The 144,179-nt window shown below is 32.0% G+C and overlaps 4 protein-coding genes and 1 long non-coding RNA gene across 6 annotated transcripts in view; 2 read left to right on the plus strand and 3 right to left on the minus strand.

The window, feature by feature from the left end:
- Window positions 1-10,707: 10,707 nt before the first annotated feature.
- On the minus strand, window positions 10,708-42,704 carry LOC134728244 (inositol polyphosphate 5-phosphatase K-like). The gene is made up of 12 exons (XM_063592783.1): window positions 42,513-42,704; window positions 38,584-38,688; window positions 37,471-37,561; window positions 36,088-36,204; window positions 35,487-35,594; window positions 34,886-34,953; window positions 34,284-34,395; window positions 32,146-32,255; window positions 27,159-27,321; window positions 20,672-20,833; window positions 12,748-12,930; window positions 10,708-11,869 (listed from the first exon to the last, which is right to left on the minus strand). Exons 1-12 carry the CDS (start codon window positions 42,551-42,553, stop codon window positions 11,858-11,860), a joined length of 1,272 nt encoding a protein of 423 aa, XP_063448853.1. The 5' UTR covers window positions 42,554-42,704; the 3' UTR covers window positions 10,708-11,857.
- LOC134728246 (zinc finger protein 862-like) lies at window positions 21,376-23,823 on the minus strand. Its single transcript, XM_063592787.1, has 5 exons — window positions 23,556-23,823; window positions 22,449-22,566; window positions 22,217-22,320; window positions 21,808-21,937; window positions 21,376-21,711 (listed from the first exon to the last, which is right to left on the minus strand). Exons 2-5 carry the CDS (start codon window positions 22,469-22,471, stop codon window positions 21,408-21,410), a joined length of 561 nt encoding a protein of 186 aa, XP_063448857.1. The 5' UTR covers window positions 22,472-22,566; window positions 23,556-23,823; the 3' UTR covers window positions 21,376-21,407.
- On the plus strand, window positions 42,687-83,618 carry LOC134728245 (RPA-interacting protein B-like). 2 transcript variants are annotated; one of them, XM_063592784.1, is made up of 8 exons: window positions 42,687-42,791; window positions 77,069-77,162; window positions 78,273-78,449; window positions 79,076-79,157; window positions 79,850-79,961; window positions 81,202-81,265; window positions 82,306-82,443; window positions 83,316-83,618. In XM_063592784.1, exons 2-8 carry the CDS (start codon window positions 77,079-77,081, stop codon window positions 83,343-83,345), a joined length of 687 nt encoding a protein of 228 aa, XP_063448854.1. In that variant the 5' UTR covers window positions 42,687-42,791; window positions 77,069-77,078; the 3' UTR covers window positions 83,346-83,618. The 2 variants fall into 2 exon arrangements, with proteins under 2 accessions (XP_063448854.1, XP_063448855.1); XM_063592785.1 differs by lacking the exon at window positions 42,687-42,791 and adding an exon at window positions 59,032-59,059.
- Window positions 83,619-88,860: 5,242 nt separating this feature from the next.
- LOC134728247 (ribosomal protein S6 kinase beta-1-like) lies at window positions 88,861-117,010 on the minus strand. Its single transcript, XM_063592788.1, has 16 exons — window positions 116,784-117,010; window positions 110,156-110,181; window positions 107,472-107,589; window positions 106,567-106,635; window positions 105,821-105,892; window positions 105,246-105,379; window positions 102,332-102,432; window positions 101,421-101,511; window positions 100,592-100,682; window positions 97,930-97,971; window positions 97,187-97,252; window positions 95,872-95,934; window positions 95,317-95,394; window positions 94,726-94,833; window positions 94,178-94,293; window positions 88,861-93,411 (listed from the first exon to the last, which is right to left on the minus strand). The coding sequence occupies exons 1-16, from the start codon at window positions 116,871-116,873 to the stop codon at window positions 93,213-93,215; spliced, it is 1,464 nt and encodes a 487-aa protein (XP_063448858.1). The 5' UTR covers window positions 116,874-117,010; the 3' UTR covers window positions 88,861-93,212.
- A 25,215-nt stretch (window positions 117,011-142,225) lies between these two features.
- Window positions 142,226-144,179, plus strand: part of LOC134681626 (uncharacterized) — a 3,439-nt gene continuing 1,485 nt past the window's right edge. The window contains exons 1-2 of the long non-coding RNA XR_010100647.1: window positions 142,226-142,309; window positions 143,803-143,892. This is a non-coding gene — a long non-coding RNA (uncharacterized LOC134681626). The remainder of the gene's footprint in view (window positions 142,310-143,802; window positions 143,893-144,179) is intronic.

The raw sequence follows: 144,179 nt of genomic DNA on the forward strand, positions 1-144,179 counted from the left end.
ACCGTTTTTGTTATTATCTTGAATATTATTAGAGAAAGAGATAAACTGTAAACAGCAATAATTTACAGCAATGTAAGACCTACAAATAAGTCAACATGACCAAAATGGTCAATTGACAACTTAAGGAGTAATTTCCCTTTATAGTAAATTTTTAACAATTTTCATAAAATTTTTACATTTTTACTACCATTTTCCACTGAAACTACTGGGCCAATCATTATAAATAAGGATAATTGTACACAGCAAGAATGTCCAGTAAAGTAAGATCTACAAGCACATCACCATCACCAAAACACAATTTTGTCATGAATCCATCTGTTTCCTTTGTTGAATATTCAGATAGACTAAGGTGAGCGACACAGGCTCTTTAGAGCCTCTAGTTTTATATGATTCCATAAATTGTCCTATGATAAAACATTGAAAATCGTCTCCTTGAATGCTCGGTATCGGTACTAAATTTGTAGTTTTTGCTTCCATAAACCAATACACTTAGCTATAAGAATTGCATAACCTTATGTACGTAATACTTAGTTATCAGAAATATCTTAAATAATTAATAAAACTGTGTAAAACTTGTAGGATCAATTCACTTATCCATTGTCATGCTATGATAAAATTTGAATTGATTCTTAAAATAACTTACAAAATATCAGTATAACAAAATGTTGCTGCAAAATGTGAATTGAATGTCTACTGCACTCGTTCTATTTGAGCAGTCAAAATACGTTGACTGTATATTTCTATGTCATATACAGTCACTGACCCGATATCACTTTTTCTCATGAATATTTAAATAGCAGCTGCCGAAGCTACATTTGATTATTCATACGACCTCATCAACCGGGTCTTGTTTCCAATATATACAACGAAGCGTGAAACGACTAAAACTTATTTCTTGTACAATTTTTAGAAAAATATATTTCGCTTGTTAATATGTTTGTTTGAAACCTATAAATCATTATGTTGACTTGAAATATCAACGATAAAGGAATTCGGCCCGAAACGGGGAAAAGGCTCGGTAGAACCTCGCATTTCTCCGTTTCTAAGCCGCATCCTTATATCGTTGATATGTCAAGTACATGCACTATTATTGGCTATATCATCATAATAATGAAAATAGAAACAATGGTCACACTAATTAACATTTCAGTGTAAGCAAAACATTTAAAATGTATTGTTAAATAACATCAACGACAAAAATATTAAGCATTTTGAATGGGTCTATACCGAGTGCGCAAAGAATAAAGATACGCCTGGTGGCAACTCATAACTGTATAACATATGTTTGGTGGATAACCAACTTGAATTATCCGATAGTCTAGTTTCTATTGTTTATAACAGTTATTCTGATTTTTTTTTATTATAATGGCTTTACAATAGAGTCAAATTTAACTAAATATTCCTTTTCATTTCTTATTCTAAAAATAAGATACTAGTATCATTATCAGTCACCAGATATAAAGAAAAAGACGTAAATAGATATCCGCTTAAGAATATGTTTCAGAATATTCTACTTTAGACACTTTTGGTAGGGAGGAGAGTCATGTACAGCAACGATGTATGATTGATTTGTAACATCCATTGGCAGATAATACTTGCATATAAAAAGACAGAGATGGTGAAAGTTTCAAATAATACAAATATCCACCAAAGATAAACGAAAAAGATGAAAGCCATTTTAAGTAACGGGACAACCTTTTATGATGATAAAAACATGTCGTATAGTCTGGGTATGTTAAAAAGTACTGTAACACTCTTATGTTACAACATAAAATTTAAATGTGTACATGAGGGAAATCTTTACAAGTTTTGAACGTGCTAGCTTTTAGTGTTCATCGTCGATTGTATAATCCAAGATGAATAGCTTTCAATGAATTGTATTACATTTGTCATTTCTGTGACAATTTTAAGGCAACTGTTTTACCATAAAGTCGAAAGTGCAATATTGTACCTTTTTGAATTTCAATCAGTGTTATATCCCAATTTAATTCATAAAAAAAAAATAGATTTTAAAGATTTGCATGACGATATAAAATTAACTTTGTCCGTCTGATTCTTATACTCACAACAGGAGACAGCCTGATGTACCATAATGGTCAAGCTTTTACTACCAAAGACAGGGACAACAATCCAGCAAGCAGTAATTGTGGAATAAGTAGAAAGGGCGCATGGTGGTATAACAATTGTGATGAATGCAACCTGAATGGGTTATATACTACTGGAGGAAAGACGCTTGAAGAGGGCATTACATGGTACAGATGGAAAATTCTCGATTATTCAATGAAGTCTTCTTCGATGATGCTTAGGAGACTGTAATAGCTTTTGCAAGTCAAAGAATGGTATGCTTTAATTAACCATTTTTTTGGAATAAACTTATACTGCATTGAATTATATATTTTTTTCTGAGTAGGATCAGAGTATGAATTTGTCTATTATAACAATTTCAACTTCAAAAACAATTGCTGTGAATATTCCCTATCGTTCGTCCTTCCATCACTCGTGATATACTTCCTTTCAGTAACGCAAACAATGGAACGATAGTTGGCATTTAATCACATTCAGCTTGTAAAAGTAAGGATATAGTTGAGATCAACTTTGAATTAACAAGACACATAGACATATTTATGATGATATCTATCCGTAGAAAACCCAATAATCTGCATGTTGATCGTTCTTTCGCTAGACTTTTGTATCTCTATTGGTCAGTTTGAACTAAATTCCAAATTATTTAGAACCTGACACATTGGTAAGACTCCCGTTTTAAATTTCTTATTGCACAAAGTGTTGATAATGAAATAAAAAATTGTTGTAATTGTTACGTTACTTACAGTGGTTCTGTTATATACAACAAATATGTGTGAAACTTTGTATGAACTAAATTATCAACTCCTTTTTAAGTTGGATTCTTGTTGCTAATTATTTTGTTGTCTATGTAGCGTTTTGTAATCTATTGTTCGTATTTTCTGTATTTTTGTGTTTGTTTTTGCAATGGTATGGATTTGTCTTCAACTATTAATTCATTATTGTGAACGCTCAAACCAAAACATTACATATTTAAATTTAAGCAAAGGTAGTACAAATATTCAGATAGCAGAAACATGGAGAGACATATTACACGTATTACTAAAAGATACCTTTAACAAATAACCAACTGCATTTAAGATGGACCTTTTCTGAGGGGGTTTAGCTTAGTAACCTTGTTATATCTGAATTTATGAGCGGAGACTTTCATACATGTATGTGAAGATTCATGTCAACGAATGACTTTTTCTTCCTGCTTCAAAATCGATAAATGCAATGTATTTCTCGCATGAATTGTTTCACATTTTGTCATAACAGTTTTATATGGTATTGGTTTTAATTTTTGTTGAAGGGCGTTCGATACGCTATAGTTGTTTACATTCTCAGGATCTAAGTCGCCATCTTGAATTGTCTACCCTTCTTTAGATGATTAATAATTAAAAATATTAATAAATTACTAGATACGTTACAAATACTCTCATTTTCTTCCTAAATAATTCTGCTATCACATGCATATTTTGATTTTTCCTAACGGTTCCGACGTTTGGAAAACCAAAAGACTGCAATTATACTATTAAGACGAAGAACAAAAACAAGGTCCTAGAGAAAAACAACAAAGTATTTACCCATGTGGGCTATGTGATCAACCCGGGCTTGTAACATGGAAATGCGAAGGTGAATGATGCAATGATTGTGAAGTATGGAATCATAGATGATCTGATCATGCACAGCTGAAGATGAACTATTTGAAAGATCTAATGTTCAATAGATTTGCTGTAAATGTGATAGCAATATATCATCCTTTATATTTCATAACTACTAGCTAAATACTACCAACTATTATATAAACCACTTTAACATAACAGCACCTTTGAATCCATATCTTCAAGCATATTCAGCCCTCTGAAAGCCAGCAGCCCCAAAATGAGAACAAATAAAAAAAAACAGTCAGACCACAACAAATAAGAGCAGAACAGAGGGCAACAACATCTTCAACCTACCGGAAAACCTACGAATACTAACTATTAACTGTAGTAGTATAAAAGACAAAACATCAGAATTCAAGGCAGCCGTCAATTACACAAAATCCGACATAATATGTGGAACAGAATCATGGTTAAAAGGAAAAAAGCCAAAGGAGAAAAGCCTGGGGAAAATTCAACAAAAGACGCAATAAAATCAAGCAAAGTAGTTCAAGAGGATTATACGCCATATACAAATGACAGGGGAACGATTGGAGATGGAGTCTTTATTTAGTTAATACTGACATTTTAACTGTAGAACAATCTGAACTTGTTCCAAACTGCGAAATAGAATGGGTTAAAATACAACTTAACGGGAAAAAAGAACTACGTATCGGGCCATTCTACATGCTACAAAGGAACATGCAAGTGTAGAAGAATTAAACAAATCTTTAAACAAAGCAATAGCTAGATACATCAACATCATGTTAACAGGAGACTTTAACTGTCCAGATATTAACTGAGAAACATCAACAATTTAACTGAAACGCAAACGATAAAGAAATTCAAAACAAAATTATCGAACTAACAGCCACATTCCAACTTACTCAAATACATGAACAACCAACAACAGAAAACAAACTCCTTGATTTAGTATTCCACAACCATAACATCATTAGTTAAAACATAAAAAGAATGCACCAGGCTTATCAGATTATGAATTGGTGATATCAGACTGCGACACTAAGCCATACTATCAACGCAGCAAACCAGGAAAATTCTATATCTACTCAAAAGCCAACTGGACAAAACTAAATGAAAACATCTAAAACATCAACAAGAATAAAACAGATGTACAAACAAGGTTCAAATGTCCAAGAAATAAGTGACACGTTCAAGAAAGATATATTTCAAAGCATGGACAAACTTATACCATCCAAAGACATCCACTCAAAAACAGCCTTCCCTGAATAACACATAAAATAAGGTAGATGTTCAAAAAGAAAAGCCGATTAAACAAGCAAGCTAAACGAACGAACAGTTGGTAAACCAAATTACCAAAATATAAGCCCTGCGGCAAACATTTGCCAACAGTTTGCAGCAAACCTTGCCACAACCAATTTACCATGCAAACCTAATCATGCAAATTAGATTTACTGCAAGCTTGGTGCAGGAACTACACTTATTACCAATGTCATGTGCGTAGACACATTCTATTTATCTCTTTCAAACTACACAGCAACATTTTAAAAAGTCAATTTCTGTTTTTATATAAACAGTCATTGAATGAATTCTTGCAAACTCGTGAGATGAAAGGAAATACATGCATTTCAGTTTTGAAAAGGGGGGAGACATTCTCAATTGCCATAATATACCCGTATTAAAAATGAAAAAGGATAAATCTCAACTGTGTATTGGGTATAAAGCTAGGTAATAATTGCAATACATAATTTAACTAAAGTTTATTAAACATTGTCTTGATGGTGCAGTACTTAAGTAACACAATTCAATCACACATGCATGTATATATATAGTTGCTTACTTAATTATGTATGATGATAACATTAATTATTTTATCTAAACATGCAGTTCTATGAATTATTTGTACTCCTTGATCTCTTATATGTGAAATTCATTTCCAAACACAACCAACATGACCTAGCCACACTTTCAAATTATTATCATCAAGGAAGTGTCAACTAGGCATGCCCATTCAATATTGTGTAATTCCTGCAATGTTTTGGAAAACATATGAAATGGTCAAAGTTTTCTGCAATCTTGAGGCAAACATATAGAATAATTAAAAGTTTTCTGCAATCTCATTTTGCAAATTAAGTACTGGAAGAACAACACTGATATATAACAATAAGTTTCTGAGAAGTGAATCTTATTGCAAATTGTTTTCAATATCACTCCTATGTAGAACAGAAAGCCTAAATGTTTTTGAACAGTTGTTTAACCCCACTACATTATTTATGTATGTGCCTGTCCCAAGTCAGGAGCATGTAATTCAGTGGTTGTCGTTTGTTTATGTGTTACATATTTGTTTTTCGTTTATTTTTTTATATAAATAAGGCCATTAGTTTTCTCGTTTGAATTGTTTTACATTGTCTTATTGGGGCCTTTTATAGCTGACTATGCGGTATGTACTTTGCTTGTTGTTGAAGGCCGTACGGTGATCTATAGTTGTTAATTTCTGTGTCATTTTGATGTCTTGTAGATAGTTGTCTCATTGGCAATCATAACCCATCTCCTTTTTCATATGTACTATTTAAAAGAAATATGGTAGTGAGTTTCAATCAATCAATAACTACAAGTCTTTCAGTAATAACTTTATGAGTCATGCACCTTTTCTTGAAACTAAGGTAGGGACAAACTATAGTAAATATCTAGACTACAGTCAAATTCTTTGCAAGTCTTCGGCATACAAATAATTCAATCAGAACTATGTTGAGTCAGTGTGTATCTTATAGATTTATACACTGGTGTTTTATAAAATAAACAAGAAACAATTCTAGCACAATTTTATTTATTATTAATAAATATATGTTATGATGTGATTGTATCATGCAAAAAGAAGGATCAATACAAATTTTAATAAAATGTTCCCTTTATATTTACTCATATGTGACTTTAAATAACTCATAGAAATAGCAATTTCTTACAAAAGTTAAGATGATTATGAAATAGTTAATCATCTTTTTCCATTTTTTTTCAATATGTAAGAATACTTTGAATTCATAGTTCAAGACATTTTTAATCTTTAAAAAGTGTTTCAATTTTGAATGACTCTTTCGTATTTTTTGGAAGATTCTAAACTCCAATCTTCTGTTCCATAAAATAATAAAGTATTTACTGAACTAACGCTGCTACAAAAAAAAAACCCCAGACAGTATTGAACTAAAAGGCAACGAACAAAGTATACATTTTTTCAATTACTAGACAACAGATAAGGCTGGCAAGTTTCATAACATACATCATGTGCATGTACATGTTAGTACAACGATTTTATTTACTGAATACCACATTCTTTATATCATTTAAGATGACATGTTATGAACCTCTGACTATCTTGCAGGTTTTGTTTTATATTTGTGCATGCTTTCAAATCTTTACATATCAAGTGACTTTTGTCAATATTGGTGGAAACATAAAGATTTCAGAAGAAATGTAGATCATATAATTATTGAAACAAAGTCCAGCATAATATTTGCTATTTTTGAGATTTCTTCATCCTTAAAATATAATACAAAAAATCATAAAGGTCTTGTATATCATGTACATTGCCATAGATCTCATGTTCATTTTCAACAGCTGAATTTTTTTTTAAAGATTTTGTAATGTTGTTGATTTTGCAACTGGCCATAACTTTGGAATCAATTATTTTCCTTTTACTGACTTTAACAGGTTGATTATATAAGTTTTTGTCAGGTTAACTACACTGTGGTAGGACATTTTGTTTCATTTGCAAGTAAATGCAACTTAAAAAAATAAAATCAATCTTACAATCAGTGCAACTAAGGGAAACAATTATTAGTTTTCCCAAAACTCATGGGTCTTGTATAGAAATCATAAAACAGTGAATTATATTCCTAAATTGCACTGATTTTGAAATTTATTTTACCTTTTTCAATTGTTCTTACTTGAACAAGTACCAGAATCACTGAGAATATCATGTCAGAGAAGGATACTTGTCAATTGTTTTTTTTACTCCATAGTCAATGGTTAGTTTTAGGAAAATTATAGCCTATAGCTATTGAATAAAAGATAATTCTAACATAGAGATAGATGCTGGTCCTACCTAGATACTTGTTTTTTTCTCCTTTTTCACATGTTTGTTCTGTTGTGTATGCTTTAATAATATTTACTTATGACAAAAAAATCTTATAAAAGTAAGGGAAGCACTACCAAATCTTTATATCAATAATACAATTTTCACAAGGGGCAAGTATTATAACACCATTTGTAGAAATGGAATATATAAATACAAATCTTGAAAATAAAATAATTTTGTAAAACATTGACAAACTAAAAATATACAATTTCAGTCAGATTATAACATACATTAAAAATCTGTAGTATCTACAAATCTGTAGGGACAATACATGCATTGGGTAACAGAAGGAACATTGGGTAACAGTAAGAACATTAGTTATTGTACATTATATATAATTACCAATGTCTACTGTTCTATATACTTGGCAGATCATAAAAACTATCATTTTTATAAAATTCTTTAGGAAAAAGTTTTAAATACCATTCACACATAAGTTATTTTGAAGGAGTGATCAAAGAGGGACTCTTTTTTAAAGAACCACTATTTTAAGGAAATTTAAGTCTTTCTGTTTATTAGGTTATGATTGTTCCTGAGAGTTTGGTTCATATATATATATATATATGAATGAATGAGAAGATGTGGTATGATTGCCAATTAAAAACCTCTCCTCAAGAGACCAAATGACACTTGAATTGATATCAATATGTCACCTACAAAAATGAGTTAACCCAAACTAATAGTCAACGATAAAAGGCCCCAAAATGGCAAATGTAAAACTATTCAAAGATATTCCCTAGTAAGAGAGATGTTGGATTTAAGATTGAAATGAATAATTGAGTGGATAAAATGATTAATGTTAGAAAGACAAACAAATTTAAAAATATCAAATCCTATTTCGATCAATTTCAAATTAAGAAGTAAAATAGAAAGATTGCACTTAAATATATATATATATATAAAAGAATGTCATTTAAGATTATAAGATATTAAATCTATTGAATTTGACTGATATAAAATAACCAAAAGGGCACATTCAAATGAATACAAATTAACAATAACAAGACATACATTATTTTACATCCCTTCCCCCATCATACAAATAATAAATCTATTATTGAAACCTCTTGAAAGAATTGAGGGTTGAGATTTTAAATTTGCAACTGTTATACAAGTGCAAGGTTTAGCTAGCTATAAAATCAGGTTATTTACACCATTTTCTACATAAGAAAATGCCCTCAGGCTCACCAAGTCAGGAAAATGACAGTTGTTATCCATTCATTTGGTGTGTTTGAGCTTTTGATTTTGCCATTTGATTACAGACTTTCTGTTTTGAATATTGCTAAGAGTTCAGTACTTTTGTTATCTTCCAGTTTATAACAGTTTTTTAACATACACAACACAATTTATAAATGGTAAATTGACAGTACTGGGGTCTCTGACATACCGTTTATTAATAGATATAGGAAGATGTGGTGTGAGTGCCAATGAGACAACTCTCCATCCAAATAACAATTTAAAAAGTAAACCATTATAGGTTAAAGTACGGCCTTCAACAAGCCTTGGCTCACACCGAACAACAAGCTATAAAGGGCCACAACATAACTGTAATGTAAAGCCATTCAAACGGGAAAACCAATGGTCTAATCTATATAAACAAAATTGTTTCTTTGCATAATAATAGTTGAACAATGGACACAAATGAGTAATTATTATTGTGATTTCAGATAATACCACATACAAATAATGCTATTGAAATTTATTTTTGTGAAATTGATCTGGTAGCAGCTTTCAAATTAACATACACAGAATCCCAATTTTCAATTCTCTGGATCCTTCAATTGTATAAATCTTTTATAAAAAAATTTGTAAGGGTTCCGCGGAACCCAGTGTCTCGCCTACTTTTGTTGAAAATCACAGGCTCAACAAAATGAGGAAAAATATCAATAAAAATATTCCTCTTGATACTATACTTTGATTGTAAGAAACTTCTGTCCAAGTTTAGTAAAAATCCAGGATAGTTTATGAATTTAATAAACGTTTAAAAACTTTAACTGCAGACTGTATGTAATGTTAACTGGAAGAAAAACTAAGTCTATTTATATAAAAGTAAAATACAGATACACAGGTTCAAAATATTAACAAAATTTCCTTCTAAATACTAGCTTATGATCATAAACAAGCTTCTGTCTAAATTTGGTACAAATTAAAAGTAAAATAAGAAAGTGATTAATATTTTTTTTAATTTAACCACAGATTGAATTTATTGTTTCCTGGCAGAAAAACTAAGTCCATTTAAAAGTAAAATACGGAAAAAATGGATTTATTTTTTTACAAAATTTACTTCTGAATATTATCTTTTGATCATAAACAAGCTTCTGTCCAAGTTTGGTACAAACCCAGGATAGTTTAAGAAAGTTATTAAAATTTTAAAAACTTGAACCACAGAGTGATTGTAATGTTTCCCCACAGAAAAACTAAGTCCATTTATAAGTAAAATACGGTAAAAATGGAATTTTATTTTTACAAAATTTACTGCTGAATACTACCTTATGATCATAAACATGCTTCTGTCCACATTTGGAAGTTATCCAGTATAGTTTAAGAAAGTTATTAAAATTTCAAAAACTTTAACCACAGGGTGAATGTAATGTTTCCCCGCAGAAAAACTAAGTCCAGTTATAAGTATAATACGGAAAAAATGGAATTTTATTTTCACAAAATTTACTTCTGGATACTATCTTATGATCATAAACAAGCTTCTGTCCACGTTTGAAAGTAATCCAGTATAGTTTAAGAAAGTTATTAAAATTTCAAAAACTTTAACCACAGAGTGAATATTTGTGGACGCCGCCGACGACGACGCCGCCGCCGACAACGCCGCCGCCGACGGAATGTAGGATCGCTTAGTCTCGCTTTTTCGACAAAAGTCGAAGGCTCGACAAAAAGTCATTGAGCAAGTTTGAGTTGCCTGATTTTGACATGGTTTTGCACAAAACAAATTATCATCTAGCAAATGTCTGATAAAAATGAAATATATATATAAATATTAATCAGCAGCACTTATTTAAAGTCTTCCTTTAAATGATGTACTTCAGTGATCCTAACATTTGACACTTATTACAAAACCTCACCTAAGTACATCCTTAAATCAGCAAAAGCTGTTCTAAAATAATTTGTAGATGCATGATTGCCTAACATACAAAATATATCTTGAGATTGTCAACCGACACAATAGTGACATAATAGGTTTACAGGAAACATTATCGACACAATAGTGACATAATAGGTTTACATGAAACATAATCGACACAATAGTGACATAATAGGTTTACACAAAACATACTTGACACAATAGTGACATAATAGGTTTACATGAAACATACTCGACACGATAGTGACATAATAGGTTTACATGAAACATACTCGACACAAAAGTGACATAATAGGTTAACAGGAAACATACTTGAAACAATAGTGACATAATAGGTTTACAGGAAACATACTTGACACAATAGTGACATAATAGGTTTACATTAAACATACTCGACACAATAGTGACATACTAGGTTTACAAGAAACATACTCGACACAATAGTGACATAATAGGTTTACAAGAAACATACTCGACACAATAGTGACATAATAGGTTTACATGAAACATACTCGACACAATAGTGACATAAAAGGTTTACATGAAACATACTTGACACAATAGTGACATAATAGGTTTACACAAAACATACTTGACACAATAGTGACACGATACACAACTATCAATCAACTTAATAATATAAATGGCTGAACTCTCTTGTAATAGTATGTGTTTTTAAAGAGAAATCATCAAGACTTTAAAAATCTATAAATTCTCAGATCCTTAGGGTATGACAACCAAAAACTATTTATGGCACTAGTGGACTATGTACAGGACAATTTATAGAAGATTGCATACATCAGATAATAATTTACTGAATTATTAAAATATTCAAAATGTATCCATTTACATGATGAATATTACATTCTGGATGATGGAAGTTGTTATGTATCATATAAATATCATTGTCTTTATAGGCACCAATCTACTGTGAAATCAGAATCTTCATTTCACAACCTGAAAATACAGAAAATATTTTCATAACTGAAGAATGTTAAGCGAATACATCCAGTATTCTAAATATGCATGTAGTACCTAAATGAAAACTAAGGAATGGATAACAAAGTTTTAACCACAGGCAAACATTTTGGAGAAATAAGTTAAAGCATGTAAAACTAAAAATATTTTTTTAAATGAAAATGCATTTATCAAAATGATAAAGTAAAATAAAAACATTTCCATTTTGTCTGACAATCCACATCAAAACAAGTTTGAGGCTGAAAATCTTGTCTCTGGATAATTACCCGCTTGATATGGTATAGGCCATGTATCAACATGGACTTCGCGTGTAGCTATGCTGTGTTATTAGTTTTACAAATATTCTTATGATTTTTATTTTTTTTTACATATCTGTACTGACTTTTATTCCAATAATAAAGAAAGGGACGGTTAAAAACTAAGTAAATTAATGCAAAAACCTCATCTTATTTCATAAATCTTGGGGTATAAAATGAGATTTGTATAGTTTCTTAAATAATCTAAAAGGCTAGTGGTGGATTAGCTCAGACCTACAATATTAATATTGCCACACTTGTCTAATGATGATAGTTGTATGTGGACCTCAAGATTTTGCTTTTGCTTGCAATTTTTTGTGTTTAGTCTAACTATGTGTACATATCTGCTTATATATATCTATGTTCAGCCTAAGTGGCCAAGTGGTCTAGAGCGATAGACATAATGCAGCTTGTCTCTGTATATATACCCAATAGCATGAGTTAGAATCCTGATGAGGAAAGAACAAAAATTTGCTACATAAATATAACCCTCCCTCCACTTCATTCTTGCTCAGGACAAATATACCTTTGCCAACTTAATACACATAACTATGAACTAACCTGAAATACTTCACTGATACCTAGCAATGTATCTTTTTTTTCACTGATATAAAATAATCTGTATTTTCCAGGATCTAGTGATAAATTATGGAATGTTACAAATGAGCAGCCGTCTTTGTTCATTTTTGCTCCCTGAATTATATACACATAGGCGATCTGGTCTCGTATACTTCTGAAATTTTCCTGCATAAATAAAATAAAATTGAAGTATTAAAGTTATACTTAAAACACTTTTTTCCCCTTAGAAAAATTGAAGTCCTAAAATTTTTACAAAAAAGCTTTTTCCTTAAAATAAAATATTCAAAAGTAATTATATTTCATTTTAAAGAAAAAGCTTTTTTCTTTAAAATAAAATATAAGTACTTTAAGTTTTTTACAAGAACTTTTTTCTTTACAATAAAATAAAAGTACTTTAAGTTATATATAAAAAGCCTTTTTCTTTAAAATAAAATAGTATACATGGGTTGAAAATTATTTCCTTCTTGTAAATTTCCTGTTATTTGACAAAATATAATGTCATTATAACCATTTTAGACACATGGAGAACAATAACAAATACATCCCAATATATTTAAAGAGAGATAAATTAAAAGACACAAAATTATGCGATGGGTGTAAGATTATATACTTTCCTTAAAATTTTCATTAAAAAGTTAGGTCTCCAAATAAAAAGAGTGAGTGGCCCTGTCAACCTGTGACGATGAAAAAGCAGGTCATGACCTGCATTGAAGAATCAAATCTCAGGTCATAACGCGTACAAACTTTTTCGAGCTAAATTTCAGTATTATGGTACATTTTCTTATAATGTATATCAAAGATACCAAAACATCAATGCATGTTCACTTGGTTAATTTATTTTAAATCCTATTAATTATTATTTCATTGCACTTTTAAAGATTTTTATAAATTAGAGCATCACAGTCTTGCATTCATTACTTTTATTATAATCAGCAAGGTTTAGTGTGATTAGAATTTACTTTTAAGATGTGATATTTTATTGTTTGAGGAACTGGCTAAGTAGCCTTCAAATTCATCATATATTACTACAACAAATGGAAGTTTTTAACGACCTTGACTGGCTATACAGCCCTTGCACGGTCGGTTTGAAAAGGAAATAAGGTTATGATAAAATATAGTAATACAGTTAAAAGAAGTATAAATGTAAAAAATAATTTACATTTTTTTTTAAAATATTGTATAAAGGTATAAAAATAATACAAATTTATTTTTCAATATGTATTTGAATTTTATATTATCATGATTTAATCTTTTTCACCCATAAAACGTAAATATAAGGAATAATTTTGAATGGTGACAAATAAGGGGAAGTAACCGTCTAGTTGAAATATGTTTTGCAAACCAATAATGCAATTTATTTACGACCTAAAGCTAAGGTAATTGGTGTTAATTAACAGTGTGTTTGACACCAAAGCTGTCAAGTGAAGCCATTCACTTAATGGGTCACTTAATTTGACAGTTTAAATAGCTAGATGATCTTCCTGTTCATGGAAGAATTGCAAATTTGCCGGTATTTCAAAGAAATATTACTTATGAAATCAATCTCAAGGCTAAGAAATACGGGTGAAATCGGGTCATTTTCGGAATTTCCGGGTTATTTCAATGACCCGGCGGGTGTTCCGGGAGATTCCTCAAAATTGTGAAAATCTCGGGTCACACCCGCAGAAAGCGGGTCACTTGACAGGTGTAGCAGTTAGGATTATTATGTCATAATTATTTCCCTTGTTTAAAACTATAAATTTCATATTTCTTAAGTTGATAATTTACTTGAAGCTTATTCAGTATATATTTGTTAAATTGCATAGCTTTTGCTATTTGAAATCATTATTTAGAGATATTTATCTTAATTGTAAAGTTTAATATTTGCATCGTTGCAACTTCTCTGGATACCTTCGGTGAGAGATTTATATATTTTATATAACTTCTTTTAGATTCTTATTTTGAATCCTCTGAGGACTGACATTCAGTCCAACCAAGGAAAGCCAGGCTTTCCAAACCTTTGATAAGATTAGTGCATTTGCTACATGCCTCCTTAGTACGGTTAATTTGAAGTCATTGACTGCTCCATTTCTAATTAGTTTTGGCTTTACATGATAACAGTTGTACTTTGCTGATTAAATTATATATTGTTTTCAGTTTTTGGTTATCATTTACTTAGATTTATTACAGCTCATCACTTTTGGCATCAGTCGTTTTCCGCACATCAGTTTACAAACTAGAATTAGCTGTGGTCCGCATCCCCGAATCTTAGGCAGAATTGTTCCTGCTACATTTGGTAGTGCGGGTGGGGTGTGGAATTCTAAAGCAGCTTTTCTGGTTTGTAACTGATCAAAATTATACTAAGAAATGGAGCAGACATTTGAGTCAATTCTTGTTGTGATTGGATATGGCAGTCCTCATCAGAGCAGTTTTGCATAGTTTTTTCTGGGGTATTTTATGTTCATTGTTTGGTTCATTTTCTACATGTAGATTTAGTTATGATTAGGTTTGAAGAAAAACCTTGTTTGTTTGATGGTATCAGTATTGATATTACTGATTATTTTGTCCATTTTGAGACAGTTTCTCTTTGGAATAAGTGGAATGAATTTGAGATGGCATGTCAGTTAATAATGAATTTGAGAGGTGATGCTCAAACTGTTTTACGTTTCTTAAAAAGGCCACAGTTATATGATTATGACTGCTTGAAAAATGTTCTCTTTCAGAGGTTCAATCCTAAGGAGAGGATGGCATATTTTAAATTTCAACTGCGAGTTTGCAGCTTGAAAGAAAAGGAAACAATTTCTGATTTTGGTCAGCGTTTTAAGATACTAGCTCATAAGGCTTATCCTGATAATTTTTCTGATTTGGATTCGTATTTTATTGACTTATTTACATCATTTTTGAATATTGAGATGGCTAAATTTGTCACATTTAAGCACCCACATAGTTTAGACGAGGCGGTATCACTAGCTATTGAATATGAAGCTGTTCATTTTTCTGGTGATCCTGAGATTATTAATGAGACAGAAAGTTTAGATTGTTGTAAATCAGTTCATAACAGTTTTGAAATTTTGATTAATATATTGAGGAGGCGATTAAGATCACGAAGGAAACGTAAACCAAAGAGATGTTTTAAATGTCATCAGTTAGGTCATGTCAGGTCTAAGTGTTCCAACGCGTCTTCTATATGTCATTCTAGAGATTACAGGTCTGCAGATAGTCAAGCGAAGATCTCAGAAATAGGCGAGATGTTAAAGAATGATAATTGTAGTTCAGATTGTGTAACCTTTGTTTAATGGTTGTTTTTACATTGTGTTTTATATTTATAGTTTTACTTCATATTTATTTCAATGTACTCAGGGGTGTCATGCCTCTCAGTTTTGGCTGTTTAGTTTTTCTTTTTCAAAGGGAGGGATGTTGTACATCCCAACTTGATTTATTCTTCATTTTCAATACTGACTTGAATTATGGCTGATTTTCTGTTTAGTTTGAAGTGTAGACTGTTTGCATGGTTAGCTAGTTTTAGTAGGAATTGGTTTGTTTTATGAGTTGTTGCTTGTTTGTCTGGATTGTAATCTCTAGCTAAATATCTTTTATTTAGAGAGTTTATGAGAGACCGACTTCTTGACTTTTGTCATGGCAGAAACCAATAGAGTGAACGTTAAGTTTGAAGTTAGGAACACTTCAAGCCTATACAGATGGATCTTATCCATTAATTATAACCTTGCTAAAAAGCTGGGCATCGTCCAACTTTATTTTTGACCCTTGCATACAGATGGACCCGATCCATCTCCGGTGGCACAACGTCTGTGTTACCGTTATCAACAACGATGGATTGCAGTAATAGAACCCGGTGGTACACGTCAAATGTGCCACTGTGAGATCAACATTGGTGGACATTGCCTGGTATAACTTTTCATGCTGGATTTCAACCGTTAGCTGTGCCGTTACCCTATATGCCGTACCACTGATTCAGAGGCCTACCTATATACCAAGAGGACTTAAAGTCGCGTCCGTTAACAGAGGAAGCTGATTCCGATGTGTTTGTGTATGCGTTAAATAGTGACATTAATTTAATTAATTTAAAATGGATATAATGACATGTGTTTGAAAGATGTTTTATCTGGTGAACGTTGATAGACTTTTGATAAACCAAATTTTCAAATGTTATTTCATTTACATTTGTTTTCAAAGGGAGGAGGAGGTTATCTGACTAGTGTTGCGATCTCCTTGAACATTCCCGTGCTTCAACTTTAACTGATGTATATTTGATTTAACGTTTGATCCTGACATTTGGATTTAATGTGGGTATTGATGCAGATACATGAATTTGATAGACATTTCAGTTTGCAGACTTTTATTTATGAAATTTATTGTTTGTCTTAGGGGGGAGGAATGTAGCAGTTAGGATTATTATGTCATAATTATTTCCCTTGTTTAAAACTATAAATTTCATATTTCTTAAGTTGATAATTTACTTGAAGCTTATTCAGTATATATTTGTTAAATTGCATAGCTTTTGCTATTTGAAATCATTATTTAGAGATATTTATCTTAATTGTAAAGTTTAATATTTGCATCGTTGCAACTTCTCTGGATACCTTCGGTGAGAGATTTATATATTTTATATAACTTCTTTTAGATTCTTATTTTGAATCCTCTGAGGACTGACATTCAGTCCAACCAAGGAAAGCCAGGCTTTCCAAACCTTTGATAAGATTAGTGCATTTGCTACATGCCTCCTTAGTACGGTTAATTTGAAGTCATTGACTGCTCCATTTCTAATTAGTTTTGGCTTTACATGATAACAGTTGTACTTTGCTGATTAAATTATATATTGTTTTCAGTTTTTGGTTATCATTTACTTAGATTTATTACAGCTCATCACTTTTGGCATCAGTCGTTTTCCGCACATCAGTTTACAAACTAGAATTAGCTGTGGTCCGCATCCCCGAATCTTAGGCAGAATTGTTCCTGCTACACAGGTATGAAAGACTATTGTATGATTTGATATTTTTCTGGAAATTTTCAATATAGAAATAAAAGTAAAGAACTTCAATTTGAAATACAGATTGTGTAAAAAAAAACATACTTTATTTTACAAATAAACCAGATGCTCCGCAGGGCGTAGCTTTATACGACCGCAGAGGTTGAACCCTGAACGGTTGGGGCAAGTATGGACACAACATTCAAGCTGGATTCAGCTCTTAATTTGGATTGTGATTAAATAGTTGACACAGCATAGGTTTCTGACACAGAATGAATGTGTTCTAATGAACTTAAATTTTTTGTTTTCTCTTAGAGCAATTCACTATGCTGTTGAATATTAATCCTCTCAAAAAAAAGTTTGAAGAAATTTTCTTTTTATTTATGAAATTTCAAATGAGAAAAATTGAACCCAATTTTTTTAATCACATCCCCCTTTCCCTTATTCCAAAACTAATCTGAGCAATTAACATTTCTAATGGAGTTTGCAACAATAACTACTCATTTAAATACATCATAAAATATTAAGATGTAAAAAAACTGCTTGTTATCACTGAATGGTAAAGATTATTTTAATTTATCAGTTGGTAGTAAAAAGTGAATATACATTGTATATTATATATAACAAAGATTTAAGTTGATTCTGGACAAAGAAAGATAACTCCAATTAAAAAAAAAATCTTGCTATTTCACAATATTGTGCAATTAGATATTTCTTGCTTACTATTATGGACAAAAAAAGATAACTCTAATTAAAAAAAAAATTTGCTATTTCACAATATTGTGCAATTAGATATTTCTTCCCATTGCACAATACTGTGCAATTGAAGAGTCTTGCTATTGCACAATACTGTGAAATTGAAGATTTCTTGCTATTGTGCAATACCATACAATGGAAAATTTCTTGCTATTGCACAATACTTAAAATATAATAATTTTAGATCCTGATTTGGACCAACTTGAAAACTGGGCCCATAATAAAAAATCTAAGTACATGTTTGGATTCAGCATATCAAAGAACCCCAAAATTTCAATTTTTGTTAAAATCAAACTAAGTTTAATTTTGGACCCTTTGGACTTCAATGTAGACCAATATGAAAACAGGACCAAAAATGAAGAATCTACATACACAGTTAGATTTGGCATATCAAAGAACCCCATTTATTCAATTTTTGATGAAATCAAACAAAGTTTAATTTTGGACCCCGATTTGGACCAACTTGAAAGCTGGGCCAATAATCAAGAATCTAAGTACATTTTTAGATTCAGCATATCAAAGAACCCAACCGATTCATTTATTGTCAAAATCAAACTAAGTTTAATTTTGGACCCTTTGGACCTTAATGTAGACCAATTTGAAATCGGGACCAAAAGTTAAGAATCTAAAATACACAGTTAGATTCGGCATATCAAAGAACCCTAATTATTCAATTTTGATGAAATTAAACAAAGTTTAATTTTGGACCCTTTGGGCCCCTTATTCCTAAACTGTTGGGACCAAAACTCCCAAAATCAATACCAACCTTCCTTTTATGGTCATAAACCTTGTGTTTGAATTTCATAGATTTCTTTTTACTTATACCAACGTTATGGTGCGAAAACCAAGAAAAATGCTTATTTGGGTCCCTTTTGGCCCCTAATTCCTAAACTGTTGGGACCTTAACTCCCAAAATCAATACCAACCTTCCTTTTGTGGTCATACACATTGTGATTGAATTTCATTGATTTCTATTTACTTAAACTAACGTTATTGTGCGAAAACCAAGAATAATGCTTATTTGGGCCCTTTTTGGCCCCTAATTCCTAAACTGTTGGGACCAAAACTCCCAAAATCAATCCCAACCTTTCTTTTGTGGTCATAAACCTTGTGTCAAAATTTCATAGATTTCTATTAACTTAAACAAAAGTTATAGTGCGAAAACCAAGAAAATGATTATTTGGGCCCTTTTTGGCCCCTTATTCCTAAAATATTGGGACCAAAACTCCCAAAATCAATACCAACCTTCCTTTTATGGTCATAAACCTTGTGTTCAAATTTCATAGATTTCTATTAACTTTTTCTAAAGTTAGAGTGCGAAAACTAAAAGTATTCGGACGACGACGACGACGACGCAGACGACGACGCCAACGGGATAGCAATATACGACGAAAATTTTTCAAATTTTGCGGTCGTATAAAAATCAGATATTACCAAAAGAAGCATTTATTGTCTTACATTGTAAATAAATTGGTTGGTGAAGATTTTCACCAAATCATGGTTTGACGCTATTTTAACTATCACAATCGAACGATAAGAAAAAATAACACAAATTGTTGAGTACATGTAAATGCATGCATTTTGTTAAATTGGCATATTCAATATCCTAGTCTGAACTACTTACAATGTACAAAGGATTCCTCCAATCAGCCATAACTAAAGGCTGTTGTTGAAATCAACATTCTATATATAGATGCTCAGGGGTCATCTTACCTCTCAATCTCTTATTTGTATACCTACTTTATACAATACAATCCAATCCCATTAATCAGGGAGGTATTCTAAGTTAGGACTTATATCAAATTTATACCTACTTTATACAATCCTATCCAATCCCATTTGTCAGTGAGGTATTCTAAGTTAGGACTAATATCAAATTTATACCAATTTTAAACAATCCAATTCAATCCCATTTGTCAGGGAGGTATTCTAAGTTAGGACTAATATCAAATTTATACCTACTTTATACAATCCAATCCAATCCCATTAATCAGGGAGATATTCTAAGTTAGGACTAATATCAAATTTATACCAACTTTATACAATCCTATCCAATCCCATTTATCAGGGAGATATTCTAAGTTAGGACTAATATCAAATTTATACCAACTTTATACAATCCTATCCAATCCCATTTGTCAGGGAGGTATTCTAAGTTAGGACTTATATCAAATTTATACCTACTTTATACAATCCTATCCAATCCCATTTATCAGGAAGGTATTCTAAGTTAGGACTTATATCAAATTTATAATGAACATCTTCTTCCTGATTGCTGGTCCATTTTGTAGATGACGTTATATGTAGAAATCTGACTGGTAATGGGATGGGTGGAGATGAGTATATCTGAAATAACAAACATTGTACTGTGATTACACATCTATAAATCTGTGAAACATTCCACAGCATTCCCTATGAGATTGAAAGTTACTCCTGACCAATAGAAGCCAGTAAGAATGGTATGGAATTGCCCAAAAAAATTTGCCTATCAAAAAATTTAAACATACAAACATAATTATTACACATTGTTTTATTTATCCAATGGAATCCATTATGAATTGTGAGGTCATTCTCACAGTATCTAAAATTAATACCTCAGAAAGAAAAATTCTCATTTCTATCAAAGCAGAATAACCTGGTTTTATTGGAACAGTAAAAGTAAGCTCATGAACAGTAACTGTAACTTAACGATTTTCATGATTCAAACTGATAAAGTAAGTATTATATTCAATTGTTTCAGTGCCTGAAATGAGGGCCAGCCGAAGGCTGGCCCGAAAAAATTTTTTTGGGCAAGTAAAATTTCAGGATTACTGGCCCAAATGATATAGTGCAAGCCCAAATATTTTTGACAAATTTTTGTAGTAAGAAGTAAAGAAAAAACACAAAAAAAGACCAATAATTTTAATATTATTATAATTTTCTATTCCTCAATCAGTCCTTCTCTGCACATGGCCCTGAAGACACCTGATTCTGTACTATATTCTTCGTCATCAGAATAGTCTGAATCTTCACATCCTAATATTATATGCTGAGGCTCTGGCTCGATGTCTTCAGTTAGAATTGGCTCATGGACTTCAGCTAAATGTTCATTGATTGCTGCTGTTGTTTCCTTGGTGACATTGACTGTTGCCTCTTTTATTTTGTCCTGCTGTGCCACATCCTTGAAATTGGGTCTTCTTATGACACCACTGTTCCATAGGAGAATGGCTGGCTTAGGATCAAACCTGTTAATGAAACAATCAAAACATAATTGGAGAAAATTCATTTGAAAAAACAAATAAAATAACAGTAAAACAGTGATTTAGAACAAAAGAGCTTACTTTTCTATGGGTGGTGAATGGAGCCTGATTGTCATTTGGCTGGCTAAGGACTCTTCATTTAAAGAAGATCTGAAAGTTGTCTTTACAGATTTCATTTGACGAAAACCTCTCTCACATTCAGATGATGAACCTAAAAACAAAAGATTTAATTTAAGACAATTTTACCTTTCGTAGTCTATTAATTTTTTTTATTGTGAAACAGTTTCCTTTATGTCTTTACTTTCTACTTAAAATAAATGTTTTGATTACTTGGGAAATGTCAATTGATGTATATACATGCAAGATAAAATTTCATTTTCCAAATACCTGAATACCAAATCAGTTAATCATTGAAATATTTCTGTTGAGAAGAATTAAAATAAATGATTTTTTTTAAAATAAAAAATAAAATGCAATTAGTAGTATTTACCAGGAATTGTTAGGATAAGGTCCATTATAGCCGAGATGTTACCATAGTTTTCCAGGTGCATCTCATTAACCCTCTGCCAAGTAAGGCTTTTGATAACCAAATCACTGTAAAAGACAATTCAAACATTGTAATATGGGTTTTTTGGTAAATTAAAATAACCTGTAAGCACATTAGAACATCATGTTTGAATTCTTGATTTACCCTGTTTATCAATATTTTTATTAAACATTACCTGGAGTATAATGCAGTTTTCATGGCACTCCATTCAAAAACAGCCTCAGCTGTATTGATAGACTCAAGACAAGGACCAAAGTGATCAATCAACTGACTCAACTTGCCATCACCAAAATCTGTTTAAAAAATAAAACTATGTCAAAATAATGTTTATATACTCATGGTTAAATTATGCAGAAATGTTTCAAGCATTTGTACAATTAAACGTTGCTGCTCATGGTATAACAATATCATTTAATCTATCATTATCAATGTAGAGGCTAGAAACAAATTTAAAAGATAAAAAGTAAGTATCGTAATAAATTTTTAGATTGAAGAAAATGCTATAGTAATACAAATTCTGAAACTCTGAAAACAAATTAAAAACAAATGTTAGACATGCATAAAGTATAACAACTATGAATTATAAGTCTGGATGCTGTCAAACACACAATATTGTAGGGTCCCGTCTGGGACCTCAAAATATGGTGTTACTTTTGTAAAAAAATGGTTTGGGGATTTAAGGTTGTGTCCCCTTTACCCTGAAAAACTTGAGCTAGCAAAGAACAAACATAAATTCTAACAATAAAACTAAACATAACAAAACAAATTAAAATAAGCAATTCAACACAGCTTGGATATCACATGCAGCATGAATCAGGCTTCAACCTGCTATCTCAGTTTTGTTGTCATCACTTTGGACAGGCCAAGACCTAAAATTACATATTGACATGGCCTGGATCACAGCTACACATTCAAATCGACTTTGAAGACTTTTTTTAAGCTCATCTATCAGTTTTTGTCGTGCTGATGAGAATGATTCTCCTCTGCGCTGTTGAACTGGTCCAATGTCTTCATCAGGAGTCAATCCCAAAGACTGTTTCCCTTTTAAGAGGAAGGGTCCATCCCTAAAAGGTATAGTAGACAACCAAAGCATTAAGTCAGGCAGAAGGATGAGCCATTGGACAAAGACAAACCCAGGAACAAAACTCACACATAACAACAAACAATAGCATAACTGTGACAACCTCAGGTGCACCTTTAGAAAACCATTCCAGTATATGTTGTGATAGTATGAATGATATTTAAATTTAATATTAGAATAAAGGTTTGAATATTAACTTACTTTGTACTATACAAATCAATTAAGTTGTTTGTTTCTTCGACCATTCCATAAATATCTGAGGCACAGCACTCTCTTCTTTGAAAGACCTTAGACAACCTAAAGAGGATTGTTGCTATGTCTGCTAGGAAGTAGCAGTACAACATGACATGCTTAGACTTCACAAGCTTTAGAAGACCCTTGGCTTTCCCACTTGTGCTTGCAGAGGACCTCTCGACAGCATCAGGAGAGCATATCTACATGATTGAAAGAAGATAATACTTAACGTTTAAAAAAATAAAACAAAAAAGTAGCTATGTGTGTAATGCATGTCTATAAGACAATGTAAGAAGCAGTTAAGTTTCAGGTTTACATTATTTTTTATAATATTTTTATTTTACATTATTGTTTTCTATTTTACTTTGAATTTCATTAATTATCTACATGGGATCTATATTATCATAATTAAGTTACCTGTTCAAGATGTTGCTTGACAGCTTCATAACCAGTCAAGAAATTTTCAAGGGCTCGTAAGAGATGGCCAACCCATCTTGTTCCTCCGATTCTCGTTGGAAGGAGTACTTTCTTGTTTAATGTCCTAAAAGAACTTTTCAAGTTGGCTCTACAATATCAATAAAAGTAAGTTCACTACATGATCTTTATATTTCTTAATAAAACTATATAAACAGTGTGAAGTAATTCTATAGTTTCAAATCAATATCAAATTTTTTGTATATTCAAAGATCAAACAATAAACTTAATTTTATTTGTTACTATTATGATTTTACTATTTTTATCATTATTATTTTTCATTACTTTGGACATCTTTTGTAAGCATAAATTTCCTAACTCAGTCTAGATAAGAAAAGCTTGTAGGTGTCATTACCTGTTAAGGGCACTGTTGTGGTAAAAATAATACAGGCCTTGTAAAAGGCATGTTGTCACTTTGGTGTCTAGCGGCACATGCTTTATGGCATCTTTGAATGCCAGCTCAAGTTTGTGAGCATAGCAGTGGACAGCTACCATGGACGGCTGCAATGACCTAAGCTTTGCAGCTACACCATTATTCTTCCCAAGCATTACAGATGCACCATCACTCCCCATGCCAACAAGCTTCTTTAAAAATTCTTTCCAAGGGACCCCAACCTTTTCAACAGATCTAATCATTGCTGCGATAATTCCATCCGCATCACTTTTATCAACAAAAGCAGGATTAAGGAAAAAAACCTAAAAATAACACTTGGATTTGTAATTGCAATATGATTAGGTCTCAATAATAAATGGAATAATTGAAATTTTGCAGTTTTATAACACACATCAAAATTGTTTGTTAAATTAAGATATCAAAAACGCAGACCCCATACATCTATCCTACATGAGTTTATCTCACAGGTTCTTGTTTGCCTTTTTATTGTTCAGTTCGGAAGTACACACATGATCATAAGTCATTCTTTATTTTTTCTGTGTCATATAACTGTTGTTCGATTGTCTTATTTTATTTTTGTAAATGCACTATTATAAAAATTGGAAACAATATAACCCAATAAAGCTAATTGCCTTATTTATAAATAGATATATATAGGTAGATGTGGTGTGAGTGCCAATGAGACAACTCCTCTCCATGATCATCCAAATAACAATTTTAAAAAAGTAAACCATTTTTAAACAGCCTGCTTAAAGCAATGATACATTTTTTTTTATTTCAAATTACCTTAATTTCCCCAGCATTACAAATCCTGGCGTATACAATTTCCACTTCAGTGACACTACAATCAGTGCTGCCATCTGACAATATTGAAACAAATTTAGAAGACTGGATTATTTGAGCAATCTTGTTTAGTTCAGTTAATGCAATAAATTTGGAAAATTCTTTTGCACTATTTGAATTGAGGTATGTTTGTCCAATATCAAGACCTTTTGCCTTGTCCAATTTCGACATCCAAACATAATCCGAAAAAGGTCTTCCTGCTAAGCACAAGGCATGCACAGTTTTGAACAAGATTGATAATTTATTGATGACAGCTTTGTTCAAACTCTCAATACTTTTCTGAGCTTCTGTTGTCTCTCCTTTAGCAACAAGTGTTCTCCCTTTAATAACACCAACACTTTTAATGTGCGCTTTGCTGGACTCGTGGGACTTAAGTGTCTCGACTTTTGCTGTCGTCCAGCAAAACTCATTTGGTGCTTCGTGAACATCTGTACACAAAGTACAGCTCATTGACTCGGCAGATACCTTCAGCCAAGGTCTTCCTGTCTTCCAAGACTCTTGAAACCTCCTTTTCCCTCTATTTTGTTCATATCTTTAAAGAAAAATGTGAAGAAAATGTAAGAACTCTTACCCCATTTCAGACATTTGTGACCAATTTTAGAAAATTTGACATAATCAAAAAGTATTCCTGTCAGTGTTAAGAAATGCAGCCTATTTTCTCAAAACATACCATCCCCCCCCCCCCCCCCCCCTATCTGAAAAAAGTTCACTCCGAAATTTTGATTGATTGACACTCTGTAAAATTGCAGACAATGAAGAATTGAAGAGAAAATATTACTTACTTGGCATATTTTGAAGGCTTCTTCTCTTCCCCTCCACTTCTTTTCAAAAACGACCATCCGTTTTTCAACTCGGCCATATTTATTTTAGTTGTGCCGTATTACGACCCCTGTATATTTACCAACTTCGTTATCATTGGTCGCGTGTATTCAGTTTGACCAATCACTACGTCCGTTACAAATACGTTTCAGTAAAGTATTAGACAACTCGACCCGGAACAACACGGACCGGATTATAGGACGATAACAAGCTAAGTAATCATAATTTACTGTCCGGGAACGAGTTTCTGATGGGCCGAGTTGTCACAAATGTCTAGTTAAGCAAGAGTTGTCTTCCATTGATTTTTTAACGAGAGAGCTGCTCAGGAAAACCTCGAATTCTTTACATGATTAAATATCATTTTTTAAATTACGATGATTTGAATTTTAGCAGAAGTGTAGGGCAGTCGCCCAAAGGTTTTTATTTGGGCCAGTAATTACTTGTCTTTTGAGAACTTCTGATCGCCCTGACTTAAAAGTGGTCGCCTCTGGCGAGTGGGCAACTGGCCATTTCAGGCACTGCTGTTTTATGGTAGTAATACTTTGTTTTCAACTAACCAATGAAGGTTTATGGGGTATAATAAAGAAACAAAAACTATAGAAAACTTTAATGCACTCTGAAAATGAATTTTGATCAATAGCAGTGGTTGGTTCAGAATTTTCAAAAACATGGCTAATAAATGAGCTCATTATAGATACGGGATTAATTTTTGTATTTATTCCGGATGTGCATTTCGTCTACAAAGGACTCATCACTGACGCTTGAATCCAAAAAAGTTAATAAGGCCAAAGGTATGAAGTTGAAGATAATTAATTCCTTTAAGTTTTGCCAAATACAGCTAAGTTAATCTATTCCTGAGGTAGAAAAGCCTTAGTATTTCAAAATTTCAAGAGAGACAAACCAACAAAATTTAAACTATGTAAAATGAGTGGTTTGTGGACATTAGTGTCAGTTAAAAGTTAATATAAAAAAAAGCATTTGGCAATAAAGCCACATTCCCAAATCCTGGACGTGCTGTCCTTTGAGAGTGTGTAACTAACCTGAATTTCAAACAAAGATGATACTGGTTTATGATCACTAAGTTTATATGACATGTGTGACTCGTATGATAACTGTTTAACATCTAATGCTATATTCTCAAATGAATCTTCATGAACATGCCACAGGATTCTATCACAGTATGCAGGCATTCTCTTTTTGGCACTGTAATATAAAGACAATATATTATAATGCAGTGGTGCATTCTGGCATAAGGTAATAAATAAAAGATGGAATGTTTCTGAGGACACAAGTGCCTGACAGCTCAAGTTTGGCAGTTTTTTAAGTTATAGTGACATAACTTTAGATCATTGATGACCAAAATTCAAAATCTGTCTTCATGTGGAAGTTCTAGAATGGCTTAAACAAAAATAATAAGACTGGTGAAAAGACAGAAAGAAGGAAAGACAGTCAAAATTACCACCTATCACCTCAGTATGACAAATACAATAAATTTGTAGAGAAATTGTCAGACTGATTTTTCAAAATATCAACATGATCAATGAAGTGGAATTAAAGACTTATAGAATTATAAATATGTTTTATTTTATCACCTTCCACTTTTATGACTTGACTTTTATTTTTCTACAGCAGTTTGTTTAAATCTCTGACCAGTAGTCCAGCAGATAGGTGCAATATATGAAGGAATTGTGCACTTCGTGTTAAAAGCACCAAATTTTGCTCAAACATACTTCTATCTATACTCTTCAATTTTAGATATGGAGGCAATCTGGAAAAAAAGTTTACTTCCGGTAAAATCCGAAATGGCGGATGCATGTTTAAATTTCAACTTTTCTTAATTCTCTTTCAAATGTTTTAGTTTAAACTAAAAGAACTGATGTTTATATTCATCTAAATCACATAAGATGGTTTTCATTGTTAATGAAGCAGCAATTTGGTGACGTTTGGTGAACTTCCGGTAGAAATTTCATGTTAAATTCAAGAAAAATGTCGTCTTATAATTTGCAAAAAGTGAGAAGGAGGGTGTTATAGAATTAGTAAAATTGAGAAGGAAATGGTGAATGTGTCAAAGCGACAACCACTTGACCATAGAGCAGACAACAACTGAAGGCAGCCAATGGGTCTTCTATGTAGCGAGAATTCCAGCACCCGTAGGTGTCCTTCAGCTGGTCCCTAAAAATATGCATACTAGTACAGTGATAATGGACGTTATACTAAACTCTGAATTATACAAAAGAAACTTAAATTAAAAATCATACAAGACTAACAAAGGCCAGAGGCTCCTGACTTGGGACAGGCGCAAAATTGCGGCGGGGTTAAACATGTACTTATTTCTTTGGAGACTATTAAAATTCAATTGATATGGTGAACACTATTATTTCAATATTATATTTGAATGAAGATAGACATACACTTCGATAAATCAATAGTCTAAATAACAATTCAAAGATGAGCTCTTAAAGATTTAAACTTATTGAGACATCAGATGACCGAAGACCAGGTAGTTCTTCCTCAAATGTTGAAGAGGTTGACTGGACTTAAGTTCATTTAAATGTTTTGGAGTTTAATGTGACATCCATTTACAGTGAATTAGTACACAATTTTGTATAGGGACCAGCTGGGGACCACATCCCGTTGCAGGAATTTCGTGCTTCATAGAACATCCATTGGTTGCATTCGTCTATTGTGTGCTCTGTGGTTAGTTTGTTGTCTCTTTGATATATTCCACATTTCCATTCTTATTGTCAAATGTATAATTTGTCAAAATATGAAAGACGAATAGCTGAAATGCCCTACACAGTGTATCAATATTGGTGCCAGATATGTTACTTTGGAAGGAAATCTCGTTAAATGCATAGAACTTCCATGTTTGCGGTATCCGACACAATATGATTGCAGAGGTCTTTCACGTTCTACGTACAACAACAATGGCACATGGCACCAGACCAGCCATCTAAACACAGAGCTAAAGAGAGCTAAAATAAGACATGAAAAGGATACAGATGATATGTAAAAAAGGCAATCGGAGCTGGAAACTCACCCGCACCAACTTACCATGAAAAATAGCAATGGAAGAATGTGAATGGTACTTTCGTTGTTCGTATAAACCAGATGAAAACTTCCACGAAGAAACAACAATTAATGTTGATATCCCTGTTCGTCAATGTTTACAAAAGCTTCAGTTCACAACTATATTAGAGAATCTCAGTGCTGGTGACCTCATTGCACAAGAAACGAAATATAATGTCTAATGTATTGCTTATCTTTATCTGCAGGCATCAAAAGCCTCTAGTGAAGATGAGACTCAATAAGGAAGAGACGTACGAATAAGCCATTGAATCGCATTAGCTGACATAATCAGCTACATTGAAGATTGCATATCCGAAGAAGATTGAGCACCAGTATTCAAGTTGTCAGGTTTTTTCTTAGCGAATAAGGAATCTAGATGTTGACATAGAAGATAGAGTTCATGGTTCAAGGCAAAAGAATAGACTTCTTACATTTTACAATTATGGGTTTTTTGCCTGTGAGAGAGATTTCACATGTTTGACTTGGATGGAGATTCGTCTCAATGGCACTCATACAACAGCTTCTTATATCTAATATTTGCTTATTTACCTGATATTTAGGAAATAAAAACAAGTACAAAAGAATTAACTTGCTTTCAAAGATGACAAAGAACCCTCTTTTCAGAAAGCAGGTGATGATGACTTTGACTCAAACTAAATGCAGATTTATTAAGCATTAACAATAATTTGCAGCGACATGTTTATTGTTTTATATGGGTTTGACAGTCGTTTTCCAGTGAACTGTGAGGAGAATTCTGTTCCAAGATCTCTTGTACCTCTCGTTAGTATGTTGTTGTATTGACAAGATATAACAACCGACTCTTATTCGCAGTAAACATTAACGTTTGCTTAAATGTTAATATTCAACAGCTACAAACGAATCCTTAACTCTCCAAGATCCTCCATCATGCATCTAAAGAAACCCCTAACATATGCACCTAGAAATAATGGTTCACTGTCTGACAGAACACATGAAATAAACATGATGTTAAGTCAGATGGAGGCACTATTAACAGAAAACCCACTAGCCCTGCGAAGATAGATAGTAGCTTTACAAGAAATGGCAAGACTTGCTAAAGAGTTTGAGAAGAGGGGCGAAATATACCACAGGGACAGTCATATATCGATTTTTTATAAAGAAGACACAACTGATCATAAACAGAAACTAAGAGCTCAAATATCGTTTATCAATGATGTAGCTTCTGTAGTAGAAGAGATAGGAAATCAATTTCTTGAAGACAGCAGTGGACTGCTCGTTTTGTTTACCAATTGAAGATATAGCTCCCTCAGGAGTTGTTAATACTATCGTCGTTCGTTGAATAGAAATAGTTGGACAGTACCAGTAAAATAGTGTATCTAAGAGAAAACTTGACCGAGCTCTTTAAAGAGGAAAATCACATCTATCTACCATAATTCAGTTTGGTTGATTTACTTTAATAAGAAGCCTTTAGACGCTGTTAAACCAGGTTTAATCTACCATTTCTACATTTGAAAATGCCTGTACCAAGTCAGGAATATGACAGTTGTCATCCTTTCGTTTTTGATGTGCTTTGTCATTTGATTTTGCCATGTTATTAGGGACTCTCCGATTTGAATTTCCTCTGATTTCAGTATTTTTGTTATTTTACTTTTTAGAACCATTGAAAATCTGTAACTATTGTAGACTATATAAAGATTGACGGCACAAAGAGAAGTTGTCAAAGGCAAACTTGCTAACCACAAAACTGATAGAGCTCCTCACGTGTAGATAAAAACCGAACAGAGCTCATTCCTTTTCTGTCAAATAAACTGATGGATGAATACATTTTCGGGAAGAGAATCATTGCTACAGTTGGTACCGATGTATAAGTACTTGTTGTGTCCTGATTTCATGCAACAAGTGCAGCTGATATTTATGGGTTGCTTTAGGACTGGAAAACACTCCAGACACCTTTCAATTCATGAGCTTGCTAACTTTTTAGAACAAGAAAAAAACATATGCATTGCCTGTTTTCCATGCATTCACTGGATTCGACAAAGTGGTATCGATCGCTGGTTAAGGTGAAAAAAGAGCATGAGATACATGGATGGTATTGAATGGTGTTACAAGAGCATTCACCGTTATGAGAGACCAGGGTTGCGTCCAATATCGTATCAGCTACGGAGTGCTACGTAGATGTTTGTCTACTGAATGAATGCTAGTCTAGCTGCTATCAATATCCATGTAGCAGCTAGGCTAGCTACATGATCAATAGCCATAAATCTACGTAGCTCTATGTAACTGCTACGATATTGGACGCAACCCAGGTGAGTACTTTGAATGTCGACACCGCTTTTACGCAATTAATCGAACGATTCGTTATGCTGATGTATATTCGAACAATATCAGAGAACGACAATGATGTTCAAGCTTATTTTTGACAACATTGCTTTTTTTTTTATAAAACATTTATTTTGTCGCAAAATTACGTTTTCTTGTGATATTTTCTACAGGAAATGACGAATTTCGGAATAAAATACACCGAGGAGTTCAAAGAAATGATACAATATGTCAAACCATGAATATATAAAAATAATATAGTCTTTACACCAAACTTAGGCACCAGATGTTCGATTTGAATAACCATTAATCAGTTATCAAATGCATGTCCGCCATTTTGATGATAAAACCGGAAGTGGATAAAATCAAGCTTGCCTCCATATCTAATTTTGTTTAGAATGGTCCAAACTATGTTTCTACCAAATTTTATGCTTTTAACACAAAGTGCACAATTATTGACCTATCTGCTGGACTACAGCTACACAATTTGTTTATAATTATTAAATAAACTGCAATAAGAGAAGAGCAACACTTACAGTCAAGTCTCAATAAAACATATTTTAATATGTTGTTTTTCAAAATTATAACCATTTTGATTATATGAATACCTGAAAACTTGTATTTAAAAGACTATCTAACAGCCTGAATGCATAAAATTACCTTGTATCATATTTATCTGTTCCAGGATCAAACTTGTAAGTCGGAGGAAATGTTATTTGACCTTCTAAAAAGTCTACAAATATCAGATCTTCTTCCATACATTCCAGTAGCTAAAAAAATATAAATTTATTCATATCAATATATCTTTATTACAGTGAAACTTCAAACCTGCTACTAAAAATACCTTCATATTCAAGATTTTTTCTCTCTAGATTAAAGACCCCTAGGTGGACTTCCACTGTTTTCTGCTCATTGGTCAACTGTCGGGTTGTTGTCTCTTTGACACATTCTCCCTTGTTTCCATTCTCAACTTTATAAATGTAAGTGTAAGGAAATATTTGATATGTACTGATAGTTCTGGAACTTTATATCAAATATCAATGATCCTTCACAAGTTGTTCCAATCAAACTGACTTCAGTATGACAAGAATGTGTCCATAGTACATAAATATCCCAAACACACTATCAGTTTCTATTTTCAGTGGACCATGAAAGTTCTAATTTGGCATTAATAATTGGACAGACAAACAGAATGATGAACTGAAGCACAGCCCAAAAATCATAATGCCCATAAATGGGGCATAAAAATGGGACATAAACCTTAACAATTGTTGATACTGCCACCAACAGACAAAATGGGACCTAAACCTTAACAATTGTTGATACTGCCACCAACAGACAAACAACACCTATATCTTTCCTTCCAAGACTTACGTCTCTGGGGACTCACAAAAACCTTCAGTAAAAATCAAAAATATATTTTTAAACAGCATATCATTTTTATTTACTCATTTGTTGAAACTAGACCTCTAAAAAATCAATTATGTCTAAATTCAATAAAACACAGAATGTAAGTTTTTCAAATTTGTTTTTAAATAGCTGCAGACTTTAATTCACTGAGAATGCTGATTAACTGTAAAGAAATAAGGCCAGGATTTTTTAATTTGTTGGTTTACGGATCCGCCGACCCGATTTTGCCGATTCCTAGAATAAAAATAAAATTGACTTTTCATGCTTTTTTATTCCCGCCGACCCAAACAAATACATTATCCCTGAAAAATAATTAAATTCTTCTTTTTTTATGACATGAAATGCATGAATTACTAACAAAATTGATAACACTCTCTGTTGTGAAAAAATAAAACTTCCAGTTTACGTTTCTAAAAATAGGCAAGTCAATTATAACTGACCTTGAAATGTTGTTTACGCAAATAATTTTGCAGAACGAAATCTGTGTTTAAAACCCATTACACAATAAGTTCATTTCCCTTATTTGTCATCAGTCTGTAAGATGCATAATCTCATAGAAATAGACTTGTCCAAATGTGGACAGGTGGAAAGCACCTTCGAAGTAAAAGTTCTGGATATCAACAAGTCATTTAGAATTTTCTTGTTCTTGGATAATAAAAAAAAAATGTCGTCCATTTGGATTAAAAACGGAAATGCATGACACTAGATTAACCCGATATTCTCGTTTTTTCTGTGGACGAGTCTATTACGTTTTTGACACGTGTGTTGAAACTTATTTTCGTACGACGTTTTTTACATTTTTTTCTTTATCAGTTTTAATTTTTGGAGATCATTACTCACCAAGTTTTCTGGAATTGATTAAGAGCGACGCGAATTTGTTTTTCTTGTTTGTGAAAAGACGATTTAATTTCGTCTTTGTCTGTGAACACCCCCCTTTTTTACGGCAAATCATTAGACAATGTCATGCGATATTTATGACAACTGAGCAAGAATATTTCATCGAAATAAAAATTTGAAATGATGACAAAATAGCATAAAAACATTTTGTTAGAAATGTGAAATGTATATTTATTTTGCTGCTTTTTTTCTGTCTTGAAAAATATTATTTTTCCGACCGACCGACCCGACTTTTTCATGGGAAAAATCAGTAAACCAACAAATTAAAAAACAGTGGCCTAACTGCATGCATTTATTATTGTGATTTTGTCATTTAAGACTTAAACTCCATTCTAATATTTGCCATATTGAAAATATCCTGTTTAATTATTATAAGAATTTCAAAATGTGAGTGTAAATTATAACGATTATAACACTGTTGCATTTTTCGCAATAATAAAAATCACAATAATTTCTGAATTTACTGTAACTTATAACTACTGTATAATAACCTGATCATACTCCATTAATGCTTTATAGTCCCCATATCTGATGGCTCTTTCTACATAAGTACTTGTCACTTTCTCTAGTCTAAAGTTAAGGTCTCCCATAAAAAATGTGTAGCTGAAAAAAATAAATTAAATGTTATTGTTTAATATAGAAGTTAAGATTAGTAGAGAGACAGATAATACCTTTATTTTCAACTTTCATGCAGGTGTCTGAAAATATTAATAATTATAGAAATATTTGGGAGAAATAAGATGCATATGTTAATTTAACTTGCTCATATATAATTATCTTTTGTAGATATAACCCCACAGATGTATTTTCTCTGCGCGGTTGAAGCATAATAAATATAAGGAAAAAATTCAGCTAAAACTAGTGCTAGAGGATTTAAAAATGAGATGTGAGTTTTTGCTCTCAAAATGCAATAAGGTTCTGTTTACATAGATTATTGTGTATTATAACATGCATCTGACAGGTTAAGGTGTCAAAAACATGTGAAAGGTTTCACCAAATTATAAAGTCCATGACTGTTAAGTTTAAGGGGTTCCTTTTTCTAACAAAATAACAGATACAACAAACATGACAGAGTTTACACAAACCGACTTACTCATGGTCTAGAATATGGTCCACATCTTTGTCCCTGAATTTCTGTGTCCTCAAAATGGTATGAAAATCCTTAAAATTATAAATCATATTACAATAAAATCATCATGAGAAGCACTAGCCTATTTACATAGCAATGTTGTTCTGTACTTATTGGTAATGATCAGTGAAACAGATTTTGACCGAAAGGAAAACATCTTATTCTAAGTTATCTTTGAATAAGCCTTTTCAAGTATTTTAAAGCTAGAGATGACTCCACTTCTGTCAGAGTTAATTGATGAGAATTGGATAAAATAAAAAAAATTGAACAAAGATACCAAGCTGTTTATAAATTAAAACTTTTGCTACTTTTAAAAGTTATTACAGACTTTGAACATACAGCTGATAATTTCTCTTCAATTTTAGAAGAGAAATACTATCCTGTCATAATGTAGTCAGAATTAAGCTTCATAATTTTGTTGTAGAAATTAATACATAGATTACTAAAATTCAAAATAGCAATGATATATAAATTGATTATGAATTTTGGCATATTTTTCAAAGATACAAATAAAAGGAGACTGTAAAATACATTCTTAATTCACTTTTACTAGTACCTATTATACCTCTATTCTTTCCCGTACATTATCCATATGTGCTGCCAGATGAGCGTTGACAATGATCAGATTTACACCATTGACATCAAACCTTACACTCACTGCACCTTTGTTTCCCTACAAATAAAGAAATAAATGTGTAGTAATACATTGTACACATCCTGCACATATTATACACTTGTACAATTTATAAAATGTACATCATCTGAGCAACCATTTTTTTTACCCACTTGAAGATCAAATCTAGAATGGAAATGGGGAATATGTAAAAGAGACAACAACCCGACAAAAGATCAGACAACAGCTGAAGACCACCAATGGGTTTTCAAAGCAGTAAAAAAATCCTGCACCAGGAGGTGATCCTCAGCTGACCCCTAAATAAAATTTTGTACTAGTTCAGTGAAAATTTATTTAATTGATTTCGCACATGTTTATGTGTTCAATCTTAATTGAAACAATGGAGATGGATATCCTATAAAACCATGATTATTTTATTTTTGATACATGATCATTTTTCTTAACTGACACTGTTTATAGAGCAACACTGTATCAATATTAAATCCATTTACAATCAAGTGCATTCCTAACATGAACCTATATATGTACCTACCCACCATCCACCCATGCCTGCCCTCGATATTTCTGATTCTATATGTGTGAAGCTCAGTATGTCTTCCCTCTTCACAAAGACTACCAGCAAAATAGCTTGCATCCTTACAGATTTCAACTGCAAAAAAAAATATAAGTATATATTAATGTCTTCAGTTGGGAAAGGTTTGTTCCGTTCATAAATAGTCAGGATGCCTTCAAATCAATAAAATTGTTAAATGTCAAATATCAAAAAGACTGATTAACTCTAGGAAGAATATGTATTAAATGAGAAACTTATGATCACAAATCATTTTCATTATATTATACTATATACACATGTACAGCTACTTTTGCATAGATTCTATTTTTGTACTTAAAATCTTTGGTACTGGAAATGTACTTTTAATATTCAGTACTGTTTTGTTTCTTTAAAATTATTGTAATATTTAGGTACCTGTATTTTACAGTACTTAATTTGTACTTGAAATTTAGGTACTACAGATTTTTAGTTGCTTCCGTTACATTTTCAGCATTTTGAATGTTTTTCTATTTCAAATCATGATTTTCAAACATGGAATATCGTATTATTTCTGTACCAAAATATTTAGTACAAATCAATTACTGTAAAATACAAGTACCTAAATATTACAACTATTATAAACATGAGAAAGTAGAGAAATAGTGCTAAATATTAAATTTCCAGTACTACATATTTTTAGTACAGAAATAGCACATATGCAAAAGTAGCTGTGTATGTAACATAAACTTGATTTTGATTTTCATCAAGTACTCAACTGTTAGTCATAACATCTTTCAATAGATAACTTTTGTTTTGTTTATTGGTAAATTGGTTATTCATTACAGTAGTTGCTGTTGCATTTTCAAATGTGCAAACATCATAAATTTACTTCACTGATGTTGCCATGTTTGAGGTGTACTTGCATAAAGTCATTGACAAATCAGCCAAATTATAACATGTTGTGTTGACCTCTAAACTACAATGTTTATACTAGATTCGTGAATCTGTATTTGCCATTTCTATTTCAAAACTCCTATTACTGTCAAAAAGGATACACGAATTCTAAGTTACCAAAGTCAATACTGTAACAGTAAAGATAGTAAATTTGGCAAGTATATGTTCTCATAATTTGTATCAAAACATTTAAATTAGGTTGACAAGTCACTTTAAGAAAGTATAAACATACATTTCATTTTGTTTACTAAATTATGAGATACTGCTATAAGACTTTCATTAAAATATCCAAAATCACAGAGAATTTCTGTAAGATATTATGTCATGTTCCTGTAAACATGGTAAATGTACCCAGAAATCTTGAGCCTGAAATATCACATATTAGATAGAATTTATGTGAGATTTTAGGTCCAGTCAATGTAAACTTACCCTGAAATATCCCCTATCAGAGAGAATTTCTGTGAGATGCTTTGTCCAGTCATTGTAAACATGGTCATCACCACCGGTCATTTCTTGTAACCTAAATTAAAGAGGAGGGTCATACAGGATAAAGAAAAGATAGACACTTGCTGTTTTTGATGTTATTTTGTGTTTAAAATAGTTCCTCTTGTGTAGTTGTTCCGATTGCAAATATTTTTTCAACTATCACTAGTTATACTAGTAGTAAAGTATATATAGTCATGAGTATATGAAATACTTGTCTCTTGAACATATATATATATATATGTATAAACATGTACCTAAAAATATTTATAATTGCAAAAATAAATTACTAAACAATTGAATTGAAAGAATAATTAATGGCACAAAAGAAAATGTCTTTGTGAAAAAAAAGTTTGGCATTAACTATAATCTATTAGCTTCTGTGATTCAAGAATCACTGATGTGTCTAGTATACAAAATTGTAAGCTCTTTTTATGTACTTCATTCACGATATTCTAAAGCTTTTAAATTCAAATAGAAATAACTAATACTTACCATGCTTACATGTAATTTCTCTTACATTTTTATACAGATAAATTGGAACAGAGATAACGGTTTTAAATTTGCAATTATATTAATACCTGTAACTTTTTACATGTTATATTTTGCATGGATGGCATGGTGTCTCATTGGCACTTATACCACATCTTCATATTTCTATCAGTCTATTATTTCACTGATAAATAACAGCATACAACGTAAGTGAAACTTTTTATGTGTTTACAGGCTTTGATAATGTTGCTTTTATAAGCTTAATTTGTTTGTTCTATCAAACCTTTGGTTGATGTTGGATAATGTTGAAAAACAATGTACCTACAGAGAAATGTAAAGTTCCAAAATCAAAAGGATCAAAAGGGGGGTTAGATGTGCAAATGAACAATTTATACATACAAGACAGTCATAACAGAGGTTAAGGTTTTGTACTCGAAGAGACAAATATTTAAAGATATAAAATACTCTTATATGTACTGATAAGGTTTTGTGGAGTTATATATACATGTATCACGTAAGCATGGATAAATCTCAGCTATAGTTTGCTTTACTCTTTAACAAATTTACCCAACAGCATAAATATTTGGCAATGGCTCCTTGTCCAATTTTAAGAGTTCTGTGAAATCTGTGGGTGCATTTCTGTCGCCAACATTCCAGGTCACCATATACAACCTGCATGAAAATGTCAATGTAAATTATCTTAATACATTACTCAACTCCATGTTCATGATGTACAGCTTGCATGAAAATATCATTCTCTAGCTATGTTCATCTGCTTGATATAGAAGTGAGTGTAGAATCTATATCCAAATGTATATGGATGATTCTGTTCTACTTAGTATTGGTTGATAAAAAATAGTTTAGATGGCATATGGCAATGAGATATTAAAATCGGTAAATTTTAATGGATCAGAATTTCCGGAACGTTTGATTTACATTAACCGGAAATTCTGGTCTTTCAAATTTTACCATATTTTAAATTTTATATTCACTGGAAGTGTCGCTTTGTTGGTAATCATATGGTATAAATTTGGGGAAATCATTTCCAAACAAAATAAATATTTCCCTTCTTGAAATGGAATTGTGTCTTATTTAATCCTTTCTGTTGGATATTTCTGGAAATATTTAACATCAATAAGCACAAAAAAGGTAGGACTTTGTAACTACGTAAAAATTTCTAACCAGCAATGAAAATTTCTTGTCAAAATTAGGAGTCAAATTTCCCCCAAAAATTTGCTCTCAATCTCAAGACATAAAAATAGCTTCAGCATTATGACTTCATAGGACATTGTAGGAAGGCGTCCCAGAAAAAAATTAAAATAGGCTTGCCAGACATCATAATTATTTGGACTACAGGTGGCCCTAAACATGCTAAAGTAAAAATGTGATAAAATATATATGCTTTCATTTACTATAAGGGTCCCACAAACTTTATACAACCCAATCCATAGAAACAGTTTTAATACAACAGACATATATATGTAAAACAAGCCAATATTATATCAACAGAATATATAATATTACAATTACAAAATATATTTAAAGGGGGTCTAATTGGGGGGTTCCGATCCAGGATCCCGCTAACTGTTTTGTCAGATTCTCGTATCCCGCTTACACTATCATGACTATGTAGGTAAGCAGTTCACATTTTTTTGTCATTTCCCAGGTCCTGCTATACCCCATTTCCTGTTTTCATGACACAATAATTTGGGTACACGACAACTCGTACTTTCGGCAAGTCGTACTCAACCAACTCGTACCCTATTTTTACCAACTCGTAACCATGTTTTATTTGATATTATTTATCAAGTTTATATGCATAGTTATTGTAACTTTCTTTCGTATATCATTATATAGCAAAATACAAATAAAAAAACAACTTTCATTGTTAATAAAATTCAATCATAATTGTTTTAAATAAGCTTATAAAATGCTAATCGTTATAATCATTAGTATTCCTTAGAATTGATTGTTTGAAATTGTTTGCACGGCAATTTATTTGATATGCACATTATAATAATTATGAGTACACAATATGCTAATCAGTGGTCATTAGTGGATAACATACCTACAAAAATAGAATGGATTTGTTAAAAGTAGAATAAACAGAGAGAAGTAAATGAAAACAAAAAATCGGTATAAGTGCGGCACTATGAACATCAAAGGCCGTTGAGTTATACTTAAACAATCACCATTCTCACCGAAAAGAAAATGCATGGCTTAAACGTTGTAAAAACCAAGCTTAGAGAAAAAATATATAAACTATGGTGAAATGTATGATCATCTTCAATTGCAATCATGGTTCGTTCACGTAATCACGTTGTAATGTATGCAAGAAGACTGTTACGATTCGACCAGATGCTCTTCAATGTGACACATGTGACAACTGGCAGCATCGTCTATGTGAAACTGGTAAGTTGATTTATGTTTTACTTGTTTGTAGAAATTAAGCCCACTACCTTAAACATTCTTTAACCATCGGAATTGTGCCGTGTATTTGCAAATAAACAAGGGCCCTTTCCTAAATGTTATCATATCTTTTATCTTTTTAAAATTGAAGTATAATTGTAATTTTATATAAATCCTTTTATGTAGTCAAATATATAACAGAAAAAAGTATTATGTTGTGTTCCACATGTTCCATGCAGACTTTCGATATATAAATTGTGTATCTCAATAATATTTTTCCCAAATCCTGTTATTGGGTCCATGTTTGGGGCCAATAAGAGTATATATTTCAAAAAGCTGTATTTGTAGGACCCTTATTACTATTAATATTAATAGCAACAAAGCCTTGTAAAAATGTCTTACAATGTGTGTGTAAATATTAGTGATACTAGTGTTTTTTTTAATAAGCCTCTCGTAATTCTTCTAAATATTGGCTTAATTTTTATTTTAACTTTTATAATAATTGAGGTCAATACGTATATAAATGATAGTAGTATTGTGATAACATATACATTTTAAAATATAGTGCAAACGTACATGCAGAAAGATTAGATCAGGTGTGAAGTTGTTTTGATAACGGTTAATTAATGGCACGCTTCGTGTGTGAATAAGGGCCGATTAACTGGTAATCAACATACTTCAGGTGTGAAACAATGATCAATTAATCACTGGCACGCGAACTGCAATAAATAATTTGTTTATTAAGGTTTATATTTAAAGGCTGTGGATTTTCTTTAAAAATCTTGATTTATTTGCCACAAAGTCCTCTTTTTCTATTCAATTCAATGGCACAGTAAGTAAGCATAGAATTGTTAGTAAAATTGAATTATGGAATAAAATTATAAAAAATTAAACCAATACATTTTATTTCTTACAGGCATTTCTAAAGAGTTGTATAATCAGCTAGTACAACAGGAAGAAGAGATAGACTTCTATTTATAGTATCTAATAAAAAATATATAAATCTTTTGCAATTTGCTTTATACATGCATGTGCTTTATGGTTTCAAAACTATTAGAAATGCATTCATTATATACATAAAATATACGAAATAAGACATATAAAAAAGAAGATCCCGTATGATTGCTTATGAGACAACTCTTCACTAGAGACCAAAATGACACAGAAATGAACAACTAAAGATAATCGTACAGTCTTCAACCATGAGCAAAACCCACCCATACCTCATAGTCAGCTATAATGACCAGTAAAACAATTCAAACGGAAAACGAACTGACTGCCATACTTATATAAAAAAAGAACAAAAAACAAAGTGTTAACACATCAACAAACAACGTGTTTATCGCAATATTCAGTAAAAAATCTCTTCAAATATTCTAAGGATCGAGCACACCTTGACACTTGAGGATTTTTTTTTCAGATACAAATCCTGTCAGTAGATAAATCAGTAGGTAAATAATAAAATATGAAGCATTATAATGTTAAAAATATTTTCTACTAACACGAAAAAACTAAGACATGTTCAACGCAATGTTCAGTAAAAAAATATCCTTTTCATATTCTATAGATATACCTCAGGGTGCACTGGGATACTTCAGGGAGTTAAAATATACATATCTACGGATATAAACGTAGAAAACTTATATTATAATGCTAAAAAATATTGGGTACGACTTAGTAGAAGTATGAGTTGGTAGAAGTACGAGTTGCCGAAAGTACGAGTTGACATGTATCCCTATGATCCCAATAATTTGACTTTCACATGTCATGCTTACAAATAATCAGCAATCCCGTGTCACGCTTAGACCCAAATGAGACCCACTTTAAATACACTTTATATTGTGGGACCCTCCATTTTTTAAACAGTAGCATTTGGACCCCTAAAGTAAAGGAAGGCCGATTTGTTTCAAAGGATCACATGTATGAGATTTTATAATTATTTTGAATATAGTGGCATACTGATCTGCTGATGTTGTGATGTTCTTTGGTGGTGAAACTGTTCGACATACGGAAGTATGGTTACCCTACAAAGGGTGTAAAGATCCAGAGAAGAAGAAGATGTATAAGGAAATGTGTATTGGATGTACCTGAACGTTTTTGTCTTGGTTTTTATTTTTTGTGCAGACATTTTACAATAAATGGATGATGTATCTCATGTAAAGACGTGTATTATTCTGTTGATCCTTCTCATCATGACCAGTTGAACAGGAAGAGTTTTTTTAAACACTAAAACTGTTTTACAATCAAGTCTTCAGGTCATTTTCAGACACCTGTTGTGGTTTACGTCACAAAATCTGTGTTCAGGGGAAAGAACTCCACTTCCTTATTTTGACAAGACACTTTCGCGGGAAATTTACATTTCTGTGGTAGGGCAAATGATTTTATTGTGTATCCCCTAACAGTAGCTATTGCTGTTTAACTGTCATTCAATGTGACATTTCTCTTATCCACAAGATGTCAAGCTTAAATTTTAATACAATGTCTGTTTACAGTGTCGACTCGACCTGTCAGTGTCCACTGGCAGACCTATTTGGAAAATCACCGCGATTTTTGTAAAATATTCGGTGTTTTTTGGCCAATCTCCGCGGAACGGATAATAAATAGAGGTTCATCGTAGATTTTCCGTTTTACAGAATATTTTGCGGTTCTCCGGAGATTTTCCGTGTCTCAGGGAATTATCCGTTTGTCCGATAAAACGGGTGTGTATTGAGTCATTGATAGAACCAGTGATGCGTGAGCGACGGTTATTAAAAGGTCGGTTGTATAATCCGTTATGCGTGAGCGACGTTCAATCATTAATTGATCGTTGTATTATCCGTTAAGTGTGAGGGACGGTTGTATTGAGGTACAGATTGTAATATATGTAGAAGTTTACAGAACTATCATTAATCGATTGAGATATACGGAATTTTCAAAAATTTATCACATAATGTTTCTGTAAATTTAGAGAGAAACAGATTATATATTTCTCGGGGTTAAAGGTTTACTTTTATGATTGAAAAATACATGTGTATGTCTGAGGCAGAAGATCATTTAAACTTCATTGGCAAATAGGAATTTTTAAAACGATCTTGATCACCTGCTGATCCATTAATCTTTCAGAATGAAATGCACATTTATACCTCTTGGGGTTGAAGGCATATATTAGCAACATTAACAATATGCTACGATGAGATAATGACAAGTTGCGAATTTTAGTCCGAATGTGTATATATATGAGCATATGGACATACATTCATCTTTATAATTAATCAGTTCATCTGTCATTTGTTTTATTAAATTACTTTTCAATTGTGGTATAAATACAATTTTATCATTGTGTAAGACGATTTGAGAATAATGCTTTCATCGTAAATACTTCCGAAATTATAATTGATTTAAGAACCGTTTATTGGAACAAAAATAAAATGAACGGCCTATAGGAAGTTCTAACCTTAGTTGATATCAGGGGTCAATTGGTATAGCAGTATGTAACGTAATACAACGATCGTCGATGCATAATGTGCATATGTAAGTATATAGTATGCATGCAACTGGATTTCGACAACTCGTGGGTTGTCTTTTAGACAAAGAAGTTCCATTTTAAAGATATGAAAGTACGTCAATGCACGTCTTGTAAACTAATCTGTTACTTTTTGAAATATAAATAAGTTATATTTAAAAGATTGGATGGTTATTTCACACGTATTAAAGTTCTTCTGTCATCATTACTGTTTTTCAATTATTTTTTGAGAGTTCGATCTTAAAACTAAGTTCGTCCTGACATTTATGGAATATTTGCCACTGGAAGTTAAACAACCAACAATCAATCATCTTATTACAAAATTTAAAATATGCCTGAGCGATAATATTCTTTTAAATTTTAATGTGAAAGACAGTTTCTCCTTTTATAAGAAGACACTTCCAGGTCTAATTTTAAGTGTATCTACATTCCGGGACTGAGATTTATTTACTATACTAGCAAAAAAAAAAGAAAAGAAAAGAAATGATGATACGTTTTTTTTTTAATAATTAAATAATTAACGTTAAAAATATATGTAATTAACTTGATCTAAAACTTGACCTCGCTCATGATAGAGAATGTTAAAAATCAATTGTGTCGACTGCACGGGATTTTCCAACGGCGGGAAACACCCTGTAACTATAAACACAGGTGATGTTATATACTGACCGATTGTGGAATGTCAATTCAGGGTTAAAGTGATGTGTAATGATTGACATTATTGTGCGCTTGGAAGTTGAGGCTCTAGTAGGTTCATTTCAATTGATAATCGAAAATCTAAATTCATTTTTTTTTCAAATCAACGATGAAGTTTTGGATATTATAGAAGGGATTTTTTTAAAGACAACGGAGGTACCTTAAAAGTCTATAGGAAAAAATACAAATAAAATAATATAAAACAATTTCGAAGGTCACAACTTGTATCTTATAAATCAATGATAAAGCGACTTCATCAGTATTAACAGTTATAAGATTGCAATCAGATGACTTTTAATTTTGTTTGTGTTTCAGGACTGGGAGTGTATAAGATTACCTTATATTACATTGTATTTACAAATGTTTGTTTATATTGCTTGACCCTTATGGGTGTAATTTTGAAATAAAGATTAAAAATATATACTTAGGATGTTCCATTCTCAGCATTGTTTCTTGTCTGTCTGTTCGTTTGTTCGTTCGTCCGTCTGTCCCGCGTCAGGTTGAAGTTTTTGGTCGAGGTAGTGTTTGATGAAGTTGATATTCAATCAATTTTAAACTTAGTACACATGTTCACAATGATATGATCTTTCTAAATTTAATGCCAAATTAGAATTACCTCATTCCGTCAGTCCACTCAGGGACTTTCTAGTCCCTGGTCTGTTAAACATAGAAAATGATAGTGCGGATTGGGCATCCGTGTATACTAGTGACACATTCTTTTTTTTAATTTATTAAACTTGTTCTCAGTGGCAGATCCAGATTTTTTTATAGATAAGGAGAGGGGAGACTAACTGATAATGTCATGAGAGGACCAGCTCCAATCATTCTCAAGTGATTCCCTACATAATCAATATTTATTTTTCAACAAAAGGGGCGGACACCGTGTCATTCCCCCTTTATAGCCGACTGAGAAACTCAAAGGGCTGTTTAGGCAGTCAATGTCGTCAAAAACTTCTATGTGTTGTATAGCCAGTCATTGTGTCAGTGTAAAACTTCCATGTATATCAATCAATCAAATCAAGACTATTAAAAACTCCTATCAACGCCATTCCCCACTAAATCCGGCTCTGGTTCTATTAATTTCATTACTTCTTCAGCATACTAGTATCGGTAGCATGTGAGTATGGTAGCACTCCGTAGATAGGTCTGTAGTTTTGCATGTATGACACTAACAGTTGGCCTAACGTATTAGAAGGCCAGGGTTGGAAGATCATTCAACATTCTGTGGCTCAATTGCAACTATATTTTCTGTGAAGTGCTACCTAAGCCGTGGCCAGGTGAACCCTACCCATTTTTTTCAAAGGATTTTCCAATAGCACATCGAAACACTTCCAGCATTCCGTATATTTTTTTCACCAAAAAAATTGTACCTCAGCATAATACAGGTCATGAGGTACATTACTGTTCTTAAGTTTAATTTTCGGGATTTTTTTTTATCAGATTTGCCCTGTTGTCTTTTCCTTTAACTCCGTGTAAACCCTCACACGCGATGTTTACAAAATTATTTAATTGTTTCAAAAATTAAATTTGTTGTATTACCTCTTTTAACAAAATAATATTTAGTTAGCTTTATTTGCGCCTTTTCAAAGTCCAAGCATTGAACATTGCAAACACATATAGATATTTTCAAATGAATTAGAAAATATCTTCCCAAATCGACAGAACGTACACAGAGATATTTGCCACTGGTCTTTACCCAGTTAACGATTCACTCTTAAATGCATTTCTCAAAAAACGATGGGAAACAGAAAAAAAACAGACTATATCTTTTGGATAAACAGCCAGGGACATTTCCAGACATGAATATAACTGCATGGACCATCGCTTACAAGTTTTGTGACAGAACAGACTTACAACTTTACTATAGTACATGTACAGTGCTTAGAACTGTCTCATAATTTTACTCCAGTTTACATAGTGCATTCTTTTATGTTTTATGATAACAGAACTGTGTTTTATCAAGGTTTATCATAACTTGTATGGTTTTATGATAACTGATTTCTGAGGAATATGTTTAATAATGCAAACTTTATTTAAAGATACGTTTTTTTCCAATTGGCGCTAAAGAAAAGCACCATATGAATATTCATGAACCTACAACGATTGCTCAAAATCGTTATTTGAAAATCCTGTTTGTGAGATGTAGATTCATTTCAATACCGAAATTTCGTCTATATATTAAGTTTCACAAGTGTATAACACGGACAAGCTATCAGAAGGTACATTACTCCCATTTTGTTTTGGTGTGAACCATCGATGTTTACAGCAATATCAAAGAATAAGATGATGATGGTAGAAAGAACTATGGGCGTCATGTGGCAAATATTACATGCATATCGGACCATGAGTTGTCAATCTGTATGAAAATATTTCCAATACAACCATATTATTGAGAAGGAATGTTTACATGCTATACTCTCGTACTAGTATTACAGGGTTCTTGTGTCGTTCACCTTAAACACACATCTTTTTAACGATGTATAAAAAAAAGACAGAACCAATTTAATGTCATATATCCCTATTTTTTAATATAACTATAACAAGAATACCCCTATTTAGCGGACAAACTGTTTATTCTTTCTTCTGTTATTGAATATTGAATACCAAGAAGGAAAATAAATCCCGAAATTAATTTGAAACTTTGATACTCAATAGTTTTCCAGCAAAATATTCACATCCCTTGGGGATAATTAGTGTTTGTCCAGTGGCATATATAACATGCATGTCGGAACAGGAAATTTGGCATAATGTACTTTCAGAACCATGTTCACATCATTATACATTATAGCCAACAATTGTGATGACGAACTCCTTCCTTTGTTCGAGAACAATCTTGTTGAAATAGAAATCTGTGATTTTACTATGTCCATAACTTCGATGAACCCAAGGCAAGTTAAATATCGACCTGTATTTAATTCAAATAAGTTCTCTTCTTCTTCTTCGTCCATCGACATCCCATGATAACATACTGTTGTCATACGAGGACTAGTTTATTTACAAAACTTTTAACCCAAATAAACAAAATGTATGTTTCTTTCTTATGTTCAATGTAAAAATGTATATTATTTTGAATTGCAACTATCTATAGTTCCTTAACTTTCTATCAAGGCGTATAAAAGAATGGTCGATTAGTGCGTATATTTTTGTTAAATCAACATTTCTTGTATGTTTCAAACTGTCCTTCACTTTTGAGAACGAGTACTTTCATTTCCCCAAATTTACCCTAAAAAATGTGAAAACAGATTTTTATTTTATCAAATCTTTTTTTTGGGGGGAATTATTTAGATTTTTATAAACAATATTCTTTACACCAGAAATGTAATTTATAAACAAGCTTATGCGTTTAGTAATGACTAGTATACCAGACACGCAAGACAGAGATTTATACTACATGTACTATACACCTGATAGTTCAAAATGGAAAGTTTCAAGTTATCGGTCGTATACACTGATCAATACCCTTAGAAGTGAAGCGATGCATGAACTTGAAAGTCCGACAGGAAATCGCTTGAATACCTGAACGTGTCACCTCACAATACATTTGGGAGTAATACCTTTAGCCATGCTGGTGATCAGACAAGGGAAGGTACGAATTTATTTAAATAAGTTTATTACATAAAAGAATTATGAACAAATTAGATTTTCGAAAACAATTTTCACGGAACACTTATTTACGCTCATTTATGACTTTGAACTATGACTTTTTTACCAATTCCCATATAAACAGTTAAAAACGACAGACCTTGGTTACTTTTTAAAAAAAAACACCATTTTCCGTTTCAAGTTAGTTAGTCGGACAAAACAACCGTACGATTGACACGATATCGACACGCGATTACGACTACATAAGGCTACTATGGTTTTGGTCCTTTGTGGTTCATAGACATGGCGACACGCAGAGAATTGATACTATAAATTTAAAATCGATGGTGATCTCTTGTCCAGCAGAATAAAACTTTAATACCTATAATTTTTAGCATTTTTATACAGAATGCAGGACACAGATCCTCCTTTGCTGGAAAAGAAAATTTGTTGATTATAGAGGGAATAACTGAAGCGGCCGCCCCGCCCCCTCTTATGCATTTAGTGCATATGAAATTTTCTGGATCCGCCACTGGTGTGCTAGCTAATAACTTATATATTTTCACTACTTTACATTCTTAGCCCGTCTGTGTGAAATGCTCCGAGCTTCATCAGGGCCACGCGCGGAGAAATAGCTGGTATCCCTCTATCGTTTAATAAATTGAATATTCATGTGTGCCTAAATGGTCATAAATATATTTCATTTTACAAATTAAATGATTATTCATCAACCTATGATCACCTATGGTCCGGTAATAACTTTTATTTTTTTTATTTTCTTTTTGTTTCAATTACAATTTGCCGTTCGTTTTTTGAGAAAAAAATTACACGGCTAATCATTTTAAGACAAAACCTCGGACCAAACACTTCGACTAAGCTATTATACTGACTAACTTGGAAAAATAAACCCAGATAAATGAGATTTCTATGGAATTTTTAATTCACCAGTTAATCAGAAATGTCCATCTCTAATATTTCTTTTGCATTTGATGTTGGTTTATATAAAACAAGTGAAACTGCGAGCTACTGCTCACTGATGATACCCCCGCCGCAAGTGGATAATATTAATTGTGTAAAAATATGCACGTGTTCGGTATACAGGAAGTTTTCGAGTGATAAATCTGAAAACGCATCACACGGTATAGCTGACTTATATTAACCCTTAAACCAAATTTCAGAAATCCTTGTATTGTAGTTCCTGAAAAAAATGTGACGAAAAATTTTCCACTTGGCTATCATGTGTAAAATCAAACAAGTGTTCGGTAAACAGGAAGTTGTTGAGTGATGAATCTGAAAACGCGTCACACGGTATAGCTGACTTGTATCAAGCCTGAAACCAAATTTCAGAAATCCTGGTAGTGTAGTTTCTGACAAAAATGTGACGACAAATATTCATGGGACGGACGGACTGACTGACTGACTGACAGACTGACGGACTGATGGACTGACGGAAGGACAGACAGAGGTTAAACAGTATACCCCCCTTTTTTCAAAGCGGGGGTATAATTAAATATCTTACAATGCAAAGCTAGTTGTTTGCGATGATGCGTAGCTGCATGGTAGATTACTACGTGAATTAGATCATTTTGATTATCTTTGAATTCACTAACACGTGGCTGCTGACACATTACACACAATATACTTAAAATACCTGGGGCAATTTACACTTCTGGTTTATTGTCCCTTTAACCAGCCAGTGTATCTGTGTATGATGTATTTATCTACCGTGCAAGGGTTGTGTAGCCAGTCAAGGTCGTTAAATGTATCTCTGGCTCCATTGACAGACTACCATAATATATTCGAAAGCGGATCCCGGATTTTGAAAAAAAAGAATGTGGAAGGACGTAAAGACAACATTACAAATTGGACTAGTGTACATGCAACATTCAATCTATTTCTTGTGTGACAGTTTACTGACTGTCAAACCCGTGTTCAACTTATTATTTTGATAGTGCCTTGAAGATAGCGGAGTAAAATAAATATTTTTTTCAACAAGATATATACATGTAGGGAGCTCTATTTTTACCAACCCGCTCATGAACAGATTCATTTTTTCTTATATTTACTTCCTGAATGACACGACTCTAGAAATGTTTGCCACTGGACATCAATTAAAAAATTAAATAGAATCAGACAGTCATGCTCGAGCAAATAACATTGAGAACGGAACTTTATAGCAAGATATATACTATAGTGTATACAGATTGTATTTGAACACATACGAGGGTCTTGAATATTGTCTTATAGTTGTAAGTAATTTTTCTGTAGTCTTCATATTTTTCCCCATTATTCTATATTCTTTGTTTTCTTAATTGGTGTCTATTTTATTTACTTTTTTGGCCCTTTGTTGTGCACTTTTTGTCCATATATTTTCTCTTCTTCTATATAATTCCTATTCAAACCCAAATAAACATACACAATCAAAATGTTCAACTCAAAACCCCAGTTGACTTGTCATCCATGGAGTTTTTCTCAACCGTTGAGAATATAACAAATGCTAAATGAGTCCGTTTAAAAAAAAGATGTGGTGTGATTGCCAATGAGAAAACTCTCGATAAGAGACCATATGCCACAGAAATTAACAACTATACATGTAGGTTACCGTACGGCCTTCAACAATGAGCACAGCCCATACTGCATAGTCGGCATTAAAAAGAGAAAAAGTCTAGGAGTCCATTGCTGATATTACATATATATAAGATTAATGTATCACGTATACGTCTGATGCTTAATTGTTGGGGCTCTGCTGGAAGGCAAAATATTTAGCTCTTTACTGACTAGTATTTAACAACTGAAACTAGATAAGTTAAAGTCTAAGTTATGAAATTTAAGGAATCTATACATGCTATAACAGCAAATTTGAACGGAACGAAAACGAAAATTAGTAAAATAATAAGTATACAACTTGCATTTCAGCATTTTAATATTGGTAATTATTAATGATGTAATGCGTAAATAAGTTATCCTACACAGTGGAACAAATGGGAAGCCAAAGTACGTTAATGTCTGAATTAATCTTCTGCAAAAACAATGTCAACTTGTTTATTTTATCTGGTTAAATCTTCTGACATCAGACTCGGACTTCTTTAGAACTGAATTTTAAATGTGCATATTGTTGTGCGTTTACTTTTCTACATTGGCTAGAGGTATAGGGGGAGGGTTGAGATCTCATAAACATGTTTAACCCCGCCGCATTTTTGCACCTGTCCCAAGTCAGGAGCCTCTGGTCTTTGTTAGTCTTGTATTATTTTAATTTTAGTCTCTTGTGTACAATTTGGAAATTAGTATGGCGTTCATTATCACTGAACTAGTATATATTTGTTTAGGGGCCAGCTGAAGGACGCCTTCGGGTGCGGGAGTTTCTCGCTACATTGAAGACCTGTTGGTGACCTTCTGTTGCAATTTTTCTATGGTCGGGTTGCTATCTCTTTGACACGTTCCCCATTTCCATTTTCAATTTTATTTCAATAAACTGACTTAAATAAAATTCAAGCAAGTTAAACTGTAAGCTTGCCGCCGTTGATACCCCCGCCGTTGATACCCCCGCCGAAATATTTCGGTTCACAGGAAGTTGTTGAGAAATGAATCTGAAAACGCACCACACGGTACAACTTACTTGCATAAACTCTGTAACCAAATTGATAGATACGAAAAAGATAGATATGAAAAAAAAATACTTAAATAAATGTTTAATTTACATGTAATGCATCTTTGTGTAAAAAAACGTTTGAATTGGCTGATCTTTTTGTAAAGCATGCTATTTTGACGGTTACGGATTCAGACTCATTAAGGATGCATTTCTTTCTAACACAAACGATGCAAACGGCTAAGCTCGCACATGTTTTGATCATTTCTTTTAAACATACGTTTGCAAATTTTACAGAAACTTTGACAAACTATGCAAACGCTAAAAATACGTCTACAGTTTGTCGTTTGTTAGTACAAACGCTGCATTTGTTTCAGTACCACAGTACATAGAGTAATCAAGGAAGCTGGCTACACTGCAAGTGCACCTCGTTATTGTCAAATGATCCGCGAAGTCAAAAAAGTCAAACGCGTAGATTTCTGTAAACAGCTTGTGTTAGATAATGACAATTTTAATGACATTGTATTCACCGACGAATGCACAGTGCAACTTCATGATAACAAAGTTGTTGTTTATCGTTTAAGAAATGAATCTGCTACACCAATTCCACAACCGAAGCATCCATTAAAAGTGCATGTATGGGGAGGTATTAGTCGTAGGGGAACCACACGTCTTCTGATTTTCGACGGGATTCTTAAGTCCGATTTTTTCGTTGAAAACATTTTAGAAAAGACTCTTCTGCCTTTTATCAAATCTGTTTATCCAGATGGTCACCGTTTTCAACAAGACAACAACCCAAAACATCGCTCCAAGCTTGCAAAAAGTTTCATGATCGACAATGGCATTCAGTGGTGGGACTGCTGGCCCTCCGAATCTCCCGATATCAACCCCATTGAAATGGTATGGAATATGCTGAAACGCAGACTTGCTAAAAAAACCTTAAAACTAAAGATGACCTTCAGACAGCTCTACAAGAGTTTTGGACCAGAGATCTTACTATTGAGTACTGCAACCGCTTTATTGACCATTTATATAAAGTTGTTCCAGTAGTAATAGCATTAGAAGGACGTGCAACAGCCGATGTACCTCGCAAAATATTTCCTGAAAGGTCTTATGGTAAATCGATAAGTTACTTCAAAACCAAGTTAGATGACCCCAGTTTCACCAAGAAGATCGAACACCTCCTACCACACTAAGAAAACCAAGTCAAGAACTACGAGAGATGCAGCAGAAACTTTTTCATAACAGTCTTTTTCAAGGCTACACAAATCATTCAAAAAGATATCTTTAATTTGTTGTACACTCAAAGGGGGGCTTCAAAGAGTTTTACTAATTATACCCATTGCCTTATCAAGTAGTGACCCTCTACTGTTTGTGACTGATTTCTAAAACGTAAAGATTTTTTTATCCTACATAGTCTTGTTCTTCAAGAACAAAAGAAAATATCGATTTTTTTTGTAAACACATATTTACGCTATTCAGTAAGTTTTATATTATAATTGAGAAAATTTGCTGCATTTTATTTTACCTAGAAAAAATCTCGTAAATAGTTTTTTTGGCTGCAAACTATTTTACTGAGAAAAAAATCTCGATTTTTTTTATTTTTTTTTTATCTTAGAATTTTAAGCCAGTTGAATATGACGTTGTGTTTTTTTTTTACAAAGAATACACACTGGACATAGTTACATGCTAGTCTAATAATATCTTTTATAATTTTATCAATCATAACTACTCTCGCTATACAGTACAATAATTATTGAAGAGTTATGTTCGTGCAAACAAAAAGCCGGCCGAGTAGTTCCGATTGATGATTTTATCCATGAAATTGAACAGGAAACCCCTAAAGTTTTAAACACATGAACACACGTGATATTATCGTGTCAACCTTGACCCCGCTTTCACCAGCAATGCATTTAAATGTTCGATCAAATTCTCTTCCAATCCAAACATTTTATTACAATAAAAATAACCATCGTATCTTACAAACGAAAAACTAGTTTTCAATAATAGACGTTTCAGCAGCTGTTTCATTCGTGTATTTCTTGTTACAGTAATATTTCACGTTTTGAGAATATATAAGAGGGGGGATAGGACCTTTATCGGGACTCCAGGATCGGGTGTTTTTAAGGAGTAACACTTTCGGGTACCGGAAATTCTTTTTCGAATTAGGGGACCTCGGGATTTCGTGATTTTAAGTCCGGGATTTCGGTATTTTGTTTTTTAAGCCCGGCATTTGGGATCGATCAGGACCCCTTCTTACCCTCCCTCACATGACGTTTTCAAATATGAATAAAGATAGGAAACTCATGTCTTTTAAAAAGAAAACTAATCTACGAAATTACTAGAACATATAACTCGCGACGAAATGTAGAAATTATGAGAAAAGAACGGATAGGAAAAGATATTTTATTTTATATTCGAATCGTAAATAAAAACTGAGAAGATAAATAAGAGAACAATAATGTGTAGAATGTTTCTTCCTCAGACAGACCTGAAAAAAAAACATATTTCTTTTATTGGTAAATTAAATAATTAGAACTGAAACAATCTGAAAACCGTTCATGCCTTTTAAATGTCTATTATGTAATTATCGATTTTACCTGTTACATTATCATAACTAATTACATAATATTAAGTAGCATGTGCGGCCGACCATGCACGCTTGGCTGATTTTATTGCACTTACTATCAGCTGATGATTTGATTGACAACAGGTAATCAATCATCGACATTTAAGTCGCTGATGCTGAGCCTTTTTAAAACCTGCGACATTTTTCAGACCATGTCACGGAATGTACTCGTTTAGCGTTTAGAAAACAGTAACACACGCGACGTTTACAAAATTCTTGTTAGAAAGAAATGCGGCCTAAGAAAAATCTTTTTAGAATCACAAGAAGTTCTGATAGGTCGTAAAATAAACTTCCCATCACTTTATTCTTTTCACATGTCAATTTAAAAAAAAAAAAATTCGCAACGATGTCAAATTGAAAGCACGAGGAAGGCTGACCAAAATGTTCAACTTGAGGCTAGTGATTGACAGGTATGATTATATCTTGGGGCTCTTGTGGGGAGCGTGGTGTCGGACGGAAAAAAGATTTCCAGTATTCATATATATATAAATGTCGATCTGATGTGGAAAATTGTGAGGTTTCTTTAATAGCACAAAGAAAAAGACGTCAGAAGAGTTAGAAGAGTAACAATGTATAACTATAAACGTATTACTCGTTTATAATCTACGAGACTGATCAGATCGAAGTTTGATAAAAAAAAAAACAAAAACATTCTGTATCTGTAATATATATTCTGCCAATGTAGGCACACCTCTTCCGAGTATTGGTTTTTCACATCATGAATAAAAATATCTTCCACCAATATCACTATATACTATTTACATTGTTCATCATATTCTTGACGATAAAATTGGACTTAATGTCAATATCATCAAATCATTAAATATTTTAAAATCTAAAAATATTTATCTAAAGATATCACTGTTTAAGAGTAGACAACCAATTGACACTTAGGATTCATAAAATGTTACTTTCTTTTCTTTTTCTTTATATCATCTAATTGCAACAGTCTATATCTTTCACAATGGAGATTGTAACATAATCGCCTACATTTTGGATCTATAATGTTCTGTATCACTTTAAAAACTTTTTCATTTCTTAACATTGTCATGTAATTAAAGGGATCTATGATCAGTTGTAAAATGTCAAAATGTTCACCTTTCATATTAAAAGCAGCTAGTTCTTCACTACAGGAATTAATTAAATCTTCCAAAATTGGTTTTCTGATATCTTCTAAACTTTTACACGTTAATAAGAAATGTGGTAAAGTTTCTTCTGTTTCATTACACAGTTTGCATATAGACAGTTCTGTATTACTTTTAAACTTGGCTCTAACTGTTTGCAGAATGTAACTCCCAGTAGCTATTTTCAATTTTGTAGGAATTCTAATAATTTCCCTTGAATTCATAGTATTTGTATTTGCAATAGGATGACATTGTCCTGGTTTATATATCAACGATAAGTATCTTAAACTGGTATAAAGTTTTGCTTGATTCAGTATCTTCTCAATCCAGAATTTTTGAACTTTGGAAGTTATTTCCCTTTTCCATTGGTATTTACTAATTGGATTAACTAAGTATTGTGCAGGATCATTAAGTTCATATTTCAAAAATATTTTCCTCAGTAAACTAAACCAACTATTACTATTAATAGATTTAACATTTAATTGCCTTTCCGCTAGTTGCCATTCAATAGAATTTTTTCCTTGTCTAGTAATATTTCCATAAAAAGTTAAAATTTTTACATCTATTTGAGCTTCTACAGGTAACATCCCAGAAATCATATATATAGCAGGATCTGCTACTGTTTTTGGTAAAGATAACAATTGTTTCAAGAACTTCTTAAATTGGATATTTAAAGTTTCTAAACATCTTCCTCTAGGGATTACTATTTCCAATCCATAAAACATTATCGGTATAATATAAGTATTCATTATTGACATTGAAGTTTGTGGATCTAGTCCATTTTCGCCATAAAGTCCAACCCCCATTAAACTATATAGTGTCCTTCTTGCTTTCTTTAAATTCTCATCTATTGTTGCTTTACATGAATCATCGTCTGTACGACATATTCCTATATGTGTTGCTTTATTAGAAGTTGGAAGAACAGAATTGCCTAAATTCCAAAAATTTTCATTTACTTTCTCATGGTGACGTGATTTAGACTGTATAACTTTGGTTTGAGCTAAAATACTGGTCGAAGCATGTATTGAATTGCAAAAATGCAGCCGATGAAAACTGTATGATTAAATTCCCCCTTTTCAAAGTTGCTTGAATATCAATGTCTCTATTTGCAGCTTCCTTAATTTTATTCAAAGTTCTTTTCTCATTTAATACATAATTCTTAGTAGTTTGAATACTCTTGCTGGGTGTATATATTTTAGTTGGAACTAATTCTCTACTTGACCTTCTCGACATTTTGAATTTACTGTTGGTTGTATCTACTCAAAAACAGTGATTTGGAAAAAATGTTTAAATAAAACAATTGTCTTTCTTAAAACTGTTCACTATATATTAAAAGTGTTCTATGTTTAAAAGGTAAAAGGACTGTTAATTAAAAACTTCTTTAAAATTTCTTCATAAAACCAAGATGGCGACTATGAATCGGCTATTTCTTTGTCTCGTGTATCTCATTTTCTTTCGAGAAATGGCAGTAAATGTATTTTCACTTTGCTAAAACATCATTCAGGGTTCTCATTGGCAATACAGGAAATAAAAGTTCACATTAAAACACTATCAAGTCTGTAAAAATCTGTAAAATCTGTAAAACTGGCTCTCAATAAATTACACAACCACCACCTTCAACCACCACATTCTTAATTCTATCATCTTGAATTCAAAAGTTTCTGACTCAGGATTGCATGATATCTTAAAGATAAAAGATGATGTGGTATGAGTGCTATTGAAACAACTATCAAACTATATTCAATATCAAACCTCCTTGGTTGGAATAAACATGTTCAATCTATACCTGCAAATATGTCTTAATAAATTAAATTGTGTATTTAAATTATCTCAGTTGAACTTGAATACAATACAATTTATTACATGTATCTATGATATCCTCCATAAATAAATATCTGCACAGGTAAAGTTAAATTCGGATCAACAGATTGATTTACGACCTTCCGCTTGTCCATGTTGTATTGCAAAAATATCACAGCAGGTGTTACTCACAGTGAATCCGGGTCCGTTCGCGCCCATTCACGTTCGCACCCACTCATGTTCGCCCCCTTTCATTTTCGCACCCCACATGTTCGCACCCAAAGTCCGTTCGCACCCTACATGTTCGCGCCCAATTTTAATTGGTTTTGTGTTTAATAACTTTGTAATCAAGTTTTGGCAAGTAGTATTCTTAAAAGTATAATTGATTGCATTGTCTCAAAACAAATCGAGACAGCATTTTTTATGTGTTGAATAAATCTTAATCATGTTTTTGAGAGTGTATTGTTAAAGAAAATAAATTATTCCTTTCTAATTAAAGTGGGATTCTGTCAACGTTTTATTTTGTGTTGAATAACACTTAATCATGTTTTGTTTAGTGTATTACCTATAACTTTGTTTCAAAATGAAGTGAGATTCTGACTACGTTTTTTTTTGTGTGCGTTGAATGAATTTTATCATGTTTTGGTTTATATTATAGTCTATTGCCAGATACATATATACACATATATGTGTATATATGTCTCTGGTATTGCTATATTTTATTATTTAATTGTTTCAGATAATTGTTAAAAACAATTATCTTTTGTGTTTTTCATTTAAAATATTTAATCTTTTACTCATACCAAGCTATAAATACATTCAATATTTACATCAAAGCAATTAAAACAAAAATCATGATTTTTCAATTTTTCAACTGGAATTTGAATTAAAATTGGGCGCGAACGTGTAGAGTGCGAACGGACCTTGGGTGCGAACGTGCGAGGTGCGAACGTGTAGGGTGCGAAAGTATATTGGGCGCGAACGGACCTGATTCCACTCACAGTAGACAAGTGTCAAATCAGTATGACATTATGTCGGATTACGGCATCTGCAGTAATTAAGACCCTGTTTTTACTGTTTTGACAGGAACTGATTTATCTTAACATGACAATAAAGAAGAATTTTGTAAGGTGAACATATTTGTAGTATTGCAAAGTTACCACGTGCATTTTCCTGTTCATTGGTCACATTTAAATAGATTATTCTTTATTGAACTAAATTCGATATTTAAATTGCAAGTAACTTTAATATCAAAACCACCGATTTTTATTTCTCGACTGAAAAGGGTAATAAGACGGTTATTTTTATCTGACTGTAAACAGTGTATATAATCACAACGATCTATTAATAACCGCTGCTCACAGATAACGGATTATACAACGATCTATTAATAACCGTCGCTCACGCATCACTGGTTCTATCACTGACTCAATACACACCAGTTTAATCGGACAAACGGATAATTCCCTGAGACACGGAAAATCTCCGGAGAACCGCAAAATATTCTGTTAAACGGAAAATTTACGATAAACCTTTATTTATTATCCGTTCCGCGGAGATTTGCCAAAAATCGCGGTCATTTGCCAAATAGGTCTACCAGTGGTCACACCAACAGGTCCCAACAGACTAATCACAGCCTGACACAGGCCATAGCAAGATCTACTATCTCTGTATATTCGTAAAACAAGATCAAGTTTAGTCGATTCCTAAAACGGGTTGGGAAGATGAAGACGATCCTTATAAATGTAGTGTGTTATAAAATAAAAGTGTTTCCTACACTCGGGCCACAGGAGGTTTTGGCATGGTATCAGGTCCGTTTGCGCCCAATACACTTTAAACACGACACGTTCACACCCAAGATCCGTTTGCACTGTACATGTTCGCGCCCAAATTTTAAATGAAAAGCACAAAAGATAATTGTTTTTAACAGCTTGGTCCTTTTGATAAAATATAGCAATACACTATCATAACCAAAACATGATAAAATTTATTCAACACACAAAAAAAAGAAACGTAGTTAGAATCTCACTTTATTTTGAAACAAGTCAATGAAACAGAGTTATAGCAATACACTAACCATGCTGACCAAAACATGATTTAAAAGAGTTATTCAACACTAAATAAAACGTTGACAGAATCCCACTTTATTTTAGAAAGGGTTATTAATTTATTTAACAATACACTATCCAAAACATGATTAAGATTTATTCAACACAAAAAAAATGCTGTCTCACTTTATTTTAAGACAATGATACCAAATAAACTCATTAGAATACACTTGCCAAAACTTAATTTCAAAGTTATTAAACACAAAACTAATTAAAATTGGGCGCAAATTGTGGGGTGCTAACAGACTTTGGGTGCGAAAGTGAAAGGGGGCGAACACGAATGGGCGCCAATGGACCCGGATTCCACATGAACCTGCCGACCGGGATGCAATAATCCCGTTTTCAGAGGTCTCCTCTCATCCTCCCATTTACAGTTGATTTAAGAGAAAAAAATCCTGTGTATGAAATATTTCATGAATGAAAATTTCAGCCACCATATTTGATAATTTCTTACTATCATGACTTGTACAGGTGTAATTGAGACCTGTGTTAAATTTTACCTGTAAATCAAAGAAGCTGTATATTTATATGGCTTCACCAGCTTGGATGTCAAGCATTTATATACTGGTAATCAAATGAATGGTGTTTACCTCTGGCAAACTGCCGTTGTGTTATAAAAACTTTGTGTATTAAAAGAACTTTTTGTTACTTCCCTTTGATGAGGGGCCTGATGGGATTCACAATTTGATTTTTTTTGTCTATAATGATTCACAGAAAATAAATTTCCATGATCACTGATCACGAAAATATAAAAAAAAAGAAAAAAATCTGTAGAAAAACAGATCACGATAGTGAAATGAAATCACAATGAACAAAAATAACCCATAAGGGTCCTCTTTAATTTATCCTGTTTTCAGATATTTTGCTTTTAAATATGTAAATTGTAAAAAGAATATAAACATGATAAACATTTAATATACTAATTAATAAATCAAATTTTAACAGGAGCGATGGAAAAGGGTCTGAAAAGCGGGAGATTTTGACAACAGTTTTGAAGCAATAGACTACAAATACAGTTCTTGAATGATTTCATAGGAACAGCATTGATTTGTTCCTCTACAAATTGTATTTAAAGTGATCTTTTAAGTTGAAATTTTACTTTTTGAAATTTTCTCTTCAGAACAGGGATGGAACCAGGAACCTTTGTGCATGTTGTGTTTTGCCTCATTTTCATCAAATGAAGGTGACCCCTTAAATGATCTTCTTGAATTGGTATTACAGTCGTCGATTCCACTTAATTGCATACCGCTTAATAGCATAATTCGGTTAATTGCATAGTTTTCTCCTGCACAAAACCATTTCCCATTCATCTAATGTTAAATTGTCTGGTTATATGCATAGCTCTACAAGTGGCCTTTCGGTTTATTGCATAGAAAATTATTGCCGTCTAGATATGCTTAGTTAAAACTGACAAGATTTTTTACCGGAAACGGCAATTTAGTAAGTATAATTTGCTTGAATGCATCCTTATTTTCTGTATTATTACATATTTACTTTTGTGTTATTCAAATAAAGTTTTAAAACAGTTTCTTTCATGTTTATATTATGAAATTTGGTTTAAAAATAAACCTCGATGTCTACACAGGTAAAGTTTCCCATGTTCTATTTTAAGCCTCGAGGTCATAAAAATGTCAAACAGATAATTGTTGTAAAAACACTGACCATTCTATCTCAAACTTTGAAAGGGTGTTAATAATTGATTGGATTGAAACAATTGTCCATAGATTACACTTGGGGTTAATTTTAAAAACAATTACTCCTGCTAATTATTGATCATGACATAACCAATGTGAACTCGTGTAATTGGCTTGGGGATCTGTATTAATGTTAAATATTGTAGGGCATTAAATAAATAAATAAATTTGTTTATTAAAGTGTCACATATTGATTGCCATAAAACATATATGGGCAGGAATTCACTAATGCTACTTTAGTGTGACATTGTAAGAAAAAAATAAAAATCATTATAAGCTTCTAAATTTTTTACAAATTATTGCTACAAATGGTGTCCTTCTATTTGTAACCAAAAAATCATTTTCAAACTTGCGTCAGTTTGGATTACCAATGCAAATAATGAATTTGGAGCATGTAACATGGACACTTTTTCCAAATTGAGATTAATGATTCCTTAACTTATTCAACATTCAATATCATATATATTGATCACAAAACATTGTCTATCATCAAAACTCTAAAATGTATATTTTCATTTCTTTCAGAAATTTTGTGAAAACAAGTTTCCTCTACTTTTCTGTCAATGTTACATGCAATGTTTAAGAGATAAATACAGTAAGAATCATTTTCTTTCTGAACATGTAAAGGCTCTTTTTCATTGTGTTACCCTCACATTAAAAAATTGTATTAATATTTTTGCAATTATCTCATTTCTGTCATAAAATAGTGACTTAAATGTTGCATGTAACGTGGACACAAAATATATGAATAATGAACCATGCCAGAATTGACCTTAAAAGATATAAAAAGCCTCCAAACAACCATCTGAATGTAAATTATACAATTATACTGCCACATTTCTCATATAAGATATTATTTAAATAGTGGTTAATACCAAAACCATTTGTAACGTGTTTGGCTTATGAATTATATGTTCGTATCCGTTTTCACAGAATCTGAGATACTCCAATATCAATCTTTTAATTAACTCGAAAACCTAACTACAACTTAGAGGCTTTTCTTAAAAACTACAAGACCAGTTTTTAAACTTTGAAACTTAACAAAGAAATGATAATATTCACACCAATAACTTTATATTAAAAAGTAGTCTGAAAACTATAACATAGTATAACCTCAATTTATCCTTGATCCTTTCACCGACTCCGAGGTCCCAACTGATTTGACAAACAATTATATTAAACTTAAGAACAAGCTTCAAAAATCCTAGGTTCCTGAAACACCTAGTTCTGAGACACCCAGTCTCTAAAATACCTAGTCCTGAAATGACTAGTCTCTGAAGCACCTAGTTCCTGAGACAACTAGTTTTGAAGCACCTAGTCTCCGGAGCACCTAAGTCACCAGATTATTACAAGCTATCTGTTCGAGGGACTGCGACCATTCCCAAGGGAAATTACAGTTTCGGAACAACGCGGTAGCTTGCAATAACTGTAATACCTAGTCTCCGAAGCACCAAAGTCACCAGACTATTACAAACCACCTGTTCGAGGGACTGCGACCATTCCCGAGGGAAATTACAGTATCTGAACAACCCGGTAGCTTGCAACAATCGTAAAGACTTCAAAAACCGCTTGCTTCAAAACCACAATGCTTTCAACTCAACTAGGTTTACAAACTTCTCAATTCTAACATTATTATCTGCTGCTATTTTCTTCCCGATGTTTAACCATCAACGGCCAAATAACAAATGAGCGAACTCGCACTATGAATCAGTGTCTTTATATACCAAGAGCGCGGACCTCGAAGAGAGCACCCTAGTAACAATTAACGCGTCTCATAACAACCAAGGATAAAAGAATGATTTCATATGCATTTATCGTTAACGCATTGTTAAAACGGGTAATTTATTATAGATTACAATTAAACGATAAACTATAGATATTGTCTTATGCCTAAAATGCCTTTTTGTCACATTACCCACGCCTCCGATTTCATGCGTCCTCGCATGACTAACATCAACACAAAGAATAAGTTTAAAAGGTCCCTAACAAATTTTGCCTCTGCAGCGGCCCCAAGGAGCCTACTCTTAACGAAAACTGCAGAAGGGGTCTTTTACATACACAGGGCGTGACATGTCCCTGTACATGGGGCCTCGGATTTAACGTCCCCATCCGACGGACTCTACATATATATATTTTTTACAACCCAATAGTTACAATGACAATAATATTTTATATAAAAAAAACATTGCTATCTGCAATCACTGATTAAAGTTCAAACAAAGATTGAAATTCTTTCCGAATTGTTTCTGCGACCTCCTTCCTATTTAACATACTTCTAACAGACTTTATATATTTTCTGTACTTCAAACACTCTTTCTGACTTGAAGTCACAATTTTCTCATGTGTTGTCTTGCTTTCGCTAATTCCTTTCAGACACACTTTTTCAGACGTCTTAACTTTTGTGTGAAGCACTTTATTATCATCTTCGTTTTCAGACCTGTCCCTTTCTGAAACGTCTATCATTTTCGTCAACTCTCTGTGAACTGACAACTTTGTCTTTTCACTGTTTAATAAGCATTCACTCTTGTTCACGTCTTCGTCGTTATAGTACTTGTCTTGCTCCCTTGGTAGCGCAACGATTTTAGTGTCATCATTTCTGTGAAGCCTTTTCATATGACGTCTGCGATAACTCGACTTTTTAAACGTTTTACTACACTGGTAGCAAGTCAATCCGCTTTTCTCTAAACATTTATTTGTATTTACATTACCAACTTCAGTTTTTGGTAGAACAGATTTTCTACTGTTTCTAGACACCAGTTCCCGATTCGTAGGAGATAATTTTACAGTTGTTGCCACATATACCCTGTAGCAGCCAATTTGACCTTCAAAATGTAAACGGGTCTTTCTTCCGTTTACCCATATGTTACCTTTAGTGATATCGATCACACAACTGTGGCTCCTTTGGAAATCTATTCCCAATATGCCATCTATGTTGAGGTCTGCTACGACAGCTATATTCGAATAAACATATCCATTTATATCAATGTCAATAATGGTCTTTCCAAATACATTTAAACGAGAACCGTTGGTAGTCAATATCTCTCTGTCCATTGGTGACAGGACATGCAAACGCATACTGTCAAATAATTTCTTTGAAATTAGAGATACTGTCGCCCCTGTGTCTATAAGAATCTTTGCTTTACAACCATTAACTTTAGCTTCTATAAACATACCAGCCTCATTTGCTAATTTGTTAACTCCTATCGCACCGTTCTGTTTTTCCCGTGAAAATGCGGGTAGGTTTTGGGAGTTTGAATGTCCTCTTGCCACACTACTATCGTGACAATCTTTCTTGAAGTGTCCATATTTTCCACAATTGAAACATCCTCGATTCTTGTGATTCTGATATTGTGCCCGAGTCTGCTTTAAAGCTCTAACTTCTTGCTGCAGTTCAGACAAAGCTGTCTGCATGTTTTTAAGTAGCTCTACTGTTTTGTCGCTAGTGTCAGTGGTGACTACATCTGTATTTGTAGCTCTTAAATAACCTTTTCCTTCCTCTTGCTTTATTTCAGCCTTATTAAAAGCTTCTAGTTCAACAGCGTGCCGAACTGCGTCATTCAGGTCTGTAGGTCTAGCTTGTTTAATTCTGAGTCTCATGTCCACACTCATGAGCCCGTCTATAAATTGCTCTTTAGCGAGAGTTTCTCTAACGTCATTTGGGGCTGTTGGATATGAAAGGTTCGCCAAGCGTCTTATGTCCTGACCTAATTCAGGAAGGCTTTCTGAAGCCTTTTGACGACGCTCCCGTAATTGTGTTCGGTACAATTCCGTTTGATTGGCAGGCGAAAATCTCTCTTCAAGAGACCTGACAAGTTCCTTAAAATCTTGTCTTTTATCTGTGGGTAGATTTCCTAGTACCCCCTGGGCTTGTCCTCTCAATGAGACTGCTAAATACAAACCCTTCTCTACATCTGTCCAACTATTTAAATTTGAACATGCATCAAAATGAGACTTGTAATCTATCAATGATCCTTTGCCGTCAAACGTAGCGGGCTTTATGATATTTTTGCGTTTATTGTCTGGCCTATATGCACCTAATTTATCTTGTGGTTTGGGCAAATTTTTTTTTAACCTTTCAGTGTCAAAATTTGTCTCAAGAACATAATCTGGATTATCTGTATTACGTATTGCAGGCCGTGGCATAACTTTTGTCTTAGCCCCTACCCCAAAGTGAGTACTTTGGAGTATGCTGCTGCCTGTACCAGAGTCTGGGTCTGGAATTCTAGCAGAAGCAATTCCAGAGTCAGATTGTCTTGGACGTGTTGCTTGACTAATAGGAGTTGACTGAGCAAAGTTTGGGGTATTTTCAAAACTCTTATTTCTTAAGCACTCTATTTCCTTGTTTAATTTATCTAACTCCCTGGTCAAATTTCTTGTTTCGACACTGTAAGGGTCATACAACATTTTATCTTCTCTGTATGTTCGGGACATATTTTGAAGAATAAATTAAACAATTTTTCAAATATATTTTATTAAACAATTTGACAATCAATGTATTTACAAAACAGAGTGTTGCTTCTTGCAATAAAGGAAAAATAGGAAATAATGACAATAAAACAATGTGATTATTTACATATAATACTGAAGTTTCTCAGATCCCACCGCTGCTAACCAATTTTGTAACGTGTTTGGCTTATGAATTATATGTTCGTATCCGTTTTCACAGAATCTGAGATACTCCAATATCAATCTTTTAATTAACTCGAAAACCTAACTACAACTTAGAGGCTTTTCTTAAAAACTACAAGACCAGTTTTTAAACTTTGAAACTTAACAAAGAAATGATAATATTCACACCAATAACTTTATATTAAAAAGTAGTCTGAAAACTATAACATAGTATAACCTCAATTTATCCTTGATCCTTTCACCGACTCCGAGGTCCCAACTGATTTGACAAACAATTATATTAAACTTAAGAACAAGCTTCAAAAATCCTAGGTTCCTGAAACACCTAGTTCTGAGACACCCAGTCTCTAAAATACCTAGTCCTGAAATGACTAGTCTCTGAAGCACCTAGTTCCTGAGACAACTAGTTTTGAAGCACCTAGTCTCCGGAGCACCTAAGTCACCAGATTATTACAAGCTATCTGTTCGAGGGACTGCGACCATTCCCAAGGGAAATTACAGTTTCGGAACAACGCGGTAGCTTGCAATAACTGTAATACCTAGTCTCCGAAGCACCAAAGTCACCAGACTATTACAAACCACCTGTTCGAGGGACTGCGACCATTCCCGAGGGAAATTACAGTATCTGAACAACCCGGTAGCTTGCAACAATCGTAAAGACTTCAAAAACCGCTTGCTTCAAAACCACAATGCTTTCAACTCAACTAGGTTTACAAACTTCTCAATTCTAACATTATTATCTGCTGCTATTTTCTTCCCGATGTTTAACCATCAACGGCCAAATAACAAATGAGCGAACTCGCACTATGAATCAGTGTCTTTATATACCAAGAGCGCGGACCTCGAAGAGAGCACCCTAGTAACAATTAACGCGTCTCATAACAACCAAGGATAAAAGAATGATTTCATATGCATTTATCGTTAACGCATTGTTAAAACGGGTAATTTATTATAGATTACAATTAAACGATAAACTATAGATATTGTCTTATGCCTAAAATGCCTTTTTGTCACACATTCACCTAAATTTCAGACAGCAGACATATTTTTTAACTATACCAGTAGTTATGCTTGTTCATGGTGGTACACTATGGAAGGCTAAATTAAAAGATATTCAAATGTCAAAATAACCAGAAAAATCAAATTAAGACCAAAGATAGATCAATTGATGAAGGAGTCATCCAAAATTTCCACAACATGAAACATTTTTATATCAGTAAGTTTAAGCAACCCGTTTTTTTATGCACAGGGATGAGATTGATAAGAAGACAACCACACAACCATCAGCATCCACAAGTTTCTCACTCAATAACTAATACTGACAAAGTAAGGGTACAAAATGATTACATGTATCCCTCATTCATGTGACACAGTTACACTTAAAATTAATAGTATGAAAAACCAAGACAAAATATGGACAAATCTACGAGAGGTTGATACAGCTGCATTTATTGAGAATATTATTTTCAATCGTTTACATAACTTCTATAAAGAACAATTTGGGTTTCATCTTTGAGGTTGTTGTCTGATAGACATATTACCCAATATCTCGTTTTATTTCTGCTGGTAAATCTTACATTTATGATAACTTTTTAAGGTTTAAACAATAAATTTTATTTCAAACATTCAAAACAAGTTTCTTGTTTTCTGTCTCCAACATTTTCAACTATCTATCTGAAAAAACAAAAAAAAAAAAAACCAATTAATCTACCCTTAATCAGAACCAAAATCCATGCATAGATTATAAAATTTACAATAATATAGAAACTCTCAAATATCTTGTTTCGATTTTTCAATGCCATTTCATCTTGAAAACTTGTTACCTAAACTACAGGAAGCCACAATTTAAAGGGCCCCATAATGACCAGTGTAAAACAATTCAGAAGAGAAAACCAACACCCACTAGACCATAGTCCTGTTTTCAACTTTATTTGGCCTTCTTTTACTTTGTTGTTTTTTTAATTAGCGTCACTGAAGAGTCTTTTGTAAACGAAAAGCGTTACTGGCCTACAAAATTTCAATTCTGGTATCCATGATGAGTTTATTATTATTATTTTGAAATCAGAAGGAGCCTGAACCTCTTATAATGCAAAAGATATTCTGGAATGTCAATTATTGGCATAACAATTAAAAAAAATATGTTACAAATGGAATTTCTCATGATTTCTATAATGAGCATCAGTAAATACACATGATACATGTGTTGACTGGTGATTGAAAAGGGATAAATAAACAAGATTTTGAAATAACTATCTTCTACACTGCTGTAGAATGGTCAAATTGGAGATCACTTGTATGTCTGCATACACAGTCACCATCATCTGGTTTTCTGACACAGACAAACACTACTATCTGACTGGCTTAAAGGACCGTCACCACCTGACTCACTAATAGGGACCTTATCAGACTGGCTAACACAGACATCATAATCTGCCAGGCTGATAGCTAGGGTTATCACCATTTGACAGGCTGAAAGGGATATCACCATTTGACAGGCTGAAAGGGATATCACCATCTGACTGGCTGACAGGGACATCACCATCTGACTGGCTGACAGGGACATCACCATCTGACTGGCTGACAGGAACATCACCAACTGACTGACTAATATGAACATCCCCATCTGCCAGGCTGACTAGGACATCACCATCTGTTGGCTGACAGGGACATTACCCTCTGACTGGATTACAAGAACATCACAGACTGACTGACTGACAGGAACATCACCAACTAACTGATTGACTGATATTTACATCACTATCTTCCAGGCTGACAGGGACATCACCATCTGTCTGGCTGCCAGGGACATCACCATCTGACTGGTTGACAGGGACAGTATCTTTTTGCAGCATCTTCCTGAGAGTTTTCTTCATCACATTTATTGCTGATCAACTTTTTCCTTTTTAGGCTTATATTGCCTGTAGATTTTTTTTTATTAAAAATTGCATGTAAATTTTCAAGACCGACACCAATTTTGTTGTCAATGAAGAAAATACACTTCTAAAAAGAATGTCTAAATTTAGAAATAAAGATGAAGTTTGATGGTGGTAAAACAAGTTAAATTATCAATAATCTCTTAATAGAGCAAAGGAGTTAGTAAATGTTATCAGTTCTGTTCATGCATGTAACATTGACAGAAAGTAAAAGGTTGTATGTCAATGTTACATACATGAAGACCAGAAGATGAAAGTGGTGTGCTTAATAGTCAACTTTGGAGAAATAATATAATTGCTGCCCAGTAATATCTAATTAATCATTTAGGTTATAAAATGTTATATAAATGTCTGACTTTAAGGAAGTAATACCTTTGCATGTAACATAAAAAAATTTGGACACAAAATATTGTTGTCAATGTTACTAACTAGTGTTAAAAGACAAATTAAACAGGAAAACATAAAAACGCTTTAATTTTGTAAAATAAAAAATAAGATAATAGCTCCATATGGCAGTAAGTTTTGTTTACGCATGTAACACTGGCCTGAACATGTGAAAGTCTAAATAATAGACTCTGTCAATGTTACATACACAATTTCTTAATGAAAAAAAAGTTTAATTTGGGTTTACTTTATACATTATTTTTTAAAATAAGTATCATAATAATAACTTTGAATATTAAAAATTAGATTAACTGTTGATTTCAACACAGTAAAATCTTCTCATGTAACACAAAAAAGACCTGATACAAAAATCGTAGTCCATGTTACTCATAAAGTTATCATAGGAGCATCAAAGAAATTGTGTGATGACAATATTTCAGATGTTAGTCATTTATAAACTCAGATAAACTCATTTTAAAGCTCATAACAGAGGTTTGGAAATCAATGCTTTTAAAACATTATAATTCTGGGTTATGTATGTAACATTGACAGGAACACCAACAAATGATGAGGAAAAATTGCTAGTCAATCAGGAAAAAAATAAACACAAATAATTAAAACTCATTTATTTCTTTAATATCATTTTAATGAAGCAAATTTTAAATTTCAACAAGATTTTATTGATTGAATAATTGTATGCACATTTATTAGGTTGTAGCATGTAACCTGGACGCAGAAGATGTGTCAATGTTACATGCCTTTAAACGATAAGAATTACAAGTAAATATTGTAAAGTCTAGAAATCAAGAAAGATCAACAACTTCTCTGTTAAAAATTCAGCATAAATTTACATTTGATTTAATATTATGCACTGGCCAGTTATGCTTTAAGTGTAATAAAGTAATATTGTTTTTATTCTGGTGTCAATGTTACATTTTATGTTTTCAAATTAAGGGGCCAGTTATCTTTATAATGCTGAGAATGAATACAAGTTCTAGTTAATCAAATTGGCAATTAATCTGTGGTATTTCATGTAAAAAATTAGATTGATAAGGCAAACCGTACAAAAAAAAGCTTTTGCATGTATCATAGACACCTTTCCTTGGTAAATATTTTCGTGTCAATGTTATGTACAGAAATCTCTCCAGCAATAAAATGAATATCGTAAGGGTCAAACCTGTTTAAATACAAGATAAACTTATATTTTTTGACAAAATTGCAAAGCAAGTCACACATCATTATCAAAGAACCTAATTTACACAAAAAGTGCATGTAACACTTCATTGTGAGGTCAAAATTAACCTGGTCCCACTCTCTTATCATCTGCTTGATCACTGGTAGATGCCAAGTGTGAAAGATGACAAAGCCACATTTTAATGTAATTATCAGTGGGTTGAAATTTGAAAAAAATAGTTATGTTAATGCTTACTATAAAAAGTATACAACTGTTATAAAAAGATGAGTATTATTGGGCAGTATTGACACGAAAATGAAATAAATTTTCTTACCTTCTATATTTTTCAAACTTCAGTTGATTGATAAAAATCATGAAATCCAAATTGTAACCATTGTTGACACCTTTCAAAATTTGCCATGCTGGACCAATAACTTGCTTCCAAAGCTAATCAGCTAATGAAAAGGTGCATGTAACATTTGTTGACCCGAAAAGTTACATGCACTTGTCCATTTTCAAACGTATTTTATTTGCAGCAATAATCGGATTCTGTACAAAATGGGGTTTCTAAATGATAGACCGATCATTTTGCAGTTGATTTTCAACTATTATAGTAGAACAATTCTTCAGGCATATTCTAAATATGACTAGGGGTTTTGCCACTGCAGAAATGTCACACTTTTTGTCTACAGTTTTCAGCTGCCAGCACATAACAAGTGCTGATTTTTTTTTTTTTTTTAATTGGATCCATTTTTTTTGCATGTGGCAATAAAGACTAACCCACTTTGCTATTTAAACAATGTTTATTCTCCATATTTGCATGATTTCTTTATTTTTTAATTGGATAAACACTATTGACCCTAAAATTTCACTAGTGAATTCCTGCCCATATATATACAACAATTATAATATTTACACATAAAACAATCAATATCCAGCCATAAATACTGACTTATGAGACACTAACAGTATAAAACTTTATACAATTAATGATCACTAGATAAAACAACTAAACATTCAGTTACTCATTAAAATTGTTTCTTATACTTATAAAATTTTCCTATATCGTAGTTCTTATACTTGTAAAAATTTCCGTTATCAAAGTTTTTTAAAAACAAATTAAAAATCTGAATATATAATAATTTCTTGACTATCATTGTTAAAATTGACGTATACAATGTAATATAAAGTTTAAAAATTACTGCCTGTATTAAAATTTTCTACTGGTAACAATTTGTATGTTAAATTAAGAACAGTTATAAATTCTGATTAAAATATATTTACTATGAAAATAATTTTCTTCGAATAAAAAACTTATGTAATATTTTACACAAATAGTGTTGGATACTCGAACAGTTCATGATTTGTATAAATTTATCGTCCATATCAAGATTGCTAAAGTTATCAATATATTTAGAGCATTCGGAAAATAAATTATACCGTAAGTCACTATAAAGTTCACATTCAAGAAGAAAGTGTTTTTCATTTTCTACATTATCAAGGTTACAAAACACTCAGAGTCTTTCTTCTACCGGAATAGGCGGCCTGGAGTACCTGCCGATCTCGTAGGCAAGGGGTAGTGCACCGGACCGGAACAGAGCCATAGTTCGTCTTTCCGGCCTAGCCATATTGAGGCAAACATACGGTTCAGTTTTTACATTGTTTTTAAACAGTCTATATGTGCGTAATTTATTGCCATTTTGTATATTGCGCCTGTCATTGAAAAGTTCTCTGTGCCACTCTGTATTGTCGAGTTCTACCAATTTTTCAATAACAGTTCTCATAACAGTTTTTATGGAATAAGACAAGTCGTATACAATATCTCTAATGTTTAAACTATTTACAATTTTGTCAACTTCAAAAGCCCAGCCCTTTTTCTTCATAGATGTCCATTTCAATATTTTAAATGATGTTCTAGTATGTTCGGTGCGAAGAAGTCTACACAATAGCCTACAGTAATGTAGTCGTTGTTTTGTGTGACAAGATGTCCATCCCATATCACCACGAGTAGCTACATTCGAGGTCAGTTTTCCAACGGAGACAAAATATTTGCAGGCTCTGTTTTGTACAGCTGAAATAGCCCCAAATGCCACTACCGTATAGTAATATCGGTTCCACCATAGCTGTATAAAGTTTAGTGTACACCTTATGAGTCATTCCTCCTGCTAATACCACTTTTGTCATTAAACTTCCCAGAGCACGACTGGCTGCCTTAGCTAATTCTTTTGAGTTTTTCATAAATGTAAGATGTTCATCCATCCAAACACCAAGATATTTATATGAGTCACAATAATCGATATCATTCTCCATACATTTAAAGTTAAATTCAGAACGATCGAAAGACTGCGGTCGAAAATGAATGACTTTAGTTTTATTCACATTTATGGACAGTTTCCATGTTGTACACCAGTCAGACACAATATCAAGCATGCGTTGGAGACTACTTTCATCGGGTGCAATTAAAGCTATGTCGTCAGCATAAAGCAGTATACTGAGACAAAAATCATCAAGCTGTAATCCACACTCAAGGGAATTGATACGTTGTGAGAGATCATTGATATACACAGAAAACAATGTCGGTGATATGATACAGCCCTGTTTCACTCCGGTCTCTACGTTGAACCACGGGGTATGGTCATTGTTAATACGAATAGTACATTTGACTTCCTTATATAAAGACTCAATTGCTGCTAAAAAAATTTCCACGCACACCAATTTTCTGAAGTTTATACCATAATAAGTTATGTTGTACGGTGTCGAAAGCTTTGCGCATGTCTACAAAACACACATATGTCGATTTTCTAGAAATTTTACGATCGTTTAAGACGGAATATAGAGAATGGATATGTTCTTCGCAGCTTCGACCTTTCCTGAACCCATTTTGTTCGTCGCATAAAACGTTGTTTTTCTCAAGCCAGGTACTTAGACGGTGATTGAGAATATTGCAGTAAATTTTGCAAGGCACTGAAATTAAAGTTATCCCCCTGTAATTCAATGGTTGTCTGTCATCATCTGTTCCTTGTTTAAGAATAGGGTTTATGATTCCACTAGTCCACTGAGTTGGAACTCTACCAATATTGAAGCACCCACTTATAATTTGGAATAAAAGATTTACTGCCGTGTCATTTTTCAAAACTTCAGCTGGAATATTGTCTATTCCAGCTGCCTTGCGCAACTTTGCACGTAATACTGCCTGCAAAACTTCCTCCCTGGAGATAGGTTCGTTTAACGGCGAAACATCGACTTCAGTATTAAATGTTGATTCATCAAGGTCCGAGTCACTGTAACCATTTTGATGGAATAAAGTTTGAAAATCGTTTTTCCATTTGTTAAGAACAACATTTTTTTCCATTGCCTCGTTTCCATCCTCGTCCACTATAGCTAATGGTATACAATGTTTACGGTTACTAGCGATGCCTAAATTTCCTATTGACTTCCAAAAGTCACGCTGATTAGTCTCATCGAGTTTGTTTTCAAGTTTCTGTCGCTCTTGACTCTGAAATTGTCTTTTAAATTTTCTGTTTAAGCGATCAAAAGTTTTTCTTTCTACACAATATTCTTCCTTCAGTTTACGCTTTGTACAGTTCGGACCAGTGAAACGTAACCATTTCTTCTCGGATTTGCGTACGGTCTTCCATTGGGCTGAAAGAGTTTCATTCCAATACGGTTTATAACATATTTTCTTACGTTTATCACGACCAGTAGCATTGGTATAAGTCGGTAATTTGTTATTGATTTCACATTTAACTAAATCCTCGAATTCATCGTATGCATTTTGCACGTCATTTGATATTTCTATATAATTTTCAATTTTCTCAATTGTTTCAATTAATTTCACCTGAATTTCCTGATTCAATAAGAAGTCACTAGGAATCGCTCCAAAATTGTATTTTATACGTGTATTACTGATCGGTGCATGCTGTGAATTCGGGTTTAAATCGAAAGATAATTTATAATCACAATAAAGCAATGAGTGGTCCGGTAAACTATCAGGAATATATGTAATATCATTAGAAATTTCCAACATCGATACTATTTTGAAATCACTAATAAATTCCATATCCTCATAGGGAACACATATGTAATCTACTACTGATTTACCGTTTGTTGATATACATGTAAATTCATTATCATTATATCGTCCATTTAACATTCCAAAATTGACATCACTTAAAAAATTCATGAAAACATCTCCATGGTGATTTTCTACATGATCTATAACATTTCGTGGTTTCACTAAATCGACGCCTTCTATAAAATCAGAATTAGCACCTACACGTGCGTTCATGTCACCGCATATAAATATTTTTCCTTTATGTTGGTATGAATATATTTGGTTTAAAAGAGTTTGGAAATAAACGTCGGCATCCACTGGCCTACATGTGTCAGCAGGGGGTAAATAACATGCCACTACGTAGAAGCATTTTTTGGAAAACTTATCTGAAAATTCCAACCACATTATTCCTTCCGTAGTATCATCTATAATACCAATGTTAAATGAATTCAATAATTCTTCATTCACGAAAGCACCAACCCCTGCTGACCCTCGCGTTGCTTTTTTGTGTATATATTTCCTATTACAGTAGACTCCGGCCAATCGGATACCCAAAATGTCAGCTAAAAATATCCGATTGTCCGATATATTCAATTAGCCGATGAACGTATATTCCTCCAAGTTTTTTTTCAAACTTGACAGACACAACCCTAAGATACCAATAGCTATTAAAGCTGCTTTATTAATGGAAATTTGTAACTATAATCTCAATGTTTTTTTCAGGTACAAGTTCGGATAATTCGGTTGATTGAGTAATAGATCGATCAGTTGATTATAATGTATTTTGTTTATCTGTCAGTCTGTTGATTTTTAATTATGTGTTGATTATCTGAATAAAATATATACCTCTTAAATAATGAGACTTGTTGTTTTTGCGTGATTTGTTTCATTTGTGTGTTAAGTGTTAAAACAGGTAAAAGCTAAAAATAACTATGAATTCTGGGAAGTAGGCCACAGGTAAATCTATTAATAGCTTAAGAAGTTGATCGAACTCGGATCTAATTTTCTACAGTTTTTTATTTATGAAACACATTTCCAATTTCGAGAAATACAACTACTTTTATGATTATAAAAATTAGGAAAATGGCGTACGTGTGTACAAGTTACATAAATCTATTTCACCTGGGATATGCTATTGACAAACGATTCCTTAATTTTACAAGGGACTTTTATATATATTTTAATAAAAGGTACTTTTCATTCATATTTAATAAATATTGATGAACATCATGCACAGTTTATTATTTCTGTCGTGTCGTTGTTTGTGAAGTAAATGATAACGATCCCATTTGGATAAACACATAATAAACACATCTTAGGCAAAATATAATATCAGATTCATAGAATAAACAAGACAACAAGAAAAAACATGTTTTATTTGACTGTAAAAGATCGTTTTATTAATAAAATGAAACATTTCTGTACTGAAGTTTTCTTAAACTTCGTAATGGCGCAACTTCCGGCTTCATTTCCTGTCAAGAAAAATATGAAATTATTTCAAAATATTCGATTGTACAGGGTTTTCACACATTTTTCATGAATATTCCTATCCAATTAGCCGATATATTCTAATAACCAATATTCGATTATCCGATGTATTTTGACTGAAATGTATAGGGAATGGTTCGGTGTTTTGACATAATATTACAATAGCCGATATATTCGTTTAACCGATATCCGATTAGGTGGAGTCTACTGTACTACCATAAAATCTAAAACCATCAACAGTTAAAAACTCATCTACACGTAAAAATGTTTCACATATACATAAAATATCACAATTCGAATAGTTTAGCAGTTTTTCGTGGAATATTGAGTTGTCATTCGTTTTGGTGGACCATCCCCTGCAATTCCATACACCAAGCCGCAGTATATCCTATGTTTCTTTTGGTAACAGTGGATTTCCTACAAACTTGAAATTCTTTTCCTTGCCCATTTCTTTGAGAACGGTTCGAACGGTACTTTGAAAGTTCCTCGTTTCTGGCGACATGTCGTATAAATGGTTAAAGAATTTGAGACATCAATCATTTATTGTTGATATTTTATAAAAAGAGTTTTTACTTTTAATTATTATATTTTCTCACTTTCAACACTTGTGTCCAGCAAATAACCCATACAGGGCCCCATTACTGCTTTGCATAACACCTCGTTAGTTTTTTCGTATATACAAGATGTTACTTCAATGTCCAACTGCATATCAAAGGCAATTCATTACACATCTATTGTTAAAATAATTATAAACTGAAGTATTGTTTAAAAGTGTATTTTAATTAAAAGCATAGCAATGTACATTGTACATATGGGTTATAGAAACATATCTATTTTTAGAACAGGTTATTTTCGTATCCCAGGTAAAGGAAAGTCAGAAGTTTTTCCAAACCTAAATACAAACTAAAACAAAATGTGTTTAAAATCTTTATTTAAAGAAATTAAATGAAATAACACATATGACACTAGACATAGAATTTTTATTAGTGTGTATTACAGATGTTCATCTTTCTTCAGGTCCTGATCTGTCTATATTTGACTCTGTCATTTGGCATTTCGGTTATAAGCATACTCTGCTTTATTGCATAACTTTGTCTGACAAATAGGCTATGCAAATAACCGGAATCTACTGTATCTCCATTTATTGGTATTAAACCCATCTTCAATTTCAAACACACATACACACATTAAAGATGCCTTACAATTTATATGTTGTAAATATATATATTTAGCTTACATATATTTTATTTATTTTTCTAGATAAAGAAGTATGTCAGGAAGTGAAAAGACAAAAAAGAACCACAGGGACATGTACAAAGCTAAAACGCCACCATGGAAAGAGACTTATAGAAAGGTACTTAAATAACTCTCTGATTTAAATGCTTACATGTATGAGAAAAAATGATACTGTCATGGTCATGATGGTTGTACTTAATTTTTTTATGCCTTTTTAAGATTGATACAAACAAGTAACAAAATAACTACTCAAATGTAACATTCAAAGAGTAAAGAATTTATAGAAAGCTTCTCAAGCATCCAAATGCTTTAAAGAAGTTAAAGGTGTAATGCCAATGAAAAAAAAAACAGAAATGGGCATTATCATGACAGTATAAAACCTTATTATCCATAAGTTTTCACTATTTTTTGGGCTAAGATTGCATGAAATGCAATTAAAAACCTATATGGTACTGACTTGATTTTATAGTCTTCTAAGGCTTATCACTATCTTTTTAGTACTCAAAAGATAGTTTATTGATCATAACATTTTATACATTCTATCAATTGAAATTGAATGAAATGTGCTCAAACATTCATGTCACAAAATGATGTTAAACCATGTGCACCGGTCAAGAAAATTGCACAACTTTTACAAGGTGCAGGAATCTTATATATTTGTTCTAAAAATATAAATGATGTCATTGTTAAAGTCATATTTAAAAATTGGAGTTATCTTCCTTTGTCTACACGTGTAGTTATCTTCCTTTGTTTCAGAATTTTTGTTGAATCAACTTCATATGTTATATACAATGCAATATTTATTTTTGTTCTCTGATAAATTAGGCAACCTTTACTCATTGCATACAAGCACTTTGATTTATACTTTTGCATACATTTTGAGTACAAGCTTACTTCATGTTATAGTGACTTTTCCTACAGCATAACAAATACACATTGAAGATAAGAACAGACAATCATAAAACAATTTTGCATCATTATTATCTCACAAATATAACAAATGAATGAATGACTATACTTTTAAATTGCCAACTAAGGCTAGGCTTCTCTATAAAAGCTTGACTAGCTCAGAACAAGGAGAAATTGGTGTTCAAATCAACATATCCAATATTAAGATTGGTTGATTTCTTAAGTCTTAGTAAGATAATTGAACAAGACTGCATTATGACAGTTTTCTGATGTTTACATTTCTGAAGGGAGATAATTACATATATTGTACTTGATTCAGAGATGTTTGGACAGATTGAGACAAAGCAGGTCGAAGTTCCAGGACCGATTCCGTGGTATAAACAGTAAAGAAATGGAGAAGGATGCTAATGATAACTTTATACACGAGTTAATGAGAGAGGAACTGAAGATAATACAAAGGTCATTTCAGGGGTCACCTACTTTTGATGATATTGAGGTAAAAGTATTTATATCAAGCATTTCATTGAATAACATGAATTACAAATGGCTACAAATTAAATGAATCACATATTTAACACATTCTTTAACAGATGATAGTTGAATAACCTTTTATTCAATTTTTCTTGATTTTTTCTTTTTTGTTTAAAGTAATGGTTGAGGAATAATTAGAGTTGTTGATATAAGGGTAGCAACTGCATGAACACAAATGACCAAAAGACAGAGGTCAACATGCTGTAGTCATTAAATATGTTAAATCTATTAATTATACAAAAAGTTCCAGAAAAAAATAAAAGAAACTATGAAAAATTTCAATGAACGAACAACACAAAAACATGAAATTATTACAAAAAAAAATCCTTAATAACATGTACAAGACTAATGACATTCCTGATATGGGACGTGATGTGCACATTTATATTTAGTACAGAGAAATACCTGTATAAATACATATACCGGTACATAGAAACATAAAACAAAATGTTTTGTTTGTTGGTGTAATTTCATTGTATGTGTGTTAAATAATATATGCTAGATTCAAAACTATTTACCTCTTTCTAGATGGAAACATGTGTGAAATGTGTACCAAATTCAAAACCATTTACCTCTTTCATGTCTTTCTAGATGGAAACAGAAAAAAAAGACTTTGATGTTGATGAATATGTAACATATTTTGATGACATTCAACAAGAGCTTATCCAAGAAGGTATGTGGAGTATTGTGACATTATAATGAGTAACAAAATTCTTGTATCTAGCATTTTTCCTTACAACGAACTAGAACTTCTTTTGATTAAATATCATGGGAAATTTTGTTAAAAGGTAACAAAGTTTACAGGTTATTGGAGCAAAGTATCAATTGATTAGATTAATGAACAGATAATTTTTTTAGAGAGCATTGTCTCGCAGAAAGTTAAATGGTTGGAAAAAAATCAGCTTTGTCTTTGACAATTTGTGTTTTTTTTGGTTTTTTTTAATTTAAAAAGAACAAATTATATTTAGCATGTTTAGGTACTTCTAAATTGCCCTGTACCAAGTCGGGAAAAATGGTCATTGTTACATTATAGTTTAATTCACTGTTGTGTCTTTGTTCTCTCATATTTGATACGTTTCCCTCAGTTTTAGTTTGTAATCCCGGATTTGTTTTTTCTCTAATGTTTTATGAATTTTAAACAGCGATATACTATTGTTGCCTTCATTTAGCAAAAGAATGTAGAAGATGATTAAACAATTGTTCCATTGATTGCTCACACATTCTCCTGGATATTAAACAACAATCAAGCAAAATTATTCTGCTTGGTTGATTACAGTTTTTATCAATTTTTGTAATTCTATATACTATCAATCAACAGCATATCTCTTAAATTTTTTTAGAGATTCTTCTATTTTTGTTTTGCAGAGAAAAGGATGATTGATGAATATGAAAATAGTTTACAACAAGAAGAGAAATCATTATGTACAGCCATAGAAAGACTTTGTACTGATGAAGTGATATGTCCTATTTGTCAAAAGTAAGTTAGTCATTTTAAATATTTTGACACATATGACTGCTGTACCCCTATTCTGACAATTTTACCTATTATGTCTGTTTTGTTCACACATCGTTGTAAATATAATGGAATTTGATGTAGCTGTCATTCAAGTGAGAGGTTTAGCACTATAAAACCAGGTTCATTCTACCATTTTCTACATTTAAAAATGCATGTACCAAATCAGGGCTGTTCCAGAAAATACTATATCCCCCCCAGGGAAGGCAATTTTTTTAAATATTATGTGGATGGTTGTATTTGAAATACCAAAATGCAAAGGGAGTGCTGTTCTAATTAACTTTTATTTCTGTGGGTGGTGGGGGTTAAAAAAAAAGTGCCGTCCCTGGGGGGACATAGCATTTTCTGGAACAGCTCTCAGGAATATGACAGTTGTTGTCTATACGTTTTATGTGTTTTATCATTTGGTTTTGCCATTTGATTAGCGATTTTCTGTTTCAAATTTTTCTCAAAGTTCAGTATTTTTTGGGATTTTACATTTTAGTTGACATATATTGTTAGAATTTTTTACCTGATTATACCGTTTCCTCAATTGTCATTCATTTCATCTCAGTTCCTTATTGATCAAAATTTAATTAGTTATCTCAAGATGGATACTGGTCTACAGATTTCGGGCTGTGTAACAAACATGCATGCTATTATATTGTCAAAAATGTTTCAAAAATTGTACAAAATTGTTTAAAAGTATTTTTTTTAATCATATTGTACATGTATATCAATAATGAAAATGAGTTTGATAATCAATTAGAGAAACATATTCTTACTCATGAATTATCACATTTATTCCATTTTGATAGTTAAATAATTGAATTTTAAAGTCCATGCTTTTTTCTCGATCTAGCTTGGATAAAAACAATATTCTTCTTTTAATAGTTTAAGAGATTTTAGCTCTCAAATCATTATGAAATGATTCCATGTGATTTAAGCTTTATGACAAAAGATATTGTCATGAGTGCAGCGACCTCTTGTTGATAAAGATACAATGTGACTGTGAGTCATTTTAAATGGCATTCGTTTAGTTTGGTCCAACGATGAAGAACAGTGTGTAAAGAAAGGTTTTTACAGAAAGAAAAAGGGGAACTGTTAGAAGTATGATCCAAAAGATAAGAATCAATAAGGCAGCAAACAAACAACACAACTAACCAAAAGATGTCTAGAGTGACAAAATTTCCTTATACTCACTGAAATACTTTTTTCTCTCCAGAAGTCAGTTGTTACAGAACAAAGGTGTAATATTTTGCCGATGTGGATTGAGAATAGATACAGAGGTAGGCTAAACTTCTGAGTTATTACAATTTGTGACTCAATAGAAATAAGAAGATGTGGTATGAGTTCCAATGAGAAAACTCCATCCAAGTCGCATTGTGTAAAAAGCAATCAATTATGGGTCAGTGTCCAGCCTCTACCCAAAGCCTTTGCTCACACCCAATAGCAAGCTATAAAGATCCTCAAAAGGAAGAATGTAAAACAATTAATTCAGGAAAACAAACAGTCTAATCGATATTAAAAAACAAGAAATGAGAAACTCTTCTCAACCACACCAAATATCTACAGTCTTCTGTTTTAGGTCAGGTGCATACAAATGCAGGAGGTTTTAAAGTTTTGACAGGCGGCAATCTTCAGCCTAGCCTGAAACAGTAGTGAAACATTACAACATAAAAAGACACTATAAAATATCGATACACCTAATCGCTATTTATTCCATTCCGGAAAAGTTCTAAAATTACACAACTTTTTCATCCAGTTGAAGCTATCTGGGACACTGTTTAAACAATTCACCATGCATGATACTTTTTATTGAGACCTGTTTAAACTACTGTAAATACTTCAAACAAAATATTTTTTTACTTCAATTTTAATTTCGAAAAAAGTGAATCATACTATATCACAGTTTCTTGATGATCACTTTCTAAAGTTTTTCCTCCCTCAGCTCATTGCTGATGACCTCCATTTTCGGACCGCATGACATAAACCGGAAGTTGTATAAATGACTGTTTTTCCAGGAATGGACTAAATAGCGATAGGGTGTATTGAAATGACTACTCAATCAAAAAGACAAATAATTATTTTCAAGTCTATTTGCACTTAATTAGTTAAATTTAGAACGGTTGCAAAACAAGTGATGTTAGTATTAGGCAATGTTTTAAAACATTTGGTTTTATTCTGTAAAAAAGTATGAAGATAGCAAATTTAAGTCCAGAAAGGTTTTATTCTATAATCCTTATGGTGGTTGAAACAGGATGTGAAACGCTTTGTATTATTTCTCAGGTGATAGCCTTTAAATTATGTGCTTTGTTTCCTATTGCAGCAAGACTGCATAACCTTAGCCAATGTTAAATCTTCTTTAGAAGAAGGTATAAACCAGCATAGTACTTCCTGTGAAGGAGAGGCTGTGTTTTCTTCTGTTCAGGACTATGGCAGTAATAACTTACTCATGTCTTGTAAGGTAGGTACCTTTGTTTAATCTAATAACATACGTCTACTTAAATCTGTTCAAGGAAGTCTAATAGTTCTGTTGGAGAATTGTATCCTATGGCCACACACTCTTAGTAGTGTCAAATACAACAGAATACTAAAAATCAAAACATGTATTGCAGGCAACCACAACAAGTTTACCAGGAGTATATAATAATTTCCACAGTTGAAAAGTTTTGCCCCCCCCCCCCCCAAATTACGTGCCATTAGGACTGGCAAAACTGAAAATATTGAAAATTTGAAGGATCTATATTTCAAATTAAAAAAAAACAGTTTTGAATTATTTCCTTACATACCAATTAAATAGCAAATTTATGCTAAAAAATAACTACATTTTTATACTTCATAATCATGTAAAATGATGTAAGTAATTCATCTGCAGTGATCACTAGCCTGTCAACTCTGAAGTTGCGAGTTTAAACCATACGTGTTGTAAGACAAATTTGACTCTGATTTTAATATTGACTTGCCTGTTTTCATGGTGTACACTGTTTCCTACTTCAATAAAGTCTGGTCCCCATGGCTTAGCTAAGAGAGCTGAAAGTGATTTTAATAATCAACAAAGCAACCAATCAATGTATCTGTTAAAAACATGAAAATTAGGAGTCAGTCAACTTATTTGCAATCACCAATTAATGCAGTCAAAAAGCTTACAATACAATATAGATACTTCCATTCTAATGAAACTGATAGAAAACAACTTTAAAACATACATTTAAAAACTGCCATATGTCGTCTGTGCTTGGCGTACGTTTTGAAAATTAATGACTTAATCCAATCAAAATGTACATTACAAACGATATTGCATCATAATCTATCATTTATTTTGTCTTGTTCTTTCAGACTTGTGATTGGATGTATATTGTGATTTAGACCAGAAGTCATGGGATTGAAGACCTGATCAAATACCAAAAGGATATTAATGGAGGAGCTGGCTTCTCCAAACGTTGACTATGTTTGGAATCAAGAAGCAAAATGACTCGAAAGCTTCTTGTGTTCTAGAAAGCTGTTGTGTGTACTGAATAAGTGCTTAAACTGTGTACACATGGAGAATGTGTAAAAATACATTAGTTATGATAATGAAGTATTCTAATTTTGTGTGCAGGTACATGAACGTGATTGTAAATAAATTGTTATGTTGATATAGTTAATCTTTTAATTACACAGAAAGATAACAGAAAAAACAAAACAAAATATAAGGCAGAACAGCAGACTAAACAAATTGCAAACACAATACTTTATACCATAGTTTATGTTAATTGTCATATAAACAGTCCTACCACATCTTTTTATATCTACAATCAAAAGATAAACATTAACCATTGACAATGTATGTTCCAGATAGCCTGACTTAGAACAAGACTTAAACTTGTTTGAGTTAAAGAGGTTTTATAATCACACAAACTTTCCTTTGCCTGTCTCATTATGGATCGTTGGTCAAGGTTAATTATATATGGTCAAGTCTATTTGGATATTAGATGCTAGAAGGAGTAGGTCAACCATACTTGGTGTATTGAATGATTATAAGGTGTACATGTCCAACTTCCAGGTTTCATATTATTTTGACATACTTTTCATAGTTCAGTGAACAATGTTTAATTTTGGGGTTTGGTTTATATCTCAAATAATACAACAAAGAGAGAGCCTCTTAAATTAGGCATATGAAATGATTGTAAGGTTAACATGTCCAACTCAATTTCATCTGACCTTGATCTCGTTTTCATGCTTCATTGGAAAATGTTTAGTTTTTTGGTGTTGGTCTATTTCTTATATTTAATAGGCAAAAGAGCCACTATATTTGTGTATTGAAGGATTGCAAGGTGTATACATAAAGGCAACAGTAGTATACCGCTGTTCAAAACTCATAAATCCATGGACAAAAAACAAAATTGGGGTAAAAAACTAAAACCGAGGGAAACGCATTAAATATAAGAGGAGAACAACAACACAACACTAAAATGTTACACTCACAGAAACGGACCAAGCATCAGACAAAATCCCACAGGAACAACAAATATAACATCAAAACCAAATACATGAATTTGGGATAGACAAGTACCGGGAAACGTCTTATAGCAATGTGAATTTACACTAAAAAATAAGAGAAAACAAACGACGCAACATTAAAATGTAACACACACAGAAACTAACAATAATAGAACAATGACCATATTCCTGACTTGGTACAGGACATTTTTATATACGTCTTGTCTAGCCAGTTTCATATGACCTTGATCTCTTTTTCATGGTCATGTTAAGTTTCTTGGTTTTGTTAGTTTATCAGATACCATAATCAATATGTCAATTATATTAGATGTATGGTATAATTGTAGGGTGTACATGTATATCTGACAGGGTTCATATAAACTTTCTGTGTTTCTTGGTCAATGTAAAGTTTTTGTGCTTTGGTGTGTTTTATGGATTCTATAAGCAACAGGACCGATAGTTCATCTGACCTTAACCTAATTTTTAGAAATTATTAAAGATGTTTTATTTGTGTGATACTTGAAAGTAAAGGGTTCATATTACAGACTTTCAACATTAATTCAATCACAAGTACAAGATCAAGACAATTGCTCATGTGCCCTCTTCTCAACAAGAATATTTCAGTTAGATAGAATTTATAGAGACCAAAATATTGCTGATAATTTTTCCTATTCAAGATTTTTATGTGGCTGAAATTATATCAAAGTCTTAAAAAATTAGAAAATATTAATGAAAACCAAATCCATTCATGTCATAGTAATGCAAATTTTGAGGTAGGGCCAATTTGTCATGATTTTTTTTCACAGAAGGTCTAATTTCAAAAAAGTGCCGACAGAATAAAATTTAAAAAAACATGAAAATGCTTTTTGATCAATATCTCGATTTATATATATCATGATAGGTGTGATAAGTATTTAATTTAACCCTAAAAAAGGATGAAAGTCCAATATGCAGAATTTAGGATGTTTTAAGGTGGGAAAACAGAGAATCCCCCAAGAAGAACGTTTCAAACCAAAAAAAGTTATGTTTTTCGTGCCTGCTTGTTGCAATTTATACTACCTCTTCCCTCAAAAATGAAATTGGTTAAGTCGTGTCCTTATTATATTAAAAATTTGTAAGGGTTCCACGGAACCCAGTGTCTTGCCTACTTTTGTTGTAAATCGCAAGCTCGACGAAAATGAGGAAAAAAATCAATAAAAATATTCCTCTTGATACTATCTTATGATTGTAAGAAGGTTCTGTCCAATTTGGTAAAAATCTAGGATACTTAATGAATATTATAAATGTTTTGAAAACTTTAACTGCAGACTGTATGTAATGTTAACTGGTAGAAAATCTAAGTCCATTTAAAAGTAAAAATACAGAAAAAATGGAGTTATCTTTTTACAAAATTAACTTCTGGATATTATCTTATGATCATAAACAAGCATCTGTCCAAGTTTGGTACAAACCCAGGATAGTTTAAGAAAGTTATTAAAATTTTAAATACTTTAACTACAGAGTGAATGTTATGTTTCCCCGCAGAAAAAACTAAGTCCATTTATAAGTAAAATACGGAAAAAATGGAATTTTATTTTTACAAAATTTACTTCTGGATACCATCTTATGATCATAAACAAGCTTCTGTACAAGTTTGGTAGAATTCCAATATAGTTTAAGAAAGTTATTAAAATTTCAAAAACTTGAACCACAGAGTGAATATTTGTGGACGACGACAACGACAGAATGTAGGATCACTTAGTCTCGCTTTTTCGACTAAAGTCGAAGGCTCGACAAAAATGACTTGTTTATGAAAAAGTTGTAACATCTCTAAATTGTACCAATATAGCTCCATAATAAGAACAATATGGTCAAGCATTGCCATAGCTTTAATAATAGAGCATAGAACTTCAAAAGAAACATTGTTTTCAAGATAGGGTTCGAATCTCTCCCAGTCTTTTTTGCATATTTTGTGTTTATATAATAAATTTTAATGTTTATATCATATTTTTTCAATTGTTTGCTTCATTCTGGTTAATTTTGACTAAATAATATAAATCATTTTTATTAAAGAAAAAAATATTATATAGCTTATTATGAGCATTCCTATGACTGTCTTTACTCTTAACTTACTTTCTATTCATGTGTTTACATTTATAACATATATGCAAGGAACAACTGTCGTTAAACTGAAGTTGGTGCCTAAAATAACGAATAAAACAAGAATTGATTCTATAGCAATAAATCCCAACTGTTGCATGTGTAATATACATATCTATAATACTAAAATTACGAGGTCCGATACCGATACCAATAGTATTATCACCTGTTTCTTATTACCTTATCTGTACGTTCTGCATCTGACAGGGGCACCACAAAACAGTGTATGCCTGATTAATATGCCATATACACGTGTCATAATCACAGGGTTGACACTACTAATTGTCAAATTGTTACCTATTGTAGTATTTTAGTCAGTAAGACTTTCTAAGATAATAATACGAATACTAAAAATCTGGACCAAAATAAGGTGTATAGGTACAGTTTTCAATTTGTTAGCGGGCGAGAGTGACGTAAAACAGTGAATCAAAGAATTCAACTTAATTTATAACTAATATAGGACACTGCTGTTGATTAAAAATACTCCATTCCAGGACCTTTTGTTTTCCAAATAATTAGTATTTATCATGACCAATAATTGATAAGTTCCAGTTCGACGGGTTTAAACAGAAAGATTTGAAAGCAGAGAAAACTGTGTATCTTATAATCGGCATGATTTTATCAGATGACAATACTAATACTAAAGTAAGGCTTGCGCATAGTTATATACTTTAAATTAATTCAGTCACGGACCCGCGATGCCACGGGTGTGTTCTAGTATCATAAAATAAGGCCATTGTATACAAGTTTCAAAACAACACAAACAATTGTTTTCGAAACCTTTTCTGAACATGGTATAACATGTAACAAATGCGGTCAACAGCAATCAGTTTTATCGCCAATTCAATCTCTGTAGATACTAGTACTGAATGTTTTAACACCGTTCCTGCACCGGAGACTAAGTCATCAGAAAATAACACAACACCACAGAACAAATCAATTACGCTACAAATCGTGATTGTAGGTAAACATCAAGAAGCTGTTGCATCTGTACAAAATTCTGTATCACAACTAAGGGCCAATTTTTTAAAATGCCAGAAAAGGCCATATATATAACATGTGTTAGTAACACAAGGTGTTCTATGACCAACTGATGGTAGATGTTCTCTGGTTTAAATATATATAATCTTATCTTATCTTCTGGACTAAAACCTTACAAGACCAGGACAATTACAGATATACATGTATTCAGAATGAGAAAAATAACATTCCATTTGAATTTGTTCTATATTATTTGGCTTCTTGATAAGTTCGTGGCATGGTACCTTCTGCGCATAAAGGGTGTTAATAATTAACCAAATCAATATAAAACTAGATCTGTAAGCTCATATTAGTTAACTCACAAAAAATCATCCCAATATCAAAGAGTTTAGAACAAAAGTCTGTATAACTGTGATTATCAACAATTTTCAAAGTCCAAAATTTCAGCAAAAATTAGCTGAGCAGAACGAAATTTAAACTTGATCTGTAACTCATCATGGTTAACTGGCATACCAAAAATCAGCCCAATATCGGAAAGGGTTTAGAAAAAAAGTCTGTATTTATAACTGTGATTTTAAACAATTGATCAAAGCCCAAAGCCATTAATTTCAGCAAAAATTAGGGGAGTGGAACGAAAAATAAACTTGATCTGTAATTCATCATGATTAACTCACATACCAAAAATCTGCCCAATATCTGAAAGGGTTTAGAAAAAAGTCTGTATAACTAATTTTCAACAATTTATCAAAGCCCAAAAGCCATTAATTTCAGCAAAAATTAGGGGAGTGGAACGAAAAATAAACTTGATCTGTAATTCATCATAGTTAACTCACATACCAAAAATCAGCCCAATATCTGAATGGGTTTAGAAAAAAACTGTGTATAATGGTTTGTTGTGGAATGATGGATTTCGGAATAGGATAAAACTATATGGCACCGACAACTTCATTGCGGGGCCATAAAAGTCAATAGTCTTGGCCTTGTTTTTTCTAGGAATACCTGTTCAAGGTATATGAGAATAGCTAATGTGACGTACTTTCATATACTATCATAAGCATCTATCAGGCTATTTAAAACATGATTGAATGAAAAGAATCCAGGGGAAAATGGCCATGGCTCTTTAGCAAGTGAATTATCTCTCAGTTGGTTACACAAAAGAGGTAACCAGTCTTTCCATCCCACCTGAAATCTCCATACTCTAAGCCAGTTTTCCGTACATCATACAATTCAACTAAACATTCTGTATGTTGACTCTGGATGGTATGATAGAAAACAATATATATAAATGTCTCAACGCTTTATTCAATTTGAAAGGAATGTTAACATTCCATACATAGTTGTAAAATCTTCAAATAACCAGAAACATACATTTTAAATATTCTAATATCAATGATTTTGTTAAATCTACTTCAAGAGTTGTTTTGTATGACACCACAGTACAATAATGATTTAAACTTGTATTTAGAAGTAGAGTTAAAGTTGTGTCATTTCTATGTCCTTATTACATGTTTTATAGAAGCTATTACATGTCTTATAAAAGCTAATACATGTATTGGCATTACCACACTACATTAAGCTGTTCTTTTCTTTTGCTCCGAAATATACTTTTGTTCAAAGAATTTATATTAAAAGGAGAATAAATCACCAACAAAAGCTTATATTTTCACATGTTCACCTGTAGCAAATAAGCGCTCGACCTGGTTTGCCTAATTTTAACTGCAGAAAAACAATTTATATTCATTACAGCAGAAAAAATATAAATTGTAGCATAGCATTATATTATGTTATCAGGGTGAATTAATTTGTGTAGTTGAACAAAAGCAAAAAAATAATTTCAAACTTGTTTGTTATGTATGATATAGAAATCTGCCAGACCAGAAGTTCTATGGGTAATTTCATTGGTTAAGAGATAAGCATTAGTTATTTCCATTGTTTCAGACATTGTTAGCCAATCACAATGTTAAGAAGAAGATTTTTAAATTATTACCCATGAAGCTTTAGATTCAGAAATGCCTAATTAATATTCTCTAAAAGTAGTTTTCTCTTTCCTGACTATAATGAAAAATCAAACTTACTGGTCATCATAGAAATAAAATTTGCTTAAGATTTGAACTAATATAATGAGAATATATACAATGACTTTTCAACAAAATGCAAATTTAAATATTTAAACAATTACTCCTTGTTGTATCTCTTAATAACAAAATTGATTAACATGTATTAGCTAAGATATGTCTCAAAATAATTTTACTTCTGTGAGGTACTAAAACTATCAAATAATGATAATAGTGTAACATAAATAACAGCAAACATTTAGTATGAAATATATGCACGATTTATTACATATGTGACTAATAATTGAAAATCAAGATTATTGTACAAAGTCTATATTAAATCAAGACTGAATTACTTTAAAAACAAAATTACAATCAAAAGACGGAAACAAAATCTGGATATACAATCTATCTCTCATACTAATTATAAGTGTGATAATAAAATCTTGCTGAATTTTTTAGAATTTTAGTTTTCACTCTTTTGAAACATAAAGTACTATAATAATATGATATATATATATAATGTGACACAGTAAATAAAATAAAACTAGCAATTCAAGCTTTGCTATTATATAACTAAATAAATTCTGGAAAGGCATTTTTATTTTTATTTTTTCCCCATTCATAAGCCTAGCATTGCAACTTTTCATATAAGAACAAGCTTAAGTTTTGACCCTGTAAATTTTAATGATAAAACTTTTTTCTAAACTATACATTACAATGAATAAAAAGATATAACAAAATGAATGGTCTTCAACAGTCTACTCCTACATTACAAAATATAGTTCATAAATCTGTTAAAAACTTTTTGCAGAAATAGATGGATTCTAATAGAATATTTATGTTAATGCAGCTTAAACAAGAAGTCTATGTTTACATATGAAAATTAAAACACTGCTATTATAGGTTTTAGAAACTCTGCTAATCTAATATATAAATGACTGCAATGAATGCAACAAAAATGGCACTAAAATACATTAAACCTCAATATGTATTGTTTGTGGTTTATTTTATAAATAAATTTCTTGATTCCCTATATTTCAGCTTTTTGGCACTACCAATTCAGCTTGTTATAAACCTTTTTTGTAACTTTTGAAATGAAAATTTTGGTTCTTTGGGTCCAAAATTTAATCCGACCAAAATACCCTTTAAACAAAATATCTTATGATTATAAAATCATTGCATTTCAAACAGGTATCATAACTAGAGACTGAAGAGCAATATCAATACAAACCCATTTTGTAAATCAAACTGATTAAATATCTACAAAATATTTGACATTTCACTACCGATTATCAAATTTTTGTAATATCTTTTGTCAAAAAGTTAATTATCACAGTTAAATTATAATATACAGTGTATCTTATTTACATTAAACATAGTTCAAACTTAATGGGACTGCAAATGCATTGAGCAATAATATTTACTAATGCAAAATTTTCACATTTTTTTCCGTTCTGGAGAATTAGAAACAATTGTTTTAGGACTCTGTATAATGTTTCATGTGGGTTTTTTTGCTTGAATACTGCAATAGAAAACATACAAGTTTCATACTACTATTTTTATTTTGTTGGTATAAACCATGTAAACAGAAAACAATCTCTTTTAAAACATTTATATTTCAATATATCAATGTTTCAATGGAATAATTAATAACCCTGTTGTAAGAGGGGGGATAAAGTAAATCCTGACTCCCGAAATCTTAATTGAATGAATAAAGGATTTCCAGATTCTGAAATTCCGAACTTAAAAACCCCCGATCCTGGAGTTCTGATAAAGGTCCTATCCCCCCTCTTTTATCTTGATCCATCTTTCGGAAAAGAGCAAATACTACTTAAAACTTTCTGGCAAGATATTTGTTTTGAGACAGAACCAATTGGAATCGACAAGTGAGACAAAACTCATGAAGACTTTATGTATTTTGTTAAAACTGTTAAACAAAGAAAATGGTACATAAAAACACTGACTGTCCATGTTTGTAAGGTTTGTTCCTGAAAGTTTTGTACATATTCTTAAGAGTTTACAGCAATGCTCTTTAACACTTATAACAGAATTATCAATAAAACTTAAGCCTGTTTTTGCTAAAAACCAATTTAAATTGGGTTTCTGAACAAACTCTCTACATGATCTGCAATAAGTTTAAGAATAAACCTTTCCCCGTCTGAATCATAATAAAACACATAAAATTTCTGACGCAATAACATGAAAGGCTTTGTCACAGTAATAAAACAACAAAATAGTAACATTTACAAAACAGAGACGTGTGAATCAACATAGATCTGATAAAAGAGGTACATACAAATAAAACATGGTGTGCTGAACACAATCTATCAGTAATTCTGGATAAATGAATGATATTGCAGAAATGTAAACATTTTGTTTATATAGATTAGACCATTGGTTTTTCCGTTTGAATGGTTTTACACTAGTAATTTTGGGGCCCTTTATAGCTTGTTGTTCGGTGTGAGCCAAGGCTCCGTGTTGAAGGCCGTACTTTAACCTATAATGGTTTACTTTTTAAAGTGTTATTTGGATGGAGAGTTGTCTCATTGGCACTCACACCACATCTTCCTATATCTATGAATTCTTATAATTTCAGTGCATTCTCTGTTTAATTATCACAATTAGTTTTAATTGAACGAAATTAATTTAATGACAAAACTATCTTTTTTATTCACCTTGGTAAAATTTGTAAAACAGAATCTGATAAAAGATAACTGCCATTGTTACCTCAAAACAGTAAATTTTAAACTTTCATCACTGAGTTTCAGACCTGTTCTGCCAATAAACAGTAATGACCTCTAAATACTACAAGGTCATCGGGAACAAACTAGATTCCAGGTGCTTATTGAAAGACTATGGGCATAACTTCTAGAGGCATGAAGGGGGAGTGTCTTCTAACATAAATTGGACAAATATGATGACCTTATAAGATTAAGATTAAAATATGGCACATTAATACTGGCTCTTAATGTTTGTTTTACTTCTCACTGCTTTAAAATTCATTATTTCTTGAAAAGAAAGACATAATTTAATTGATACTCCAGCGTTTTTGCAAGAAAATGAGATACTGTTTTTTTTTTATTTATAATTTTCTTAATCTTAAAAACAAAACAGTTCAACTTAAAAATCCTAATTATTCATAAAAATAAATTGTTCACATTTTACTAAAAAAATATCCAAAAGCTATAAACCATTTGTTGAAATTTTGACAATATGCCTGATATGCTTCAAGTGCATAATACTGTATAAAAACATGATAATTTTCAAGATTGACCTCCCTTGACTGTTTAATACTCCCATTAAAGCAAATTTCCTCACTGGAATTCAAGGTCTCAATGTAAACATTTATATATATACACCACCAGAAATTTTCATGGCCCAATTACTGCTGTGTCAAAAAATGATTCATTTGAAATCCAGAATTACTCTAATATTTGCAAATAATAACTTAAAATAGACAATTGATTCTTAAATATGTACATTTGAAATAAATTACAAATTGAAACATCAGTCATTTACATCAATAAAATCATTTTTTATTTAAAAATTTGAAAAATTGTCCTAATTTGCCCCTATGTCAATTCATACGTAGATGAGGCGGCCTATTTGACGTTCCTGGGAATGCAACAGACTTGAAAGCTGTATTTTTGGTTGCTATAGCCGGTGATGTGGATCGTTTAGGTATAGTGATTGTAGTATCCATTGCTTCAGCTCCTTCAGAGCCATTAGGTTGACCAGCTACACGGAATCCTTCCACCAACGCATTCTGTTCAGGACTGGAATGAAAAATGTGAAAATTAAGTTTATTTACTTTCTACTTTTAATATCGAAATGACATTATTTGATAATCATGGTAACCTTTACTAGTGATCATTTTGATAAGTGGCTAAAAGAAGTTTTCCACAGTAGATTATTTCTCAATCAATAGGACTTGCATCCAATGAAAGATATCACAAACTCTTTTATTTGTTCTCTAATTAGATACAGGTATATCATTGAATAACTTGCATGCTAACAGTTATAAATGCAATCTGAGATAAGGAACAGCGTAATACAAGTTCTGGTTCAGATGTTTTGAATGGAAATCCTATTTTGAAGGATTCCCATCCAACAAAAATAACTTGGTCGACTCAAGACTCACTCAATCTCATAAAATCCTACTGAATATCAGACAGGGCCAGAAATCCCAATACTGAAGTAAGCAAACCATTAACATGATGGACCCCTGAAGAGGGAATTGTATTTACAAGACACACATAATATTATGTGATTCCTATATGTATATAACCCTTCCCTTTCCCCAAAAAACATTTTATGATCGAGGGTTTACATACCATGTAAATGGTAATAATTATACTGTTATGACAAGACTCATAAATCAAGCCTGCCAATTATTTCTTTTCATTTGGTGTAAATTGCTTTCAAACAACAATGTACACTTTGATCTCAAATGCATTTATAAGCTCTGTACAATTATCTCTTCTCTTTTATCACTGACACATACAATTACCACTAATAACATCTATTTCGTGTGTATCTTACCTCATATCACCTCTAGTAAAGCTGTTCCCGACCTTTCTGGGGGATCTTGGTTCTTTCTCAGATATCCACGGCTTATTTAGCTCTTCTAATACTGATGGTGCCACATAAGTAAATCCCTGAAATGTTGGAAAAGTGGCTATGTAATTCAAGATTGACACAAACAGCATGATAACAAGTCAAATATATGATGGAAGAATGCCATTTAAAGTCCGACGTCAAACAGTCTTTTTCTGCAACCCTAAGCATCAAATTGATATAAATCTTTTCGTAGTTTATAAAATCAACCTTATTGTGATTCATCAGAGATCTAATAATTCAACTGTTACAATTATTTTTGGAAATAATAAAACCTGATTTGTCAAAATCAAACGATTTTTTAAGATCATAAAGAAAGTATATATTAAATTCCCTTGCTTGCCCTTACTGGTTACAGCTCCATCTATATCTTGTCTAAGGAAAACATTAACACATCCTCATGTTTTGTACATTTGGTTCTTTTTATATATTTTTAGACAGGCAGAAAACATATAGCAGTATGTTCAACTTACAACGAATACTTGATTTGCACTTTCACTAAGGATGGTGTCGTCAGGTGAATCTACAGGCGTCTGCTTGGTAAACTTTGTATCAAACTGGCTGACATCTAACTCACTTGTCTGAAATATAAAAGATGGAAAAGTTAAAATTTTATTTTCATTCAGTACATTTTGGATTCTTTTATTTTGTGGGTATCTTTCATTAAATTTCTGATTCTTTTTTTTTTTGTAGATATCAAATTTAATATATCTTGGAAAAATAAAATATTATAAATATTTGATATTATTGATAAGCCAGTCTGAATGCAGGCCTGTAGAAAACTTATCCATCATTTAACAAATTAAATACCAGGTTAAAAAGTAAACATTTTTTTTTAATTTTCAATAAAGCATGTTGGTTTATCATACAAACCAAATTTATAAACATTACTCTATGAGCTAGCATGGTATGTTGTACTGTTCAATATTAAGGTAATTTCTGTTATTTTTAATGTGTGATTTTCATTGTCAACACATTTTTGTTAGGCTATCAAAATTAAATAAAATTACATGAACATCCAACAAACTATCTAAACTATCAATCTAATATTTACTACTACTTACAACTGAGGGTTTAAATGGAGGTTCTACTTTTCTATTGACTAACACTGTCCAATCTATATGTCTGAAAAATGGATGGACCTAAAAAATATAATACATATTCATAACATAGCATATTTATAGAGATAAGTTGTCATAATGAAACATGAAGAGAAAGCTCTTACTGAAATATTTTAAACTATACATCATATCAATGGACACAATGAAATACTGAGAACAAAATATAAAATTCTGAACATCATGTTATATATCTTTAAAAAAAAAAACACACATCAAAATCAATTGCTATATATATATATAGTTATGACTGTTTGTACCACTTACCACTCTTATTCATGTTATTATAAAAATATAAATTGATGCCTTCAAAATTTACTACTGATATGCAACATTACAACATATAAGACATCTGATTCATTTGGTCTATGATGGATAGTTGTCTTTTTGGATCTCCTTCTTTTTTTTTAGCAAAAAGGTCAAAATTATCATAATATTTGAGTTCTTTACTTAAATAAATGGTTAAACAATGGTACAGGTATCAGAATCCTGATGACTTACTCTTATAGGCTTGGCGTCCTCAGGACCTCCCCCTAATCTCTCAGTTATATTCTTCTTTAGTAACTACAAATATATGACACTGTAAATTAACAAATACATATGTGTAACAATGTAACAACAATGTAACAAAAATATGACAAAGTACAATAACAAAACTGACACTTTTATTTCGATATTTTATAGTTGGTCTTTCTATGTTGTTATGTTATGCTATTGATTCAGATAAGGGAGAATGCCTGGTACAATTAAAACATTTAAAAACCCTGCAATTGTTTGCCTTAGTCAGGAGTCTGATGTTAAGTAGTTGTCATGTGTTGATGTGGTTCACAAGTGTTTCTTGTTTTTTTTATATAGATTAGACCATGGTTTTCCTGTTTGAATGGAATTTACACTAGTTATTTTTGGGGTCCTTTATAGTTTGCTGTGAGGAATAAGCCTCTGTGTTGAAGACAGTAATTTGACTTATAAATTAATGGTTCACTTTTATAAATTGTGACTTGGATGGAGAGTTGTCTCATGGGCACTCATACCACATCTTCTGATATCTACTAAATTGAACAGTGAATTTTTCTTCTTTCTCTGTATGTGTAATCCGTTCTTTTGTAAACTATTAGTCAATAAAAACATTTATAATCATGACTAAAAGCAAAGACAAATCATATTTTTAAGAAATAATATTAGGATTATAATTATATTGTTTTCCTTAAAATATACAAAAGATTTCTCATGAAAGTTATTTTGCTTTCTCTGTATTATTACTCCTCGTATTTAACTCTAAGCTTATATGCTTTTTGTGCTGGGGTGATGAAAACAAAATAAACTTTTATCCCTATAGCTAGACCCCCTGTCTAAAAGTTTAACTATATGAAAAATAAATTTGGCACTCAACTCAGGATAATTATTGCTTACTAAGATATATGTGTATCTTCAACAATACACTCTTCAACATTGTAGACTAGAAAAGTATTCATGACAAAAATCTCTTTTCAGTTGATATTGTAAGTTGTATTGCTTTTTGGTTTTTTTTACAGTTCCTTTCCATCTCCTCTAATTTTGGCACAAAAAACACAATAAAAGTAAAAATAATAAACACAACTCACAGTTTTTCCATTTGTTATACAACTGATGACAACGGACACCATGTAATGAGGAAAGCTCAAAGGGCAAGGTGAGCTATTAGTGGGAGATGCACACTGTCATGAGGTATTTAAGGATTTTGAAATCTTATATAGTACAATCTTATAGTAATTCATCTTTACAATCAAACTTTTATATCTGACTTTCATATTAAAAACAAATAGTATTTTTGACTTACCTTTTTAATTAGATTTCTGGCTTCATTCGTAAGGTATGGAGGTAAACTCAGTTTGGCTTTTAAAATCTAAAACAACATATCAAAATGTGATAACTCATTATATGTTAATAAGTCTTTGGGTATATTTTATGGTGTTGATGTGAAAATGTGGATAGTGGTTCAGATTTATGCCATTTCAGTGACTGGTCTTCATTTAAAAATTACATTGTCATGATTGTTGCAATGCTCTCTCTTCAACATGATGACCTCCTTATTAATGGTGTTCATAATATTCTTTATATAAAGATTTAATTTGTTTCAATCATTTATAAACAAACTAACATATGATTTGATTTTTCTACACTTCAAGCTTCAAATGGTTTGTAGAATGAAGTCCCAGGTACCTGAATGAAAGGTGACTTAACGAATACTGAGGATTCATTTATTTTTGTGGGTACCAATTTTTCGAGGATTGGGGAAATCTTACATTTTCAAAAATGATTTTCATGGATATTTAATTTAATGATTTTGCCAAAGTCTGAATACATTCCTATAGTAAATCTATAATTTATGGTGCATTGGAATTCAAGGTTCTCTGGTAACCATGAAATCCATAAAAAATGGTATCCAACGAATAATAATGAATCCACAGTATAAGCATTTCTTGTTCTTAAAAGAAAACAAATCAAACTTATGATAGAACAGTAAAGAAAACAAATCTAATTTATGATAGAACAGTACATCTTATGTTAAAATTATAATACCTTGTCAATTGTTTTCTTCCTATTTTCTGCTGTGAATGGAGGCTACAAAAAAAACAACGAAAATAAAGTATTAATCTTACAATAATACTACAAAATTAAAGTTAATTCACAGGATCATCTTATACAAGTATTTGTATTTTAATATGCACAAAACACCTACTCATAACCAGAATGTAAATATACATGTATATGGTCCGAGAACACAATTAATTCGTAGTGCATTTCTTTTAGAACATAAATGAAAATTAAAAAAATCCCACCTGCGCTTTCTCAATGAAACTTTTACAGTGTGTTGTACTACTTTTGGGACAAATTATATCAAAATTATAGAAAACTTCATCGTCTCTAACTCAAAATATGGACAATTTTATCTTTAGGGCGTCTTGAAATCTTTTGACAGCTTCCGAAGTGCTATTTTCCAACCTTTTTCACCTGGACCAAATCACTACTTTCCTTTAAAATTCTGGACCCAAATTTTGTTACAGTGTAATTTCATCCCCCTCCTTACAATTTGAGTCATTAAACATGGAGAAATAAATTTGGAAGGGGTATAAAAATTAATGGCAAGTAACCCACTGTTTACACAAGGGACTATATTCGTGAACAACGAAAATCAAGGGACGACAATTGTGGTCTCGGACCAAATAGGATAGAAAGAGTTGACAAATCTTAAAAAAACTTGGTATGACCAAAGCTTGATAAATTATAACACTGCTTGCAAAGTTTCATAACAATAGGATATATATTGTAGACAATATGTTAAATTCTATACTCATCTTTGCGTGTTAAATTTTGACGTTTAAAGTGAAAAATTTCAACTATCAACATGTTGGGCTTTAAAAATTAAAATATTGCAAAAAACTTCCTTTTAAATGCCTTAATATATCATTTATTATGTACTAAAAGCAATAGAGTACTCATTTGATTTATCATAATTTGCATAATTATTCAAAAGTCAGATTTATATCAGCCTGGGCCTAAATATTGAGGTTTTTCAATGAAAGAGGGCCTTACATGAAGATGTAATATTTTCCAGCAATTTTAAATTTGTGAAGCTTTTTGGTTATAAATTATCCCTACATATGTATTGAATGTACTTTAAATGGAAAGAAAAGTTACAAATAACATATCATATTAGTTTAAAAGGGTCTTAAGCCAAAAAAGACTGGAAAAAAATAAGGGTCAATTTAGGCTGTAGAACATATTTACATTAAGAAATGCATATTGAGGCTATAAGAAATAAAAAATTGTGTCTTTTTTTTTATCATTTCTATACTCATGTGACATGATACAACAAATCTGAGCACAAAAAGGCTCTTGCAATTAACTTTTCTTGCAGACAGTATGGTCTGATACAAAGATTTTTGGCTTTTTAGTGAAAAACTTGAATGCAATTTTAGTGTCAACAGGCTTATATTTAAAGCACTTGCTATCCTACAGAAGAAAAGGAAGATACTATGTGAAATGAAACAGGTACAATAGACATTGTGAAGTGCTTTTGGTACAAATTTAGTGAGGTCTTCATTGTGGACTTCAAATTTTATGTACCAAGAACCCCACTTTTGACTTCATCCAAACAGGGCGTTAGACAAGGGTCATTTATACAACACATTTTGCACATATTGTCTGAGATAATCTTCTTTTCTGTAGATTCTCAGTTCATAAACAAGTAAAATAACTAGATAAAGGCATAGAAACACAAGTATTGACACATGAAAACCTGCCAGATAAAAAGTCAGGATGCCATGCATGCATCAATATTGAAAAAGCCTTAAAATGCCTATTTTGACCATAACATGCCAAAATTGGTCATTTTTGCAGAAATTCTATAAAATAAAAGTTCAAATACTTTAGTTTCATGCTATTTGACAAATTGACACCATCAAATCATTTAGGGAAGTTGCCAAAGTACAGATTCTATATTTACAGACTTCACCTCTTAGGTCCGAGAACACAATTAATTCGTAGTGCATTTCTTTTAGAACATAAATGAAAATTAAAAAAATCCCACCTGCGCTTTCTCAATGAAACTTTTACAGTGTGTTGTACTTCTTTTGGGACAAATTATATCAAAATTATAGAAAACTTCATCGTCTCTAACTCAAAATATGGACAATTTTATCTTTAGGGCGTCTTGAAATCTTTTGACAGCTTCCATAGTGCTATTTTCCAACCTTTTTCACCTGGACCAAATCACTACTTTCCTTTAAAATTCTGGACCCAAATTTTGTTACAGTGTAATTTCATCCCCCTCCTTACAATTTTAGTCATTAAACATGGAGAAATAAATTTGGAAGGGGTATAAAAATTAATGGCAAGTAACCCACTGTTTACACTAGGGACTATATTCGTGAACAACGAAAATCAAAGGACGACAATTGTGGTCTCGGACCATATGAACACTATAACAAAATATAAATTATACTTTATAATAAAATTGAGAAAGGAAATGGGGAATGTGTCAAAGCAACGACAAGTATATTTTGGTTCCTATAGATATTTTGAGTAATTACTAACATTCCTAAAACCGGTATTCGTTTTTTAAAGTAAACTTTTGACCACTGCCTGACCTTATAAAAATGGAGAAAAAAATAAAGGGATGATCTTTACCCCAAACAAATGTTTCTGAAATAAAAAAATAAAATAAAAAATATCTACTCACAGCACCAGTTAACATGTCGTACATTAAAGCTCCTAAACTCCACCAATCAACAGCTTTACCATGACCACTCCGTGTTAAGATTTCAGGTGCCCTAAAACAAAGCATTTAAAAATTTAAAATAGTAAAATGAAGTCTTAGATGCTTGTTTTTTTTCTTTGTTACTGTCAGTAACTGTGAATACCTTCAGATCAGTATCAGATTAGTTACTTTTTCATTGGTGGGATATGCAGGTATCTGACCAAATCAACTCTGTGTTTTTGTTGGATGTATTTTTATTTGTATCCATTTGATGAGTTGAGCTTTTTCAACTGATTTTTATAATTCATTTTTATGTTGTACTGTTTCAATTTGTCTGAGGTAAGGGGGAGAAATGGGATCCCACTAACATGTTTAACCATACCACATTCTTTATGGGTGTCTGTCCCAAGTGTAATTTAGTGGTTGTCATTTGTTGATGTGTTAAATTGTTGATGTGTTAAACATTTGTTTTTCATTCATTTTTTGTTATAAATTCTAGGCCTTTATTTTTCTCTTTTGAATTGTTTTACATTTGTCATTTCAGAGCCTTTATAGCTGACTATGCTTCATTGTTGAAGACCTAGTGACCTATAGTTGTTTATTTCTGTGTCATTTGGTCTCTTGGGGAGATTTATCTCATTGGCAATCATACCACATCTTTTAGTTACATGATATAGACTTACATGTATTCTATGGTCCCACAGAATGTATGAGCTACATTTCCATCATTTATAGATATAGACTTACATGTATTCTATGGTCCAACAGAATGTATGAGTTACATTTCCATCATTTATAGATATAGACTTACATGTATTCTATGGTCCCACAGAATGTATGAGTTACATTTCCATCATTTATAGATTCTTTACATAAACCAAAATCTGTTAATTTTACATGACCTGAAAATATACATTTATGATGCAAATTATTATATATTGATCATTTGGTAAAATAAATTCCTTGCTATTTCAATATAAGATTGTAATGGACTGTTGTTTTTTTTTGCTTTGTAAATAAGTACCATCAGTACTTGTTTGAATTGTTATATATTTCGCATTTCAAGGCCTTTAGAAGCTTCAATACCAATGGTATAGGTTTTGATAATTGTTGAAGGTTGTATGGTGAACTATGGTTGCTAACTTACATTTCATTTTGTCCCTTGTGAAGAGTTGTCTCAATGTCAATCACACCACATCTTCTTATTTCTTATGTAAATGTATGTGACAGGTTAACAACAAATTATTTTTTTTCTTCTGATATATTGAACACAGAGGAGGATCCAGCCTTTTTTAAAAGGGGTTGCCAATCAAGACTAAAAGGGGTATTTCAATCAAATGTCTCCATTCAAATGCATTGATCATTAAAAAAGGGGGGTACCAACCCTTGGAAGGACCCCCTCACTTTTTGGATTGACACTGCTACAACTAATGATGCTGAATATTATCCTAGGCTTCTGTTTTATATAAGATTGCTTTTTTACTTGCTAGCTAAAGATATCAGACTATTTGTTTTCTCTTTTAAACTGCGTTATATTTTGTCTTGCGGGGGCTGTTAAAACCTGTAAAATTTATGATTTTTTTATTTTTGGTTTAGGCAATACAATACGCTATAGTTTTTTACATCCTCATGCTTTTGTCTCTTGTGGATATTGGATATTTGTTTCATTGGCAATAATACAATATTGCCTCTTTTTGGTATATATATGCTACATAAACCTACCATGTGCGTCTAAAAGAATGTTTTCTGGTTTCAGATCTCTATATATAATACCCTGAGAATGCAAGTGTTCTATAGCTATTAATATTTCTGCCAGGTAGAAACTGAAAAAGATAAAGATATTAATTTTCAACTTGATAATCTTGTTAAACTGATAAAAATCAAAAATCAAATAATACCATAAAGCATCACATTTTAAATATTAAATCAAACTAGAATTGCCATTGCAAGCAATAGCGGATGTCACCATTCCCTTATTGCCCCTAAGTGGCAGCCATCTCAAAACAATTTAACAGTAAATTAAGCAGATCTATAAATTTCAATATATCTTTCTGTAAATTTTCAGTACATTTAGAGCATTGTTAAAAGTTTAATATTTCTATTGTTTCCATGGCAACGGCAGCCATTTTGAAAATTCCAAAGTCGAAAGTCTCATTTGTACATGTTAGTTAACAATACTATTAAGTTTCATTAAGTTTGGAGCATTTTGAAAATTTTTGACATTTTTGCAGTTTCCATGGCAACGGTGGCCATTTTGAAAATTCCAACTTCAAAAATCTCATGCAGACCTGACAGTCAACAATCATATTAAGTTTCATCAATTTTGAAGCATTTTGAAATTTTTGAAATATTTGATCCTGTATCCATGGTAACATAGTAGTTCCAATGATTGTAAAAATCATTCAAAACCTGTATATAGTGGACAACTACATTTAGAAATTTTATGATTTTAAGTTCAAGCATATCAAAGTTATTCCCCAAACCCAGACATTTTTGGAGCATTTTGACCTTTTTGCATTGTTTCCATGGTTACGGCAGCCATTTTGGAAATTCCAAAGCCAAATTTCTTGTCTATCAAAGTTGCTCATCGTTATGTTAAAGTTTCAAAACAATTGGAGCATTTTCATATTTTTGAAATTTTTGGTGTAGTTTCCATGGCAACATAGTAGTTCCAATGATTGCCAAAATCATCCAAAACCAGTATATGGCTGGCACCTCCATTGTATTAAAATATAATGATTCTGAGTTTAAGCATCTCCAAATTATTCACCAAAAACAAAAACTGGGATTTTTCACAATTGTTCCGTTTCCATGGTGACGGCAGCCATTTTTTATGGTCTTAGACCCTACAGCAATCCGAAATTTTGTGTTCCACCTTATAGTGAACTATCATTAAGATTGGTTCCATTTCACTCCAAAAAACCTACCGGACAAAATAGGTGGAAGTATAATAATAATAACTAGAATTGCCATTGCAAGCAATAGCGGATGTCACCCTTCCCCCCATTGCCACTAAGTGGCAGCCATTTTGAAACATCTAAACAGTGAATGCAGATCTATGAATGTGATATATCTTTCTGTAAATTTTCAGTACAATAAGTGCGTTGACAAAAGTGTAATTTTTCTGCTGTTTCCATGGCAACGGCAGCCATTTTGAAAATTCTAAAGTCAAAAGTCTCATCTATACATGTCAGTTGACAATAATATTAAGTTTCATCAAGTTTGGAGCATTTTGAACATTTTTGACATTTCTGCAGTTTCCATGGCAACGGTGGCCATTTTGGAAATTCCAACTTCAAAAGTCTCATGCAGACTTGAAAGTCAACAATCCTTTTAAGTTTCATTACTTTTTGAGCATTTTGAAATTTTTAAAATTTTTGACATTTTGGCTGGTTTCTATGGTAACAGATACCATTCCAAATTTCTAATGGCAGATACCACATTGGTACATGGGAGGGAACATAGCATCAGAGTTTCAATGGATTTGACCTACCATTTTAAGGAAGTAAATGCCACTTTTAATGGTTTTTAAAGCGTTTTTACCATTTTTGCCCTGTTTCCATGGAAACGGCAGACATTTTTGAAATTCCAACGCCAATTTCCACATCTACTAAAGTTGCTCATCGTTATGCTAAAGTTTCAAATGAATTGGAGCATTTTCATATTTTTGAAATTTTTGGTGTAGTTTCCATGGCAACATAGTAGTTCCAATGATTGCCAAAATCATCCAAAACCAGTGTATGGCTGGCACCTACATTGTATTAAAATATGATGATTCTGAGTTCAAGCATCTTCAAATTATTCACAAAAACCAAAAACTGGAATTTTTCACAATTGTTCTGTTTCCATGGAAACGGCAGCCATTTTTTATGGTCTTAGACCCACCTGCAACCCGAAATTTTTAGTTCCTCCCTATGGTGAACTATCATTAAGATTGGTTCCATTTTACTCCAAAAAAGCTGACGGACAAAAAAAGGTGGAAGAATAATAATAATAACAAAGAAACATAAGAAAAGCAATATGTCACCCGACATTGTCGATCGGGTGACATAATAATACAGAAAAAGAAACAGAGGAAAAGCAATATGTCACCCGACATTGTCGATCGGGTGACATAAATAATTTGAATGCTTTTTATGTTCCTTCATATCCATACACAATACCACTTATAAAATAATATCTCATATTAAATAAATTACATGTTTTCCACTACTCTACAGATATTAAATTTAAAATATATATACTGTGAAGCAAGTATATTATCATGTATTTTCTGATATCAAATGCATGTAGCTTATAGTTCATCACAGTCAGGGTGTAAGCACAATGTTTTTGTTCACTCTTCAAATATACCCCTCTTGAACATGGCACTCTTAAGATGTCCACAAATCAAATGTCAGATGATAGATTGGTATATTGGCACAGCCTAAAGCCAGCAATACCCCATTCCTTGAGAAAGATATAGTTGCACAAATGATTGGATGGAGATCTTCAATTTGGCAATTTTTGATTTATTGAAAGTTCTGTGCAATCTACAGTGCCATAGATAGCCAGTTCCAAAACATGCCAATAGAACTAAATATGTGATTTATCATTAATTATGTGTTTTATAATCCTGCATGAAATGTCAACTTACCAAGCTGTGTCCTCCATGAATATACCTTCCCTTTCTAACTGCATGAACAGCTCTCCACCAGGGAGATATTCTAATATCAGGTACAATTTTCCACCAGTTTGAAATGCATACATTAAATCAACTATAAAAGGATGCTGAAAGTACAATCAAATTATTATTAGTCTAATAATAAATATATTTATAAATAATAAAACTCAGGAATGTAAAGTAATATTCTATTTTTTAGATATATGTAATGTATGTATTTTTAAGCATCTACATAATTTAGTCCCTGGTAGATAGTTGTCTCACTGACAATTATATTACATCCCTGTATTTCTATTTGTGTGTTATCAAACAAGTCCATATTGTTTAAAGTTATTTATGTATAAGGGTATGGTGTATTATAGTTGTGAACTTCTACTGCTTCATATGCTATTATTCATTATAAATAAATTTTGTCCATAAAACAATATAAATCTCTAAATGTTAAAAAAAACTACTTTAAGTAAAAGTTTTTTTAAATGAAGGGTGAGGTAGCCCCCAAAAGTCATTAGGAAAGGAAAAGAAAAATCAGCATGAAACTGTCGCCTTACCTTAACACATTCCAGAATATTTCTTTCTGCCTTCGTATGTGCCTGATCCTTAGCATTTCTTGCTATTGAGGCCTATAAAAATCAGAAAAATACATATGATTTGTTTTACTACAACATTTATACAAATATTTTTAGAGTTAAATCAATATTCTAATATGATGTGCTGATTTCTCATTCAATACTTAAGTGTGATAAAATTTGTTAGACTTACAGATGTACATTTTTGATGGCTGTTACAGTTGACCTCCCATGTAAATAAGTATGTAAAGTAACTTTTTTGCAAATGCTATTGACTACTTCACTGTTTTTAAAATGAAATGAAATAAAAACGAAATTGAAGTGTTATTTCATTTTTATTGTATTAATGCATAACAAAAAGAATTAATGTGCAAGAGCTTACAAAAATTGCACTAATGATCCTGGTGCAATGATGTCATGACATACACACATGTTTATATTGAACATTTTGAAAATATATATCAATGATAAATACAATATCCCATGCAGTTTTGAGAGTTGGTTCATGTATTTTCATCTACTTCGAAGACATTTTTTTTCACTTAGGCAAAATAATCAACAAGTGATAGATTTCTCTCAGTAGAAATTTGAAGGGATCTGTAAATAAACTGCACAGAGAACAATAGCTTTTATATTTATTCAATAGGACATTAGAACAGACTAAAGTGTAAAAGTCTTAACCAAGAGGAGATAACTCCGAAATAGGTTTTGATAGAAACATGACTCACCTTTTTTAACACTTTCATGGCAAATATTTTTCCATTATCAGACCCTGATATTTTTCTCACTTGAAAGACCTGTAAATAGTAATAGGGATAACTTATATAATAATTACATGTTGGTTAACCATGTTAGCAGAAATAATATTTGTGATTAATAAAGTTAAGTTGCTTTTCACAAGTTCTTTTTTTCTCATAAATAAACCCATCTTATACCACTAGACATAATGTGTAAAAGATAAATTTTTTATTTGTTAATCAGTCTGTGTTTTGTTCCAGATCATTAATTTACATTGAATACATGCATTGACATGGCTGCTCTTTAATTTCATTTTGCAGGAAAACTGTTAAATTGCCCATTACATGTATATTTGTGCACTTTTAGCTTTTTAACTGCATGATCTGTCACAATAAATCTGTTCTCTAAATTATATATTATTCTTCTGTCTGATGATCAGAGAAATTCAAAATCCAATTAAATTTTATTTTGTTTGTATTTCATTTTTTTCACCAAAGCCAAAGGATGTGTACACAACTGAGATTAGCATTCTGTGAAATCCTCTAAAGACGGATGATTCAATGGAGAAAAAAACACACAAATTTTCTTTGTTTATTTTAATCCACATATTCTTAAAGACTTAATTCAAAACATTTTAAATAAAACTTTTTGAAACAACAAATTTCTGTGCAAGATGAATTCAAGTATTTTTTTCGTGGATTGAGGAAATATTGTGGGTTTTTTTGGTATATGAATTTGTGCTTTTTAGCAATTGTTCAACAAAAGTCACACATATATATATATATGATGTGAAATTTGTATTTCTTTAATTTGAACATGTTATGAATTTAGGGTTCATTTAAACCAACAAATAATGAATCCAGATTATGATAGTATTGTTAATTTTACTACTCACTTTTCCATAACCCCCTTTCCCAAGAACTTTAAGCAGTTCAAAATCTGATGGTCCAGTTTTATTCTGTCCCGGGTTAACATTGTTCTCCGTTAATTCAACCATTTCCATTCCATCTTCACTGAAAAGAGAATAAAACATAAATAAATAAATATAGGCATGATAGGGAGTATAAAGAGATATGAGGAGATGTGGTATGACTAGTATGAGTGCCAATGAGACTACATTCCATCCAAGTCACAATTTGTAAAAGCATAAGAATACAATACATGTAGATATTTATAAGAAAGAATTCTTATCATGCTTATAAATATCATATAGTTCTGTTTTAATTTGGCATTTAAAGGGGAAGTCTAGATTTCTGTGTAGTATGGATATTGTTTCAGTACCTTTCATTTATGCCATGACAGTAGATTTTCTTTTCTATTGGTCTGTCCATATCAATAACTTTGACATGACAGTAGATTTTCTTTTCTATTGGTCTGTCCATATCAATAACTTTGACATGACAGTAGATTTTCTTTTCTATTGGTCTGTCCATATCAATAACTTTGACATATGTATGATGCTATATATCAAATCAAACAATATTCACAGATATTGGAACCAGTACAGATTACTGGTTTGATCAAATTTTTCACAAATTGGGATAAACAACAATTTGATGCTGCTTTAGCAAATGAATAACTAATTTTTCATTCAGTAATATCATGATCTCTAGAAGCTACATTCTGTAACAAATATTTCAAAATAACTTCAAAGTTTTTACATCTTTGTTGATTTGAACTTTCTTCTGCTCTTCAATCAAGCTCTTATGTACATGAATAAGCTAACTCATTTACTATAATTATAAATAGAATCATGTCAAAAATCATAAATATTATTGCATAAAGGTTTTTTTAATTGAAGCACATTAGGGATATTGACCTAGATGTCAGTTATTTGTGTTGTTGAATTGGCTTGCTGTCTTATTCTTTCTCCATGATATGAATGAGAAAAATCATGTTTATATCATACATGTATCTTCACCTTTTCTTGATCAAATTATTAAGTACATGTAAACAAGATAAAATCCCCTCAAAAATGTAATTAAAGTGTTGGTGAGATATGTTATCTTTACTGGCCTGCATTAAACAGGTCAGTAATTGGTATCTTCAACCCTTTATATCTACCAAGGTATTACTATGCATTTATTATATATGAAATCTTTGCATTTGTGTCATATTTACTCAAGATTGCAAATAATTACTTATTCATACATGTCATATGCATGTTAATATAACATAAAAATTTTAATGAACCATATGTCAGACCTAATTGGTCAACTGCATATATAACCATGTACATAAAGATAAATGATACACTATCAACTTTAAATATGTACGGTATGTACTAAGTTACTAACTTTGGTTAAAAAGAATTTGCAGTCAATATTTCATTATGTCCCTTTTGAATGTTTGAATTCGTTTAAGTTCTTCATCATTGATTTGGTCATTGAATCTTGTACATTGTTTTTAATAAAAATTGTAATATAAATGAGTTATAAGACACAATACTTTCATGGATGTCTATTTTTTTATTTTTTTTAATATGATACAACTTGCTATGAATTTACTACTAAGAACACTTTTTACATTAAATTGCAGTAATTTGTTTGTGAAATTAAAGTTCCAAATAAAAATTTATTTATAATCCACTTTCTAGTAAATGTCTATTTCAATATATTTATAAAATTCATTCTGAGAAAATTGTTTTATTTGAAAATACATTTAACAAATTACAATTACATGAATTAAAAACCTTAAAAAATATCAATTGGTACTTCAAACTTTTAATAAATCTAATATTTCCTTTTATAATTGAAATAAGACTTATTTCCTATGAGTCTTCCTTCATATTGCATGTATAACAAAACCACATATCATAATTTGAACATTTGTAATTTATTTTGTATACAATGCACAAATATTTTTTGTGTAACCACAACCAATGAAAAATAATGATATACAGATCGTACTATCATCTATTAGATTTAAATAATTTGATATTGATTTTAAACATCTATAACAACTGATATCAATGATAAAAATAAATATGAAAATATTTAAACTATCAAGGATGTCAATACTATGATGTGTATCAACAGGTAGATTTAAATACAATTTAATTATCTAATTTTAGAATCATGCAATGACAACTAATATCAGTAAACTGTATTAAATCTTAAACTTGCAGTGAGGTGAGGGTTTGGTTTTTTTTGCTCGGTCGAAAGCCTGATGTGACTTTGAGATGAAGAACAGCAATACAGGCACTGTACCTGTGCTTTTGAGAGTGTTTTTATTTTAGCTGTGAGAGAGCATGTGTATGTACTGAGTTTTTGTCATGGATGGATACCCTAGTCCCTATATCCTGTTTATCTATATTATATACAAATTTATTTTCAGAATCCCTTGTAATTTAGTTCCTGGGAAAGATGATGATGAAAAATATTCATGGGATTCAATTGGCAGACGATGTATATACATGTATATGTGGTTGTATAAAATTGATATTCATGATATTATATCTTTTTCTCTGCATATAACAGAATAATATGAATCACTCTATTTTCATTTCATCACAAAATGTATAACTGCTCAAGATTTAGAAATGTATGTGCAGTCAGTGTTACAATTCTGTATACTTACAGCTCTCCTCGACCAAAACTGTTTCCCTGAAAAATAAAATCATTAAATTTAGAATTGCAATTGAAAATAATTATTATACATGTTTAACATGTTTGAGGATGTCTGCTCCTCTAGATCTTGTTTTTTATTTTTAAGAATTGTCATAATGTTAGTTTACAATTCTTTCATTATGTTCCACACATTCATAGACTCAGTATCTCAAATAATAGACAGTGGAATGAAATATTCATGTTTATTCAAGAGGTAGACCAAACTAAACAGACATCTACCTGCAACTCTAGCATATCTTAAGATATATTGTATTCTAATAGTTTTGGGGTAACTGTGTCATGGACAGTAAGACACCCCCACATTTCCTGTTATTCTTTAATCATAGAAAGTTGATCTTAAAATATCAAGGTCTTTATATATCATGTATATGCTATAGGAAAGGATTAAAACTCCTTGACATTTAGTGCACATACATGTAGTGAGTAAGTCAAAGTCAGACTGTTACACTATCTTATGATACTTATGTAGACATTTCCTAATAGTTCTGACTTAATTGGCTTACCTCTGATACTAAAGTAATCCTAGGTAAGCCATTTATTATACATCAATTCCTCCTACACAGTGTATTGTTAAAATGTGTGTAAACCTCTTACGTTACTTAATGAGGTTTTGAATAACAAAAACAAATGAAAAGGATCGGCTGAAGTAAATTAAAATTATCTATTCAACTATACATGCTATACTGCTATGGAAATAGCATCAAAATTTATGCGTTCTGTTAGAAATATACAACCTGCTGAAAGTATTTGAAAAATGTCATTGACCTATTGATTTTTATATTCTTTATCAAAGGTTCAATGAACTGTTTTAGACTGATCAACATCAGTCATAGAAGATGTTTAGCTTGGTTAACTTATGTTTAAATTGGCTATATTTTCCAAATCTGCATATTAGGTTTTATAAATAAGGGGACCAAACTAATGCATCATTCATCATTGTTGATACACTGTACATGTATATAATAATATCATAAATGTTTAACCAGATCTTGTTATATCATTGAATTGTTTTAACATCATTGTTATGGGCTGTAACACAATGTTTAATGCTTGAATTGGACCCTATTTCAAATGTTTAACTGATGTATTTTGTTATTAAAATGAATGTGGTGCTATATTTTTTAGAAACAAGATGGTACAGTGTACATGTCCTTCAAAATCCCATTAACATGCAATTTGTGTTGTAAATTTGCTGTATAAACTGATACTGAACTACGTTCATGTTTTATTTAAACATCAACTGACTTCATATTCAATTTCATTCTATGTATATGTATATCTCTCAACTTTTTCACACATTTCAACATCACATTGCATTGTTAACAATTAGACTCATTGTCCATCATACGTTTTGTTTTTCATCAGCTTATTACACTCTAGGATCCAACTTCCAAGGTAGAAAATCATCATATCTAAGTGGCCCCCTGGATTGTTACAGGGGCGGATTTAGGCGGGGGCGTGGCGGGCGTGCGCCCCCCCCCCTAAAATTTGCAAAGCACGGGTTGACTTCAACATATTTAAGAATCAGAAAAGACCATTCAATCTTTTTAACATTCAAAGTATCATGAGTATATAAAACAGTCAGTTTAACACAATCAACGTAATTACTAATCAACTGACCTACGCTTTATTAAAGTTCTATAAATAATTTCAAAGGAAGGTTTCAAACATGGAGCTGCGTTTGATGACAAATATAATAGGTTTTAAGCAGTCAAAGCAAATGTTACATTGTATTTGCGGTTTTTATAATCAATTTGTTTGATAATCGAAGTTCCAAAACATCCCTTACACACTTTCACAATTTCATCATGACACGGTCAAGAAAACAGTTGGCAGGTGAGATTCTTTTGTACTATCTGTAATGAAAGATAGAAAAACTGTTTCAAGCGAACGGTTAGTGTATTAATTTGTATCTCTGTGTTTATATTTATTTCTCACTTGCAGCCTAAATGTTTAGCCGAATTATGTACCGCATTACTGTATGCTTGAGATCCCAAGAAAATAAATATAAATGCATCTTATTCTGATGTTAGATGTTTGTGGCACGACCTCCGATAGTCAAAAAAGTGAAAAACAGATAGTATGAAAGGACAATTAAAAATTGCTGGTAAAAGTAGAAATTTTCGTTTGAAAAATATTTCGGTCAGGTGAGCAATTGTGATCTGTTTCGTCTCGCTTTACGTCCGTCTGTCCATCGGTCTATCTGTAGAATGTTGTCATGTGCGGACTATGGCGGTTTCAGCTTGAAACTTCAATTTTTTCACTAATTTTACCACATTATACTTCGAGATATTATATTTCACCCCTTAAAAGAATAATTCAATATTTTTACCTAAAAAAACCTCCAAAATTTTTTCGCCTCGCTCCGCTCGGCAATTTATAAAAATGTGCGCCCCCCCTAACTAGAAATCCTGGATCCGCCCCTGTGTTATTTGTATGATTACATTCAGTTATAATCCCCTTAACTCTTATCAATCAACCAGAAATGAGATATAAAATTCAAGGTTATTATAAAATGTATACAAAGTTTGCTGTTAATTAATTCAAAGTTTTATCATAAAATGTAGACAAAGTTTACTGTTAATTAAGTTTTGTTTTAAAAGGAATATACACAGCCAATTGCATTGAGTGTGTAGGCAAAGGTAATAATATCTTTAGTTAGCTCACTTGTTGGCTGAACTGAGAAGTCATAACTAGGTTAGCATGGTTAGGTAAGGATAAGTTCGACAAATAACAAATTTATCTGTTTGTAGGACTAGGCTACTTCAAAAGAAGTTGTATACTGTTACCTAATAATGACTTCACAGTTCAGCTAGCAAGCAAGCTAACCAAAGATATTTATACATTTAGCTACACACTCAATGCAATTGGCTGCTTCTGTTTTACACTTTTTTTATGCCTAAAAAGAATATCTTTAACGCTCAGACATGTTCATGTCATATGGTCTTAGGTATAAACAACACATGGCACCCATTACGGCACACTTTGAATATAACGTAAGAGTAAATATTAACAGATGATAAATCAACTTCACTACCTGGAATTTTCTGGAGTATTTTTAAAGTCAATTCTAATCTTAATCTGACAATGCCTGCACTTTAACATGTATTATGATTATATTTACATGTATGTCTCCCATTGGGAGTGTTATGCAGATAGACATGTTACTGTGTATATGTATAACTATATCATTAAATTTTGGTCAGTATGTCAGCCAACATTCATAGATAAAATGTTTACTGCAAATATAAAGTAAACCATATAATGGACAGTTTACCTTTCTTAAAAATGATCATGGGGAAATAAATCTACCTAATTACATATATCTATTGTCATGATCATGATGATAGTATCAGAGTATCTGACAGTTATTAAAACTTATTTTCTGACTGTCAAACAAAATAATTCAGTAAATCAATATCACTACATGTATATCTGTTCTTGATATAATATATACATTATGTAGAAAGGATATGATCTCAATTAATAAATTAATTAAACAGCCATGTGTACAGTGTATCAATATTTCCCTGAGGTACCTCTACTGAAGAACAGCAATAAAACAGCATGTGACGAATCTAGAAATTTTCATAAGTGGGGGCCCGCTGACTACGCTTCAGTGATTCCCTATATAAGCAACCAATTTTTTTCCCAAAAAGGGGAGGGCCGGGCCCCCCTCTAAATCCGCCTCTGTGTGAAAAGTGTCTGTTTAACAAATTAAAAAAAATTTGCCGACTACTTTTCTATTCAACATGACACATTTGCTTTTTGACTATTTCCCTAGCACAACATACAAACTGAACTTTTTTTTCAATTATAGTGACTTAACTACAATACTTATGAGCATGAATATTCTTATGAGTATTTTATCTTAATCAGACAATGTGTCCCTATTGTTTGATAATAGCTAAAATCTTTAGCTAACAAATGTGACATTTGATTTTTTTTTGCAACTTTCAGTCATCGTTTAAATATGACTTTCATTTGAACTTATTGAAGGTTACCATAATATGTTGGTTTTGAAAAAAAATAACAATAATATTTTTTTTAGTATATCTTATAAGACACCAGACTGAATTACATAACTGTAAGCAACTATAGTCTACAATTATGATGGTAACTATATGACCCTAAACAATTACCAAACCCAAAGCACAGTAAGCTATTACATTTATAAAAGGCCATGAACATGATGACTAAAAAATGTAAAATAAAACGAAAAAAGACTAATGCCTTAATTTATGTAGGTAACAATTAACATATAAAAATGTATGATATGAAGCTACAAATTACAGACTGCTACTACATTTTACCTTGGGACTGGCAAATACAGAAATTTGCAGGGTTAAACAATGACTGTTTGAGGGTGCCAAACCCTCACCATAACTCATCAGATTAATATATATACAAAGCACAAATACGAAAAAAACAAAAAACAAAGGAGTTGAAAGGACACAAATTACTGGCAGCCACATAAAGCTAGTTAAAAGCCAATAACCGTTGACAACAACTAAAGGAAAAATCATGTTTAGAACATCCGTTGGATTTATAGTGTACTACTTCAGAAATGATAAACATAACCTTGCGCAATGTAAAAATAAAGATATCAACAAATGTTCATAGAAGTATAATAATAACATTATCATGATTATGCTGCATTTTAGTTTCTGTTACATTTTACATGTACATAACAAAATCAAAAATAATTTATAAGGCAGACAAAAACAATATTTTGGTGTTTCTTAATTATACTCAATGTGGAATTGGCAACTTTTTAATCAGATCATTTAAAAGATCAATATATAAATTAACATAGATCATACATCTAAATTTATGGGTTTGATAAACAACATCATAAACATCATCTCAAAATGAGGATACAAACCTGTGGATTCATGGTGGTTAAAGGAAATAATGTCTGACATATCAAACCACAAAATGTGTCTTACATTGTATGTGTAATATTCTACCGCAAGACATTGAAATCATTAAAGCGTTCAATACTTATCCTTTTTTTAGTTCTAGATTGGAGCGCCTTCCTGTACTTGGGGAGTCCAGACTCAGAATCCCAAATGAGTTAACTTCAATACCTTACACAGGGCCATGATCATGATGATGGCCAAGCTGTCCAAGTAGTAAATTTAGAATAATACTGAGGCATAAAGTTTATGGTATCAATATGAGTTTAGAATGTAATGGTATTTATAGAATAAACTTAAGACTTGTTGTTGCATGCATCTTTATTTCATTTATGTGTTGTTTTAAAATTATAATTGTCAGTCTGTATTTGGATCACGCCTCTATTGTGCTCTTTCCAATAAAATATTGAATTGAAAGAAGTTGAAACACTTTTTATCTACCCTGCTGTCTGTCAAAACTTAAGGTTGTGAATTCAAATTCTGCACATGGAAGGTGCGTTTGACTAATCTTAATTGACTATGATTGCCTGTTTTCCTGAGGACCATAGCAAATGTTTGGTGGTTCTGTCCAGCTTCCTCTACCAATATATACCCATGGCAACAAAAAAATTGCACATTACATGTAGAGCTCAAAGGGGTGCTTATCACCTATCAATTAATGAAAACCTTATACATGTAATATTCAAAAAGGGGCAATAATCCTGTCTTAAATTGATGTAAACTTGTACCTCTGTCAATTTGTGCTTAATCTTAACAACTACATGTAGTTTCTTTAACCATGTTAACATTTTATTATTTTACCTATTCAAACCCAATGGATTTGAATGATTTATTATTTCATAAATACTGTATTGATTGTAAAGTAAATAAAGGAAACTATCTTATTGATGCTACATGTAGATGTCCGCCATTAAGCCCATAACTAGACATCACCGAAGTTCTTGTAAAATTTTGACGTAATAATAGAAAATGGAAAAAGTTTTAGTTTAATCATGTTTATAACTTCAATAGTTTGTTCTGAATCTGAGGTCAGGGGGAACAGATATCCAAAATGCAATAAGGTCTATATGACATCACACAAGAAAATGTGGGAAGCCACAACACAGACAATTGACAGAAGGGATTCATGTATGACACCAATAGGTCAATTACCAAGAATACCAAATAAGGAATAATATATTTAGACAACTATTATATGTTGGAGGTCACATTGGGGGGTTCTCATCCTGGATCTGGATAAGCATTTTAACAGATTCCCGTATCCTGATTACACTAAGAAAATAAGCAATTCTCATTTCTTGGTAATTCCCTGTGTCCCGCTATATTTTATTTCCCGTTTTCACGGCACAGTAGTTTCAAGTGTCAACCACGCTTACCAATATATCAGCAATCCAGTGTCACACTAAGACCCAAAAGTGAGATCTTGTATGGTTTTTTTTAACTGAAATGGATTCATATTTAGGTAGATAATTGATCTAGATCAACAGGTAAGATCAGGTAAGCATGGTGAGGATTAAGAAAAAGACTGTGCATACCCTCATAGATTTTTGAAAAGAAGCTTTTATCTTGAAAATACACACTTGGTTAAGATTGAAAAAGTTGCATCATCGGTGTGTCATATAATTTTTATAACTGTTTAATAAATGGCACCATACGTACTGGTTCATCAGGCTCAAAATAATCGTCGTCTGAAATATCCTCCTCCCCTTCAGGGGTATCATGAAGCTCTAGATCAAAAACACCAGCCATGCTACTACATTTGGATAAATCTGTATATGTCTGTCTTGTAAATTAGGATTGTTTTACATTCATTCAGACAACGACGTTAGGAACTAAGGCGAGGGATTCCTAATGACGTAGAAAATATCACATGGAACACTCTTCCGGTTGAAGGATATCCAATTAAATTCCATTTAAACAATAACGGAAGTCATTTTCAAAAGAACAGCTAATTTCATTGGTCCTCCCTTTGTTCCATTTTTAGAAACGGTGCGATACCAGCTCTGTAGTGATAGTTTCTTCATAGAACTAGAACTACAATGTATGCACGAATAATTCACAAGAAAACCGTACAATTGCATTCTTATGCGATAAAACCTAAAAAAAAAAATTTGAAAACTTTCAATTATTTGATATTGAGTTAGGCCCAGAAAATTGTAAAGCGCACCTGCAGGGACCAAATTAAAACTATAAGTCCATTTTAGAAACTTCCCAAATAGAGTACACCTCTAAACCATAGGCGGATCTTTAAATAAGTATCTTTTAGGTCAGTCAGTGGGCCCCCTTTAATATGAAAAGTTATGGATCCACCACTGCAAATAGGTATACAAAAATGATCTTAGATCATCTTACAATAACGATTTGATTATTTATTAGTGAATACGGAGAAACAAATTTAGTACTCAGTTGAAAACAATAGTTTGGTTGGCATTTCTTGGTAACATATTTCTTATTTACGTTTTGTTGGACGCATTTTTCAAACGACCGAATTAATGGAAACATTTTAATGGGAGCCAGCTTTTTTTGTAGCACATTCATTTAACTTCACCATTTGTGTTCACGTTCAACTTTACAACTGATATTTTTGTTCACTAATTAATTCAATACATGGAGATCATTTTGATCTCATCTATCCCAAAATCAACTCGAAATAAAGAATAGTGCCACGGTAGATCATCGCCCAGCAAATCATACTAGTGCAGCTTCACTGATTTATAACTTGGCAGAGTTACATCTAGAAATTAGGGTTTAATTTTCCATGTGAACTTTTATACAAATTATATTTTGAGAAACAGACGAAGTACAATCAAAAGTGAACGAACCATGATTTAACAGCATGTTCAATAAATGTATTACTTTGGGATTTCATAAGGCATATTTTGTTAAAAGTCAACAAAAGGGTAAACAATGCTACACAGAGGAACCAGTGATCGGTATGTTTGAGTTTCTTATCACTGACAACATATTTTTGTTGAATTTGGAGGTAGACTTTTTCAACACACTGTCGGCATTTCTATGGGAACGAACTGTGCACCTCTCCTTGCTGACCTCTTCTTATTTTTAAACGAATCGTTGTTCCTTCAGACGCTTGTTAAAAAAATAAGACTATTAAATAAGTCAGATTATTTAATTTCTCTTTCAGATATATTGATGATGTTCTTTCCATTAACAATTGGAACTTTTCTGATTGGGTTCCATTAATATATCCCCCAGAACTAGAAATTAATGAAACAACAGACACGGCTTCCTCTGCCTCATTTTTAAACTTACATCTCGAATTTGACATACACAGTCATCTCAGTACCAGAATCTATGACAAACGAGACGATTTACATTTTGGAAGTATAAATTTCCCCCAACGTCGTAGCAATATATGGGATATACATTTCCCAACTTATTCCATAGTCAAGAGCTTGTAGCTCCTACTCAGACTTTGTAAAACGTCACCAGTGTCTGAGCAGAAAGTTGGTGAACCAGTGGTATGAACCAGACGTATGCCAAAGAACGTCTGGTCCTTTTTTCCAAAAAAAAGTTCATCGAAAGATATCAAGATCTTGTTTATAAATATTTCGTATCAACTTCACAAATAAAACATGATGACCTTGATGAATAGATTCTGCGTACTGAAGTTGTTTGTAATCTGAACTATTTAAGAATTACATTGGTCTTTTATTTGTCTTTGTTCAATTATTAATATTGCTTTTACTGTTTGGTCTGTTTAAATTGAAAGCCATTTGACGTTGCTCGGTACTTATACATTCTGTCTATGTGTTTGTATTATCTTTCATTTTTGATAGGTGTGTTTTGTATGTGCGACTTTTTGAGTTTCGTTGTTTCTAACGTGACTCTGTATTTTTGAAGATTCCGGCATTCCGGCATAATTTTATTGTTCTATAATATGTAACATTTAAAGTTCATCAGGACCCCCCATCCTTTCTTCTATATTGGGAACACACGCCCCTTATTTTTCAAATGGCTGAACCCACAACTGCATGGCGCAGTTGTTTATTAGAAAACGGAGTAGTCAACCTCAGTACCGGAAGCAAAGAAGACTCAGAAAAATTCTATGCAATACAACACATCCTTCGAATCAATACAAAAATCCATAAAGAAAAAATGGAGAGAAATAAAACCAAACACATACACACTTACTCCGCCCCTTTTCTATTTTAATTGACAAAAACATTTGAATTAGATTGTATACATAATTCACAATGAAATGAATAGCTCATTGGGAATAAAAACCATCTGTATGCAAGTCTCAATCCAAATTATCTATGCTTACATAATATTGTTGACATCACGAGTATATACTGTACTAAGTTAAAAGATATGACAAACAGCAATATATATGTCGTGTGCATGTTATTATTTTGTACAGGTTATTACTTGAACAAACATTTTGTACAAGGGCATCATACAAGTTATCACTTGTACAAATACAATTCTACAAGTAATTACTTGTCCAATTCTTTTTTAGGTACACGACACATATAAAAAATGGACGAATGTTTAAAACATTTAAGTGTTAGAACAGTCACCATTAACAATCTGACAAATGGATTGGTTCATGTCTGGAAAAGACATTAATTTGAACGTTTGTTTATTGTTTTCGAACGTAAATTCACTGACACATAGCTTTTTAAGCCATAGAAAAAAATTATAATCACTAAAAAAAATTCGGACATACGAAAAAGCCCGGACTGTTCTCGAAAAAACCCGAACATGAAGAAATGAATTTAGTCTCGAAAAGTCGTTTTCAACGCAAAAACAAGATTTTTTGTAAAGTGTCTGTATTTTTAATGATATATAGATTCCATGTATGCAATTCCTTCAACATTATCAGTCACGTTATGTGGCTTTATTCTGTATTTTGGAATTAAAGCATTTTAAGGCTTACATGTGTCTAAACTTTTTATACGAAAAATATTGTCGGATTAGTAATATCTTTTCATATCAAACATAATATAACTTTGTATACTAAACTTAAGTGTCTATATCACGTCTTTTTAGAAAGGAAGTTTACATTTTTGTTCACATTCACTCGGAAAAAAAGTGTTCAAACTCGAAAAAGCCCGATCAAAACACTCGAAAAACCAGGATCCTATCCGGACACTTTATTCACTTTGTCTTACTTTGCTGTACATTATTTCCGTTTACAGTTTATCTATAATAATATTTAAGATAATAACAAAAAAACGGCAAAATATCCTTAAAATTTCAATTCAGGGACAGCAACCCAAGAACGAGTTGTCCGATTCATCTGAAAATTTCAAGGCAGATAGATCTGCACCTGATAAAAAATTTTATCTTGTCAGACTTGCTCTAAATGCTTTGGGTTTTTAGTTATAAACCAAAAACTGCATTTTACCCCTATGTTATATTTTAAGCCATAACGGCCATCATGGTTAGTTGGTCGGGCCACCGAACACATTTTCAAAACTAGATACCCCAATGATGATTGTGGCCAAGTTTGGTCTAGTTGTTTCAGAGGAGAAGATTTTTGTAAGAGTTAACGATGGACGACGGACGCCAAGTGACGAGGAAAGCTCACTTGCCCCTTAGGGCCAGGTCAGCTATAAAGAAGAAAAAATAACCAACAAGAAACGGAGAGCAAAATGCAGAAAAACAAGTTTACAAGACACAACAATTATAACTTTAGACTTGCCATACAATATATACTTCATCCTATAAAAAAAGTCAAGATGAGAAACTTGGCCAAAAAAAAAGGCAGGATGACAATTTATTTTAGTCAGGACAAACTAAGACAAAAAAGGCAGGACCGAAAAGAGTGAAAAATAAAAAGGGCAGGACATAGATTATCACTAAAAAAAAAATGCAGGACCATTTTTTTTCATCCCAGCCCCCTAAAAATCAAATGGTAGCTCAATAACTTCCTCAATTTCATATTCGCTTTGGATTTTTAATTCTGTCTAATAGGAAACTCAAATCCGTTTATCTAGAGACATAGTCATGACAATAGTTTTCGTAGGCTTTTTCTATTTTATTGAGTTATAAGAGTTTAATCAATATATAATAGGTTAGCAAACCAATTAATAAAACATTCCAAAAACGTTAATTTAACTCACTACAGCTAACAAAACAAGTTTTGAAGCATTTCCACAACGCTGATTTCACTAATTACTGGTTTTGGAAACGTTTTCATTGGAGAGAAATATAATGTCGTTAAGAAATATCCGTTTTCAAAAAACTCTCTCATGCTTGTTAAGACCTGTTTTCCGGTTTCCAGTGAATGATACCGAAGTCTTGTATAGTGGCAGAAAAAAAGAAGGTAGTGGAGAATATCTTGAATGTCTTCACGGCTACATGAAAATTCTTCCCTTAAGGTTCATGTGGACCCTATGTCTAAAATGGCCGTATTTTCACCTCAAAATTTACTCCGAGTACAGACAAACCTGTGCATATGTAAAAAAAATCAGGAATAGCATGCCCTAGATAAATGAATTTTAAGTATGTTTTATGTTTTAGAAAAATAAAAACTTACCAGGATTTTGCCGTGCACTTTTTTTCATTCCTCCAGAAGGTGCCAAAATAAATTAAGTTGGGAAACAGGTTTGAGAACTTCCCCACAGGTAAAAATTAAGGTGAGCATTTTTAATTGACATGGACATTAGATGGACAATAGATACCTGACAACAATTGGTTATTTAAACTGTGTACCTAAGTGGACCATATCAAGGTAAACTCAACTGTTTGTTAATTTTATCATCTTCTGCAGAGACGAAACTGAAAAAGTGTACGGCAAAACGAATTTTCTTAATCATACAATACATTTGAATTCTATTTATGAGATCATTTGAACATTTGAGATCATTCCAGTTTTGTTGAATTACGTGTTTCTAAGTTTTTAGTTTTCTATGTTATGTTGACTACTGTTTGTCTTTAGCAATCTCATCGGTTACCGTTTTTCGCTATGGCTGTTGTCGGTTTGTTTTTGACCTCTTCAGTTTGATTTTTTCTTGAGTGTATTTTGTCGCTCTTTTAAAATGCTACACCGCCTTGCAAAAATAATGACACGAACTGTACATGGAGGAATTTTTGTACAGTTTAAAATGATGTTGCCAATATATTTTTGCGGAAGAAGAGTTATGAGAGTTAATCAGATCTGCACATACTTTTAGAGAATCGTGTAGCAGTCATGTCTTCTCGTGTATTGCCGAGTAGAGATCGAAGAGTGGTAAAATATGGTCGCGAAAGTATCGGGTATTGGTCGAGTTGTTCTGGGATAATATAAATATACAAGTCGCAGTGATCTTAAAGCGACCGGGCATTGGTCGAGTTAATCTGGAAATGATCGGACATTAGTCGAGCAAAGGTCGAAATGATTGAGTACTGATTGGTAAATTTTGAATTCCCACCAAACTCGATCTCTAAACGATCCTTTCCTGATCAATTCGACCACTACTCGACGAATTATCGATCTCTTCTCGAGTGACTTGCTTCTCGATCCTTACTCGAATGATTTTTACATGTCTAAAACACCCGAGTAGAAAGTGAGATCGATGACGAGCAAGATAGACCATCCCGTACATTCTTGTCGATTGAGTCAAACCAGTCTCCCGATCACATAATTTGTCTTGATTGGGCTTGATCGAGTTGATCTGATCGGCAGTATGAACATAGCTTAATCGGCTGATTATCATGGATCAGTTGGCAATGTTCGTTTTATGTGGTTTGGCCGTTATATACCTGTATTCTATAGCGCCACGGTATTTGGTGTATGGTGTACATGTCTGTCTGCGTGTTTCATATATGATATCAACTGCATTTGCTATATTGATAGTAAGATGTCTGGCTGTCGGTCAGGGTTCATATACTTTCGACCTTATATTCCGAATTTATTACATTTGTCAGTTTGTAATGTACTGCAAGGATAGGAACACCTATATTAGGTATACGGGATGTTTTAGAGATCTGTATGACCATGAATAATATTCAATATTACTTCCATGGTATGACATAGTTCATCTGACCTTAACCCCTTTTATGAACTATTGACAATCTTAAGCGTATTTGACACTTCTGGTAAAAACCCTTGATATTACAGACGCTCAACAAGTATCTATATTATTAAACGAGAAGACCTCATTTTGTGTGTCGCTTCTCTTCCTCCCACAATAAATTAATCATCATGCCTCTGTGTCCTATAGGTACTATGCATGGTCGCATTTGTCATCCATTCTTATGACTATTCAGTTTGGGTTATTTTGGGATAAAAAAAAAAAACACCAAATAAAGCGTCCGGATATTGATTCGATGATATGTAGATGTTTTACGTCCGGCTATCCTGTCTGGATATTGCGGACTGTAGTAACCTATTTTATAAATCGGAGTCTGTTTGTCTTTTGGCCTTTATTTTACTCGGACTACGGAGCGCCGAATGGGACTCTTGTGGTTTTGTACTCAAAATTCAATTTTGTACGGACAAAAGTGACTTTTGTTCAACAAAAATGTGTTCAGTTTGACAAAATTTGTAACATACTACAAATTTAAAATTTTGTCATACAAAATTATCTTTCAGTGGACAAAAGTCACTTTCGTCATGACAAAATTAATTTTTGTTACACAGACTTGACTTTTGTTACCTAATTTGAAAATTAGGGGACAAAAGTCAATTTTGTATGCAAATTAGTTTAGTTTGGATTCTGTGAACTAATTTGCATACAAAATCGACTCAAAATTGACTTTTGTTACACAAAATTGACTTTTGTTACATAAAATTGACCTTTGTTACACAAAATTGACTTTTGTTACACAAAATTGACTTTTGTTACTCAAAATTGACAAAATTGAATTTTGTTAAATTTGTCTAACAAAAGTCAATTTTGTAATACAAAAATGATTTTGTTATGACAGAATTGAATTTTGTACAAAATCACAAGAGTGTTGGTACGGAGTATCAGGTCGTGCTGCTAGTATGGCTGTTTGCATCGCCTCTTTGGATTCTTCATTGATGACGGGCGATGTGTGTGGTGGTGTGCGCAGTAGGTTTGGGTGGTCGATGTCAAACCCTTCTTCGAAGTCGATCCTGCTGCGCTTGCCTCTGTCATTTGCGAAGGTGTAAAATACCAGGCGGTGGCGTGATGGTGGTTTGTTGGACTTGTTCAGCAGGTACCACGGCTGTTTTGTTTGTCACCCACTGGTCATAACGCTTGGCGTCTCTTCTCCTGGTGGATGGTGGCTTACTCTTTTTCAGGGCCGGCTTGGATTTAATCGAGGATGCCTTTTTCCTTAGCCTTGGTCCACATAAACTGTACTGTCACCTGATCAGAACTTGCCGAGAACTTCCAGGCAGGTTCTTTTCCAGTCAACTTCATGGCGGCTAACAAAGCGCTCAATTCCTCGAGGATTTCCATGATGATTTGTCCAAAAAGTGAGTAGTGTTAATTAAGCAGTGATCAGTACGAGTACTTCAAACGCGATATTGATTCCGTATTCAATAGAATAAAATTGAGAATGGAAATGGGGAATGTGTCAAAGAAACAACAACCCGACCAAATAAAAAACAACAGCAGAAGGTCACCAACAGGTCATCAATGTAGCGAGAAATTCCCGCACCCGGAGGCGTCCTTCAGCTGGCCCCTAAACAAATATATACTAGTCCAGTGACAATGAACGCCATACTAATTTCCAAATTGTACACAAGAAACTTAAATTAAAATATTGCAAGACTAACAAAGGCCAGAGGCTCCTGACTTGGGACAGGCGCAAAAATGCGGCGGGGTTAAACATGTTTGTGAGATTTCAACCCTCCCCCTATACCTCTAACCAATGTAGAAAAATAATCGCATAACAATACGCATATTAAAATTCAGTTCAAGAGAAGTCCGAGTCTGATGTCAGAAGATGTAACCGAAGAAAATAAACAAAACGACAATAATACATAAATAACAACAGACTACTAGCAGTTAACTGACATGCCAGCTCCAGACTTCAATTAAACTGACTGAAAGATTATGACCTACTTTTAAGTCAGATATGACTTCCGGTTTTAACATTGAGAACCAATCGTTTGATAGATAACAAAAATGAAAAATAAACTAAAGGCTCTAAAGAGCCTGTGTCGCTCACCTTGGTGTATGGATTCATGACAAAATTGTGTTTTGGTAATGGTGATGTGTTTTTACATCTTACTTTACTGAACATTCTTGTTACTTACAATTATTTCTATCTAGAATGAACGTTGCCCAGTAGTTTCAGTGGAAAATGTTAGTAAAAATTTACAAATTTTATGAAAATCGTTATAAATTGACTATAGAGGACAATAACTCCTTAGGGGGTCAATTGACCATTTCAGTCGTGTTGACTTATTTGTAAATCTTACTTTGCTGAACATTATTGCTGTTTACACTTTATTTCTATCTATAATAATATTCAAGATAATAAAACAAAACAGTAAAATTTCCCTTAAATAACCAATTGAGGGGCAGCAACCCAACAAGAGGTTGTCTGATTCATCTGAAAATTTCAGGTCAGATGATCTTGACCTGATGAACAATTTTTGCCCATGTCAGATTTGATCTAAATTCTTTGGTTTTTGATTTATAAGCCAAAAACCGCATTTAACCCCTATGTTCTATTTTTAGCCATGGCGGCCATCTTGGTTGGTTGACAGGGTCACCGGACACATTTTTTAAACTAGATACCCCAGTGATGATTGTGGCCAAGTTTGGTAAAATTTGTCCTTGTAGTTTCAGAGGAGAAGGTTTTTGTAAAAGTTAACGACGACGGACGCAGGACGCCAAGTGATGGGAAAAGCTGACTTGGCCGCCCAGGTGAGCTACAAAGCCAACCAGGGCGTTTTTAGATCGTAAGAACCACTACTATTATACCTCGGTTTAAACTTGCAGACAATGTACTAGGACGGGGACAGGTCAATTATTTTCGCGTTTATCTGCATGTATACTATGACTAATATACTACTTTAATATACTAGTATATAGACTGTCTATAAAATATAGCAGAATTAACAGTTAATAGAAAATTAAATACACTTTGATACTTATAATATAGATACGTATGTTCATAGTATACAGAAACGCGAAAATAATTGAATTTAAGAGAAAAAAAGTAATAACGGACTTTGGAAGCAAGGGAGAGGGCTTAAACTGTTTCGATGTACCCATGAATTTTGATATCTTTTCTGAAGTTCAGCGGACATGAAATATTTTACAAAACTTCTCCTTACAACAGTTTACAAACTTTCAACCAAGCTCTATTTCGCAGGTGTGTTCTGGTACTATCATAAGTAAAGCAGATGAGACATTTCAGCATTTGCGCTCTGGTATTCGCTAGTCTGTAGTATATAGTTATCTCATAGGAAATCAATCCGCATCTGCTACGTTGAATATAAAGATACATAGAACTTATGAAAGTACTGTTGCACAAAATGTTGGTTATCGTTTAATCTCAAATAATTCATGACGAAATATTTGAGATTGGAGTGTTAGACACATTATTTGAGTGTATTTTGTGGGTCTCTTTTAAACATAAAAATTCAGACTTTAGATTTAATATATGTTTAGCATATTTGCCTCCTGAAAACTCAACCAGGCAGGTTGATAATTTTTTGACACACTAATTACACAGGTGTATGAGCATCAAAATTCTGGTCCCTTTTTGATTTGTGGAGATTTTAATAGTAGATGTGGAGATGAAAACGATTATATTGTTGGTGTCGTTGATCTATGTCCAAGAGATGTAGTTGATTTTAAATGTAATTCTTATAGTAACACATTTATTGATTTTTTAATTAGCGTGAACTGTTGTATACTTAACTGTAGAAACTTTGTTAACAATGATTATACATGTGTATCAACCAAAGGCCAATGACCTGGTGACTTTGGCGGGCTATGATTTATCAGTATGTATATGTGGTTGTAGTCTTACAAACAAGAAACATAGAATCAAGAAACCTTGGTGGAATGATGATTTAAACAAGTTATGAATTGATATGTGCAAGGCCAAAAAAACGTGGAATAAATTTAATAAAAGTTCACGTGCTTCTGAATTGAAGTCGGTTTATGTACAAAAGAGAAAATATTTTGACAGGGAGGTTCAAAAATGTAAGCGAAAGTATTGGTTTAGTATGCAGCAGGACCTGTTGTTGGAATCAAAAAGAAACCAACAGCAGTTCTGGAAAACTAGAGGCTCTAAAGAGCCTGTGTCGCTCACCTTGGTCTATGTGCATATTAAACAAAGGACACAAATGGATTCATGACAAAATTGTATTTTGGTGATGGTGATGTGTTTGAAGTTCCTACTTTACTGAACGATTTTGCTTCTTACAATTATATCTATCATGAACTTTGCCCATTAGTAACAGAGAACTATATTTGGTAAAAAATTACATAAATTTACCAAATTAATGAAAATTGTTAAAAATTGACTATAAAGGGCAATAACTCCTTAAGGGGTCAATTGACCATTTAGGTCATGTTGACTTATTTGTAGATCTTACTTTGCTGAACATTATTGCTGTTTACAGTTTATCTCTAACCATAATAATATTCAAGATAATAACCAAAAACAGCAAAATTTCTTCAAAATTACCAATTGGAGGGCAGCAACCCAACAACCAGTTGTCCAATTCATCTGAAAAATTCAGGGCAGATAGATCTTGACCTGATAAACATTTTTACCACATGTCAGATTTGCTCTAAATGCTTTGGTTTTTGAGTTATAAGCCAAAAACTGCATTTTACCCCTATGTTCTATTTTTAGCCGTGGCGGCCATCTTGGTTGGTTGACCGGGTCACGCCACTCATTTTTTAAACTAGATACCCCAATGATGATTGTGGCCAAGTTTGGTTTGATTTGGCCCAGTAGTTTCAGAGGAGAAGATTTTTGTAAAAGTTAACGACGACGGACGACGACGACGACGACGACGACGGACGACGGACGACGGACGCCAAGTAATGAGAAAAGCTTCGGGCCAGGTGAGCTAAAAATGGTAAAATTGGGGTAGCGGAAAACCGGAAGTCAGTAATTCTCATGGAGGTCATAGATCAAGATGGGAATGTTAATTCAAAACTTGTGTTTCCTATAAGCTTTATTGTAATATTTTTAACGAAAGACTTGTGCAATGGATAGATGACAATAACATATTAGTCGACGAACAAAATGGTTTCCGTCAAAATCGAAGCACTATAGACCAATTTTCTTCTCTTACAAACATAATTGAAGTCAGAAAGAAGCTTCGTAAATCTACTTTTTTGTGCGTTTATTGATTTTAAAAAGGCATATGATACCATCAATAGACATATACTATATGGTCATAGTTAAATGTAATGGGGGTGGCTAAAAATTTGTGTGCTGCTATACAGTCTATTTATTCAAATATATTATGTTCAGTACGATTAAACGACCATTTATCAGAATGGTTTAATGTTAACAGTGGTCTTAAACAAGGATGCCCATTATCTCCCTTGTTATTTAATTTATATATTAATGACCTAGTTTCATTCTTGTAATCATATGAGTGTGGTATTGATATTGATAATGAAAAAGTTTGTATTTTGCTTTATGCTGATGATGTGGTTTTACTTGCAAACGATGAAAAAGAATTACAAAATCTGTTAAATGCATTAGATGTATGGTGTGGAGATAATTGTATGACCATTAATTCCAAAAAGTGTAATATTGTGCATTTTAGAACACCTTCTGTTGATAAGTCACATGTTGAATTTAAATGTGGGAATGATATCATTGAATATTCTACTACTTATACATATTTAGGTTTAGTTTTAAGTGAATTTTTAGATTATAATGTAACTGCTAAGCTGTTGCAGCGTCTGCAAATAGAGCACTTGGCCTTGTTATAGCCAAGTACAAAATCTAAGGTGGTATTACTCATAATGTCTTTTCAAAATTATAAGAGTTTGGTGCTTCCAATTGTTGAATATGGTGCTGGTATTTGGGGTTGCAAAAAATTTTCTTTTATAACTGCCATCCATAATAGAGCTTGCAGATTTTTTCTTGGAGTGGGTAAATATACTCCAAATGCTGCAGTTGCAGGGGATATGGGGTGGATACCTATCTTTCAAAAACAATGGCAATGCTTAATAGACCACTTTCGAGTTCATCCGTCACCGGCAAAAACTCGTCAATTATACACGCCTTTATGACGTCATTTACCAGATAGAGGGGCTCGCCTGTATCCCTGCACAATTTACGTCCATCAAGCGTCTTAGTGATCGTATTTGTGCAGGATAAACTAGAAATAATGGTTGCTCTGTAGGTACTTACTGACAATTTCCTAATGACAGCAGTGTTGATTGTCAATTTTTAGAATTCAATTTTCCGAATAATTCGTACAATATAGAATTATAGTTTTCCAAGCACTCGCTCAACATTGGAAGGGAAGTGACGACGCCCCTAAACGCACAAATGACGATGATAAAGGCGCGTATAATTGACGATTTTTTTCCGCTGACGGATGAACTCGAAAGTGGTCTATTCGACTATGGTGCCGTTTGAACAATATCAGTTCTGAGCGTTTAAACAGAAAAATTTTCATATGGGCAGACATTATGAGTAAAAAACATAAGTGTATAAAAAATTGGAATTTTTATGTAAGGAAAACGTTTTCTGAGTATAATGCAGAACATTTGTATATCATTACAGATTATGTTGATAGTACCTCAGTTGTCAATACTGTTATGTCTAAAATGTTAAGTAAATATGTCGAACAGTGGCAGGGCAATTTACAATCAGAGAAAGCTTTATCTGGTAAAGGTGGTAACAAACTTCGTACATATAATCTATTTAAGAACAGTTTTGAAACAGAAACTTATTGTAAAATTCCAATGCCATTTTCGCAAAGGAGTTCTTTTGCCAAATTTCGATTTGGTGTAGCACCACTAAGAATAGAAACGGGGAGATTTGAAAAATTAATTTTAAAAAGATCGAGTATGTGATAATTGTGTGAATATTTTAGAAGATGAAGCCCATGTTATTTTATCGTGTAATTTCGATTTGGTGTAGCACCACTAAGAATAGAAACGGGGAGATTTGAAAAATTAATTTTAAAAGATCGAGTATGTGATAATTGTATGAATATTTTAGAAGATGAAGCCCATGTTATTTTATCGTGTCCTTGGTATGATGATTTTAGAACAAAATTATTTGATGAAGCAACACATTTTAAAAGTGATTTTATGTCTTATGATGATAAACATAAATTAGTATTTTTATTTACAGATAATAATCTGATTCGTAGCTGTTCCAAAGCCTGTAATCTTATTTTAAATAGACGTAGAAATATTTTTTACTGTAAATAATGTTAATGTCAATATGTTTTATAATAGATGCATTCTATATATAATTTTTAATGTTATAGTCTCTTGTAATTCTGTACAGAATGGCTCTCTTTTTATATTTATATATTTTTACATTTAATATAATGTTGTATTATATATTATTGAGAGATGAGACTTAAATAAAATATTGAATTGAAAAAATTGAATTCGAATACAACATTCACTTAGGGGTCTACTTATATCTGTATTTATTGCAAAGTGCTAGATTTTTTTTGTAGGGTAGGACTGTTTGTTAAAAAATCTTATTACGAAATGTTTGATATTGAAGTGTTAGACACATCATTTGAGTGTATTTTGTGGGTCTCTTTTAAACATGAAAATTCAGACTTTAGATTTAATATATGTGTAGCATATTTGCCTCCTGAAAACTCAACCAGGCAGGTTGATAAAGATGTACTTTTTGACACAATAATTACACAGGTGTATGACCATCAAAATTCTGGTCCCTTTTTGATTTGTGGAGATTTTAATAGTAGATGTGGAGATGAAAACGATTATATTGTTGGTGTCGATGATCTATGTCCAAGAGATGTAGTTGATTTTAAATGTAATTCTTATAGTAACACATTTATTGATTTTTTAATTAGCGTGAACTGTTGTATACTTAACTGTAGAAACTTTGTTAACAATGATTATACATGTATATCAACAAAAGGCTGTTCAGTGGTAGACTATTGTATTGTACCGTATGATTATTTACATTTATTTAGCAATTTTGCAGTGATAAGAGCCAATGACCTGGTGACTTTGGCGGGCTATGATTTATCAGGGGTGGATTTAAAGTTGATTTCTGATCATTCATTGATTAAATGGAATTTTGATCTGAGCTCATTTATTTCCGTAGAATTGCTAAAAAAAGAAGAATTAAAACTGTCTAGTTTTATTAAATATAATTGTAAAAACTTACCAACGGATTTTATGAATACTGATTATATATATTTAGAAATAAAATCTTTTATAGAAAAGTTTGATATAATTAAAGAAGAACAAAGTTGTGTAAATGATATATTTTCATCGTTTTGTAAAACTGTAGAAGGTGAAATGAATGACAAACTAACATGTAAAAATGTATGTATATGTGGTTGTAGTCTTACAAACAAGAAACATAGAATCAAGAAACCTTGGTGGAATGATGATTTAAACAAGTTATGAATTGATATGTGCAAGGCCAAAAAAAACGTGGAATAAATTTAATAATAGTTCACGTGCTTCTGAATTGAAGTCGGTTTATGTACAGAAGAGAAAATATTTTGACAGGGAGGTTCAAAAATGTAAGCGAAAGTATTGGTTTAGTATGCAGCAGGACCTGATGTTGGAATCAAAAAGAAACCAACAGCAGTTCTGGAAAAAAATTGGTAAAATTGGGGTAGCGGAAAACCGGAAGTCAGTAATTCTCATGGAGGTCATAGATCAAGATGGGAATGTTAATTCAAAACTTGTGTTTCCTATAAGCTTTATTGTAATATTTTTAACGAAAGGCTTGTGCAATGGATAGATGACAATAACATATTAGTCGACGAACAAAATGGTTTCCGTCAAAATCGAAGCACTATAGACCAATTTTCTTCTCTTACAAACATAATTGAAGTTAGAAAGAAGCTTCTTAAATCTACTTTTTGTGCGTTTATTGATTTTAAAAAGGCATATGATACCATCAATAGAAATATACTATATGGTCAAAGTTAAATGTAATGGGGGTGGCTGAAAATTTTTGTGCTGCTATACAGTCTATTTATTCAAATATATTATGTTCAGTACGATTAAACGGCCATTTATCAGAATGGTTTAATATTAATAGTGGTCTTAAACAAGGATGCCCATTATCTCCCTTGTTTTTTAAATTAATATATTAATGACCTAGTTTCATTCTTGAAATCATATGAGTGTGGTTTTGATATTGATAATGAAAAAGTTTGTATTTTGCTTTATGTTGATGATGTGGTTTTACTTGCAAACGATGAAAAAGAATTACAAATTCTGTTAAATGCATTAGATATATGGTGTGGAGATAATTGTATGACCATTAATTCCATAAAGTGTAATATTGTGCATTTTAGAACACCTTCTGTTGATAAGTCACATGTTGAATTTTAATGTGGGAATGATATCATTGAATATTCTACTACTTATACATATTTAGGTTTAGTTTTAAGTGAATTTTTAGATTATAATGTAACTGCTAAGCTGTTGCAGCGTCTGCAAATAGAGCACTTGGCCTTGTTATAGCCAAGTGCCAAATCTTAGGTGGTGTTACTCATAATGTCTTTTCAAAATTATATTAGAGTTTGGTGCTTCCAATTGTTGAATATGGTGCTGGTATTTGGGGTTGCAAAAATTTTTCTTTTATAAATGCCATCCATAATAGAGCTGCAGATTTGTTCTCGGAGTGGGTAAATATACTCCAAATGCTGCAGTTGCAGGGGATATGGGGTGGATACCTATCTTTCAAAAACAATGGCAATGCTTAATTCGACTATGGTGCCGTTTGAACAATATCAGTTCTGAGTGTTTAAACAGAAAAAAATTCATTTGGGCAGACATTATGAGTAAAAAAACATAAGTGTATAAAAAATTGGAATTTTTATGTAAGGAAAACGTTTTCTAAATATAATGCAGAACATTTGTGTTTCATTACAGATTATGTTGATAGTTCCTCAGTTGTCAATACTGTTATGTCTAAAATGTTTAGTAAATATGTCGAACAGTGGCAAGGCAATTTACAATCAGAGAAAGCTTTATCTGGTAAAGGTGGTAACAAACTTCGTACATATAATCTATTTAAGAACAGTTTTGAAACAGAAACTTATTGTAAAATTCCAATGCCATTTTCGCAAAGGAGTTCTTTTGCCAAATTCCGATTTGGTGTAGCACCACTAAGAATAGAAACGGGGAGATTTGAAAAATTAATTTTAAAAGATCGAGTATGTGATAATTGTATGAATATTTTAGAAGATGAAGCCCATGTTATTTTATCGTGTAATTTCGATTTGGTGTAGCACCACTAAGAATATAAACGGGGAGATTTGAAAAATTAATTTTAAAAGATCGAGTATGTGATAATTGTATGAATATTTTAGAAGATGAAGCCCATGTTATTTTATCGTGTCCTTTGTATGCTGATTTTAGAACAAAATTATTTGATGAAGCAACACATTTTAAAAGTGATTTTATGTCTTATGATGATAAACAGAAGTTAGTGTTTTTATTTACAGATAATAATCTGATTCGTAGCTGTGCCAAAGCCTGTAATCTTATTTTAAATAGACGTAGACATATTTTTTACTGTAAATAATGTTAATGTCAATATGTTTTATAATAGATGCATTATATATATAATTTTTAATGTTATAGTCTCTTGTAATTCTGTACAGAATGGCTCTCTTTTTATATTTATATATTTTTACATTTAATGTAACGTTGTATTATATATTATTGAGAGATGAGATTTAAATAAAATATTGAATTCGAATACAACATTCATTTAGGGGTCTACTTATATCTGTATTTATTGCAAAGTGTTAGATTTTTTGGAACCAAATTAAGAATGAACCTTGTTATCAGAAACACTCAAAATAAAAAAAAATATGAAGGCAAAGGATATTTAAGTACTTTAATGCACGACTTGAGAATTAAGTATTCATATACGGTTTCTTACTTAGGATTGGCGCTAAGAGCTAAAAAAAAAAGAAAAGAAAAAAAAAATGTTTTTTCTTATTTGTTTAAGAAAGTTCAATGAAACATTTTTTCAACAATTGACTTTAATTCATTTGTGTATAAATATATTTTAATTTTTGTTTGCTGGGTTAACTCATATGATATATAGTACTTTAAATGTTACAATGTTTGTTACAAAAATCTAATAAACAATCATGACTTTTTTTTCAATCAGGCATGCAGTAACTATACATGACCAATAATCAACAATTAATATCAAAGTGTCCCTTCATAACTTGATATATCTGTTTAAGTATACAGAATATAATTTGAATAAAACTCTCTGTTCAGGTGAAGGGAAATCTTTTTTGTACTAGTAAGCTGTAATCTATAAACATGTTTATGCAAAATATTGATGATAAGTATAGACTTTCATAGTACTGCAGGAATCATACGTGCACTTATACGTACGTTAGCTCTGTCTTTATGTAACGTATTGGCTTAAACGTCATTGTTATTCCATTAACCTGATAACCGGGTAATAAATCTTTCATTTGTATAGACGTATTTTTCCATATGGATTAACAACGCATTCTTCAATATGCGATCTGGAGATTGGTGCCGTGCAGTCGTGTTGTCTGATATTTTTTGTTTACAGTTTCCGGATTAATTACTCCTATCAACCAATATTGCTTAATTGTGTTGCCTTAATAATCGGAATAAGGTGGGAAAAGTTCAGAATAATTTTGGAGGGTAAACAAGGAATATCCAAAACTGCAAATACCACGGCGTTGATGGGACTTTGAGGCATATTCGTTTGAAATGAAAGAAGAAGATAAGAATATGCAAAAAGTACACTGGCTACCATCCATTCAAAATCCAGCATTCTTATACATGGTGTAATTCTGTGGTAAGTCACCACTTCGGTGTTGACATGAACATTTATTGTATGGTTATTTTTATAATTTACTGTTTGCAAAAGTAAAAGTTATTTTAAATACTATGGATTTTCTTATCCCAGGCATATATAACGGGTCGGGATCCCGCTAACATGTTTAACCCCGCCACATTATTTATGTATGTGCCTGTCCCAAGTCAGGAGCCTGTAATTTAGTGGTTGTCGTTTGTTTATGTGTTACATATTGGTTTTTCGTTCAATTTTTTATACATAAATAAGGCCGTTAGTTTTCTCGGGGTCTTTTCTAGCTGACTATGCGGTATGGGCTTGCTCATTGTAGAAGGCCGTACGGTAACCTATAGTTGTTGATGTTTGTGTCATTTTGATCTTTTGTGGATAGTTGTCTCATTGGCAACCATACCACATCTTCTTTTTATATATAAGCCGTATTTGGCACCACTTTATTTTTAAATTTTGGGTAAACAATGATCTTTAACTTTGAACTTGTTTGGCTTTCAATACTATTTTGATCCGAGCGTCACTGGTGAGTCTTGTGTAGACGAAACGCACGTATTGTGTATTAAATTATAAGCCTGATAACTACTAGCATGTCGAAATTTCCTATTGTAATGTTTATTTATGTATTTCTGTGTCATGAATGAATGTTCTTGCATTTGGTTTTGTAATGTAGTCCTGTCATGTTATGTTGTCATTTTAATGTGATATCAAATAATGCCATAAAAGCACAAGGTATGCCTAGCGACAAAACCAGGTTCATTCCACCATTTGTTTTCTTAAAATGTCCTGTACGAAGTCAGGAAAATGACTTTTGTTATACTATAATTCGTTTCTGTGTGTTTAACATTTTAGTGTTGTGTTTCTGGTGGTCGTAGTTCGCTTATATTTGATGTGTTCCCTCAGTTTTAGTTTGTAACCCGGATTTTTTTTTCTCAATCGATATATGAATTTCGAACAGCGGTATACTACTGTTGCCTTTATTGAATTCAATTTAAATCAAATTTCATATCAAAATTTCAGATAGCGCAAACATCAATTTATTAGGATAATTGTTTGTATAAAACATCATCAATACTGTATTTAATTTTTCCATAAATTCATGTTGATATTTTAAAAATGTTTGACTGTTTAACACATGTTTAGGATATGTTAGCAAAGGTAACCCTGAGAAAGCTTCTAGGCGAGTTCTAAGATATATCATAGGATAGTCATGAGAGAATCATAACGGACATTTCCTAAAATATGTTTGATAACAGGTATGAGGGTAGCTTCGTGAAACTGACAGCTTGTTATTACGAGAAGAATATATGCCCAATATAAAAATTCAAAGCCTTAAGAAGTAGGGCCAGTTTTATATAGATTTTTTGAACACAGAAATTAACAACTATAGGTCACCGTATGGCCTTCAACAATGAGTAAAACCTATTCCGCAAAGTCAGCTATGAAAGGCCCCGAAATGACAATATAAAACAATTTAAACGAGAAAACTTACGGCCTAATCTAAAGAAAAAAATGAAATGAACGAAAAACAAATATTTAGCTCATAAACAAACGAAAACCAATGAATTATAGGCTCTTCACTTGGGACAGACACATGCATACATAATGTGGCTGTTAAACATGTTAGCGGGATCCCAACCCTTCTCTAACCTGGGACATTGGTATAACAGTACAACATAAGAACGAACTATAAAAATCAGTTTAAAAAAGGCTTTTATAGCTGACTATGTGGTATGGGTTTTGCTCATTGTTGAAGGCCGTACCGTACGGTGACCTATAGTTGTTAATGTCTGTATCATTTTGGTCTCTTGTGGACAGTTGTTTCATTGGCAAGAATACCACATCTTTTTTTTAATAGTAACTCACCAGATGAACAAAATACAAGTGGGCGTGGCCGATTACATCCCAACAACAAAAAGACAATATGAACAGATCTTTGAGTACTCGCAGTTAAATGACAGCTAGTTCAAAGCCAATAACACCTAACAAATCAATCATGCATCTAAGTTTAAATTATTAATGCGTACACGTCCAACATCCAATGGCTAAAATGTAAAGACGTCATAAACAGTCAGAGAAAAACATGAGCTACATGTATGCATGTATTAGTTTCATTTCCCATCCAAGCGTTACTCAGATATAAATTGAATCATTTTTGTCAGATAAAAAATAATAAAATGTTTCAAATTATATTAAAGTATTTTTTAACTGTATCATTCACCGACTAACATAAATATGAAATTACCAAAAGCAATAACATGGAGAATGAAAAGATTGCTTAAGGGTATGTAAATGAAACATAATACCACCAACCAAAACATAAAACATAAAAACATGGTACGAGTGTGTACAGTTCTAACATGTTTAGATCTAAATTGCCGCCAGTCTTAATATTAAACCGTTGAGCCTTAAAAAAGCAACAGTCAGCAATATCTATATATATCCGAGATGTTTCACCCTTGAAACATGAATTGATATGATTTTTTTTTTATTCCCAAACAAATTTATTTTTAAAAGTATAGCTCTTTACAAGCAATAAAAAACGATTTGAAAATGTCACTGATAACCTTGTAGGGCGATTGGCGGGAGACCTCAAAATTGTCTGCCATCAACCTTGTTTCTTTTCGTGCTAACGTTAAGGTTACAAAAGGGGACGCTATTTATAGGATTATCGCGATTTATCGTCGAATTCTGCACGGTGACATATATTTTTTATTTGCTATAAGAAGAAATTATGCCAAAATAGTTATCTGAGGTACCATGATTATAATTTAATATGCCAGACGCGCGTTTCGTCTACAAAAGACAGTTAATGTAGAAAATTACAATTTTTTTTAATTAGAAACTTCCTATTTCTTCATTTTAAAGGTAAAAAAAAATCCAACTTTTAGCGCATTATTTTTAATTCTAAGCATGGCTTTTCCTTTAGTTCTACTAAAAAGTAAAATCACAAAAATACTAAACTTAGAGGAAAATCAATTCGGAAAGTCTATAATCACATGGCAAAATCAAATAACAAAACGCATAAAAAACGAATGGACAAGAACTGTCATATTCCTGACTTGGTACAAGCATTTTCAAATGTAGAAAATGGTGGAATTAACTAATCACAGCTTAAGATTGAATTAAATCTTATCAATTAATGACGAAGAATATCAAATATCGAATCTTTTTAACTTTGCTCTTCTTTTCTATTAAAGATGTATTCTTCTGACTTTTCAGTCTCGTTCAGTCTCGTTGAAATCTCGTTCTTGAATTATTTCCATAACATGTGATACAAGTGAAAAATATCAATGAAATTTTAAAATATTATAATCAAACATAACTCTGTAAAAACATTGTGAATGGTTTTTGATTAATCCAGTTTTTAAATTTTATGACCAATCAAGTCAGTATTTTTAGGCAAAATTTTGAGAAAAGGGGTGAGGGATACAAAAAATGATTTTACAAAAATCATGTGCATTCATATCATTTTGGTCTTTTCCAATTTCTTAAATATGTATTTTTTTCAATCATTTATAACAAAAAAGTTGAAATAGTATGCATTGTTCTTAAAATTGAGAAAAATCACAAAAATACAAAGTTGACAGCATGGTAAATTTTACACAAAAAAGCGTCAAAATATGATAAAACTTTCTTATATTAACACATACCTATAGTGTTTTTAGGTAAAATTTATTCAGATTGGTCAACTTCATCTAAATAGAAAGTATGAAAAAAAGTTTAATTGTGGAACTGTGATTTTCACGATAATAGCCCAAAATAGGTGCAAATCGATGAAAAATGGGAAAATCATCAAAATTGGGCATTTTCAAAGGGCCGTAGCAAAAAAAGAAGTGCACTACCATATGATTTTTTTCTTCACCAATTATTTTCTTATAGTCTTATAAACCCAAAAATCAGGTTAAGAAAAAAAGTTATTAATTCTAGAATTTTTTGGCTTCTCAGAGGTGTACATCGCAAAATAATAATAGATAATAACCAGGTGAAATCACAACGAAATAAAAATGAAACGTTTTATAAATTGTTTGAGATCAAATTGTTATGAGTATAATTCATTTAATATGAAAATATTAAACGTTTAGAATTTCACCTTATTTAATTATATAATAAATGATATATAAATTAAAGAATACATTCTTTAAACTTTGTATGATTGCCAGGTTTATGTTCTACGGAGCCCCTTAAGTGCCAAATATGTGCGCACTAGAATAAAAGTTATGCGAACAAATTTAAAAGTGGTGCGCTCAATATTTAAAGTTGTGCGCAGTACGCACAAGATTAAAAGTTGTGCGCACAAGATTTAAAGTCGCGCGCACAAATATTCTAATTTTCCTCTTCTTCGCACATAAGGGGCTCCGTAATGATCGCTTTTTAGTTTAAATTTTCATCTATGACACAACAATAGACCATTATGGAAGTTAATAATTTGGAAAATTTTCAAATGATATTGTAAAACCGACTTATAGATAACATAGTTTAAATCAATAACCTAGTCTCGTATTGATTTTGAAATATATGCATTCACACATATATTATAGCAACGTCTCACATTACCTATATTAAAGAACATTTGAATAGTTGTGTACGCGTAAATCAATTTAAAAGGACAATACATCTTATCTTTAAAACGAATAACAAAACAGATTTGTTAAAATAGTTCATTGAATGAACATACTACTACTCATCAATGGATAGAAATTCATTATTCAATAATTTACAAAAGTGTTAAAAGGAACAAAATAGTGGAACTGTGTAAACCAATATTCACTGGTGTTAAAATATCCCAACATGGCGGAGCCCAAAACAGGTAAAAAAAATTTTTTGGTGATTTCTGCATGTACACACGTTGTTTAAAGATTTACTCGGGCCCGAGGTTGATTTGTACGATATTGTTGTACGTGTGTGTTCTTGATATCATGTGTGACCTTGTTACCGAAATAATAGTCATTGGAAATTTACAGATGATCATCGGAAGGAAGGTAGTCGTAACTTGTGGACAAATAACTTGAAATATAATCGTAACTGTATAAATACAGGATTCTGCATCAATTAAAAAGAATAAAAGTACAGAAGTACTGAACATCGGATGACTGCAAATTCTTGTGAATAATCACAAGCACTTGTCTTGGAAAAAAAAAATAACTTCTTAATACCTGAAAGTGAAGTAAATGAACAGATAAAAGAATGTGAGACAGGTTCTTGCGTGGATGAAAATTAAAAGTAAATGAAAGGGAATTCAACATCACCGATATTTTTATTATATTTAAATACAAATCATTATACTCTGGTTATTTTGTATAAAAATTTGAATATAACAGTAATATGTATATATAATTGTCATCCATTTGTAAATCATTCTATTCTACTGTAAAAAAAAAAAAACAGACTTCCATCCAAAAATAAGGAGATGTGGTACGATTACCAATTAAAAGGACACAGTCATAAGCATCTGTAGTTCACCATACGGCCTTTAATAAAAAAAGAAGACAAATGTAAAACAATTCAAACGTCAAAATTAATGGCATACTTTTGTTATTTTCGTGGGATTTTGTCTGATGCTTGGTCCTTTTCTGTGTGTGTTACATTTTAGAGTTGTGTCGTTGTTGTTTTAGTTTGTTACCCCGATTTTGTTTTTTGTCCATGGATTAATGAGTTTGAACAGTGGTATACTACTGTTTCCTTTATTTATGTAAAAACTAATGAATGCAAAACAAGTGTTACACAACTACTGAATTACAGGCTCCTGTTGGTGCATGCACATACAGAATGGGGTGGTTTAAGATTTTTTAAAGGAGCCAACCCATCAAAAGGGACAGTATTATAACAGCACAACATAAGAATAAACTATCAAAATCAGTTTATCTCGTCAGATGGGTACAACCAGATATACATCTAAAAAAACACCAAGTGGACGTGGACGACTACTTAAGCATCACCACAACAAAGACACTAATATAAAAAATGAGATGTGGTATGATTGCCAATGAGACAACTATCCACAAAAGACCAAAATGACACAGACATTAACAACTATAGGTCACCGTACGGCCGTCAACAATGAGTAAAGTCCATACCGCATAGTCAGCAATAAAAGGCCCCTATAAAACAAGGTAAGCAATTCAAACGAGAAAACTAACGGCCTTATTTATGTAAAAAAAATGAACGAAAAACAAATATGTAACACATAAACAAACGACAACCACTGAATTACAGGCTCCTGACATGAGACAGGCACATACATAGATAATGTTGCGGGGTTAAACATGTTAGCGGGATCCCAAACCTCATCCTAACCTGGGACAGTGGTATAACAGTACAAATATAAGAACGAACTATAAAAATTAGTTGAAAGTACAGATCTGAGAGTATTCACAGTTACTGACAGCTAGAACAATTCCCAATTTTCCCACATTTATACTTCCCACAAACATATTCCCTATTGTCCGACACAACTTCATTATCTTTTTGTTTATTATTTTCAAAAGGGGGGAAATTGGGAAGACACCTTCTTGTCACACTAGCAAACATTCAAGCACGATTATATATATTCGCCTTTCAGCATTACGAGAAAGTTTTCAGTTTAACACCAGTGAATATTAGGTGAAGGTAAGACTATTTGTCTTATATTACAACGCATGTGCTTATACATGTCCGATAAACATGTGACGTTTTATTATAAAGTCAGAAATATAGATAGTAAATGTTGTATTCCGAAAGTGCAATGTTTCAATATATCATGATATTAATCACGCTTTCTGTAATTTTGTACATATACCTTATCAGTAGCTATATACAAAAAAGAATAATCACGATAATACTGAATTCCGAGAAAAATTCAAAAAGAAAAGTCCTTAATCAAATGGCAAATTATGTAACGACTATTTCAAACATGATCCTTACGTTCATTTGGCATTGATTTTCGTATTTACGGAGATTAACCATGAACCCCTTTATAATTGTAAATGGAAATTTTTAACTGTAGGTCAAGTAAAAATAGTTTTATCAATGAATGTTATCCGTTTTGATATAACATAACTTTTTATAATTTCTAGTCAGACGGACGTGAACAGTGTGAATACATGTTCTCATTTCTTTTACCATTTAACTTTTGTTTTAATTAATTAACATTAAAAAGTATATTAACAAGGTAAAGTAAATTAAATTGTTATAACATAATTTTCTTCAGTTGTTTAGTACAGGTTCAAGGCAATGAGATGCATATGTGATTGGCTTCTACAACCAACAAAGAACGTTACAAAGGACTTATGGAGGTATGTAACATAACTTAATGATGTGTTTGTCTTTGTAAGGGACTGCTGTTGACAGGTCAAGCTACTACAAAATATTTTATAGAAGATTTGAATGGATAATCATAAGACACATTTCCATGAAACAAAAACAAGAAATAAATAAAGGCAACAGTAGTATACCGCTGTTCGAAACTCATAAATCGATAGAAAAAACCAAATCCGGGTTGCAAACTAAAACTGAGGAAACGCATGAAATATAAGAGAAGATCAACGACATACCATTGAAATGTAACACACACAGAAACGAACTAAGCATTAGACAAAATCCGATGAGAATAATAAATATCACATCCAAACTATTTACATGAATTTGGGGCAGAAAAGTACCATGACACGTCTTACAGTAATGTGAATTTACACTCAAATATAAGAGGAAACAAACGACACAACAGAAACACAACGTTGAAATGTAACGCACACAGAAACGAACTATAACATAACAATGATAAATGATTCGACTCAACAATGTTGACCCACCAAAAAGTTATATGAATATTCTTTATATCTATGATATATTGAACAGAGGCCTTTCTCTGTGTTTATCTTAGTTATTGTATTTTTATTCATGTTGTTTGTTGTTGTGTCCTTAGCGTATATCCCGAATTTAATTTAAGTCGTAAGCACATTTTAGAACAAATATTACATTTTAAGTTACATACATACAATTATGAGACTGTTATTAAAGTGAGAGGGTTAGTGCTATAGAACCAGGTTTAATCCACCATTTTCTACATTTGAAAATGCCTGTACCAAGTCAGGAATATGACAGTTCTTGTCCATTCGTTTTTTATGCGTTTTGTTATTTGATTTTGCCATGTGATTATGGACTTTCCTAATTGATTTTCCTCTGAGTTCAGTATTTTTGTGATTTTACTTTTTATATCAAATGGTACAAAGTCAAAAAATAGCAAAAATCAGCATGTCACGTTAAGAATACACCAACTAATTTTCGAGGATACCTTATTCTCTTTACACCCTTTCTATCTGACTTGATGGTGATTTATTTGGGCAATTTATTTATTTTCTTGATGTATTAACATTATGGAAATGTTAATATACATACATAGGGATAAACCATAAATCTATCTCAAAAATAAATTGGTTCACAGTATACTTTGTATTAATCGTAAAAATAATTGGAATTGCTTGTTCCGTCATACAAGATTGTTGTCCTTTTTTTTGTTGGAAAATCATCAGATAATTAGTTGATGAAGAAATTTTATAAGTTGATGATGAAAACTTATAAGTTGATTAAGAAAGGAACCATTGTACTTATTCTTTGTATCAATGTACCCCCCCCCCCCCCCCCCCGATAACAGGGTTTGCGTTTAGCACTTTCTATTCTATCTTTTTTTGCGACTTAATTTTGATGATTTACACAAGGAAATATCCTAGTCTTTCCCTCCTTGAAATCCATGTACTTTGAACCTATACAGTTATTTCTCATATTGTAGAATATATTGGATTGGTCAATTCGTGGTGATCTTCGACGTGTGATAAACGCCTTGAAAAGTGGCGAAGATGTTAACTATTATGAATTAGATGTAAGCTGCAGCTATTATTTCAGTCAGACGCATGTCTTCTAGAGACACCTGCAATTGCTCATGTTTTCTGATACATAACGATTAATTCTTTGATTTGAAATGATTGTAAAACACACAAAAGCAAAATTAAATGTATAGGAGATTTTGCGATGTTACAAAAAATAAGAAAACAATACTAGTACTTGACTGTAAAAAAATATATTCAAATTAAAAAAACAAAGCTTCCTTGCTTTGTCTTTTTCTGATCATTATATACACAACTAGAACACACCCGTGACATCGCGGGT

This window comes from Mytilus trossulus, chromosome 8 (assembly GCF_036588685.1).
Source record: "Mytilus trossulus isolate FHL-02 chromosome 8, PNRI_Mtr1.1.1.hap1, whole genome shotgun sequence".
NCBI lineage: Eukaryota > Metazoa > Mollusca > Bivalvia > Mytilida > Mytilidae > Mytilus > Mytilus trossulus.

Coding starts and splice junctions, on each gene's coding strand:
- LOC134728244 (XM_063592783.1), bottom strand. CDS start 42,553: ATGTCTGCACAAAAAATAAAAACCAAGACAAAAACGTTCAG. Junction 34,396..34,885: donor GACCATATTCTAGACCATGA/GTAAGTCGGTTT, acceptor TATTTTTTTCAG/CTACACATTTTTTATGGGAG. Junction 32,256..34,283: donor CATTAATGGAGTATGATCAG/GTTATTATACAG, acceptor ATATTTTTTTAG/CTACTGGAATGTATGGAAGA.
- LOC134728245 (XM_063592784.1), top strand. CDS start 77,079: ATGTCAGGAAGTGAAAAGACAAAAAAGAACCACAGGGACATGTACAAA. Junction 79,158..79,849: donor ACAAGAGCTTATCCAAGAAG/GTATGTGGAGTA, acceptor TTTGTTTTGCAG/AGAAAAGGATGATTGATGAA. Junction 79,962..81,201: donor ATATGTCCTATTTGTCAAAA/GTAAGTTAGTCA, acceptor TTTTCTCTCCAG/AAGTCAGTTGTTACAGAACA.
- LOC134728247 (XM_063592788.1), bottom strand. CDS start 116,873: ATGGCTGGTGTTTTTGATCTAGAGCTTCATGATACCCCTGAAGGGGAG. Junction 101,512..102,331: donor CATTCTTTTAGACGCACATG/GTAGGTTTATGT, acceptor GTATATTTTCAG/GTCATGTAAAATTAACAGAT. Junction 95,935..97,186: donor CCAGAAATCTAATTAAAAAG/GTAAGTCAAAAA, acceptor ATATATTTGTAG/TTACTAAAGAAGAATATAAC.
- LOC134728246 (XM_063592787.1), bottom strand. CDS start 22,471: ATGAAAACTGCATTATACTCCAG. Junction 21,938..22,216: donor CCTTATCCTAACAATTCCTG/GTAAATACTACT, acceptor TTTTGTTTTTAG/GTTCATCATCTGAATGTGAG. Junction 21,712..21,807: donor CATTCACCACCCATAGAAAA/GTAAGCTCTTTT, acceptor TTTCATTAACAG/GTTTGATCCTAAGCCAGCCA.